The sequence below is a fragment of the Aquarana catesbeiana genome, linkage group LG04, assembly GCF_042186555.1.
Source record: "Aquarana catesbeiana isolate 2022-GZ linkage group LG04, ASM4218655v1, whole genome shotgun sequence".
NCBI lineage: Eukaryota > Metazoa > Chordata > Amphibia > Anura > Ranidae > Aquarana > Aquarana catesbeiana.
Genome location: NC_133327.1, coordinates 33,046,879 through 33,156,778, shown reverse-complemented (window position 1 = coordinate 33,156,778; position 109,900 = coordinate 33,046,879). Strand labels below are relative to the sequence as shown.

General features: G+C 43.0%; 61 non-coding genes across 61 annotated transcripts; all 61 read right to left on the bottom strand.

Annotated features, from left to right (window-relative positions):
• Positions 1-17,832: 17,832 nt before the first annotated feature.
• TRNAL-UAA (transfer RNA leucine (anticodon UAA)) lies at positions 17,833-17,915 on the bottom strand. The gene has a single exon. It is a non-coding gene; the product is annotated as a tRNA-Leu (tRNA).
• A 791-nt stretch (positions 17,916-18,706) lies between these two features.
• TRNAL-UAA (transfer RNA leucine (anticodon UAA)) lies at positions 18,707-18,789 on the bottom strand. The gene has a single exon. It is a non-coding gene; the product is annotated as a tRNA-Leu (tRNA).
• Positions 18,790-24,816: 6,027 nt separating this feature from the next.
• On the bottom strand, positions 24,817-24,899 carry TRNAL-UAA (transfer RNA leucine (anticodon UAA)). Its single transcript has one exon. It is a non-coding gene; the product is annotated as a tRNA-Leu (tRNA).
• An 800-nt stretch (positions 24,900-25,699) lies between these two features.
• On the bottom strand, positions 25,700-25,783 carry TRNAL-UAA (transfer RNA leucine (anticodon UAA)). Its single transcript has one exon. It is a non-coding gene; the product is annotated as a tRNA-Leu (tRNA).
• Positions 25,784-26,577: 794 nt separating this feature from the next.
• Positions 26,578-26,660, bottom strand: TRNAL-UAA (transfer RNA leucine (anticodon UAA)). The gene has a single exon. It is a non-coding gene; the product is annotated as a tRNA-Leu (tRNA).
• Positions 26,661-28,288: 1,628 nt separating this feature from the next.
• Positions 28,289-28,371, bottom strand: TRNAL-UAA (transfer RNA leucine (anticodon UAA)). Its single transcript has one exon. It is a non-coding gene; the product is annotated as a tRNA-Leu (tRNA).
• Positions 28,372-30,116: 1,745 nt separating this feature from the next.
• Positions 30,117-30,199, bottom strand: TRNAL-UAA (transfer RNA leucine (anticodon UAA)). Its single transcript has one exon. It is a non-coding gene; the product is annotated as a tRNA-Leu (tRNA).
• Positions 30,200-31,528: 1,329 nt separating this feature from the next.
• Positions 31,529-31,611, bottom strand: TRNAL-UAA (transfer RNA leucine (anticodon UAA)). Its single transcript has one exon. It is a non-coding gene; the product is annotated as a tRNA-Leu (tRNA).
• Positions 31,612-32,412: 801 nt separating this feature from the next.
• On the bottom strand, positions 32,413-32,495 carry TRNAL-UAA (transfer RNA leucine (anticodon UAA)). The gene has a single exon. It is a non-coding gene; the product is annotated as a tRNA-Leu (tRNA).
• An 801-nt stretch (positions 32,496-33,296) lies between these two features.
• TRNAL-UAA (transfer RNA leucine (anticodon UAA)) lies at positions 33,297-33,379 on the bottom strand. The gene has a single exon. It is a non-coding gene; the product is annotated as a tRNA-Leu (tRNA).
• An 802-nt stretch (positions 33,380-34,181) lies between these two features.
• Positions 34,182-34,264, bottom strand: TRNAL-UAA (transfer RNA leucine (anticodon UAA)). The gene has a single exon. It is a non-coding gene; the product is annotated as a tRNA-Leu (tRNA).
• An 803-nt stretch (positions 34,265-35,067) lies between these two features.
• TRNAL-UAA (transfer RNA leucine (anticodon UAA)) lies at positions 35,068-35,150 on the bottom strand. The gene has a single exon. It is a non-coding gene; the product is annotated as a tRNA-Leu (tRNA).
• Positions 35,151-35,951: 801 nt separating this feature from the next.
• On the bottom strand, positions 35,952-36,034 carry TRNAL-UAA (transfer RNA leucine (anticodon UAA)). The gene has a single exon. It is a non-coding gene; the product is annotated as a tRNA-Leu (tRNA).
• An 800-nt stretch (positions 36,035-36,834) lies between these two features.
• On the bottom strand, positions 36,835-36,917 carry TRNAL-UAA (transfer RNA leucine (anticodon UAA)). Its single transcript has one exon. It is a non-coding gene; the product is annotated as a tRNA-Leu (tRNA).
• Positions 36,918-37,717: 800 nt separating this feature from the next.
• Positions 37,718-37,800, bottom strand: TRNAL-UAA (transfer RNA leucine (anticodon UAA)). Its single transcript has one exon. It is a non-coding gene; the product is annotated as a tRNA-Leu (tRNA).
• Positions 37,801-38,603: 803 nt separating this feature from the next.
• TRNAL-UAA (transfer RNA leucine (anticodon UAA)) lies at positions 38,604-38,686 on the bottom strand. The gene has a single exon. It is a non-coding gene; the product is annotated as a tRNA-Leu (tRNA).
• An 800-nt stretch (positions 38,687-39,486) lies between these two features.
• On the bottom strand, positions 39,487-39,569 carry TRNAL-UAA (transfer RNA leucine (anticodon UAA)). Its single transcript has one exon. It is a non-coding gene; the product is annotated as a tRNA-Leu (tRNA).
• Positions 39,570-40,372: 803 nt separating this feature from the next.
• On the bottom strand, positions 40,373-40,455 carry TRNAL-UAA (transfer RNA leucine (anticodon UAA)). The gene has a single exon. It is a non-coding gene; the product is annotated as a tRNA-Leu (tRNA).
• An 801-nt stretch (positions 40,456-41,256) lies between these two features.
• Positions 41,257-41,339, bottom strand: TRNAL-UAA (transfer RNA leucine (anticodon UAA)). Its single transcript has one exon. It is a non-coding gene; the product is annotated as a tRNA-Leu (tRNA).
• A 1,120-nt stretch (positions 41,340-42,459) lies between these two features.
• On the bottom strand, positions 42,460-42,542 carry TRNAL-UAA (transfer RNA leucine (anticodon UAA)). Its single transcript has one exon. It is a non-coding gene; the product is annotated as a tRNA-Leu (tRNA).
• An 801-nt stretch (positions 42,543-43,343) lies between these two features.
• TRNAL-UAA (transfer RNA leucine (anticodon UAA)) lies at positions 43,344-43,426 on the bottom strand. Its single transcript has one exon. It is a non-coding gene; the product is annotated as a tRNA-Leu (tRNA).
• Positions 43,427-44,227: 801 nt separating this feature from the next.
• On the bottom strand, positions 44,228-44,310 carry TRNAL-UAA (transfer RNA leucine (anticodon UAA)). Its single transcript has one exon. It is a non-coding gene; the product is annotated as a tRNA-Leu (tRNA).
• An 800-nt stretch (positions 44,311-45,110) lies between these two features.
• TRNAL-UAA (transfer RNA leucine (anticodon UAA)) lies at positions 45,111-45,193 on the bottom strand. Its single transcript has one exon. It is a non-coding gene; the product is annotated as a tRNA-Leu (tRNA).
• Positions 45,194-45,994: 801 nt separating this feature from the next.
• Positions 45,995-46,077, bottom strand: TRNAL-UAA (transfer RNA leucine (anticodon UAA)). The gene has a single exon. It is a non-coding gene; the product is annotated as a tRNA-Leu (tRNA).
• An 800-nt stretch (positions 46,078-46,877) lies between these two features.
• On the bottom strand, positions 46,878-46,960 carry TRNAL-UAA (transfer RNA leucine (anticodon UAA)). Its single transcript has one exon. It is a non-coding gene; the product is annotated as a tRNA-Leu (tRNA).
• A 10,381-nt stretch (positions 46,961-57,341) lies between these two features.
• Positions 57,342-57,424, bottom strand: TRNAL-UAA (transfer RNA leucine (anticodon UAA)). The gene has a single exon. It is a non-coding gene; the product is annotated as a tRNA-Leu (tRNA).
• Positions 57,425-57,697: 273 nt separating this feature from the next.
• Positions 57,698-57,780, bottom strand: TRNAL-UAA (transfer RNA leucine (anticodon UAA)). The gene has a single exon. It is a non-coding gene; the product is annotated as a tRNA-Leu (tRNA).
• An 801-nt stretch (positions 57,781-58,581) lies between these two features.
• TRNAL-UAA (transfer RNA leucine (anticodon UAA)) lies at positions 58,582-58,664 on the bottom strand. Its single transcript has one exon. It is a non-coding gene; the product is annotated as a tRNA-Leu (tRNA).
• An 802-nt stretch (positions 58,665-59,466) lies between these two features.
• Positions 59,467-59,549, bottom strand: TRNAL-UAA (transfer RNA leucine (anticodon UAA)). The gene has a single exon. It is a non-coding gene; the product is annotated as a tRNA-Leu (tRNA).
• A 273-nt stretch (positions 59,550-59,822) lies between these two features.
• On the bottom strand, positions 59,823-59,905 carry TRNAL-UAA (transfer RNA leucine (anticodon UAA)). Its single transcript has one exon. It is a non-coding gene; the product is annotated as a tRNA-Leu (tRNA).
• Positions 59,906-60,705: 800 nt separating this feature from the next.
• On the bottom strand, positions 60,706-60,788 carry TRNAL-UAA (transfer RNA leucine (anticodon UAA)). The gene has a single exon. It is a non-coding gene; the product is annotated as a tRNA-Leu (tRNA).
• Positions 60,789-61,591: 803 nt separating this feature from the next.
• On the bottom strand, positions 61,592-61,674 carry TRNAL-UAA (transfer RNA leucine (anticodon UAA)). Its single transcript has one exon. It is a non-coding gene; the product is annotated as a tRNA-Leu (tRNA).
• Positions 61,675-62,475: 801 nt separating this feature from the next.
• TRNAL-UAA (transfer RNA leucine (anticodon UAA)) lies at positions 62,476-62,558 on the bottom strand. The gene has a single exon. It is a non-coding gene; the product is annotated as a tRNA-Leu (tRNA).
• Positions 62,559-63,359: 801 nt separating this feature from the next.
• On the bottom strand, positions 63,360-63,442 carry TRNAL-UAA (transfer RNA leucine (anticodon UAA)). Its single transcript has one exon. It is a non-coding gene; the product is annotated as a tRNA-Leu (tRNA).
• Positions 63,443-64,243: 801 nt separating this feature from the next.
• On the bottom strand, positions 64,244-64,326 carry TRNAL-UAA (transfer RNA leucine (anticodon UAA)). Its single transcript has one exon. It is a non-coding gene; the product is annotated as a tRNA-Leu (tRNA).
• Positions 64,327-65,825: 1,499 nt separating this feature from the next.
• On the bottom strand, positions 65,826-65,908 carry TRNAL-UAA (transfer RNA leucine (anticodon UAA)). The gene has a single exon. It is a non-coding gene; the product is annotated as a tRNA-Leu (tRNA).
• An 802-nt stretch (positions 65,909-66,710) lies between these two features.
• Positions 66,711-66,793, bottom strand: TRNAL-UAA (transfer RNA leucine (anticodon UAA)). The gene has a single exon. It is a non-coding gene; the product is annotated as a tRNA-Leu (tRNA).
• A 1,685-nt stretch (positions 66,794-68,478) lies between these two features.
• On the bottom strand, positions 68,479-68,561 carry TRNAL-UAA (transfer RNA leucine (anticodon UAA)). The gene has a single exon. It is a non-coding gene; the product is annotated as a tRNA-Leu (tRNA).
• An 803-nt stretch (positions 68,562-69,364) lies between these two features.
• On the bottom strand, positions 69,365-69,447 carry TRNAL-UAA (transfer RNA leucine (anticodon UAA)). The gene has a single exon. It is a non-coding gene; the product is annotated as a tRNA-Leu (tRNA).
• Positions 69,448-70,250: 803 nt separating this feature from the next.
• TRNAL-UAA (transfer RNA leucine (anticodon UAA)) lies at positions 70,251-70,333 on the bottom strand. The gene has a single exon. It is a non-coding gene; the product is annotated as a tRNA-Leu (tRNA).
• Positions 70,334-70,994: 661 nt separating this feature from the next.
• TRNAL-UAA (transfer RNA leucine (anticodon UAA)) lies at positions 70,995-71,077 on the bottom strand. The gene has a single exon. It is a non-coding gene; the product is annotated as a tRNA-Leu (tRNA).
• Positions 71,078-71,880: 803 nt separating this feature from the next.
• Positions 71,881-71,963, bottom strand: TRNAL-UAA (transfer RNA leucine (anticodon UAA)). The gene has a single exon. It is a non-coding gene; the product is annotated as a tRNA-Leu (tRNA).
• An 801-nt stretch (positions 71,964-72,764) lies between these two features.
• TRNAL-UAA (transfer RNA leucine (anticodon UAA)) lies at positions 72,765-72,847 on the bottom strand. The gene has a single exon. It is a non-coding gene; the product is annotated as a tRNA-Leu (tRNA).
• An 802-nt stretch (positions 72,848-73,649) lies between these two features.
• Positions 73,650-73,732, bottom strand: TRNAL-UAA (transfer RNA leucine (anticodon UAA)). Its single transcript has one exon. It is a non-coding gene; the product is annotated as a tRNA-Leu (tRNA).
• Positions 73,733-74,534: 802 nt separating this feature from the next.
• TRNAL-UAA (transfer RNA leucine (anticodon UAA)) lies at positions 74,535-74,617 on the bottom strand. Its single transcript has one exon. It is a non-coding gene; the product is annotated as a tRNA-Leu (tRNA).
• Positions 74,618-76,302: 1,685 nt separating this feature from the next.
• TRNAL-UAA (transfer RNA leucine (anticodon UAA)) lies at positions 76,303-76,385 on the bottom strand. The gene has a single exon. It is a non-coding gene; the product is annotated as a tRNA-Leu (tRNA).
• An 801-nt stretch (positions 76,386-77,186) lies between these two features.
• TRNAL-UAA (transfer RNA leucine (anticodon UAA)) lies at positions 77,187-77,269 on the bottom strand. Its single transcript has one exon. It is a non-coding gene; the product is annotated as a tRNA-Leu (tRNA).
• A 1,120-nt stretch (positions 77,270-78,389) lies between these two features.
• TRNAL-UAA (transfer RNA leucine (anticodon UAA)) lies at positions 78,390-78,472 on the bottom strand. The gene has a single exon. It is a non-coding gene; the product is annotated as a tRNA-Leu (tRNA).
• An 801-nt stretch (positions 78,473-79,273) lies between these two features.
• Positions 79,274-79,356, bottom strand: TRNAL-UAA (transfer RNA leucine (anticodon UAA)). The gene has a single exon. It is a non-coding gene; the product is annotated as a tRNA-Leu (tRNA).
• An 803-nt stretch (positions 79,357-80,159) lies between these two features.
• On the bottom strand, positions 80,160-80,242 carry TRNAL-UAA (transfer RNA leucine (anticodon UAA)). Its single transcript has one exon. It is a non-coding gene; the product is annotated as a tRNA-Leu (tRNA).
• An 801-nt stretch (positions 80,243-81,043) lies between these two features.
• On the bottom strand, positions 81,044-81,126 carry TRNAL-UAA (transfer RNA leucine (anticodon UAA)). Its single transcript has one exon. It is a non-coding gene; the product is annotated as a tRNA-Leu (tRNA).
• Positions 81,127-81,927: 801 nt separating this feature from the next.
• Positions 81,928-82,010, bottom strand: TRNAL-UAA (transfer RNA leucine (anticodon UAA)). The gene has a single exon. It is a non-coding gene; the product is annotated as a tRNA-Leu (tRNA).
• An 803-nt stretch (positions 82,011-82,813) lies between these two features.
• On the bottom strand, positions 82,814-82,896 carry TRNAL-UAA (transfer RNA leucine (anticodon UAA)). The gene has a single exon. It is a non-coding gene; the product is annotated as a tRNA-Leu (tRNA).
• Positions 82,897-83,697: 801 nt separating this feature from the next.
• TRNAL-UAA (transfer RNA leucine (anticodon UAA)) lies at positions 83,698-83,780 on the bottom strand. The gene has a single exon. It is a non-coding gene; the product is annotated as a tRNA-Leu (tRNA).
• An 802-nt stretch (positions 83,781-84,582) lies between these two features.
• TRNAL-UAA (transfer RNA leucine (anticodon UAA)) lies at positions 84,583-84,665 on the bottom strand. The gene has a single exon. It is a non-coding gene; the product is annotated as a tRNA-Leu (tRNA).
• A 1,118-nt stretch (positions 84,666-85,783) lies between these two features.
• TRNAL-UAA (transfer RNA leucine (anticodon UAA)) lies at positions 85,784-85,866 on the bottom strand. Its single transcript has one exon. It is a non-coding gene; the product is annotated as a tRNA-Leu (tRNA).
• Positions 85,867-86,664: 798 nt separating this feature from the next.
• Positions 86,665-86,747, bottom strand: TRNAL-UAA (transfer RNA leucine (anticodon UAA)). Its single transcript has one exon. It is a non-coding gene; the product is annotated as a tRNA-Leu (tRNA).
• Positions 86,748-87,550: 803 nt separating this feature from the next.
• TRNAL-UAA (transfer RNA leucine (anticodon UAA)) lies at positions 87,551-87,633 on the bottom strand. Its single transcript has one exon. It is a non-coding gene; the product is annotated as a tRNA-Leu (tRNA).
• An 801-nt stretch (positions 87,634-88,434) lies between these two features.
• TRNAL-UAA (transfer RNA leucine (anticodon UAA)) lies at positions 88,435-88,517 on the bottom strand. Its single transcript has one exon. It is a non-coding gene; the product is annotated as a tRNA-Leu (tRNA).
• Positions 88,518-89,319: 802 nt separating this feature from the next.
• On the bottom strand, positions 89,320-89,402 carry TRNAL-UAA (transfer RNA leucine (anticodon UAA)). The gene has a single exon. It is a non-coding gene; the product is annotated as a tRNA-Leu (tRNA).
• Positions 89,403-90,520: 1,118 nt separating this feature from the next.
• On the bottom strand, positions 90,521-90,603 carry TRNAL-UAA (transfer RNA leucine (anticodon UAA)). The gene has a single exon. It is a non-coding gene; the product is annotated as a tRNA-Leu (tRNA).
• Between the last annotated feature and the right edge of the window lie 19,297 nt (positions 90,604-109,900).

Here is a 109,900-nt window from a genome sequence, read left to right as displayed (position 1 = left end):
ATAACGTTAATAAGAAATTCATGGGTGGAGCAAAGGGTTCAAGGCTCAACGCAGGATCATTCAAGGGATTGTCTAGAGAGCTGCTTAGCATTCCAGGTGGTTCAGCAAGAAGAGACGTCACCCAGCAAAGCTTGCAGGTTCAAATCTAGCTCCTGACAGCCATGGAGAAGATCCCAGCACCGGTGAGGAATCTTGTAGGCTTCTGACCATTGTAGTAGAATTACGTTTGTACTTTGCCTTTGTGCAGGAGTTTCCTGTAATAAAGACTAGTCAATGCTGCCCCTCCCCCCCCTTGTGTAGGATGACAGGTTTTGTGCAGCACAATAAGAATGTCACTACTACTTTTACAAAATAATACCTGGGTTTGAAAAGACATTTAGTGCACTTAAAGTGGATTTATATCCTTTGGGTCTATTGAGTATAATTGTTAGGACCTGGATCACCTGCTGTTGGCTCTGTGCTTCTAAGAGTGGAAGGTTGTAGTTTTAGTGTCCACCAGCTGGTGTCTCCCAGCAACTAGCAGATCTCAGTAATCAGTTACACCGTACGCTGGCTGCTCGAAGGGTATTTAGGTATTTAGGTCCTCCCCTACTAGTGCTTCTTGCTCCAGTGTTTTGCTCTGCTGGCAGATATGATGCACCATTTATTCTGATCCTGACCCTGATCGTGCTCCTGCCCTGTCTCCTGTACTCTGTTGCATGCCTCTTATCTGCTCCCCTTGTTCTTGATCCCTGTCCTGACTCCTGATTCCCCCTTACCATCTGCTCTCCTCATTTCCATTTTACCTTGTTGATCTCTGTTCCTTATTTTGTATATATTGCTGTATATATTGTATATAGTTAGTTTACTAACTTATTAGCTAGGATTTTGTTAGGTATTTGCTGTGTATACTGTTTTCTGGTGTTTGGATGGATATGTTTCACTGTAATTAAATCTCACTTAAAGCATACACAGTCTGGTCCCAGTTTCCTGTGTAGCTACGCAGATTTGGCCATCCCTGCTGCTGATTCCTGACAATAATAATTAAATGGTCGCTTTTGAGTCTGGAGTAAATTTTTTTTCAAAAGGTCATCCAGGGTACTTGCTGCACAGTTCACAAAATAAGGTGTCTCGTATAGTCATTTGGATGTCCGTAAAGTTCTCAAAAGTTAAAAGATTTCCTTAAAGACTTCTTCTATAGTTATGAAAAACAAGATAAGGAATCCTGACATTTTTTACATCCATTTAAGGCATGTTTCTTCCTGGTCCGTAATGCCCAAATCATTGAAGCCAGACACAGCCAGTCAACAAGAATGTTTAGAAGAGGTCAGCAATGATATACAGTTGTACTCATGAGTTTATATACCCTGGCAGAATTTATGATTTCCTGACAGGCTCCATGGCAGCATACGTGTGGGTAGCCCCGCCTCCATAACTACCCAATAGGACCCCTCGCCCATAAATCTTTGCTCTAGTCTGCTATCCATGTTCCTTTTTTGTCCTCCTCCGTAGGACCAGGTGTTGGTTCTCCTACCTGAAGATAACCTCCCTACGATCGAATCAGCCGAGTGCCAAATGTATTCCTCCGATAGGCCCTGACTGTTAAGCAGGGTATGGAGTGTATAGCAGAGTAGCACTGAAGATTGGGATTGGTTCATCTATGTGCGCACGGTCTGTTTGCCTAATGTTCCAGGCGACCATTATCTGCTACCAAGTTCGGTGTGTGTGTGTGTGGCGGTTCCTCGGCCCAGGTGATCGTAGGTGGAGGTGTAAGTTTTTATATTTCTATACACATGGCAGCAGTGTTTGTGTTGTTTGTACCTTTTTTCTGTGTTTCTCCCTCATCACTGGTGTTCTAGTCGGCGCTGACGCTTCCTGCGTTCCAGCAGCCGCTCTCTCTATCTCTTCCGGGTACCTGCGTGCGCTCTGCGCATGCGCGGATCCGATACGAAGTCGAGGCTTGGTTCGCACATGCGCGCGAGCGTCTCGCATCTGACACCATCGATGACGTCATGGGCGCCACTTTTAAAAGCTGTGGAAAGCCTACAGAGCCCTGGGAATGTTCGTGGGTGATCCGACGACTTCACGGGGCAAATATCTTGGCGGTTCAAGGTAAGACAAGCTCTATTGTCTGGGGGTTGAGGTCCTTTGTCAGCCAGCTGATGTGTGAATCTGTCTCTGCAGTTTCCTATTGTGTTGACACCATGGACTCCTCACTGTCCCCTAGTGGCCAGCCTGCTTGTAGCAGGTATGTTTGCAGTTATGCTTTTCTACCTGTACAAGGATTGAGAGTAGGATTTTAGGACACTAGCTGATTCCTGTCTCTATCTTTTCTGTTCTTCTTTCCTTACAGCCCTTCTAGGTCTGATCCACACCGTAGTTCCCATAAATCCTCTGGAAAGACGAATTGATTCAGATCTAAAAAGGATTTACCTGACGTCAGGAATGGCATGCAAGCCAGTGCTTGCGATAGCTGCAGTATCCAAAGCTTTAGAATCTTGGTCTGATAATGTGGATGAGTTCCTAAGAGGTATCTCTATTGAAACAGCTAAGGATTCTCCTATCCAGGAGATCAGGCTGGCGTCGGCCTTTCTTGGGGAGGCCTCTATTGATGTCATCTGCCTCCGTTATGTTGGCGGCTGTTTCAGCACGTCGTGCCTTATGGCTCCGTCCATGGTTGGCGGATCCGGCTTCCAAACAAGCTTGGTGCCGAATTCCTTTTGAAGGAACTTCACTATTTGGCAACAAGCTGAATAGTGCCATAACCCAGGCCACGGGCGGTAAGTCTGGTTTCCTCCCTCAAGATCGGCGCCTACAATATCAGAAACGCTCCTGGAAATCTAGGTCCTGGAAATCTAGGCAGTCCTCTTTCAAAAAATCCACAAAAGGTGGTTCCTCTGGCAACCAGGACTCCACTAAGTCCTTTTGAGATTGGGCCCGCTCAGGCATGCCAGGTGGGGGCTCGTCTTTGCCACTTCAGGCATGTTTGGGCGTCTTCAATCCGGAATTACTGGACTGTCAAGACGGTCTCCTTCAGTCACAAGTGGGTCTTCAACAGTGCCCCAAGACTCAGATTTGTTCCTACAACTCTTTCAGGTTCAGAAGAGAAAAAGCAGGTCCTGTTAACCTACGTGAATTGTTTATTGGTACAAGGCGCGGCCATCCCTGTTCCAGAAGACGAAAAAGGCACAGGCATGTATTCGCCTCTGTTCATGATACAGAAGAAAAACGGTACATGGAGACCAGTAATAGACTTAACCCATCTCAATTCCTTTATCCGGAAGGAAAAGTTCAAAAGGGAATCCTTACTTACAATTCAACAGTCAGTACATCTGGGATACTGGTTGATTTTAATCGATCTAAAAGATGCTACTTTCACGTGCCGGTGGCAACGGATTTCCAACAATTCCTCCATTTTTCAGTAGGCGATCAGTATCTGCAATTCACGTGTCTACCTTTCGGTCTAACAATGTCACCTCGGGTCTTTTCCAAGGTCCTATTATCTGTTGTAGCTCTGCTTCGCATCAAGGGGGTTTGTCTCCACCACTAACTAGATGACCTACTTCTCCTAGCTCAAAACAAAGACCAACTTTTAGAGCACAAGAGCTTAGTCATTTCCACCCTGCAAGAATTTGGGTGGCTTCTGAATTTAGAGAAGAGCCATCTAGAGCCAACACAATCCCTGGTGTTTCTAGGGGCTCACTTCAACACAATGGAAGGCACCATCTCCCTTCCAGAGGATAAAATTGGAGTGATTCAGGACATAATACACGCAGCCCTTGCATCATCTCACCTCTCCGCTCTCCAATGCCTGAAAGTAATTGGCACAATGACAGCCACCATTCCTATGGTGAAGTGGGCCCAATGGCATACACAGCCCTTCAAAAAAGGGTTCCTTCAACAATGGGATTCTTCCAGCCAAATCCAGCACATACACCTTACTCCAACCATGAGAACGTCTCTCCTTTGGTGGCTTCAAGGTAAAAATCTGCACAATCACCATTCAATCATTCCCATCTCATGGGTCACAATAACATCGGATGCCAGCAATTGGGGATGGGGCACTCACTGCCTTTCAGAAGTTGCTCAGGACAGATGGCATTCCCATTCTCGAGGGATTGTTTCCAACATACTGGAGCTGAGGGCCGCCTTTCATGCACTCCTGTCTTTTCGCCATCTAATAATGAATTCATCAGTAATGTTAAGGTTGGAAAATACAACCGCGGTGGCTTACATAAGGAAGCGAGGTGGAACTCACAGCTGGTCTCTGATACAGGAAATAGAGCCAATAATGAGCTGGGCTCAGAAGAATTTGTCCAACATCTCTGTGGTTTACATTCCAGGGATTCAAAATGTACAGGCGGACTTTCTCTCGTGGGTTCAGATGGACAACAACGAGTGGTCTCTCCACAGAGAGGTGTTCGAGTGGCTTCTGACCCTGGGAGTATTTCCAGAGGTCGATCTGTTTGCTTCCCCATGCAATCACAAAATGCCCAAATATTATTCGAGGTTGAGAGACCCTCAGGCATATGGAATAGATGCTCTCTCAGATCAGTGGAGGTTTCAGAAGGCTTATGCCTTCCCTCCGGTACCGGTGATTCTTCAATTTCTCCGGAGGCTCAGAACAGAGAAGGTGAGGATCATTGCAGTAATTCCTTTCTGGCCCAACAGGCCGTGGTTCCCTCTGTTATCACTCCTCAGCTATCAGTACTAATAGGGTATATGAGCGTATATGGTCTAGATTCACTGATCATATGTCTTCCAGGTCAAATCCTTGTAACTCTCCAGCAGTACAAGACATACTGAGTTTTCTTCAATCAGGACTCGATTTGTCCTTAGCAGTCAGCTCACTAAGAGTTCAAGTTTCAGCCATCTCGGCCTTCACAGGAGTTTCATGGGCAAATCATGCGTTGGTCCGTCAGTTCTTTAAAGGAGCTATCAGGCTTAGACCTCAAAGAAGACCTAGGTTCCCCAAATGGGGCCTCCCTCTTGTTTTGGATTTTCTCTCCAATCTCAGGTCAGATCCTGACAAACCTCTTTCCACGAGAGACCTCACGCGCAAGACCACTTTTTTAGTAGCTATGACTTCGACCAAAAGAGTGTCAGAAATTAGAAATTTAGGTTCAGAAGAGCCTTTTCTGACCTTTTTCCCAGACAGAGCAGTATTGATTCCCATGTTAGGGTCAAACCCTAAAGTGACCTCAGTCTTTCATGAAAACCAAGAGATTGTGCTTCCTACTTTTAAAACAACAGATAATCAAGATGTTCATCCTCTTGATGTAGGCCACACTCTAAAACAATACCTGGAGGTCACGGCTCCTTTCAGACAAACAGAATTTCTTTTCGTTCTTCTCCATGGTAAAAACAAGGGAATGCGAGCTTCAGTCAGATCAATTTCTTCCTGGATTGTGCAGACCATTCAGAGGGCATACAAGGCAAAGGGCTTGGCTCCTCCAGAGGCAGTGACGGCTCATTCGACCCGGAGTATCCCGACCTCTTGGGCAGCCTCTCGGCATGTCGCACCTGAAATCATTTGTAGAGCGGCCTCTTGGTCTTCTATTAACACATTTGTCTCTCACTACTGTGTTGAACCTGCTGCTCTGTCATCTATTAATTTTGGTTTACAAGTATTGTCGGTTGACAATGTTAAATACATTTTGGTTTCTTTGCTCAAACTTTTTTGCCCACCCGGGTGTGTTTGGCGAGTTATTTCCCACACGTATGCTGCCATGGAGCCTGTCAGGAAAACGGAAAATTGATATCAAATACTTACCGTAATTTTTCTTTCCTGATAGGCTCCATGGCAGCAGGAGTCCCTCCCAAATGTCTGGAGTAGGCTACTTACGGAACATGGATAGCAGCCTAGAGCAAAGATTTATGGGAGAGGGGTTCTATTGGGTAGTTATGGAGGTGGGGCTATCCACACATATACTGCCATGGAACCTATCAGGAAAGGAAAATTACGGTAAGTATTTGATATAAATTTTCCGTTTTCTTGGCCATTTTTTAGAGAATATGAATGATAATACAAAAACTTTTCTTTCACTCATGGTTAGTGTTTGACTGAAGCCATTTATTATCAATCAACTGTGTTTACTTTTTTAAATCATAATGACAGCAGAAACTACCCAAATGACCCTGATCAAAAGTTTACATACCCTGGTGATTTTGGCCTGATAACATGCACACAAGTTGACACAAAGGGGTTTGAATGGCTATTAAAGGTAACCATCCTCACCTGTGATCTGTTTGCTTGTAATTGGTGTGTGTATAAAAGGTCAATGAGTTTCTGGACTCCTGACAGACCCTTGCATCTTTCATCCAGTGCTGCACTGACGTTTCTGGATTCTGGGGAAAGCAAAAGAATTGTCAAAGGATCTGCGGGAAAAGGTAGTTGAACTGTATAAAACTGGAAAGGTATATAAAAAGATATCCAAGGAATTGAGAATGCCAATCAGCAGTGTTCAAACTCTAATCAAGAAGTGGAAAACGAGGGGTTCTGTTGAAACCAAACCACGGTCAGGTAGACCAACTAAAATTCCAGCCACAACTGCCAGGAAAATTGTTCAGGATGCAAAGAAAAACCCACAAATAACTTCTGGTGAAATACAGGACTCTCTGAAAACATGTGTTGTGGCTGTTTCAAGATGCACAATAAGGAGGCACTTGAAGAAAGATGGTCGAGTTTAAAGAAGAAAGCCATTACTATGCAAATGCCACAAAGTATCCCGCTTACAATATGCCAAACAACACAGATACAAGCCTACAAGCCTCAAACCTTCTGCTACAAAGTCATTTGGAGTGATAAGACCAAAATTGAGCTTTTTGGTCACAACCATAAACACTACATTTGGAGAGTAGTCAACAAGGCCTATGATGAAAGGTACACCACTCCTACTGTGAAACACAGAGATGTATCGCTGATGTTTTGGGGATGTGTGAGCTACAAAGGCACAGGAAATTTGGTCAAAATTGATGGCAAGATAAATGCAGTATGTTATCAAAAAATACTAGGGGAACATTTGCATTCATCAGCCAGGAAGCTGCGCATGGGACGTACTCGGACATGCCAACATGACAATGATCCAAAACACAAGGCCAAGTTGACCTGTCATTGTCTACAGCAGAATAAAGTGAAGGTTCTGGAGTGGCCATCTCAGTCTCCTGACCTAAATATCATTGAGCCACTCTGGGGAGATCTCAAACGTGCAGTTCATGCAAGACAGCCCAAGAATTTACAGGAACTGGAGGCTTTTTGCGTTTTGCTTTACCATCTGAGAAGATAAAGAGCCTCATCCACAAATACCACAAAAGACTTGTCATTGATGTTAAAGGGGGCAATACACGGTATTAAGAACTGGGTATGTAAACTTTTGATCAGGGTCATTTGGCTAGTTTCTGTTGTCGTTAGGATTTAAAAAGAGTAAACACAGTTGATTGATAATAAATGGCTTCAGCCAAACACTAACCATAAGTGAAAGAAAGTTTATGTGTTATTGTTCATATTCTCTGAAAGATAACCAAGAAATCATAAATTCTGCCAAGGTATGTAAACTTATGAGCACAACTGTATGTACTTTAAATTCATTGATTGGAGACATAACCTTCCCATAGAGTGGATCTATGCAACCATCCTGCCATTCATTTTGTGTTCCTGGCTTTAATCCTGGTAAAACGCTATGGCAGCCCAATTTAAATGTCCCTGGATGGAAACCATGCAAATGGCAAGTGTGGTGAATGGTGTGTCTTGGGCTTATAAAATGCCTCAAAGACTCCAACGTTGAAATCTCCCTTCATAGTTAGTAGTGTTGTTCCTGCTTACATTGGAGTTTTGGGTCTTCCTCCCTAGCATGGAGCCAAGACATAGGAAATTGCTAAGAGGTTTAATTCTCCAGCATTTTTTTTTTAAATTAGGGTTGCACCGCTACTGATACTAGATACTAGTATTGGCATCGGTGCCAATACCGAGAATTTGCATGAGTACAAATGCTCTGATGCTTGACCTGATACCTGACAGGAGGCCAGTACATCCAGCGTCCTCAGTGTTGTAGGAGCGGCCGAGCAGGGCAGCCTCACAGATGATCGGTACGGTGGTGGGGGCAGTTACAAGTACTGATCTCCCTGTATAGCCTTTCTGACAGCCGCTTCTCCTCCTCTCCCTCCGACGGCTGTGAGGGAGATTGGTGCCTTTAACTGCCCCACCGCCGCACCGATCATCCCCAAATGTCCTGGGTCCTCCTCTGGCTCCCCCCTCGTCCTGGATCTGTCAAGATGGAGAGCAGATGGGGAGAGAAGGATGGAGAAAACTGGTAAATCTATGACTCTGTCCATTCATAATTGAGCATCATAAACTGTGTTTAGGATGCGTCAGTTTATGAATAAACAGGAGCCGCTGCTCAGTCCCTTTCCCTGTCGCAAAGGGGAGATGTAAAAACACTGACACCGTCCACTACCCCCCCCCCCCAAAAAAAAGAAAGCATTGTAAAAAAAAAATATACTGCATATATATATATATATATATATATATATATACACACACTGTAAAATTAAATAGGACTAATAAATTGTAAAAAAATATATAAAAAACTACTGACACAGTGCATGCCTCATCAGTGCCCATCAGTGCTACCTTTCAGTGCCCATCAGTGCTGCATATTAGTGCCACTGTCAAATGACATTAAAAAAAGTATCGTAATTGGTATCGGCGAGTACTTGAAAAAAAGTATTTGTACTTGTACTCAGTCTTAAAAAAGTGGTATCAGTACAACCCTATTTTAAATATCTGAATTTAATGTTTTTTAGATGACTTATTGCAAGCTCTTCCTGAAGTACTAAAATCAGAAAGGTGCTGCATGAATGATGTGCCAAAGATCATTGTAATCCTGCCCAGAAACACTCAGAAATGTCACTGAATCTGACCACAACAGATTAAAGAGGAATAAATCATGGATTTTTTTTTATTTCAATTCAATTTTTTAAAGGCTCACAAGCTAATTAGTATGAGGTTAAGAGCCGGAAACTCGTCCTCCCGATAAATGTACTTTATTAATAAAGGGTACAGTGTGCAAATTACAGCAGCTTATGCGTTTCAGTAGGAAACCTTATTCATAGCCATAAAACAACTCAGAACAAGAATGTTTAAATACTAGACACAAGAGCAAACTCTATATAAAACTCTTGACTAGGGATGAGCCGAACACCCCCCAGTTCGGTTCACACCAGAACCTGCGAACGGACAGAAAGTTTACGCAAACTTTAGAACCTCATTAAAGTCTATGGGACTCGAACAATCAAAATCAAAAGTGCTCATTTTAAAGGCTAATATGCATGGTATTGTCCTAAAAAGGGTTTGGGGACCCAGGTCCTGCCCCAGGGGACATGTATCAATGCAAAAAAAGTTTTAAAAACGGCCATTTTTTCGGGAGCAGTGATTTTAATGATGCTTAAAGTGAAAAAAAAAGTGAAATATTCCTTTAAATATCGTACCCGGGGGGTGTCTATAGTATGCCTGTAAAATGGCACATGTTTTCCGTGCTTAGAAAAGTCCCTGCACAAAATGACATTTTTAAAGGAATAAAAGTCATTTAAAACTGCTTGCGGCTTTAATGTAATGTCGGGTCCCGGCAATATGGATGAAAATCAGTGAGACAAACGGCATGGGTACCCCCAAGTCCATTGCCAGGCCTCGTATGGATCTTGTATGGATATTAAGGGGAACCCCGCACCCAAATTTAAAAAAGGAAAGGCGTGGGGCCCCCAGGCCCTATATACTCTGAACAGCAGTATGCAGGTGGTGCAAACGAGACAGGGACTGTAGGTTTGTTGTTAAGTAGAATTTGTTTGTAATTTTGAACTGGTACATTTTAAAGTGTAGCTCCAGCAACAAAAATCTATTTTCAAGCTTTTTGGAAAACATAGAGAAGGGTTATCACCCCTGTAACATTTTTTTGCTGTCTGTGCACCTCTTCAGAAGATTTCACCTCACTTCCTGTCCCAATGACAAATGTTTTTTGACAATTTGGGGTTTTTAGTGAAACAAGGATTGGTGATAAAGCATCAGTGGAGAGGAGACATGTTTTTCCCATATTAACTCTTACACGAGAGAATTTCCCTTCCCAGGAGTAGATTTCATCTCACTTCCTGTTGTCTCCTTCTGTTTTCAAGTAGGAGTTGTTTATAAGTTGGATGTTTGAAAGTAGGGGCCTGCCCTATATACTCTGCAGAAATTGGGGCCTTAGGTGTTGGTGTTGCCACAACATTGTAAGCCCTCACAGTTACTCTTGGTGGGCGCAGGAACGGGCCCTGCTGTGAAATATTAGATCAAGAATTGTAATTACATGCCATTGTTGAACAGGGGCAGATAAATTGGGCCTTTGGTGGTGGTGGTTGTGCTGGTGCCCTGCTGTGAAATATTAGATCAAGAATTGTAATTACATGTCCCTGTTGAACAGGGGCAGAAAAATTGGGCCTTAGGCACTGGTGCCACAACACTGCAACCCTTCACGGATGCTATAGTTGGAGCGCAGGAATGAGCCCTGCTGCAAAGTATTGCATCAAAAATTGTAATTATATGCCCCTGTTAAACAGGGGCTGAAAAATTGGGCCATGGGCACAGGTGCTGGTGCCACAACACTGCAACCCCTCACAGATACTCTAGTTGGAACGCAGGAATGAGCCCTGCTGCAAAGTATTGCATCAAAAATTGTAATTACACGCCCCTGTTAAACAGAGGCAGAAAAATTGCCACAACACTGCAACCCCTCACAGATGCTACAGTTGGAGCGCATGAATGAGCCCTGCTGCAAAGTATTGCATCAAAAATTGTAATTACACGCCCCTGTTAAACAGGGGCAGAAAAATTGGGCCTTGGGCACTGGTGCCACAACACTGCAACCTCTCACAGATACTATAGTTGGAGCGCAGGAATGAGCCCTGCTGAAAAGTATTACATCAAAAATTGTACACGCCCCTGTTAAAAAGGGGCAAAAAAATTGGGCCTTGGCAGATTTTAATTTTATGTGGTGTTTTTTTCAAACCTTTTTGAACATCTTGTAAGAGTGCCTTCAATTGCTGCAACCAATATAAAAGTTTTTAAGGAGTGGGGTTCGAAATCATGTTGATATAAATCCATTGGATCTTAAGTCCAATGCCTTAACCACTCGGCCATCCTGGTACTTGTGGGATGAAAAGCATCCGAGAACCGAGAAAGGAGTACTGATTTTCACAGTTGATGAAGTCAATCCGGATGGGCCATTACCTGGCTCAGGTGAGTCTACATTCACAAAAGGGATTTGCTCTAAAGAGTGTTTTATTTTTCTTGATGGCATTACAAAGCTCCAAGTTAGACTTTAGGTCCCAATGATGACTTAACCACTCGACCATGCTTCTCACTATGTGGCAAAGGACATCTGAGGAAACAATAATGATTTTCACACTAGATGGGACTGGTGCAGGTTGACTTTTATCCTTTCCATAATGATTCTACCATTAAGCACAGAGATTTGATCTAGGAGTGTTTATCTTTCTCAATGGAATTACAAAATTCCAACATAGACTTTTGGGCCCTAATGACAGTTGCTGTCAGCTATTTACCACTGGCAAGAAAGGAGTGATAAGTAGGGACTGTATTTTAATATCCCCTTTATGTATCTCCCATACTGAATTTCTGGCATCATTAGGCTCCGAAAATTTTTTAATGTGTACAAAGTGGCCCTTCTTAGCACTGGAAGGACATCTTGGTGATACAGAATAACAGGGTTTTGCTATAGTTTTTTGACCTTCTAAGCTCCAATGTGTACAAATATGGTGATATTACTTTAAGCAGATGATGGTGACTTCTTGCTTTGACCAGGTGTATTTGTTGGTAGCCAAGAGCAGCCTAGATTTTAATCTTATGTGATGTTTTTCAGACCGGAACCTCTAGGAAAAGAAAAGAATACAGGATTCCCATGAAAATCACAGATTTCCTCATCTTCCCTCAGGGAGATAAAATCCAAGATGGCTGCCGCGGCACTGCACAGCACACAGAGGATTCCTACACTGACCTGCCTGATGATGAAGAATCCTCCATTTCAGCCCAGCACAACTCCTCAGGCTCCCAGCTATCCTCAGGCCCCTCATCCACCTCCAAGAGCCCTGCTAAAGCAAGGATACGACTGGATACAACTGATCAGCTACAGGAAGTAAGGCCTGCTTTAGAAAACCTCCTCACACATCCACCTGCATCTTCCCCCATAGCAGCCTTCACCACTACTAATCAGCCTGTCATAGACACTATGATGAAAGAGATGCTGATGGCCCTTCACAGCTCCCTCCAATCTGACATTTCCTCAATGTTTACAGCATTTAAAACAGAAATACTGCACACAGGACAGAAAATGGGGATTATGGAAAAACAAATGAGCGTCATGACAGAAACAGTTAATGACCTAGTAGACGCACATGATCATACCAGAGAAGAGCACCGCTGGGTGCGTGCCAAAATGGCGGATCTCGAGGATCGCTCACGGCGTCAAAATGTTAAAATCAGAGGAATCCCTGAGACTATCCTGCCTGCAGATCTAAATCCCTATGCTAGGAAATTGATCTCAACACTCCTCCCAGATCTCCCACCGATTGAGACGATCATCGATCGCATCCACCGTCTACCAAAACCTCCTCATCTACCCGCAGAAGTACCACGCGACACTCTGATGCACATCCACTTCTACCACACCAAGGACATGCTCCTTAAACAATCCAGATGCCTGGGACAGCTCCCACATCCATACGCAAAGCTGCAACTTTTTGCTGACATCTCCCAATACACCCGGCAACGGAGACGTCTGCTGCAAACGATCACAAAACCCCTCAACAATCACAAGATCCCATACCAATGGGGCTTCCCACCAAGCTGATGGTTACCAGAAATGGAGTGCGTCACAACATCCACACTGCGGAAGAAGGCATACGATTGCTCAAAAATTGGGGTATTATACCTGATGGTGACACTCCAACCCCAGTGACCCACAATTCACACTCGCAATCTTTCCACTCGCCTCACCACCACAAATGACTTCCAAATCAGTGACGCTGTCAATATAATATCAGAAAGCACTCCGGTTCAGTGCCTGCTCGTTGCAGTTAGTTTACAAACTTTACCCTCATCTTCATTCAGCAGTCCCTAACACACTGCTGACACCTGTTTTCCTCTACCCTCATGTCTACCACTAACCACCCTATTGTTTCTCTCCCTTCCTTCCTCATCCACGGGAGCTCCAGTACATCGGATCCAGGACTTATAGCTGACCTCAACCTCCTTGAGCAATTCTCCCACCTGTGGAACTGTAAGTAACACATTACTCCACTTTATTTACACGCCACCCTCAAAATGCCTAAATTTCTGTCACTGAACGTGAAAGGCCTGAATCATCATGCCAAACGATCATCAATGTGGCGAACAGCCCAAGATTCCCACTGTGATGTCATGTGCATCCAGGAAACACACTTTCAGACAAATGCTGAACCTCAATGCTCCAACAAAAATTTCTCTAATATCTTTAGAGCCTCAGGCCCTGACAAAAAAAAACGGAGTCATGATAGTCGTCAGAAATACATGTTCATTCACCCTACATGACAGTCTTCAAGATGTTGCAGGAAGATATCTGGCATTGAAATGCTCATTAAATAACGTTCAATATACCATTGTATCAGTATACGCCCCCAACAAGAAACAGATCCACTTTCTATCCAAATTGATGAAGAAAATCAATCGCTTTAAACAGGGTCATCTTGTCATCAATCTAGCAGATTCACATCTCCTATGGGACCGTTTCTCCGATCTCACAATCTTTTTGACGTGTGGAGATGCCATCACACCACCGAAAGGGATTATTCCTATTTCTCCCCTAGACACAACTCTTATACTCTGATTGACTACTTCCTAGTGGATAAATGGACTCTGCCCAAAATCTCTTCCACGGAGATATCGACCATTACATGGTCGGATCACGCCCGGGTCACAATGACCTTAGAAGATTCACTGAAGACTTCTCGAACACGGATTTGGAGGGTGAATGCTGCTATTCTCCACTCACCGGCCCACTCTGCTTATATTAAGGACCGTTTAACAGAGTACTTTGATACTAATACAGGGACTGTTAGCAATGACACTGTTCTTTGGAATGCCCATAAGGCATTCATAAGGGGGATCCTTATACAACTTAATGCTAGAGAGAGGAGGATGAAATCACAGCGTCTAGACACACTCACTTCTGATATCTAAACATTAGATCACCAAAATCAAACTAATCCTGATCCCTTAACCAAGACTAAACTAGACTCCCTTAGACAAGAATTGAAATCTCTATTTTAGAATCCTTTGAGAAAGCACACAGACATTTTAGAGCACAACACTACTCCACGGGCAACAAAGCCGGAAAGGCAATGGCCAACAGAATCATAGGTCACTATTCCAAAACTAAAATTACCCATCTTTTCCACCCAGCTACTAAGCAGAAATTGATAGAACCACAAGCTATTGCTGACGCATTTAGTTACTATTACAATACACTTTACAATCTAAAAGATGACATATCTGTCACCCAGCCGTCATTACCTGACACAGAAGCATTCCTTAGCGAGATTAACCTCCCCAAACTAACTGCAGAACATCTAGACTCTCTGAACACCCCATTTACAGATCTAGAAATCAGAAATATAATTTCCTCACTACCCACTAACAAATCTCCAGGACCAGATGGTCTTACAGGAGAGTACTACAAACAATTCGGAACTATACTAGAACCCTATCTGACCAAGGTGTGCAATGATGCTGCTTCATCCTCCTCTCTCCCCCAAGAAATGCTGAATGCCCTAATCGTTACATTACCGAAGCCAGGGAAAGAACCTACCTCTCCACAAAACTTTCGGCCCATATCTCTTCTCAATGTGGACACAAAAATTTATGCCAAGTTAATAGCCCACAGATTACTTAACCTAATGCCCCTTTTAATACACAAAGACCAATCAGGTTTCACAAAATGGAGACAGACAACTGATGCTACTCGCAGAATTATCAACATAATCCACAATGCTGAGATGTCTCGAACGCCTTCTCTGCTCCTATCCTTGGATGCAGAGAAGGCATTCCACAGAGTTCACTGGAAATACCTTGAAGCAACCCTAGGCAAATTTGGCTTCCAAGGTTCAATTCTGACGGCCATAATGGCCCTATACTCCGCCCCATCAGCGCAGGTATATACCTCGGAGATGCTATCCAAGCCATTTCCCATCACTAATGGCACCCGACAAGGTTGTCCACTCTCACCAATCATCTTTAACCTAATCATGGAACCCTTAGCAGAACATGTCAGATCCCACTCCGACATATCAGGATTCACCATTGGCACCATAGAACATAAAATAAACCTATTTGCAGATGACGTGATAATGATGATCACACACCCACACTCTTCCCTGGCTTCGGTCCAACTGTTGTTGAAAAGGTTTTGTACTCTATCTTACTTCAAGGTTAAATGAACATAAATCCTACATCCTAGACCTAGGCATTGATGCAACCACTAGTAATTTACTTCAGACCCAATATCCCTATCTGTGGGCGGATGATGGTATTCCCTACCTAGGCATTACTCTTACCAAATCCACTAGAGGGCTTTTCGCACACAACTATACGGGCGCCAAACAAATGATGATTACTGAAACCACAAGACTCTCTAAACATGAATTCTCATGGGCAGGCCGCCTAGCAGCCTTTAAAATGATGGTGTTGCCCCGGTTGCTTTACATCTTTCGCACACTTCCAATACCACTCTCATCGTCCTACCTGAAATCTCTCCAATCCGTCCTAAGCCAATTTGTGTGGCAAGGGAAAAAATCCAGATGTAGTCACACTAAACTTATTAAACACAGATCCACAGGTGGGATGGGATATATAGACATCAAAGATTACTACTATGCCACCATTCTATCACAAATAAAAGAATGGATGAATACATCACCCACAACTCTCTGGAGCGATATAGAAAATCACATGACGCCGGGCACAAACCTCGCCAATTGGCTATTTAGCACCTCTACACACAATACTCACCTTTTCCATTACTCACCGACAGTCCAAGCCTCAGTTAAAGTCTGGCATGCACTGCACATTACAAAATGGGCACGACTGACGACAATACCATTACACATCCCTTTAAATACCCTGAAGCTTCTTACACCTGATTTATCAATCCCATCTTGGATTACAGACCGGGTAAAACACACACAAGAACTTCGCGACCTCACAACCTGCAAATCCTTTTCGCAAATCAGCAAAGACCTAAAGGCACCCTCCAAAGACTTCCTCACTTACTTCCGACTACAAAAATGTTTAACGGCACACGCGTCTATAGAAGGAGCACTGCCCCTAAAAATTTGGAACTACTTCTTTACAGAACACTCTAACACAAGGGGGACCTCCCTTATATGCTCACATCTACAAGAAAAAAGTATGTTCATCAAATCCAAACCCCTCCTTGACTGGAAAAATGACCTACAAACACAATTCACAGACGCCCAATGGCAAACAGCAATCACATCTATTTACAAAGCAACAAACTGCACCTCCCTATGGGAACTCACACAAAAAAACTTAATGAGATGGTACCTAACTCCGATCAGACTGGCCAAATTCCACAAACACACCCCACAGGAATGCTGGAGAAACTGTGGCCACTCAGGCACACTCCTCCACATTCTTTGGTCATGCCCACATGTAACACAACTATGGAAAAATGTGGAAACCATGCTCCGTGAAATACTCCATTGCTCGATAACAATTACCCCACAGCTAGCCATTTTTAATCTAAACATAGACGATTTTCCACCATACCAGAGATCAATGATCACACATGTTCTCCTAGCTACCAAACTCTTGATCACTAGAAACTGGAAATCAGACTACATCCCTACCTTCACTGAAGTAACCAACTTAGTTCAAACTCATTTCACGTACGAAACCCTCCTGTCACGCAGCAAACAATCTCACACAAAGACACTGGTCCGTTGGAATCCATGGATTCTCTGGTACAAAACTAAAATGATGTAAGAACTGAATGTCCTGCTCCACATCTAAACATCCACATGAGGCTCTCTCCCCCCCCTCCTTATCCCTTCCTGCTCCTTTTTCCTTGTACCCCTTCCCTCCCCTCCCCTCCCTACCCTACCCCTCCTCCTACCATACCAGGTTAACTGACTTATGTTTTATATTCACTTTGTTAACAATTTATTTCTTCTTTAGGAACGTTGTTCATATACTCTCTAATCAGACCACACTTGCAAAAACCAATCTGTATGCTTATACTTGCATGTTTTTGTTCCTCACTGTGACCACATAACCTGTAATTTGTAAAACCCAATAAAAATCTATTGGAAAAAAAAAAAATTCCAACATAGACTTCGGGCCCAAATGACGGTTGCCGTCAGCTATTTACCACTGGCAAGAAAGGAGTGATAAGTAGGGACTGTATTTTCATATCCCCTTTATTTATTTGCCATACTGAATTTCTGGCATCATTAGGCTCCGGACTTTTGCTATTTTTTAATGTGTACAAAGTGGCCCTTCTTAGCACTGGAAGGACATCTCGGTGATACCAAGTAACAGAGTTTTGCTATAGTTTTTTGACCTTCTAAGATCAAATGTGTACAAATATGGTGATATTACTTTAAGCAGATGATGGAGACTTCTTCCTTTGAGCAGGTGTATTATTTGGTAGCCAAGAGCAGCCCAGATTTTAATCTTATGTAATGTTTTTTTCAAACCTTTTTAAACATATTGTAAGAGCGCTTTCAATTGCTGCAACCACTATAAACGTATACCAGGAGTGGGGTTCGAACCCACGTGGATATACATCCATGGGATCTTAAGTCCAACACCTTAACCGCTCGGCCATCCTGGTATTTGTGTGATTAAAAGTACCTGAGAACCGAGAAAGGAGTACTGATTTTCACAGTTGATAAAGCCAATTCAGCTGGGCCGTTACCTGTCTCAGGTGAGTCTACATTCACAAAATGGATTTGCTCTGAGGAGTGTTTTATTTTTCTTGATGGGATTACAAAGCTCAAAGTTAGACTTTAGGCCTAAATGATGACTTAACCACTCGACTATGCTTCTCACTATGTGGCAAAGGACATCAGAGGAAACAATAATGATTTTCACACTGGAGGGGACTGGTGCAGGTTGACTTTTATCCTTTCCATGATGATTCTACCATTAAGCACAGAGATTTGATCTAAGGAGTGTTTATCTTTCTCAATGGAATTACAAAATTCCAACAAAGACTTTGGGCCCTAATGATGGTTGCCGTCAGCTATTTACCACTGGCAAGAAATGAGTGATAAGTAGGTACTGTATTTTTATATCCCCTTTACGTATCTCCCATACTGAATTTCTGGCATCATTAGGCTCCGGAGTTTTGCTATTTTTTAATGTGTACAAAGTGGCCCTTCTTAGCACTGGAAGGACATCTTGGTCATACCAAGTAACAGGGTTTTGCTATAGTTTTTTGACCTTCTAAGATCAAATGTGTACAAATATGGTGATATTACTTTAAGCAGATGATGGTGACTTCTTGCTTTGAGCAGGCGTATTATTTGGAAGCCCAGATTTCAATCTTATGTGGTGTTTTTTTCAAACCTTTTTGAACATCTTTTAAGAGTGCCTTCAATTGCTGCAACCACTATAAATGTTTACCAGGAGTGGGGTTCGAACCCACGTGGATATACATCCATTGGATCTTAAGTCCAACGCCTTAACTGCTCGGCCATCTTGGTACTTGTGTGATGAAAAGTATCCGAGAACCGAGAATGGAGTACTGATTTTCACAGTTGATAAAGCCAATTCAGGCGGGCCGTTACCTGTCTCAGGTGAGTCTACATTCACAAAAACGGAAAATTGTATACTCACCTTTCCGTAATTTTCCTTTCCTGTCGTATCTTCATGGCAGCATACACTTTGGGTTGTGACTTCGCCCCTCACAATCTGATAGGACCACATAGCTATAAGTTGTAAAGATGGCCCCCGCCCCAGTATTCTCCGTATATATCACCTCAGACGGGTGGGAGATTGTATGCTGCCATGAAGATACGACAGGAAAGGAAAATTACGGAAAGGTGAGTATACAATTTTCCATTTTCCTGTCACATCATGGCAGCATACACTTTGGGGAGTAACTCGCAAAGACTGGGTGGGAATTCAAACTAAGTTTATTAACAAAGAACAGAAGAATTGGCCTGGATAACAGATCTTCCGAAATCCACCGTGGATAAGCAGGCGGAATCCACCTTGTAATGGGACATAAAGGTGCTCCTGGAAGACCAGGTGGCCGCTCTGCAAATTGTCTCCGCCGAGACTCGACAATATGCTGCCCAGGAGGTTGCCACTGCCCTAGTGGAGTGTGCCCTTAAGCCCTCAGGTACTTGATGATTGCTTATTGAGTAGGCCTTTTTGATGGTCTTCACCAGCCATGACGCAATTGTGCGTGAGGATGCCGCTTGACCTCTCTTGAATCCATGCGGAATGATTAGGAGACTTTCGGTCTTCCTGATGGATCTGGTAGCTGAAAGATACTGCAGGACATTACCCTTGACGTCCAGAGGGTGAGGGTCGCCTTGTTCCATACTGAGGGCCAGAAAGTTAATCTCCTGGTTGAAGTGAAAGGACGAGGATATCTTGGGGATGAACCGGTCCGAAGGTTTCAAGACTAACATGTCTGGCAATACAATCAGATATGGATCACTGGCCATTAAGGCTTGCATCTCTGACGCCCTCTTAGCCGACGTTATGGCTATCAGGAATGAGACTTTCAGCGTCAGATCCCATAAGGATATGTTCTCATTAGGAAAAAACGGCTCCTTAGATAAAGCTTCCAGTACGACTGAGAGGTCCCAGACTGGGAAGGAAGGTTTCCTAGGTGGCCTCAGCTTTAGACAGGCCCTTTGGAACTGAACCACAAGGGGATCTTGTGCCCATCTGACTCCTGTCAAGGCGGACAGGGCCGAGACTTGGACCTTTAAGGTACTTGACCTAAGGCCCTTCTCTAGGCCTAACTGAAGAAACTCCAGGACCTGTGACACCGATGGTGAGGATGGGTTCCAACCTTGCTGTTGAGCGAAGGCGGTAAACTTCTCCCAGACTCGCCTGTAAGTATTATTCGTGGTAGGCCTCCTGGCCTGGAGAAGGGTATCCGCTACCCTCTGGGAACAGCCTTGCTCTAGGTACCTAGCCCTTTCAGTCTCCAAGCCATCAAATGTAGCTTCTCCGGGTTCGGGTGAAGAAGATAACCTTGGGAGAGTAGGTCTGATGACAACGGAAGGGGCAGGGGATCTGCCGTATTCAGCTGCATCAGAGTGGTAAACCATGACCTCCTCGGCCAGAAGGGAATCACTGCCTAAACCAGTGCCGATGACTCCTTGAGTCTCAGGAGAAACCTCGCTATGAGAGGAGTTGATGGAGAAGATGTATCCCAGCTGGAAGTTCCAGGGGTGCAGGAGACAATCCGTCCCCTCCGCCGAAGGGAATGGTATTCTTGATAGGACTCTCCGGCATTTCGCATTCTCTGGGGTTGCCGCCAGGTCTATCTCTGGTAAACCCCAAGTCCGGGATATGAGGGCGTAGGCCTGTGGGTTCAGAGACCACTCGTGGTTGGAGGTGAAATTCCTGCTCAGCGAGTCGGCCAGCATATTCTGGACTCCCGGAACATAGATTGCCCTGAGGCTTAACAGGTTCACTTGTGCCCGCTCTAGGACAGGACGGACCTCCTGCATCATGGACCTGCTTCTGGTGCCCCCCTGCCTGTTGACATAGGCAACCGCAACCTTGTTGTCCATTCTCAGAAGAACATGTCTTCCTCTCAAGAGGGAGCTGAAGGACAGGAGCGCCTGGAGTGCTGCTCTCATTTCTAACACATTTGACACTGTGTCCTGTGCCCTGAATGGCCAGCGGCCTTGAGCCGCAAAGTGCTGATGGTGAGCTCCCCACCCCTGCAGACTGGCATCTGAGGTCACCGTCTCCTGGTGAGGGGTGATAATGTTCTTGCACCTTCTTAAGTTGCAAGGCCGAGTCCACCAAAGCAATGATTGCTTCACCTCCTGAGGGATGTGAATCGACTGGGACATTGAAATCCCGTTCCACTGGCGCAGGAAGGAAATCTGGAAAGGCCTCGAGTTCCACTGCGCCCACTGAACGATCGGAATGGTGGATGCCAAAGAGCCCAGGATACTGAGGCATGTTCTAGCTGGTAGCCTCTTGGCCGAGATAGCCTTCTTCACCTTCTGAATCAGGGGAGGAATCTTCTCCTCTGGAAGCTCCACCGTGTTCTCTCTCATGTCCAGCTCAGCCCCTAAAAAGACCATTCTCTGAGTGGGATGGATACTGCTTTTCTCCCAGTTTATCAGCCACCCTAGAGACTGTAAGGTGGATACCAGGATTCCCCGATGCTGGATGAGAGATTCCTTGTTGTCCGAGAGAAGCAGGATGTCGTCCAGGTAATGGTGGACTCTTAATCCCCTCTCTCTCAAGTGGGCTATCACGGGCAATAGGACTTTCGTGAACGTCCTGGGTGCGGTGGAAATTCCAAGCGGAAGACTTCGGAATTGGAAGTGCCAGCTGTTTATCGTAAATCGGAGGAATCTCTGGAACTCTGCGTGAATCGGGATATGTAAGTATGCGTCTCGAAGATCGATTGAGAGCATCCAGTCTCCCCGATTTATCGCCTGGAGAATTGATTGAAGGCTCTCCATCCTGAATGTTTCTACCTGAATTGACCGGTTGAGTTTCTTTCGGTCCAGGATGGGACGAAAGTCCCCTGACTTTTTCCTTACCAGGAAGAGTGGGGAATAGAAACCTTGACCTCTTTGAGATGGTGCGACCTCCACTATTGCTTGTTTCCTTAACAGGTCCTGGATATACTGGACCAAGGACAGCCTTTTCTCTCTGGAAGGAGGAAGTTTGGTTGCGCAGAAGTGACCCCTTGGAGGGCGGTTCTTGAACGACCACCTGTGCCCGACCCGGATGGTGGATACTGTCCATGGATCTTTTATCAATTCCGCCCAAACCAACTTGAAACTTGTGAGCCTGGCACCCACTACCGCTGGTTGGGCGGGCGTACCTTCAAAATGGTTTCTGTTCATTGGAGGCCGGGGTCTTGGTTTTTTGGAACTTGAGGAAGGACGTCTGAGGGTTCTTCCAAGTTCTCCTGTACTCCTTCCCAGGTCTATAGGATTTTGCATCCCTGTATCTTTCCGGGAGATTGCGCTTGAAGGGAGGCGCTCTTTGCTGTTTTGGTCTTCTGTCTGAAGGGATAAGACCAGACTTCCCACCTGTCACTTTGGATATTGCTGTATCCAGCTTTGCGCCAAAGAGGTTAATTCCATCATATGGAATCCTGCACCAGTTGGACTTTGAGGCCGGGTCGGCTGACCAGGGTTTAAGCCACAACGCCCTCCTGGCCATTACTGTGGCTAACATAGATCTCGAAGCGGACCTAATGGTATCCACCGAGGCTTCCGCCACAAAGTCTCCTGCGAGACTGAGTTCCTGTAGGGCTTTAACGATCTGGTCTTGATCTGCGCCTTCAGCCACGAGTTTCGCGGTGTTTGCAGACCACCCGGAAATAGCTTTCCCGACGGCGGCCAGTGCCACTGCTGGTCTGTAGGCACCCCCTGCGAAAACGTAAGCCCTTTTAAGGTCCGTATTCACCTTTCTGTCCAGGACATCCCTGAACGTCACTGCATCCTCAATGGGAAGTGTCACATGCTTGGCTAGGCACATCAAAGAGGCATCCACCACTGGAGGGGAAACCAGGGGAGATACCCTGGGTTCTTTTAGAGGATACAACTTGGTAAGCCTGTTAGAGAGACTTACTTTCTTCTCTGGATTCTGCCATTCATCTTTAATAAGCTCATCCAGTTCCTCTATGAATGGAAAGGCTTCAGGTACTTTCTTGAGATTTGGAAAATACTTCCTTTGTTTCTGTTGTACCTCTTCAGGTTCTTCCCAGTTAATCGCTTCCTTGACCGATTTCACAAAGGGGCCTATGAGCGAAAAATCAAAGCCTGCTGCCGCCTCCAGTTCTTCCTCATCTGACGGGAATTCTTGTTCCCTAGATGTACTGGGATGGGATGGGGAGGTGCTTATGGCTGTAACCTCCACGTCTGGAGTTGAGATATGCGTAGCAGGGACTCCGGTAGGCTCTACCGTGACCAGTTCTTTCTCTCTGGTGGCTTCGTCCATGCATTTGCAGCAGGCTAATCTGTCTGGTAGGGCTGTGGCCCCGCATACCCAGCAAGCATTCCCTGCCGGCCAGGAGGGATGTGCAGGATACTGACGTCTACGTGCAGGGGATCTCCTGTGATAGGAACACCTATGCCTGGAGTAGGAACAACTCCTCCTACGGCTTCCTCTGTGGGCTGAGCGACTTCTGCCGCGTGAGCGGCTTCGCCTATGGCTGGAGCGGCTTCTCCTGTGAGAGGTCTCTCTTCGTCTTGATTTTGCCGACCTTGATGACCTAGTAGGGCTGACCAATTAGGCAGCAATAGTACGATCCTGCTCTCTTTTTCAATCTTCACTACTTACCATGGAAATCCCCCCCCTTACCTATTGGGCTGATGGTGATCTGCTGGGGCAGCGGTCTCCATGGAAAGGAAACTGTGATAGACCTGGCAGAGATATAGGCAGATATAAACATGCAGTCAGCCAAACACAGGTACCAGAAGAAAGGAGAAACCACTTACCCCAAGGGGGAACGCCAGAAGGAAAAACAGAGCTGGTAAAGCAGTCAGGGTGTCTTCAGGAACCAGAGGCATCATATAATGACAGATTGAGGCTTTTAAAAGAACCACCATGGCCGCCGAGGTCACGACCCGTCCGCACATGCTCAGTAGCGGCGCGCCCCGCTCGGCGCCATCTTGGAACCTGGCAAACCGACCAGGCCGCCCTGAGAGCGCGCACCGCACACACAGAAGGAATGAAAAGTGTAATGGAGACTGCTGCACACAACTAAGCCTATTTAAGGCTTATACTGGAGCCGCAACATACCCCTGAGATCACCAGAGTGGGGTTCCTTCCATCTAGCTCATTTAGAGGCTGTACAGGTAAGGACTTCCACCCAGGAGAGGCTAGAACCTGACTGGGGCGAATTCGGTAAGGGGGTGCTTCTGACATCTTCAGTCCTTCAGTTGAGGAAAAATAAGAGAATACTGGGGCGGGGGCCATCTTTACAACTTATAGCTATGTGGTCCTATCAGGTTGTGAGGGGCGGAGTCACAACCCAAAGTGTATGCTGCCATGATGCGACAGGAAAGCCAATTCAGCTGGGCCGTTACCTGTCTCAGGTGATTCTACATTCACAAAATGGATTTGCTCTGAGGAGTGTTATATTTTTATTGATGGGATTACAAAGCTCCAAGTTAGACTTTAGGACTAAATGATGACTTAACCACTCGACTATGCCTCTCACTATGTGGCAATGACATCAGAGGAAACAGTAATTTCTGGCATCATTAGGCTCCGGACTTTTGCTATTTTTTAATGTGTACAAAGTGGCCCTTCTTAGCACTGGAAAAACATCTTGGTGATACCAAGTAACAGGGTTTTGCTATAGTTTTTTGACCTTCTAAGCTCAAATGTGTACAAATATGGTGATATTATTTTAAGCAGATGATGGTGACTTCTTGCTTTAAGGAGGTGTATTTTTTGGTAGCCAAGAGCAGCCCAGATTTTAATCTTATGTGATATTTTTTTCAAACCTTTTTAAACATATTGTAAGAGTGCCTTCAATTGCTGCAACCACTATAAATGTGTACCAGGAGTGGGGTTCGAACCCACGTGGATATAAATCCATTGGATCTTAAGTCCAACGCCTTAACCGCTCGGCCATCCTGGTACTTGTGCAATGAAAAGTATCCGAGAACCGGGAAAGGAGTACTGATTTTCACAGTTGATAAAGCCAATTCAGCTGGGCCGTTACCTGTCTCAGGTGAATCTACATTCACAAAATGGATTTGCTCTGAGGAGTGTTTTATTTTTCTTGATGGGATTACAAAGCTCCAAGTTAGACTTTAGGCCTAAATGATGATTTAACCACTCGACTATGCTTCTCACTATGTGGTAAAGGACATCAGAGGAAACAATAATGATTTTCACACTGGAGGGGACTGGTGCAGGTTGAATTTTATCCTTTCCATGATGATTCTACCATCAAGAACAGAGATTTGATCTAAGGAGTGTTTATCTTTCTCGATGGAATTACAAAATTCCAACGTAGACTTTGGGCCCTAATGACGGTTGCCGTCAGCTATTTACCACTGGCAAGAAAGGAGTGATAAATAGGGACTGTATTTTCATATCCAATTTATGTATTTGCCATACTGAATTTCTGGCATCATTAGGCTCCAGACTTTTGCTATTTTTTAAAGTGTACAAAGGGGCTCTTCTTAGCACTGGAAGGACATCTTGGTGATAACAAGTAAAAGAGTTTTGCTATAGTTTTTTGACATTCTAAGATCAAATATGTACAAATATGGTGTTATTACTTTAAGCAGATGATAGTGACTTCTTGCTTTGAGCAGGTGTATCATTTGGTAGCCAAGAGCAGCCCAGATTTTAATCTTATGTGATGTTTTTTTCAAACCATTTTAAACATATTGTAAGAGTGCCTTCAATTGCTGCAACCACTATAAATGTTTACCAGGAGTGGGGTTCAAACCCACGTGGATATACATCCATTGGATCTTAAGTCCAACGCCTTAACCGCTCGGCCATCCTGGATCTCGTGTGATATCCGAGAACCGAGAAAGGAGTACTGATTTTCACAGTTGATAAAGCCAATTCACCTGGGTGGTTACCTGTCTCAGGTGAGTCTACATTCACAAAATGGATTTGCTCTGAGGAGTGTTTTATTTTTCTTGATGGGATTACAAAGCTCCAATTTAGACTTTAGGCCTAAATGATCACTTAACCACTCGACTATGCTTCTCACTATGTGTCAAGGGACATCAGAGGAAACAATAATGATTTTTAGACTGGAGGGGACTGGTGCAGGTTGACGTTTATCCTTTCCATGATGATTCTACCATAAGGCACAGAGATTTGATCTAAGGAGTGTTTATCTTTCTCGATGGAATTACAAGATTCCAACATAGACTTTGGGCCCTAATGACGGTTGCCGTCAGCTATTTACCACTGGCAAGAAAGGAGTGATAAATAGGGACTGTATTTTCATATCCCTTTTATGTATTTGCCATACTGAATTTCTGGCATCATTAGGCTCCGGACTTTTGCTATTTTTTAATGTGTACAAAGTGGCTCTTCTTCGCACTGGAAGGACATCTTAGTGATACCAAGTAACAGAATTTTGCTATAGTTTTTTGACCTTCTAAGATCAAATGTGTACAAATATGGTGATATTACTTTAAGCAGATGATGGTGACTTCTTGCTTTGAGCAGGTGTATTATTTGGTAGCCAAGAGCAGCCCAGATTTTAATCTTATGTGATGTGTTTTTCAAACCTTTTTAAACATATTGTAAGAGTGCTTTCAATTGCTGCAACCACTATAAATGTTTACCAGGAGTGGGGTTCGAATCCACGTGGATATACAACCATTGGATCTTAAGTCCAACGCCTTAACCGCTCAGCCATCCTGGTACTTGTGTGATGAAAATATCCGAGAACCGAGAAATTAGTACTGATTTTCACAGTTGTTAAAGCCAATTCAGGTTTGCCGTTACCTGTCTCAGGTGAGTCTACATTCACAAAATAGATTTGCTCTGAGGAGTGTTTTATTTTTCTTGATGGGATTACAAAGCTCCAAGTTAGACTTTAGGCCTAAATGATGACTTAACCACTTGACTATGCTTCTCACTATGTGGCAATGACATCAGAGGAAACAATAATGATTTTCACACTCTAGTGGACTGGTGCAGGTTGACTTTTATCCTTTCCATGATGATTCTACCATTAAGAACAGAGATTTGATCTAAGAAGTGTTTATCTTTCTCGATGGAATTACAAAATTCCAACGTAGAATTTGGGCCCTAATGACGGTTGCCGTCAGCTATTTACCACTGGCAAGAAAGGATTTGCTCTGAAGAGTGTTTTATTTTTCTTGATGGGATTACAAAGCTCCAAGTTAGACTTTAGGCCTAAATGATGACTTAACCACTCGACTATGCTTCTCACTATGTGGCAAAGGACATCAGAGGAAACAATAATGATTTTCACACTGGAGGGGACTGGTGCAGGTTGACTTTTATCCTTTCCATGATGATTCTACCATAAGGCACAGAGATATGATCTAAGGAGTATTTATCTTTCTCGATGGAATTACAAAATTCCAACTTAGACTTTGGGTCCTAATGACGGTTGCCGTCAGCTATTTACCACTGGCAAGAAAAGAGTGATAACTAGGGACTGTATTTTCATATCCCTTTTATGTATTTGCCATACTGAATTTCTGGCATCATTAGGCTCCGGACTTTTTCTATTTTTTAATGTGTACAAAGTGGCCCTTCTTAGCACTGGAAGGACATCTTGGTGATACCAAGTAACAGAGTTTTGCAATAGTTTTTTTACCTTATAAGATCAAATGTGTACAAATATGGTGATATTACTTTAAAGGGGTTGTAAAGGTAAATTTTTTTTTTTTTTAAAAATAACAAACATGTTATACTTACCTTCACTGTGCAGCTCGTTCTGCACAGAGTGGCCCCGAACCTGCTCTTCTGGGGTCCCTCGGCGGCTGTTTCAGCTCCTCCCCGCAAGCATTAACCACCTTAATGCGAGCTCCCTCGCATGGTGGTGAGTGCTTGCGGGCGTGCTCCTGTGATACAGCCGGCGGCTATAGCCGCTCGCTGTATCACTCGGCCCCGCCCCCCCGGCGCGCCGCGTCATCGGATGTGATTGACAGCAGCGCGAGCCAATGGCTGCACTGCTTTCAATCCATCCACTGCAGCCAATCAGCGACCAGGCTGAGCTGCAATAAAGATGACGAGAACGAGCAGCGAAGATTCGAGGCGTCAGGTAAGTAAAACGGGGGGCTGGGGGCGGCGGTATTGTCAAAAGTTTTTTCACCTTAATGCAAAAAATGCATTAAGGTGAAAAAATTTTTACCTTTACAACCCCTTTAAGCAGATGATGGTGACTTCTTGCTTTGAGCAGGTGTATTATTTGGTAGCCAAGAGCAGCCCAGATTTTAATCTTATGTGATGTTTTTTTCAAACCTTTTTAAACATATTGTAAGAGTGCCTTCAATTGCTGCAACCACTATAAATGTTTACCAGGAGTGGGATTCAAACCCACATAGATATACATCCATTGGATCTTAAGTCCAACGCCTTAACCGCTTGGCCATCCTGGTACTTGTATGATGAAAAGTATCCGAGAACAAAAAAGGAGTACTGATGTTCACAGTTGATAAAGCCAATTCAGCTGGGCCATTACCTGTCTCAGGTGAGTCTACATTCACAAAATGGATTTGTTTTGAGGAGTGTTTTATTTTTCTTAATGGGATTACAAAGCTCCAAGTTAGACTTTAAGCCTAAATGATGAATTAAACAACTCGACTATGCTTCTCACTATGTGGCAAAGGACATCAGAGGAAACAATAATGATTTTCAAACTGGAGGGGACTGGTGCAGGTTGACTTTTATCCTTTCCATGATGATTCTACCATAAGGCACAGAGATTTGATCTAAGGAGTGTTTATCTTTCTCGATGGAATTACAAGATTCCAACATAGACTTTGGGCCCTAATGACGGTTGCCGTCAGGTATTTACCACTGGCAAGAAAGGAATTGCTCTGAGGAGTGTTTTATTTTTCTTGATGGGATTACAAAGTTCCAAGTTAGACTTTAGGCCTAAATGATGACTTAACCACTCGACTATGCTTCTCACTATGTGGCAAAGGACATCAGAGGAAACAATAATGATTTTCACACTGGAGGGGACTGGTGCAGGTTGACTTTTATCCTTTCCATGATGATTCTACCATAAGGCACAGAGATTTGATCTAAGGAGTGTTTATCTTTCTCGATGGAATTACAAGATTCCAACATAGACTTTGGGCCCTAATGACGGTTGCCGTCAGGTATTTACCACTGGCAAGAAAGGATTTGCTCTGAGGAGTGTTTTATTTTTCTTGATGGGATTACAAAGCTCCAAGTTAGACTTTAGGCCTAAATGATGACTTAACCACTCGACTATGCTTCTCACTATGTGGCAAAGGACATCAGAGGAAACAATAATGATTTTCACACTGGAGGGGACTGGTGCAGGTTGACTTTTATCCTTTCCATGATGATTCTACCATAAGGCACAGAGATTTAATCTAAGGAGTGTTTATCTTTCTCGATGGAATTACAAGATTCCAACATAGACTTTGGGCCCTAATGACGGTTGCCGGCAGCTATTTACCACTGGCAAGAAAGGATTTGCTCTGAGGAGTGTTTTATTTTTCTTGATGGGATTACAAAGCTCCAAGTTAGACTTTAGGCCTAAATGATGACTTAACCACTCGACTATGCTTCTCACTATGTGGCAAAGGACATCAGAGGAAACAATAATGATTTTCACACTGGAGGGGACTGGTGCAGGTTGACTTTTATCCTATCCATGATGATTCTACCATAAGGCACAGAGATTTGATCTAAGGAGTGTTTATCTTTCTCGATGGAATTACAAGATTGCAACATAGACTTTGGGCCCTAATGACGGGTGCCGTCAGCTATTTACCACTGGCAAGAAAGGAGTGGCATATAGGGACTGTATTTTCATATCCTCTTTATGTATTTGCCATACTGAATTTCTGACATCATTAGGCTCCGGACTTTTGCTATTTTTTAATGTGTACAAAGTGGCCCTTCTTAGCACTGGAAGGACATCTTGGTGATACCAAGTAACAGAGTTTTGCTATAATTTTTTGACCTTCTAAGATCAAATGTGTACAAATATGGTGAAATTACTTTAAGCAGATGATGGTGACTTCTTGCTTTGAGCAGGTGTATTATTTGGTAGCCAAGAGCAGCCCAGATTTTAATCTTATGTGATGTTTTTTTCAAACATATTGTAAGAGTGCTTTCAATTGCTGCAACCACTATAAATGTGTACCAGGAGTGGGGTTCGAACCCACGTGGATATACATCCATTGGATCTTAAGTCCAATGCCTTTACCGCTCGGCCATCCTGGTACTTGTGTGACGAAAGTATCCGAGAACCGAGAAATTAGTACTGATTTTCACAGTTGATAAAGCCAATTCAGCTGGGCCATTACCTGTCTCAGGTTAGTCTACATTCACAAAATGGATTTGCTCTGAGGAGTGTTTTATTTTTCTTGATTCGATTACAAAGCTCCAAGTTAGACTTTAGGCCTAAATGATGAATTAAACAACTCGACTATGCTTCTCACTATGTGGCAAAGGACATCAGAGGAAACAATAATGATTTTCACACTGGAGGGGACTGGTGCAGGTTGACTTTTATCCTTTCCATGATGATTCTACCATAAGGCACAGAGATTTGCTCTAAGGAGTGTTTTATTTTTCTTGATGGGATTGCAAAGCTCCAAGTTAGACTTTAGGCCTAAATGATGACTTAACCACTCGACTATGCTTCTCACTATGTGGCAATGACATCAGAGGAAACCATAATGATTTTCACACTGGAGTGGACTGGTGCAGGTTGACTTTTATCCTTTCCATGATGATTCTACCATTAAGAACAGAGATTTGATCTAAGGAGTGTTTATCTTTCTCGATGGAATTACAAAATTCCAACGTAGACTTTGGGCCCTAATGACAGTTGCCGTCAGCTATTTACCACTGGCAAGAAAGGATTTGCTCTGAGGAGTATTTCATTTTTCTTGATGGGATAACAAAGCTCCAAGTTAGACTTTAGGCCTAAATGATGAATTAAACAACTCGACTATGCTTCTCACTATGTGGCAAATAATATCAGAGGAAACAAGAATGATTTTCACACTGGAGGGGACTGGTGCAGGTTGACTTTTATCCTTTCCATGATGATTCTACCATTAAGCACAGAGATTTGATCTAAGGAGTGTTTATCTTTCTCGATGGAATTACAAAATTCCAACGTAGACTTTAGGCCCTAATGACGGTTGCCGTCAGCTATTTACCACTGGCAAGAAAGGAGTGATAAGTAGGGACTGTATTTTCATATCCCCTTCATGTATTTGCCATACTGAATTTCTGGCATCATTAGGCTCCGGACTTTTGCTATTTTTTAATGTGTACAAAGTGGCCCTTCTTAGCACTGGAAGGACATCTCGGTGATACCAAGTAACAGAGTTTTGCTATAGTTTTTTGACCTTCTAAGATCAAATGTGTACAAATATGGTGATTCTACTTTAAGCAGATGATGGTGACTTCTAGCTTTGAGCAGGTGTATTATTCGGTAGCCAAGAGCAGCCCAGATTTTAATCTTACGTGATATTTTCTTCAAACCTTTTTAAACATATTGTAAGAGTGCCTTCAATTGCTGCAACCACCATAAATGTGTACCAGGAGTGGGGTTCGAACCCACGTGGATATACATCCATTGGATCTTAAGTCCAACACCTAAACCGCTCAGCCATCCTCGTACTTGTGCGATGAAAAGTATCCGAGAACCGAGAAAGGAGTACTGATTTTCACAGTTGATAAAGCCAATTCAGGCGGGCCGTTACCTGTCTCAGGTGAGTCTACATTCACAAAATAGATTTGCTCTGAGGAGCGTTTTATTTTTCTTGATGGGATTACAAAGCTCCAAGTTAGACTTTAGGCCTAAATGATGACTTAACCATTTGACTATGCTTCTCACTATGCGGCAAATAACATCAGAGGAAACAATAATGATTTTCACACTGGAATGGACTGGTGCAGGTTGACTTTTATCCTTTCCATGATGATTCTACCATTAAGCACAGAGATTTGATCTAAGGAGTGTTTATCTTTCTCGATGGAATTACAAAATTCCAACGTCGACTTTGGGCCCTAATGACGGTTGCCGTCAGCTATTTACCACTGGCAAGAAAGGAGTGATAAGTAGGGACTGTATTTTCATATCCCCTTTATTTATTTGCCATACTGAAATTCTAGCATCATTAGGCTCCGGACTTTTGCTATTTTTTAATGTGTACAAAGTGGCCCTTCTTAGCACTGGAAGGACATCTCGGTGATACCAAGTAACAGAGTTTTGCTATAGTTTTTTGACCTTCTAACATCAAATGTGTACAAATATGGTGATATTACTTTAAGCAGATGATGGTGACTTCTTGCTTTGAGCAGGTGTATTATTTGGTAGCCAAGAGCAGCCCAGATTTTAATCTTATGTGATGTTTTTTTCAAACCTTTTTAAACATATTGTAAGAGTGCTTTCAATTGCTGCAACCACTATAAATGTATACCAGGAGTGGGGTTCGAACCCACGTGGATATACATCCATTGGATCTTAAGTCCAACGCCTTAACCGCTCGGCCATCCTCGTACTTGTGCGATGAAAAGTATCCGAGAACCGAAAAAGGAGTACTGATTTTCACAGTTGATAAAGCCAATTCAGGCGGGCCGTTACCTGTCTCAGGTGAGTCTACATTCACAAAATAGATTTGCTCTGAGGAGCGTTTTATTTTTCTTGATGGGATTACAAAGCTCCAAGTTAGACTTTAGGCCTAAATGATGACTTAACCATTTGACTATGCTTCTCACTATGCGGCAAATAACATCAGAGGAAACAATAATGATTTTCACACTGGAATGGACTGGTGCAGGTTGACTTTTATCCTTTCCATGATGATTCTACCATTAAGCACAGAGATTTGATCTAAGGAGTGTTTATCTTTCTCGATGGAATTACAAAATTCCAACGTCGACTTTGGGCCCTAATGACGGTTGCCGTCAGCTATTTACCACTGGCAAGAAAGGAGTGATAAGTAGGGACTGTATTTTCATATCCCCTTTATTTATTTGCCATACTGAAATTCTAGCATCATTAGGCTCCGGACTTTTGCTATTTTTTAATGCGTACAAAGTGGCCCTTCTTAGCACTGGAAGGACATCTCGGTGATACCAAGTAACAGAGTTTTGCTATAGTTTTTTGACCTTCTAACATCAAATGTGTACAAATATGGTGATATTACTTTAAGCAGATGATGGTGACTTCTTGCTTTGAGCAGGTGTATTATTTGGTAGCCAAGAGCAGCCCAGATTTTAATCTTATGTGATGTTTTTTTCAAACCTTTTTAAACATATTGTAAGAGTGCTTTCAATTGCTGCAACCACTATAAATGTATACCAGGAGTGGGGTTCAAACCCACGTGGATATACATCCATTGGATCTTAAGTCCAACGCCTTAACCGCTCGGCCATCCTGGTATTTGTGTGATTAAAAGTATCCGAGAACCGAGAAAGGGGTACTGATTTTCACAGTTGATAAAGCCAATTCAGCTGGGCCGTTACCTGTCTCAGGTGAGTCTACATTCACAAAATGGATTTGCTCTGAGGAGTGTTTTATTTTTCTTGATGGGATTACAAAGCTCCAAGTTAGACTTTAGGCCTAAATGATGAATTAAACAACTCGACTATGCTTCTCACTAAGTGGCAAAGGATATCAGAGGAAACAATAATGATTTTCACACTGGAGGGGACTGGTGCAGGTTGACTTTTATCCTTTCCATGATGATTCTACCATTAAGCACATAGATTTGATCTAAGGAGTGTTTATCTTTCTCGATAGAATTACAAAGTTCCAACGTAGACTTTGGGCCCTAATGACGGTTGCCGTCAGCTATTTACCACTGGCAAGAAAGGAGTGATAAGTAGGGACTGTATTTTCATATCCCCTTTATGTATTTGCCATACTGAATTTCTGGCATCATTAGGCTCCGGAATTTTGCTATTTTTTAATGTGTACAAAGTGGCCCTTCTTAGCACTGGAAGGACATCTCGGTGATACCAAGTAACAGAGTTTTGCTATAGTTTTTTGACCTTCTAAGATCAAATGTGTACAAATATGGTGATTCTACTTTATGCAGATGATGGTGACTTCTTGCTTTGAGCAGGTGTATTATTCGGTAGCCAAGAGCAGCCCAGATTTTAATCTTATGTGATGTTTTCTTCAAACCTTTTTAAACATATTGTAAGAGTGCCTTCAATAGCTGCAACCACCATAAATGTGTACCAGGAGTGGGGTTCGAACCCACGTGGATATACATCCATTGGATCTTAAGTCCAACGCCTTAACCGCTCGGCCATCCTGGTATCTGCGTAATGAAAAGTATCCGAGAACCGAGAAAGGAGTACTGATTTTCACAGTTGTGATTAAGCCAATTCAGCTGGGCCGTTACCTGTCTCAGGTGAGTCTACATTCACAAAATGGATTTGCTCTGAGGAGTGTTTTATTTTTCTTGATGGGATTACAAAGCTCCAAGTTAGACTTTAGGCCTAAATGATGACTTAACCACTCGACTATGCTTCTCACTATGCGGCAAATAACATCAGAGGAAACAATAATGATTTTCACACTGGAGGGGACTGGTGCAGGTTGACTTTTATCCTTTCCATGATGATTCTACCATTAAGCACAGAGATTTGATCTAAGGAGTGTTTATCTTTCTCGATGGAATTACAAAATTCCAACGTCGACTTTGGGCCCTAATGACGGTTGCCGTCAGCTATTTACCACTGGCAAGAAAGGAGTGATAAGTAGGGACTGTATTTTCATATCCCCTTTATTTATTTGCCATACTGAATTTCTGGCATCATTAGGCTCCGGACTTTTGCTATTTTTTAATGCGTACAAAGTGGCCCTTCTTAGCACTGGAAGGACATCTCGGTGATACCAAGTAACAGAGTTTTGCTATAGTTTTTTGACCTTCTAAGATCAAATGTGTACAAATATGGTGATATTACTTTAAGCAGATGATGGTGACTTCTTGCTTTGAGCAGGTGTATTATTTGGTAGCCAAGAGCAGCCCAGATTTTAATCTTATGTGATGTTTTTTTCAAACCTTTTTAAACATATTGTAAGAGTTCTTTCAATTGCTGCAACCACTATAAATGTATACCAGGAGTGGGGTTCGAACCCACGTGGATATACATCCATTGGATCTTAAGCCCAACGCCTTAACCGCTCGGCCATCCTGGTATTTGTGTGATTAAAAGTTTCCGAGAACCGAGAAAGGAGTACTGATTTTCACAGTTGATAAAGCCAATTCAGCTGGGCCGTTACCTGTCTCAGGTGAGTCTACATTCACAAAATGGATTTGCTCTGAGGAGTGTTTTATTTTTCTTGATGGGATTACAAAGCTCCAAGTTAGACTTTAGGCCTAAATGATGACTTAACCACTCGACTATGCTTCTCACTATGTGGCAAAGGACATCAGAGGAAACAATAATGATTTTCACACTGGAGGGGACTGGTGCAGGTTGACTTTTATCCTTTCCATGATGATTCTACCATTAAGCACAGAGATTTGATCTAAGGAGTGTTTATCTTTCTCGATGGAATTACAAAATTCCAACGTAGACTTTGGGCCCTAATGACGGTTGCCGTCAGCTATTTACCACTGGCAAGAAAGGAGTGATAAGTAGGGACTGTATTTTCATATCCCCTTTATGTATTTGCCATACTGAATTTCTGGCATCCTTAGGCTCCGGACTTTTGCTATTTTTTAATGTGTACAAAGTGGCCCTTCTTAGCACTGGAAGGACATCTCGGTGATACCAAGTAACAGAGTTTTGCTATAGTTTTTTGACCTTCTAAGATCAAATGTGTACAAATATGGTGATTCTACTTTAAGCAGATGATGGTGACTTCTTGCTTTGAGCAGGTGTATTATTCGGTAGCCAAGAGCAGCCCAGATTTTAATCTTATGTGATGTTTTCTTCAAACCTTTTTAAACATATTGTAAGAGTGCTTTCAATTGCTGCAACCACTATAAATGTATACCAGGAGTGGGGTACGAACCCACGTGGATATACATCCATTGGATCTTAAGTCCAACGCCTTAACCGCTCGGCCATCCTGGTATTTGTGTGATTAAAAGTATCCGAGAACCGAGAAAGGAGTACTGATTTTCACAGTTGATAAAGCCAATTCAGCTGGGCCGTTACCTGTTTCAGGTGAGTCTACATTCACAAAATGGATTTGCTCTGAGGAGTGTTTTATTTTTCTTGATGGGATTACAAAACTCCAAGTTAGACTTTAGGCCTAAATGATGACTTAACCACTCGACTATGCTTCTCACTATGTGGCAAAGGACATCAGAGGAAACAATAATGATTTTCACACTGGAGGGGACTGGTGCAGGTTGTCTTTTATCCTTTCCATGATGATTCTACCATTAACACAGAGATTTGATCTAAGGAGTGTTTATCTTTCTCGATGGAATTACAAAATTCCAACGTAGACTTTGGGCCCTAATGACGGTTGCCGTCAGCTATTTACCACTGGCAAGAAAGGAGTGATAAGTAGGGACTGTATTTTCATATCCCCTTCATGTATTTGCCATACTGAATTTCTGGCATCATTAGGCTCCGGACTTTTGCTATTTTTTAATGCGTACAAAGTGGCCCTTCTTAGCACTGGAAGGACATCTTGGTGATACCAAGTAACAGAGTTTTGCTATAGTTTTTTGACCTTCTAAGATCAAATGTGTACAAATATGGTGATATTACTTTAAGCAGATGATGGTGACTTCTTGCTTTGAGCAGGTGTATTATTTGGTAGCCAAGAGCAGCCCAGATTTTAATCTTATGTGATGTTTTCTTCAAACCTTTTTAAACATATTGTAAGAGTGCTTTCAATTGCTGCAACCACTATAAATGTATACCAGGAGTGGGGTACGAACCCACGTGGATATACATCCATTGGATCTTAAGTCCAACGCCTTAACCGCTCGGCCATCCTGGTATTTGTGTGATTAAAAGTATCCGAGAACCGAGAAAGGAGTACTGATTTTCACAGTTGATAAAGCCAATTCAGCTGGGCCGTTACCTGTTTCAGGTGAGTCTACATTCACAAAATGGATTTGCTCTGAGGAGTGTTTTATTTTTCTTGATGGGATTACAAAACTCCAAGTTAGACTTTAGGCCTAAATGATGACTTAACCACTCGACTATGCTTCTCACTATGTGGCAAAGGACATCAGAGGAAACAATAATGATTTTCACACTGGAGGGGACTGGTGCAGGTTGTCTTTTATCCTTTCCATGATGATTCTACCATTAACACAGAGATTTGATCTAAGGAGTGTTTATCTTTCTCGATGGAATTACAAAATTCCAACGTAGACTTTGGGCCCTAATGACGGTTGCCGTCAGCTATTTACCACTGGCAAGAAAGGAGTGATAAGTAGGGACTGTATTTTCATATCCCCTTCATGTATTTGCCATACTGAATTTCTGGCATCATTAGGCTCCGGACTTTTGCTATTTTTTAATGTGTACAAAGTGGCCCTTCTTAGCACTGGAAGGACATCTCGGTGACACCAAGTAACAGAGTTTTGCTATAGTTTTTTGACCTTCTAAGATCAAATGTGTACAAATATGGTGATTCTACTTTAAGCAGATGATGGTGACTTCTTGCTTTGAGCAGGTGTATTATTCGGTAGCCAAGAGCAGCCCAGATTTTAATCTTATATGATATTTTCTTCAAACCTTTTTAAACATATTGTAAGAGTGCCTTCAATAGCTGCAACCACCATAAATGTGTACTAGGAGTGGGGTTCGAACCCACGTGGATATACATCCATTGGATCTTAAGTCCAACGCCTTAACCGCTCGGCCATCCTGGTATCTGCGTAATGAAAAGTATCCGAGAACCGAGAAAGGAGTACTGATTTTCACAGTTGTGATTAAGCCAATTCAGCTGGGCCGTTACCTGTCTCAGGTGAGTCTACATTCACAAAATGGATTTGCTCTGAGGAGTGTTTTATTTTTCTTGATGGGATTACAAAGCTCCAAGTTAGACTTTAGGCCTAAATGATGACTTAACCACTCGACTATGCTTCTCACTATGCGGCAAATAACATCAGAGGAAACAATAATGATTTTCACACTGGAGGGGACTGGTGCAGGTTGACTTTTATCCTTTCCATGATGATTCTACCATTAAGCACAGAGATTTGATCTAAGGAGTGTTTATCTTTCTCGATGGAATTACAAAATTCCAACGTCGACTTTGGGCCCTAATGACGATTGCCGTCAGCTATTTACCACTGGCAAGAAAGGAGTGATAAGTAGGGACTGTATTTTCATATCCCCTTTATTTATTTGCCATACTGAATTTCTGGCATCATTAGGCTCCGGACTTTTGCTATTTTTTAATGCGTACAAAGTGGCCCTTCTTAGCACTGGAAGGACATCTTGGTGATACCAAGTAACAGAGTTTTGCTATAGTTTTTTGACCTTCTAAGATCAAATGTGTACAAATATGGTGATTCTACTTTAAGCAGATGATGGTGACTTCTTGCTTTGAGCAGGTGTATTATTCGGTAGCCAAGAGCAGCCCAGATTTTAATCTTACGTGATATTTTCTTCAAACCTTTTTAAACATATTGTAAGAGTGCCTTCAATTGCTGCAACCACCATAAATGTGTACCAGGAGTGGGGTTCGAACCCACGTGGATATACATCCATTGGATCTTAAGTCCAACACCTAAACCGCTCAGCCATCCTCGTACTTGTGTGATGAAAAGTATCCGAGAACCGAGAAAGGAGTACTGATTTTCACAGTTGATAAAGCCAATTCAGGCGGGCCGTTACCTGTCTCAGGTGAGTCTACATTCACAAAATAGATTTGCTCTGAGGAGCGTTTTATTTTTCTTGATGGGATTACAAAGCTCCAAGTTAGACTTTAGGCCTAAATGATGACTTAACCATTTGACTATGCTTCTCACTATGCGGCAAAGGACATCAGAGGAAACAATAATGATTTTCACACTGGAGGGGACTGGTGCAGGTTGACTTTTATCCTTTCCATGATGATTCTACCATTAAGCACAGAGATTTGATCTAAGGAGTGTTTATCTTTCTCGATGGAATTACAAAATTCCAACGTAGACTTTGGGCCCTAATGACGGTTGCCGTCAGCTATTTACCACTGGCAAGAAAGGAGTGATAAGTAGGGACTGTATTTTCATATCCCCTTTATGTATTTGCCATACTGAATTTCTGGCATCCTTAGGCTCCGGACTTTTGCTATTTTTTATGTGTACAAAGTGGCCCTTCTTAGCACTGGAAGGACATCTCGGTGATACCAAGTAACAGAGTTTTGCTATAGTTTTTTGACCTTCTAAGATCAAATGTGTACAAATATGGTGATTCTACTTTAAGCAGATGATGGTGACTTCTTGCTTTGAGCAGGTGTATTATTCGGTAGCCAAGAGCAGCCCAGATTTTAATCTTATGTGATGTTTTCTTGAAACCTTTTTAAACATATTGTAAGAGTGCTTTCAATTGCTGCAACCACTATAAATGTATACCAGGAGTAGGGTTCGAACCCACGTGGACATACATCCATTGGATCTTAAGTCCAACGCCTTAACCGCTCGGCCATCCTGGTATTTGTGTGATTAAAAGTATCCGAGAACCGAGAAAGGAGTACTGATTTTCACAGTTGTGATTAAGCCAATTCAGCTGGGCCGTTACCTGTCTCAGGTGAGTCTACATTCACAAAATGGATTTGCTCTGAGGAGTGTTTTATTTTTCTTGATGGGATTACAAAGCTCCAAGTTAGACTTTAGGCCTAAATGATGACTTAACCACTCGACTATGCTTCTCACTATGCGGCAAATAACATCAGAGGAAACAATAATGATTTTCACACTGGAGGGGACTGGTGCAGGTTGACTTTTATCCTTTCCATGATGATTCTACCATTAAGCACAGAGATTTGATCTAAGGAGTGTTTATCTTTCTCGATGGAATTACAAAATTCCAACGTAGACTTTGGGCCCTAATGACGGTTGCCGTCAGCTATTTACCACTGGCAAGAAAGGAGTGATAAGTAGGGACTGTATTTTCATATCCCCTTTATGTATTTGCCATACTGAATTTCTGGCATCCTTAGGCTCCGGACTTTTGCTATTTTTTAATGTGTACAAAGTGGCCCTTCTTAGCACTGGAAGGACATCTCGGTGATACCAAGTAACAGAGTTTTGCTATAGTTTTTTGACCTTCTAAGATCAAATGTGTACAAATATGGTGATTCTACTTTAAGCAGATGATGGTGACTTCTTGCTTTGAGCAGGTGTATTATTCGGTAGCCAAGAGCAGCCCAGATTTTAATCTTATGTGATGTTTTCTTCAAACCTTTTTAAACATATTGTAAGAGTGCCTTCAATAGCTGCAACCACCATAAAGGTGTACCAGGAGTGGGGTTCGAACCCACGTGGATATACATCCATTGGATCTTAAGTCCAACGCCTTAACCGCTCGGCCATCCTGGTATTTGTGTGATTAAAAGTTTCCGAGAACCGAGAAAGGAGTACTGATTTTCACAGTTGATAAAGCCAATTCAGCTGGGCCGTTACCTGTCTCAGGTGAGTCTACATTCACAAAATGGATTTGCTCTGAGGAGTGTTTTATTTTTCTTGATGGGATTACAAAGCTCCAAGTTAGATTTTAGGCCTAAATGATGACTTAACCACTCGACTATGCTTCTCACTATGCGGCAAATAACATCAGAGGAAACAATAATGATTTTCACACTGGAGGGGACTGGTGAAGGTTGACTTTTATCCTTTCCATGATGATTCTACCATTAAGCACAGAGATTTGATCTAAGGAGTGTTTATCTTTCTCGATGGAATTACAAAATTCCAACGTCGACTTTGGGCCCTAATGACGGTTGCCGTCAGCTATTTACCACTGGCAAGAAAGGAGTGATAAGTAGGGACTGTATTTTCATATCCCCTTTATTTATTTGCCATACTGAATTTCTGGCATCATTAGGCTCCGGACTTTTGCTATTTTTTAATGCGTACAAAGTGGCCCTTCTTAGCACTGGAAGGACATCTCGGTGATACCAAGTAACAGAGTTTTGCTATAGTTTTTTGACCTTCTAAGATCAAATGTGTACAAATATGGTGATATTACTTTAACCAGATGATGGTGACTTCTTGCTTTGAGCAGGTGTATTATTTGGTAGCCAAGAGCAGCCCAGATTTTAATCTTATGTGATGTTTTTTTCAAACCTTTTTAAACATATTGTAAGAGTTCTTTCAATTGCTGCAACCACTATAAATGTATACCAGGAGTGGGGTTCGAACCCTCGTGGATATACATCCATTGGAACTTAAGTCCAACGCCTTAACCGCTCGGCCATCCTGGTATTTGTGTGATTAAAAGTATCCAAGAACCGAGAAAGGAGTACTGATTTTCACAGTTGATAAAGCCAATTCAGCTGGCCAATTACCTGTCTCAGGTGAGTCTACATTCACAAAATGGATTTGCTCTGAGGAGTGTTTTATTTTTCTTGATGGGATTACAAAGCTCCAAGTTAGACTTTAGGCCTAAATGATGACTTAACCACTCAACTATGCTTCTCACTATGTGGCAAAGGACATCAGAGGAAACAATAATGATTTTCACACTGGAGGGGACTGGTGCAGGTTGACTTTTATCCTTTCCATGATGATTCTACCATTAAGCACAGAGATTTGATCTAAGGAGTGTTTATCTTTCTCGATGGAATTACAAAATTCCAACGTAGACTTTGGGCCCTAATGGCGGTTGCCGTCAGCTATTTACCACTGGCAAGAAAGGATTTGCTCTGAGGAGTGTTTTATTTTTCTTGATGGGATTACAAAGCTCCAAGTTAGACTTTAGGCCTAAATGATGAATTAAACAACTCGACTATGCTTCTCACTATGTGGCAAAGGATATCAGAGGAAACAATAATGATTTTCACACTGGAGGGGACTGGTGCAGGTTGACTTTTATCCTTTCCATGATGATTCTACCATTAAGCACAGAGATTTGATCTAAGGAGTGTTTATCTTTCTCGATGGAATTACAAACTTCCAACGTAGACTTTGGGCCCTAATGACGGTTGCCGTCAGCTATTTACCACTGGCAAGAAAGGAGTGATAAGTAGGGACTGTATTTTCATATCCCCTTTATGTATTTGCCATACTGAATTTCTGGCATCTTTAGGCTCCGGAATTTTGCTATTTTTTAATGTGTACAAAGTGGCCCTTCTTAGCACTGGAAGGACATCTCGGTGATACCAAGTAACAGAGTTTTGCTATAGTTTTTTGACCTTCTAAGATCAAATGTGTACAAATATGGTGATTCTACTTTAAGCAGATGATGGTGACTTCTTGCTTTGAGCAGGTGTATTATTCGGTAGCCAAGAGCAGCCCAGATTTTAATCTTATGTGATGTTTTCTTCAAACCTTTTTAAACATATTGTAAGAGTGCCTTCAATAGCTGCAACCACCATAAATGTGTACCAGGAGTGGGGTTCGAACCCACGTGGATATACATCCATTGGATCTTAAGTCCAACGCCTTAACCGCTCGGCCATCCTGGTATTTGTGTGATTAAAAGTATCCGAGAACCGAGAAAGGAGTACTGATTTTCACAGTTGATAAAGCCAATTCAGCTGGGCCGTTACCTGTCTCAGGTGAGTCTACATTCACAAAATGGATTTGCTCTGAGGAGTGTTTTATTTTTCTTGATGGGATTACAAAGCTCCAAGTTAGACTTTAGGCCTAAATGATGACTTAACCACTCGACTATGCTTCTCACTATGTGGCAAAGGACATCAGAGGAAACAATAATGATTTTCACACTGGAGGGGACTGGTGCAGGTTGTCTTTTATCCTTTCCATGATGATTCTACCATTAAGCACAGAGATTTGATCTAAGGAATGTTTATCTTTCTCGATGGAATTACAAAATTCCAACGTAGACTTTGGGCCCTAATGACGGTTGCCGTCAGCTATTTACCACTGGCAAGAAAGGAGTGATAAGTAGGGACTGTATTTTCATATCCCCTTCATGTATTTGCCATACTGAATTTCTGGCATCATTAGGCTCCGGACTTTTGCTATTTTTTAATGTGTACAAAGTGGCCCTTCTTAGCACTGGAAGGACATCTCGGTGATACCAAGTAACAGAGTTTTGCTATAGTTTTTTGACCTTCTAAGATCAAATGTGTACAAATATGGTGATTCTACTTTAAGCAGATGATGGTGACTTCTTGCTTTGAGCAGGTGTATTATTCGGTAGCCAAGAGCAGCCCAGATTTTAATCTTACGTGATATTTTCTTCAAACCTTTTTAAACATATTGTAAGAGTGCCTTCAATTGCTGCAACCACCATAAATGTGTACCAGGAGTGGGGTTCGAACCCACGTGGATATACATCCATTGGATCTTAAGTCCAACACCTAAACCGCTCAGCCATCCTCGTACTTGTGTGATGAAAAGTATCCGAGAACCGAGAAAGGAGTACTGATTTTCACAGTTGATAAAGCCAATTCAGGCGGGCCGTTACCTGTCTCAGGTGAGTCTACATTCACAAAATAGATTTGCTCTGAGGAGCGTTTTATTTTTCTTGATGGGATTACAAAGCTCCAAGTTAGACTTTAGGCCTAAATGATGACTTAACCATTTGACTATGCTTCTCACTATGCGGCAAAGGACATCAGAGGAAACAATAATGATTTTCACACTGGAGGGGACTGGTGCAGGTTGACTTTTATCCTTTCCATGATGATTCTACCATTAAGCACAGAGATTTGATCTAAGGAGTGTTTATCTTTCTCGATGGAATTACAAAATTCCAACGTAGACTTTGGGCCCTAATGACGGTTGCCGTCAGCTATTTACCACTGGCAAGAAAGGAGTGATAAGTAGGGACTGTATTTTCATATCCCCTTTATGTATTTGCCATACTGAATTTCTGGCATCCTTAGGCTCCGGACTTTTGCTATTTTTTAATGTGTACAAAGTGGCCCTTCTTAGCACTGGAAGGACATCTCGGTGATACCAAGTAACAGAGTTTTGCTATAGTTTTTTGACCTTCTAAGATCAAATGTGTACAAATATGGTGATTCTACTTTAAGCAGATGATGGTGACTTCTTGCTTTGAGCAGGTGTATTATTCGGTAGCCAAGAGCAGCCCAGATTTTAATCTTATGTGATGTTTTCTTCAAACCTTTTTAAACATATTGTAAGAGTGCTTTCAATTGCTGCAACCACTATAAATGTATACCAGGAGTGGGGTTCGAACCCACGTGGATATACATCCATTGGATCTTAAGTCCAACGCCTTAACCGCTCGGCCATCCTGGAATTTGTGTGATTAAAAGTATCCGAGAACCGAGAAAGGAGTACTGATTTTCACAGTTGATAAAGCCAATTCAGCTGGGCCGTTACCTGTTTCAGGTGAGTCTACATTCACAAAATGGATTTGCTCTGAGGAGTGTTTTATTTTTCTTGATGGGATTACAAAACTCCAAGTTAGACTTTAGGCCTAAATGATGACTTAACCACTCGACTATGCTTCTCACTATGTGGCAAAGGACATCAGAGGAAACAATAATGATTTTCACACTGGAGGGGACTGGTGCAGGTTGTCTTTTATCCTTTCCATGATGATTCTACCATTAACACAGAGATTTGATCTAAGGAGTGTTTATCTTTCTCGATGGAATTACAAAATTCCAACGTAGACTTTGGGCCCTAATGACGGTTGCCGTCAGCTATTTACCATTGGCAAGAAAGGAGTGATAAGTAGGGACTGTATTTTCATATCCCCTTCATGTATTTGCCATACTGAATTTCTGGCATCATTAGGCTCCGGACTTTTGCTATTTTTTAATGTGTACAAAGTGGCCCTTCTTAGCACTGGAAGGACATCTCGGTGACACCAAGTAACAGAGTTTTGCTATAGTTTTTTGACCTTCTAAGATCAAATGTGTACAAATATGGTGATTCTACTTTAAGCAGATGATGGTGACTTCTTGCTTTGAGCAGGTGTATTATTCGGTAGCCAAGAGCAGCCCAGATTTTAATCTTATGTGATGTTTTCTTCAAACCTTTTTAAACATATTGTAAGAGTGCTTTCAATTGCTGCAACCACTATAAATGTATACCAGGAGTGGGGTTCGAACCCACGTGGATATACATCCATTGGATCTTAAGTCCAACGCCTTAACCGCTCGGCCATCCTGGTATTTGTGTGATGAAAAGTATCCGAGAACCGAGAAAGGAGTACTGATTTTCACAGTTGATAAAGCCAATTCAGCTGGGCCGTTACCTGTCTCAGGTGAGTCTACATTCACAAAATAGATTTGCTCTGAGGAGCGTTTTATTTTTCTTGATGGGATTACAAAGCTCCAAGTTAGACTTTAGGCCTAAATGATGACTTAACCATTTGACTATGCTTCTCACTATGCGGCAAAGGACATCAGAGGAAACAATAATGATTTTCACACTGGAGGGGACTGGTGCAGGTTGACTTTTATCCTTTCCATGATGATTCTACCATTAAGCACAGAGATTTGATCTAAGGAGTGTTTATCTTTCTCGATGGAATTACAAAATTCCAACGTAGACTTTGGGCCCTAATGACGGTTGCCGTCAGCTATTTACCACTGGCAAGAAAGGAGTGATAAGTAGGGACTGTATTTTCATATCCCCTTTATGTATTTGCCATACTGAATTTCTGGCATCCTTAGGCTCCGGACTTTTGCTATTTTTTAATGTGTACAAAGTGGCCCTTCTTAGCACTGGAAGGACATCTCGGTGATACCAAGTAACAGAGTTTTGCTATAGTTTTTTGACCTTCTAAGATCAAATGTGTACAAATATGGTGATTCTACTTTAAGCAGATGATGGTGACTTCTTGCTTTGAGCAGGTGTATTATTCGGTAGCCAAGAGCAGCCCAGATTTTAATCTTATGTGATGTTTTCTTCAAACCTTTTTAAACATATTGTAAGAGTGCTTTCAATTGCTGCAACCACTATAAATGTATACCAGGAGTGGGGTTCGAACCCACGTGGATATACATCCATTGGATCTTAAGTCCAACGCCTTAACCGCTCGGCCATCCTGGAATTTGTGTGATTAAAAGTATCCGAGAACCGAGAAAGGAGTACTGATTTTCACAGTTGATAAAGCCAATTCAGCTGGGCCGTTACCTGTTTCAGGTGAGTCTACATTCACAAAATGGATTTGCTCTGAGGAGTGTTTTATTTTTCTTGATGGGATTACAAAACTCCAAGTTAGACTTTAGGCCTAAATGATGACTTAACCACTCGACTATGCTTCTCACTATGTGGCAAAGGACATCAGAGGAAACAATAATGATTTTCACACTGGAGGGGACTGGTGCAGGTTGTCTTTTATCCTTTCCATGATGATTCTACCATTAACACAGAGATTTGATCTAAGGAGTGTTTATCTTTCTCGATGGAATTACAAAATTCCAACGTAGACTTTGGGCCCTAATGACGGTTGCCGTCAGCTATTTACCATTGGCAAGAAAGGAGTGATAAGTAGGGACTGTATTTTCATATCCCCTTCATGTATTTGCCATACTGAATTTCTGGCATCATTAGGCTCCGGACTTTTGCTATTTTTTAATGTGTACAAAGTGGCCCTTCTTAGCACTGGAAGGACATCTCGGTGACACCAAGTAACAGAGTTTTGCTATAGTTTTTTGACCTTCTAAGATCAAATGTGTACAAATATGGTGATTCTACTTTAAGCAGATGATGGTGACTTCTTGCTTTGAGCAGGTGTATTATTCGGTAGCCAAGAGCAGCCCAGATTTTAATCTTATGTGATGTTTTCTTCAAACCTTTTTAAACATATTGTAAGAGTGCTTTCAATTGCTGCAACCACTATAAATGTATACCAGGAGTGGGGTTCGAACCCACGTGGATATACATCCATTGGATCTTAAGTCCAACGCCTTAACCGCTCGGCCATCCTGGTATTTGTGTGATGAAAAGTATCCGAGAACCGAGAAAGGAGTACTGATTTTCACAGTTGATAAAGCCAATTCAGCTGGGCCGTTACCTGTCTCAGGTGAGTCTACATTCACAAAAACGGAAAATTGTATACTCACCTTTCCGTAATTTTCCTTTCCTGTCGTATCTTCATGGCAGCATACACTTTGGGTTGTGACTCCGCCCCCACAACCTGATAGGACTACATAGCTATAAGTTGTAGAGATGGCCCCTGCCCAGTATTCTCCGTATATATATATCTCACCTTAGACGGGTGGGAGATTGTATGCTGCCATGAAGATACGACAGGAAAGGAAAATTACGGAAAGGTGAGTATACAATTTTCCGTTTTCCTGTCGCATCATGGCAGCATACACTTTGGGGAGTAACTCGCAAAGACTGGGTGGGAATTCAAACTAAGTTTATTAATCAAATAATAGAGGAATTGGCCTGGATAACGGATCTTCCGAAATCCACCGTGGATAAGCAGGCGGAATCCACCTTGTAATGAGACATGAAGGTGTTCCTGGAGGACCAGGTAGCCGCCCAGGAGGTTGCCACTGCCCTGGTGGAGTGTGCCCTTAAGCCCTCAGGTACTTGATGGTTACTCAGTGAGTAAGATCTCTTGATGGTCTTTACTAGCCATGAAGCAATGGTGCGTGAGGATGCCGCTTGACCTCTCCTGAAACCATGTGGGATAATTAGGAGGTTTTCCGACTTTCTGATGGATTTTGTTGCTGAGAGGTATTCTATAACGGTACCCTTAACATCTAGTGGATGAGGGTCTCCCTGATCCGTGCTGAGTGCTGGAAGATTAATCTCCTGATTAAAATGGAAGGATGAGGACACCTTGGGGATGAATCGATCCGAAGGCCTTAGGACTAGCCTGTCTGGAAGAACAACCAAGTATGGTTCGTTAACCATTAGAGCTTGCATCTCTGACACTCGCTTTGCCGATGTTATGGCTATTAAAAATGAAACCTTCAGCGTCAGATCCCAGAGGGATATGCTCTGCATTGGAAAAAAGGGTTCCTTGGATAATGACTCTAGAACAATTGAGAGATCCCAGACCGGGAATGACGGTTTTCTGGGGGGCCTCAGCTTTAGACAGGCCCTCTGAAACTGAACCACCAGAGGCTCTTGCGCCCATTTAACTCCTGTCAAGGCAGACAGGGCCGATACCTGGACCTTCAGGGTGCTTGACCTAAGGCCTTTCTCTAGGCCTGATTGAAGGAACTCCAAGATGTGAGACACCGACGGGGAGGACGAGTCCCAACCTTGCTGGTGGGAGAAGGAGACAAATTTTTCCCAAACTCTTCTGTACGTGATGTTGGTAGTAGGCTTTCTGGCCTGGAGTAAGGTATCCACCACCTTCTGGGAACAGCCCTGCTCTAGGTACCTAGCCCTTTCAGTCTCCAGGCCATCAAGTGTAGCTTCCCCGGGTTCGGGTGAAGAAGATGTCCCTGGGAGAGTAGGTCTGTCGTCAATGGGAGAGGCAGAGGCTCTGCCGTATTCAGCTGCATGAGGGTAGTAAACCATGGCCTCCTCGGCCAGAAAGGGATCACTGCTATCACCAATGCTGTTGACTTCTTGAGCCTCAGGAGGAATCTCGCTATGAGAGGCGTCGGGGGGAAAATGTACCCCAGGTGAAAGTTCCAGGGGTGTTGGAGGCAGTCCGTCCCCTCTGCCGAAGGAAACGGTGTCCTTGATAGGAATCTCTGACACTTTGTGTTCTCCGGAGTTGCTGCTAGGTCTATCTCTGGAGGACCCCAGGTTCGGGATATGAGAGCATAGGCTTGTGGACTCAGAGACCATTCGTTGTTGGAGTGGAAATTTCTGCTTAGTGAGTCGGCTAAGGTGTTCTGGACTCCCGGGACATAAACCGCCCTTAGGTCCAGTAGATTCAGCTGCGCCCATTCCAGAACAGGACGGACCTCCTGTAACATGGACCTGCTTCTGGTGCCCCCCTGCCTGTTGATGTAGGCAACGGCCACCTTGTTGTCCATCCTTAGGAGGACGTGCTTCCTCCTCAAGTGAGAACTGAAGGCCAGGAGAGCCTGGAACGCTGCTCTCATCTCCAGAACGTTCGACACTGTATCCTGTGCCCTGAAAGGCCAACGACCCTGAGCCGCAAGGTCCTGATAGTGGGCTCCCCATCCCTGTAGACTGGCATCTGAGGTCACGGTTTCTTGATAGGGAGTGACTATCTGCCTGCATCTTCCCAAGTTGTGAGGACGTACCCACCACATCAACGATTGCTTTACCTCCTGAGAGATGAGGATTGGTTGGGACATTGATGTGCCCTTCCACTGACGTAGGAAGGAGATCTGGAGAGGCCTCGAATTCCATTGCGCCCATTGGACCATTGGAATGGTGGAAGCTAGGGAGCCCAGGATACTGAGACAGGTCCTGGCCGGGAGCATTGTAGCGGAGATTGCCCTTTTCACCTTTTGAATTAGAGGAGGGATTTTTTCCCCCGGAAGTTCCACCGTATTCTCCCTTGTGTCCAATTCGGCCCCCAGAAAGACCATTCTCTGTGTGGGATGGATGTTGCTCTTTTTCCAATTTATCAGCCACCCTAGGGACTGTAATGTGGAGACCAGGATTTCCCTGTGAAGGACAAGAGAGTCCTGGCTGTCTGAGAGAAGTAGGATGTCGTCCAGGTAATGGTGGACCCTCAGCCCGTTTTCTCTCAGGTGGGCTATTACAGGTAATAGGACTTTTGTAAACGTCCTGGGTGCGGTAGAGATCCCGAACGGAAGGCTTCGGAATTGGAAGTGCCGATGATTTAGGGTAAACCGGAGGAATTTTTGGAACTCGGAATGGATAGGGATATGCAAATACGCGTCCTGGAGGTCGATTGACAGCATCCAATCTCCCAAGTTTATTGCTTGGAGGATTGATTGAAGGCTTTCCATCTTGAATGTTTCCAATCGTATCGACCGGTTGAGGTTTTTTAGGTCCAAGACTGGACGAAGGTCCCCTGATTTCTTTTTCACTAAGAAAAGTGGGGAGTAGAAACCTTTGCCTCTTTGGGATGGCGGTACCTCCACTATTGTTTGTTTCTGGAGCAACTCTTGGATATACTGGACTAGGGATAGTCTTTTCTCTTGAGAGGGAGGAAGTCTGGTTGAGCAGAATTGGTCTCTTGGAGGACGACCTCTGAATGCCCACCTGTGTCCGAAATGAATGGTGGACACCGTCCATGGGTCTTTTATCATTCCCGCCCAGACCAACTTGAACTTTGTGAGTCTGGCCCCCACTACCGCTGGTTGGGCGGGCGAACCTTCAAAAGGACTTCTGGTCATTGGAGGCAGGGGTCTTGGGTTTCTGGAACTTAAGGAAGGACGTCTGGGGGTTCTTCCAGCTCCTTCTGTATTCCTTCCCGGGTCTATAGGATTTCGCATCCCTATATCTTTCCGGAAGGTTACGTTTAAAGGGAGGTGGCCTTTGTTGCTTCGGCCTTCTGTCCGATGGTATGAGACCCGACTTCCCACCTGTTACTTTAGAGATTGCGGTATCCAGCTTTGCTCCAAAGAGGTTCACCCCATCATATGGAATCCTGCACCAGTTTGACTTTGAGGCGGGGTCAGCCGACCAAGGTTTAAGCCATAGCGCCCTTCTGGCCATTACAGAGGCTAACATGGACCTTGATGTGGATCTGATGGTATCTACGGAAGCCTCCGCCACGAAATCCCCCGCAAGGCTAAGTTCTTGTAAGGCCTTAGTGATCTGTTCTTGATCTGCGCCCTCAGTGACGAGCCTCGCTGTAGCTGAGGACCAGCTGGAGATAGCTTTCCCAACCGCCGCTAATGCCACCGCTGGCCTGCAGGCGCCTCCTGCGAACAGGTAAGCTCTCTTAAGGTCTGTATCCACCTTCCTGTCAAGCACGTCTCTGAACGTTACTGCATCTTCAATGGGGAGCGTCACGTGCCTGGCTAGACGCATCAAAGATGCATCCACTACTGGAGGAGAAAGTAAAGGAGATACTTTGGGTTCTTTGAGAGGGTACAGTTTGGTGAGTCTGTTGGACAGACTGAACTTCTTTTCCGGATTCTGCCACTCCTCCTTAATGAGCTCTTCTAACTCGTCGATGAATGGGAAAGCCTCCGGAACCTTCTTGAGGTTTGGGAAATATTTTCTCTGTTTAGGCTGTGTCTCCTCAAGCTCCTCCCAGTTAATCGCTTCCTTAACCGATCTGATGAACGGTTCTATGAGCGCGAAATCAAAGCCAGCTGAAGCTTCCGGCTCCTCATCATCCGACGGTAGGTCTTGCTCTCTTGATGCACTGGGAATGGTGGGTGAGGTGCTATAGGCCGTAAACTCCACATCAGGAGTTGAGACCTGGGGAGTAGAGACTCCAGTGGGTTCTATGGAATCCGGCTCTTTCTCCCTGGTGGCTTCATCTATGCACTTGCGGCAGGCTAGTTTGTCTGGGAGGGCCGTGGCCCCACATACCCAGCAAGCGTTCCCGGCTGGACGGGAAGGGTGCGTAGAGGATTGGTGTCCTCGTGCAGGGGATCTTCTGCGGTGGGAACGGCTATGCCTTGAGTGGGATCGACTCCATCTGCGACTCCCCTTGCGGCCTGAGCGGCTTCTTCCGCGTGAGCGGCTGCGTCTATGGCCGGAGCGGCTTCTCCTGTGCGAAGATTCTCTTCGTCCTGATTTAGATGATCTTGCGGACCTGACAGGGCTGACCAATTAGGTAGCATTAGTACGGTCCTGCTCTCTTTTTCAATCTTCTCTACTTACCGCTGGAATCCCCCCCCCTTACCTATTAGGCTGGTGGTGATCTGCTGGGGCAGCGGCCTCCATAGGAGAGGAAGGTGAATACCTGAGAAAGGTATAGGAAGGTAAGAGCATGCAGCCAGGTCCCAAAAAACAGTGCATAAGTATTAGACACTTACCCAGAGGGAGAGGGTAGCTTTAGGAATGCAGAAATTCAAAACAGCAGCAGTCAGAAGTCTTCCAGGGAGCAAGGAGAGTTCAGAAATGAAAAACAGGGCTTTTAAATCTGCCGCCATGGCCGCCGAGGTCACGACCCGCTCGCACATGCGCAGTAGCGGCGCGATGCGCCCGGCGCCATCTTGGAAACTGGCAAAATCGAAAGGACGCCCTGACGGCGCGCACTGCGCATGCGCGGAAGTGCCGAGACGCTCGGGAAGCCTGTAGGGAGGCACAGAGGGACCACAGAACCCAGCATAGAGGGAAAAAGACAAAAAGTGAGAGTAAGAGGCATGGCGACCGCTGCACAACAACTTGCGCCCATTTAACTCCTGTCAAGGCAGACAGGGCCGATACCTGGACCTTCAGGGTGCTTGACCTAAGGCCTTTCTCTAGGCCTGATTGAAGGAACTCCAAGATGTGAGACACCGACGGGGAGGACGAGTCCCAACCTTGCTGGTGGGAGAAGGAGACAAATTTTTCCCAAACTCTTCTGTACGTGATGTTGGTAGTAGGCTTTCTGGCCTGGAGTAAGGTATCCACCACCTTCTGGGAACAGCCCTGCTCTAGGTACCTAGCCCTTTCAGTCTCCAGGCCATCAAGTGTAGCTTCCCCGGGTTCGGGTGAAGAAGATGTCCCTGGGAGAGTAGGTCTGTCGTCAATGGGAGAGGCAGAGGCTCTGCCGTATTCAGCTGCATGAGGGTAGTAAACCATGGCCTCCTCGGCCAGAAAGGGATCACTGCTATCACCAATGCTGTTGACTTCTTGAGCCTCAGGAGGAATCTCGCTATGAGAGGCGTCGGGGGGAAAATGTACCCCAGGTGAAAGTTCCAGGGGTGTTGGAGGCAGTCCGTCCCCTCTGCCGAAGGAAACGGTGTCCTTGATAGGAATCTCTGACACTTTGTGTTCTCCGGAGTTGCTGCTAGGTCTATCTCTGGAGGACCCCAGGTTCGGGATATGAGAGCATAGGCTTGTGGACTCAGAGACCATTCGTTGTTGGAGTGGAAATTTCTGCTTAGTGAGTCGGCTAAGGTGTTCTGGACTCCCGGGACATAAACCGCCCTTAGGTCCAGTAGATTCAGCTGCGCCCATTCCAGAACAGGACGGACCTCCTGTAACATGGACCTGCTTCTGGTGCCCCCCTGCCTGTTGATGTAGGCAACGGCCACCTTGTTGTCCATCCTTAGGAGGACGTGCTTCCTCCTCAAGTGAGAACTGAAGGCCAGGAGAGCCTGGAATGCTGCTCTCATCTCCAGAACGTTCGACACTGTATCCTGTGCCCTGAAAGGCCAACGACCCTGAGCCGCAAGGTCCTGATAGTGGGCTCCCCATCCCTGTAGACTGGCATCTGAGGTCACGGTTTCTTGATAGGGAGTGACTATCTGCCTGCATCTTCCCAAGTTATGAGGACGTACCCACCACATCAACGATTGCTTTACCTCCTGAGAGATGAGGATTGGTTGGGACATTGATGTGCCCTTCCACTGACGTAGGAAGGAGATCTGGAGAGGCCTCGAATTCCATTGCGCCCATTGGACCATTGGAATGGTGGAAGCTAGGGAGCCCAGGATACTGAGACAGGTCCTGGCCGGGAGCATTGTAGCGGAGATTGCCCTTTTCACCTTTTGAATTAGAGGAGGGATTTTTTCCCCCGGAAGTTCCACCGTATTCTCCCTTGTGTCCAATTCGGCCCCCAGAAAGACCATTCTCTGTGTGGGATGGATGTTGCTCTTTTTCCAATTTATCAGCCACCCTAGGGACTGTAATGTGGAGACCAGGATTTCCCTGTGAAGGACAAGAGAGTCCTGGCTGTCTGAGAGAAGTAGGATGTCGTCCAGGTAATGGTGGACCCTCAGCCCGTTTTCTCTCAGGTGGGCTATTACAGGTAATAGGACTTTTGTAAACGTCCTGGGTGCGGTAGAGATCCCGAACGGAAGGCTTCGGAATTGGAAGTGCCGATGATTTAGGGTAAACCGGAGGAATTTTTGGAACTCGGAATGGATAGGGATATGCAAATACGCGTCCTGGAGGTCGATTGACAGCATCCAATCTCCCAAGTTTATTGCTTGGAGGATTGATTGAAGGCTTTCCATCTTGAATGTTTCCAATCGTATCAACCGGTTGAGGTTTTTTAGGTCCAAGACTGGACGAAGGTCCCCTGATTTCTTTTTCACTAAGAAAAGTGGGGAGTAGAAACCTTTGCCTCTTTGGGATGGCGGTACCTCCACTATTGCTTGTTTCTGGAGCAACTCTTGGATATACTGGACTAGGGATAGTCTTTTCTCTTGAGAGGGAGGAAGTCTGGTTGAGCAGAATTGGTCTCTTGGAGGACGACCTCTGAATGCCCACCTGTGTCCGAAATGAATGGTGGACACCGTCCATGGGTCTTTTATCATTCCCGCCCAGACCAACTTGAACTTTGTGAGTCTGGCCCCCACTACCGCTGGTTGGGCGGGCGAACCTTCAAAAGGACTTCTGGTCATTGGAGGCAGGGGTCTTGGGTTTCTGGAACTTAAGGAAGGACGTCTGGGGGTTCTTCCAGCTCCTTCTGTATTCCTTCCCGGGTCTATAGGATTTCGCATCCCTATATCTTTCCGGAAGGTTACGTTTAAAGGGAGGTGGCCTTTGTTGCTTCGGCCTTCTGTCCGATGGTATGAGACCCGACTTCCCGCCTGTTACTTTAGAGATTGCGGTATCCAGCTTTGCTCCAAAGAGGTTCACCCCATCATATGGAATCCTGCACCAGTTTGACTTTGAGGCGGGGTCAGCCGACCAAGGTTTAAGCCATAGCGCCCTTCTGGCCATTACAGAGGCTAACATGGACCTTGATGTGGATCTGATGGTATCTACGGAAGCCTCCGCCACGAAATCCCCCGCAAGGCTAAGTTCTTGTAAGGCCTTAGTGATCTGTTCTTGATCTGCGCCCTCAGTGACGAGCCTCGCTGTAGCTGAGGACCAGCTGGAGATAGCTTTCCCAACCGCCGCTAATGCCACCGCTGGCCTGCAGGCGCCTCCTGCGAACAGGTAAGCTCTCTTAAGGTCTGTATCCACCTTCCTGTCAAGCACGTCTCTGAACGTTACTGCATCTTCAATGGGGAGCGTCACGTGCCTGGCTAGACGCATCAAAGATGCATCCACTACTGGAGGAGAAAGTAAAGGAGATACTTTGGGTTCTTTGAGAGGGTACAGTTTGGTGAGTCTGTTGGACAGACTGAACTTCTTTTCCGGATTCTGCCACTCCTCCTTAATGAGCTCTTCTAACTCGTCGATGAATGGGAAAGCCTCCGGAACCTTCTTGAGGTTTGGGAAATATTTTCTCTGTTTAGGCTGTGTCTCCTCAAGCTCCTCCCAGTTAATCGCTTCCTTAACCGATCTGATGAACGGTTCTATGAGCGCGAAATCAAAGCCAGCTGAAGCTTCCGGCTCCTCATCATCCGACGGTAGGTCTTGCTCTCTTGATGCACTGGGAATGGTGGGTGAGGTGCTATAGGCCGTAAACTCCACATCAGGAGTTGAGACCTGGGGAGTAGAGACTCCAGTGGGTTCTATGGAATCCGGCTCTTTCTCCCTGGTGGCTTCATCTATGCACTTGCGGCAGGCTAGTTTGTCTGGGAGGGCCGTGGCCCCACATACCCAGCAAGCGTTCCCGGCTGGACGGGAAGGGTGCGTAGAGGATTGGTGTCCTCGTGCAGGGGATCTTCTGCGGTGGGAACGGCTATGCCTTGAGTGGGATCGACTCCGTCTGCGACTCCCCTTGCGGCCTGAGCGGCTTCTTCCGCGTGAGCGGCTGCGTCTATGGCCGGAGCGGCTTCTCCTGTGCGAAGATTCTCTTCGTCCTGATTTAGATGATCTTGCGGACCTGACAGGGCTGACCAATTAGGTAGCATTAGTACGGTCCTGCTCTCTTTTTCAATCTTCTCTACTTACCGCTGGAATCCCCCCCCCTTACCTATTAGGCTGGTGGTGATCTGCTGGGGCAGCGGCCTCCATAGGAGAGGAAGGTGAATACCTGAGAAAGGTATAGGAAGGTAAGAGCATGCAGCCAGGTCCCAAAAAACAGTGCATAAGTATTAGACACTTACCCAGAGGGAGAGGGTAGCTTTAGGAATGCAGAAATTCAAAACAGCAGCAGTCAGAAGTCTTCCAGGGAGCAAGGAGAGTTCAGAAATGAAAAACAGGGCTTTTAAATCTGCCGCCATGGCCGCCGAGGTCACGACCCGCTCGCACATGCGCAGTAGCGGCGCGATGCGCCCGGCGCCATCTTGGAAACTGGCAAAATCGAAAGGACGCCCTGACGGCGCGCACTGCGCATGCGCGGAAGTGCCGAGACGCTCGGGAAGCCTGTAGGGAGGCACAGAGGGACCACAGAACCCAGCATAGAGGGAAAAAGACAAAAAGTGAGAGTAAGAGGCATGGCGACCGCTGCACAACAACTAAGCCTGTTTAAGGCTTATATCAGACCGCAACATACCCCCGAGATCACCAGAGCGGGGCTCCTTCCATCTAGCTCGTTTAGAGGCTGTACAGGTAAGGACTTCCACCCAGGAGAGGCTAGAACCTGGCTGGGGCGAATTCGGTAAGGGGGTGCTTCTGATATGTTCAGTCCTTCAGGTGAGGAAAAATAAGAGAATACTGGGCAGGGGCCATCTCTACAACTTATAGCTATGTAGTCCTATCAGGTTGTGGGGGCGGAGTCACAACCCAAAGTGTATGCTGCCATGATGCGACAGGAAATGGATTTGCTCTGAGGAGTGTTTTATTTTTCTTGATGGGATTACAAAGCTCCAAGTTAGACTTTAGGCCTAAATGATGAATTAAACAACTCGACTATGCTTCTCACTATGTGGCAAAGGATATCAGAGGAAACAATAATGATTTTCACACTGGAGGGGACTGGTGCAGGTTGACTTTTATCCTTTCCATGATGATTCTACCATTAAGCACAGAGATTTGATCTAAGGAGTGTTTATCTTTCTCGATGGAATTACAAAGTTCCAACGTAGACTTTGGGCCCTAATGACGGTTGCCGTCAGCTATTTACCACTGGCAAGAAAGGAGTGATAAGTAGGGACTGTATTTTCATATCCCCTTTATGTATTTGCCATACTGAATTTCTGGCATCTTTAGGCTCCGGAATTTTGCTATTTTTTAATGTGTACAAAGTGGCCCTTCTTAGCACTGGAAGGACATCTCGGTGATACCAAGTAACAGAGTTTTGCTATAGTTTTTTGACCTTCTAAGATCAAATGTGTACAAATATGGTGATTCTACTTTAAGCAGATGATGGTGACTTCTTGCTTTGAGCAGGTGTATTATTCGGTAGCCAAGAGCAGCCCAGATTTTAATCTTATGTGATGTTTTCTTCAAACCTTTTTAAACATATTGTAAGAGTGCCTTCAATAGCTGCAACCACCATAAATGTGTACCAGGAGTGGGGTTTGAACCCACGTGGATATACATCCATTGGATCTTAAGTCCAACGCCTTAACCGCTCGGCCATCCTGGTATTTGTGTGATTAAAAGTATCCGAGAACCGAGAAAGGAGTACTGATTTTCACAGTTGACCTTCTAAGATCAAACAGTTTTGACCTTCTAAGATCAAATGTGTACAAATATGGTGATTCTACTTTAAGCAGATGATGGTGACTTCTTGCTTTGAGCAGGTGTATTATTCGGTAGCCAAGAGCAGCCCAGATTTTAATCTTATGTGATGTTTTCTTCAAACCTTTTTAAACATATTGTAAGAGTGCCTTCAATAGCTGCAACCACCATAAATGTGTACCAGGAGTGGGGTTCGAACCCATGTGGATATACATCCATTGGATCTTAAGTCCAACGCCTTAACCGCTCGGCCATCCCGGTATTTGTGTGATTAAAAGTATCCGAGAACCGAGAAAGGAGTACTGATTTTCACAGTTGATAAAGCCAATTCAGCTGGGCCGTTACCTGTCTCAGGTGAGTCTACATTCACAAAATGGATTTGCTCTGAGGAGTGTTTTATTTTTCTTGATGGGATTACAAAGCTCCAAGTTAGACTTTAGGCCTAAATGATGACTTAACCACTCGACTATGCTTCTCACTATGTGGCAAAGGACATCAGAGGAAACAATAATGATTTTCACACTGGAGGGGACTGGTGCAGGTTGACTTTTATCCTTTCCATGATGATTCTACCATTAAGCACAGAGATTTGATCTAAGGAGTGTTTATCTTTCTCGATGGAATTACAAAATTCCAACGTAGACTTTGGGCCCTAATGACGGTTGCCGTCAGCTATTTACCATTGGCAAGAAAGGAGTGATAAGTAGGGACTGTATTTTCATATCCCCTTCATGTATTTGCCATACTGAATTTCTGGCATCCTTAGGCTCCGGACTTTTGCTATTTTTTAATGTGTACAAAGTGGCCCTTCTTAGCACTGGAAGGACATCTCGGTGACACCAAGTAACAGAGTTTTGCTATAGTTTTTTGACCTTCTAAGATCAAATGTGTACAAATATGGTGATTCTACTTTAAGCAGATGATGGTGACTTCTTGCTTTGAGCAGGTGTATTATTCGGTAGCCAAGAGCAGCCCAGATTTTAATCTTATGTGATGTTTTCTTCAAACCTTTTTAAACATATTGTAAGAGTGCTTTCAATTGCTGCAACCACTATAAATGTATACCAGGAGTGGGGTTCGAACCCACTTGGATATACATCCATTGGATCTTAAGTCCAACACCTAAACCGCTCAGCCATCCTCGTACTTGTGCGATGAAAAGTATCCGAGAACCGAGAAAGGAGTACTGATTTTCACAGTTGATAAAGCCAATTCAGCTGGGCCGTTACCTGTCTCAGGTGAGTCTACATTCACAAAATGGATTTGCTCTGAGGAGTGTTTTATTTTTCTTGATGGGATTACAAAGCTCCAAGTTAGACTTTAGGCCTAAATGATGAATTAAACAACTCGACTATGCTTCTCACTATGTGGCAAAGGATATCAGAGGAAACAATAATGATTTTCACACTGGAGGGGACTGGTGCAGGTTGACTTTTATCCTTTCCATGATGATTCTACCATTAAGCACAGAGATTTGATCTAAGGAGTGTTTATCTTTCTCGATGGAATTACAAAGTTCCAACGTAGACTTTGGGCCCTAATGACGGTTGCCGTCAGCTATTTACCACTGGCAAGAAAGGAGTGATAAGTAGGGACTGTATTTTCATATCCCCTTTATGTATTTGCCATACTGAATTTCTGGCATCTTTAGGCTCCGGAATTTTGCTATTTTTTAATGTGTACAAAGTGGCCCTTCTTAGCACTGGAAGGACATCTCGGTGATACCAAGTAACAGAGTTTTGCTATAGTTTTTTGACCTTCTAAGATCAAATGTGTACAAATATGGTGATTCTACTTTAAGCAGATGATGGTGACTTCTTGCTTTGAGCAGGTGTATTATTCGGTAGCCAAGAGCAGCCCAGATTTTAATCTTATGTGATGTTTTCTTCAAACCTTTTTAAACATATTGTAAGAGTGCCTTCAATAGCTGCAACCACCATAAATGTGTACCAGGAGTGGGGTTCAAACCCACGTGGATATACATCCATTGGATCTTAAGTCCAACGCCTTAACCGCTCGGCCATCCTGGTATTTGTGTGATTAAAAGTATCCGAGAACCGAGAAAGGAGTACTGATTTTCACAGTTGACCTTCTAAGATCAAACAGTTTTGACCTTCTAAGATCAAATGTGTACAAATATGGTGATTCTACTTTAAGCAGATGATGGTGACTTCTTGCTTTGAGCAGGTGTATTATTCGGTAGCCAAGAGCAGCCCAGATTTTAATCTTATGTGATGTTTTCTTCAAACCTTTTTAAACATATTGTAAGAGTGCCTTCAATAGCTGCAACCACCATAAATGTGTACCAGGAGTGGGGTTCGAACCCATGTGGATATACATCCATTGGATCTTAAGTCCAACGCCTTAACCGCTCGGCCATCCTGGTATTTGTGTGATTAAAAGTATCCGAGAACCGAGAAAGGAGTACTGATTTTCACAGTTGATAAAGCCAATTCAGCTGGGCCGTTACCTGTCTCAGGTGAGTCTACATTCACAAAATGGATTTGCTCTGAGGAGTGTTTTATTTTTCTTGATGGGATTACAAAGCTCCAAGTTAGACTTTAGGCCTAAATGATGACTTAACCACTCGACTATGCTTCTCACTATGTGGCAAAGGACATCAGAGGAAACAATAATGATTTTCACACTGGAGGGGACTGGTGCAGGTTGACTTTTATCCTTTCCATGATGATTCTACCATTAAGCACAGAGATTTGATCTAAGGAGTGTTTATCTTTCTCGATGGAATTACAAAATTCCAACGTAGACTTTGGGCCCTAATGACGGTTGCCGTCAGCTATTTACCACTGGCAAGAAAGGAGTGATAAGTAGGGACTGTATTTTCATATCCCCTTTATGTATTTGCCATACTGAATTTCTGGCATCCTTAGGCTCCGGACTTTTGCTATTTTTTATGTGTACAAAGTGGCCCTTCTTAGCACTGGAAGGACATCTCGGTGATACCAAGTAACAGAGTTTTGCTATAGTTTTTTGACCTTCTAAGATCAAATGTGTACAAATATGGTGATTCTACTTTAAGCAGATGATGGTGACTTCTTGCTTTGAGCAGGTGTATTATTCGGTAGCCAAGAGCAGCCCAGATTTTAATCTTATGTGATGTTTTCTTCAAACCTTTTTAAACATATTGTAAGAGTGCTTTCAATTGCTGCAACCACTATAAATGTATACCAGGAGTGGGGTTCGAACCCACGTGGACATACATCCATTGGATCTTAAGTCCAACGCCTTAACCGCTCGGCCATCCTGGTATTTGTGTGATTAAAAGTATCCGAGAACCGAGAAAGGAGTACTGATTTTCACAGTTGTGATTAAGCCAATTCAGCTGGGCCGTTACCTGTCTCAGGTGAGTCTACATTCACAAAATGGATTTGCTCTGAGGAGTGTTTTATTTTTCTTGATGGGATTACAAAGCTCCAAGTTAGACTTTAGGCCTAAATGATGACTTAACCACTCGACTATGCTTCTCACTATGCGGCAAATAACATCAGAGGAAACAATAATGATTTTCACACTGGAGGGGACTGGTGCAGGTTGACTTTTATCCTTTCCATGATGATTCTACCATTAAGCACAGAGATTTGATCTAAGGAGTGTTTATCTTTCTCGATGGAATTACAAAATTCCAACGTAGACTTTGGGCCCTAATGACGGTTGCCGTCAGCTATTTACCACTGGCAAGAAAGGAGTGATAAGTAGGGACTGTATTTTCATATCCCCTTTATGTATTTGCCATACTGAATTTCTGGCATCCTTAGGCTCCGGACTTTTGCTATTTTTTAATGTGTACAAAGTGGCCCTTCTTAGCACTGGAAGGACATCTCGGTGATACCAAGTAACAGAGTTTTGCTATAGTTTTTTGACCTTCTAAGATCAAATGTGTACAAATATGGTGATTCTACTTTAAGCAGATGATGGTGACTTCTTGCTTTGAGCAGGTGTATTATTCGGTAGCCAAGAGCAGCCCAGATTTTAATCTTATGTGATGTTTTCTTCAAACCTTTTTAAACATATTGTAAGAGTGCCTTCAATAGCTGCAACCACCATAAAGGTGTACCAGGAGTGGGGTTCGAACCCACGTGGATATACATCCATTGGATCTTAAGTCCAACGCCTTAACCGCTCGGCCATCCTGGTATTTGTGTGATTAAAAGTTTCCGAGAACCGAGAAAGGAGTACTGATTTTCACAGTTGATAAAGCCAATTCAGCTGGGCCGTTACCTGTCTCAGGTGAGTCTACATTCACAAAATGGATTTGCTCTGAGGAGTGTTTTATTTTTCTTGATGGGATTACAAAGCTCCAAGTTAGATTTTAGGCCTAAATGATGACTTAACCACTCGACTATGCTTCTCACTATGCAGCAAATAACATCAGAGGAAACAATAATGATTTTCACACTGGAGGGGACTGGTGAAGGTTGACTTTTATCCTTTCCATGATGATTCTACCATTAAGCACAGAGATTTGATCTAAGGAGTGTTTATCTTTCTCGATGGAATTACAAAATTCCAACGTCGACTTTGGGCCCTAATGACGGTTGCCGTCAGCTATTTACCACTGGCAAGAAAGGAGTGATAAGTAGGGACTGTATTTTCATATCCCCTTTATTTATTTGCCATACTGAATTTCTGGCATCATTAGGCTCCGGACTTTTGCTATTTTTTAATGCGTACAAAGTGGCCCTTCTTAGCACTGGAAGGACATCTCGGTGATACCAAGTAACAGAGTTTTGCTATAGTTTTTTGACCTTCTAAGATCAAATGTGTACAAATATGGTGATATTACTTTAACCAGATGATGGTGACTTCTTGCTTTGAGCAGGTGTATTATTTGGTAGCCAAGAGCAGCCCAGATTTTAATCTTATGTGATGTTTTTTTCAAACCTTTTTAAACATATTGTAAGAGTTCTTTCAATTGCTGCAACCACTATAAATGTATACCAGGAGTGGGGTTCGAACCCTCGTGGATATACATCCATTGGAACTTAAGTCCAACGCCTTAACCGCTCGGCCATCCTGGTATTTGTGTGATTAAAAGTTTCCGAGAACCGAGAAAGGAGTACTGATTTTCACAGTTGATAAAGCCAATTCAGCTGGGCCGTTACCTGTCTCAGGTGAGTCTACATTCACAAAATGGATTTGCTCTGAGGAGTGTTTTATTTTTCTTGATGGGATTACAAAGCTCCAAGTTAGATTTTAGGCCTAAATGATGACTTAACCACTCGACTATGCTTCTCACTATGCAGCAAATAACATCAGAGGAAACAATAATGATTTTCACACTGGAGGGGACTGGTGAAGGTTGACTTTTATCCTTTCCATGATGATTCTACCATTAAGCACAGAGATTTGATCTAAGGAGTGTTTATCTTTCTCGATGGAATTACAAAATTCCAACGTCGACTTTGGGCCCTAATGACGGTTGCCGTCAGCTATTTACCACTGGCAAGAAAGGAGTGATAAGTAGGGACTGTATTTTCATATCCCCTTTATTTATTTGCCATACTGAATTTCTGGCATCATTAGGCTCCGGACTTTTGCTATTTTTTAATGCGTACAAAGTGGCCCTTCTTAGCACTGGAAGGACATCTCGGTGATACCAAGTAACAGAGTTTTGCTATAGTTTTTTGACCTTCTAAGATCAAATGTGTACAAATATGGTGATATTACTTTAACCAGATGATGGTGACTTCTTGCTTTGAGCAGGTGTATTATTTGGTAGCCAAGAGCAGCCCAGATTTTAATCTTATGTGATGTTTTTTTCAAACCTTTTTAAACATATTGTAAGAGTTCTTTCAATTGCTGCAACCACTATAAATGTATACCAGGAGTGGGGTTCGAACCCTCGTGGATATACATCCATTGGAACTTAAGTCCAACGCCTTAACCGCTCGGCCATCCTGGTATTTGTGTGATTAAAAGTATCCGAGAACCGAGAAAGGAGTACTGATTTTCACAGTTGATAAAGCCAATTCAGCTGGCCAATTACCTGTCTCAGGTGAGTCTACATTCACAAAATGGATTTGCTCTGAGGAGTGTTTTATTTTTCTTGATGGGATTACAAAGCTCCAAGTTAGACTTTAGGCCTAAATGATGACTTAACCACTCAACTATGCTTCTCACTATGTGGCAAAGGACATCAGAGGAAACAATAATGATTTTCACACTGGAGGGGACTGGTGCAGGTTGTCTTTTATCCTTTCCATGATGATTCTACCATTAAGCACAGAGATTTGATCTAAGGAGTGTTTATCTTTCTCGATGGAATTACAAAATTCCAACGTAGACTTTGGGCCCTAATGGCGGTTGCCGTCAGCTATTTACCACTGGCAAGAAAGGAGTGATAAGTAGGGACTGTATTTTCATATCCCCTTCATGTATTTGCCATACTGAATTTCTGGCATCATTAGGCTCCGGACTTTTGCTATTTTTTAATGTGTACAAAGTGGCCCTTCTTAGCACTGGAAGGACATCTCGGTGATACCAAGTAACAGAGTTTTGCTATAGTTTTTTGACCTTCTAAGATCAAATGTGTACAAATATGGTGATTCTACTTTAAGCAGATGATGGTGACTTCTTGCTTTGAGCAGGTGTATTATTCGGTAGCCAAGAGCAGCCCAGATTTTAATCTTACGTGATATTTTCTTCAAACCTTTTTAAACATATTGTAAGAGTGCCTTCAATTGCTGCAACCACCATAAATGTGTACCAGGAGTGGGGTTCGAACCCACGTGGATATACATCCATTGGATCTTAAGTCCAACACCTAAACCGCTCAGCCATCCTCGTACTTGTGTGATGAAAAGTATCCGAGAACCGAGAAAGGAGTACTGATTTTCACAGTTGATAAAGCCAATTCAGGCGGGCCGTTACCTGTCTCAGGTGAGTCTACATTCACAAAATAGATTTGCTCTGAGGAGCGTTTTATTTTTCTTGATGGGATTACAAAGCTCCAAGTTAGACTTTAGGCCTAAATGATGACTTAACCATTTGACTATGCTTCTCACTATGCGGCAAAGGACATCAGAGGAAACAATAATGATTTTCACACTGGAGGGGACTGGTGCAGGTTGACTTTTATCCTTTCCATGATGATTCTACCATTAAGCACAGAGATTTGATCTAAGGAGTGTTTATCTTTCTCGATGGAATTACAAAATTCCAACGTAGACTTTGGGCCCTAATGACGGTTGCCGTCAGCTATTTACCACTGGCAAGAAAGGAGTGATAAGTAGGGACTGTATTTTCATATCCCCTTTATGTATTTGCCATACTGAATTTCTGGCATCCTTAGGCTCCGGACTTTTGCTATTTTTTAATGTGTACAAAGTGGCCCTTCTTAGCACTGGAAGGACATCTCGGTGATACCAAGTAACAGAGTTTTGCTATAGTTTTTTGACCTTCTAAGATCAAATGTGTACAAATATGGTGATTCTACTTCAAGCAGATGATGGTGACTTCTTGCTTTGAGCAGGTGTATTATTCGGTAGCCAAGAGCAGCCCAGATTTTAATCTTATGTGATTGCTATACAATTTTCACAGTTGATAAAGCCAATTCAGGCGGGCCGTTACCTGTCTCAGGTGAGTCTACATTCACAAAATAGATTTGCTCTGAGGAGCGTTTTATTTTTCTTGATGGGATTACAAAGCTCCAAGTTAGACTTTAGGCCTAAATGATGACTTAACCACTCGACTATGCTTCTCACTATGTGGCAAAGGACATCAGAGGAAACAATAATGATTTTCACACTGGAGGGGACTGGTGCAGGTTGTCTTTTATCCTTTCCATGATGATTCTACCATTAACACAGAGATTTGATCTAAGGAGTGTTTATCTTTCTCGATGGAATTACAAAATTCCAACGTAGACTTTGGGCCCTAATGACGGTTGCCGTCAGCTATTTACCATTGGCAAGAAAGGAGTGATAAATAGGGACTGTATTTTCATATCCCCTTCATGTATTTGCCATACTGAATTTCTGGCATCATTAGGCTCCGGACTTTTGCTATTTTTTAATGTGTACAAAGTGGCCCTTCTTAGCACTGGAAGGACATCTCGGTGACACCAAGTAACAGAGTTTTGCTATAGTTTTTTGACCTTCTAAGATCAAATGTGTACAAATATGGTGATTCTACTTTAAGCAGATGATGGTGACTTCTTGCTTTGAGCAGGTGTATTATTCGGTAGCCAAGAGCAGCCCAGATTTTAATCTTATGTGATGTTTTCTTCAAACCTTTTTAAACATATTGTAAGAGTGCTTTCAATTGCTGCAACCACTATAAATGTATACCAGGAGTGGGGTTCGAACCCACGTGGATATACATCCATTGGATCTTAAGTCCAACGCCTTAACCGCTCGGCCATCCTGGTATTTGTGTGATGAAAAGAATCCGAGAACCGAGAAAGGAGTACTGATTTTCACAGTTGATAAAGCCAATTCAGCTGGGCCGTTACCTGTCTCAGGTGAGTCTACATTCACAAAATGGATTTGCTCTGAGGAGTGTTTTATTTTTCTTGATGGGATTACAAAGCTCCAAGTTAGACTTTAGGCCTAAATGATGAATTAAACAACTCGACTATGCTTCTCACTATGTGGCAAAGGATATCAGAGGAAACAATAATGATTTTCACACTGGAGGGGACTGGTGCAGGTTGACTTTTATCCTTTCCATGATGATTCTACCATTAAGCACAGAGATTTGATCTAAGGAGTGTTTATCTTTCTCGATGGAATTACAAAGTTCCAACGTAGACTTTGGGCCCTAATGACGGTTGCCGTCAGCTATTTACCACTGGCAAGAAAGGAGTGATAAGTAGGGACTGTATTTTCATATCCCCTTTATGTATTTGCCATACTGAATTTCTGGCATCTTTAGGCTCCGGAATTTTGCTATTTTTTAATGTGTACAAAGTGGCCCTTCTTAGCACTGGAAGGACATCTCGGTGATACCAAGTAACAGAGTTTTGCTATAGTTTTTTGACCTTCTAAGATCAAATGTGTACAAATATGGTGATTCTACTTTAAGCAGATGATGGTGACTTCTTGCTTTGAGCAGGTGTATTATTCGGTAGCCAAGAGCAGCCCAGATTTTAATCTTATGTGATGTTTTCTTCAAACCTTTTTAAACATATTGTAAGAGTGCCTTCAATAGCTGCAACCACCATAAATGTGTACCAGGAGTGGGGTTCGAACCCACGTGGATATACATCCATTGGATCTTAAGTCCAACGCCTTAACCGCTCGGCCATCCTGGTATTTGTGTGATTAAAAGTATCCGAGAACCGAGAAAGGGGTACTGATTTTCACAGGTGATAAAGCCAATTCAGCTGGGCCGTTACCTGTCTCAGGTGAGTCTACATTCACAAAATGGATTTGCTCTGAGGAGTGTTTTATTTTTCTTGATGGGATTACAAAGCTCCAAGTTAGACTTTAGGCCTAAATGATGACTTAACCACTCGACTATGCTTCTCACTATGTGGCAAAAGGACATCAGAGGAAACAATAATGATTTTCACACTGGAGGGGACTGGTGCAGGTTGTCTTTTATCCTTTCCATGATGATTCTACCATTAAGCACAGAGATTTGATCTAAGGAGTGTTTATCTTTCTCGATGGAATTACAAAATTCCAACGTAGACTTTGGGCCCTAATGACGGTTGCCGTCAGCTATTTACCACTGGCAAGAAAGGAGTGATAAGTAGGGACTGTATTTTCATATCCCCTTCATGTATTTGCCATACTGAATTTCTGGCATCATTAGGCTCCGGACTTTTGCTATTTTTTAATGTGTACAAAGTGGCCCTTCTTAGCACTGGAAGGACATCTCGGTGATACCAAGTAACAGAGTTTTGCTATAGTTTTTTGACCTTCTAAGATCAAATGTGTACAAATATGGTGATTCTACTTTAAGCAGATGATGGTGACTTCTTGCTTTGAGCAGGTGTATTATTCGGTAGCCAAGAGCAGCCCAGATTTTAATCTTACGTGATATTTTCTTCAAACCTTTTTAAACATATTGTAAGAGTGCCTTCAATTGCTGCAACCACCATAAATGTGTACCAGGAGTGGGGTTCGAACCCACGTGGATATACATCCATTGGATCTTAAGTCCAACACCTAAACGGCTCAGCCATCCTCGTACTTGTGTGATGAAAAGTATCCGAGAACCGAGAAAGGAGTACTGATTTTCACAGTTGATAAAGCCAATTCAGGCGGGCCGTTACCTGTCTCAGGTGAGTCTACATTCACAAAATAGATTTGCTCTGAGGAGCGTTTTATTTTTCTTGATGGGATTACAAAGCTCCAAGTTAGACTTTAGGCCTAAATGATGACTTAACCATTTGACTATGCTTCTCACTATGCGGCAAAGGACATCAGAGGAAACAATAATGATTTTCACACTGGAGGGGACTGGTGCAGGTTGACTTTTATCCTTTCCATGATGATTCTACCATTAAGCACAGAGATTTGATTTAAGGAGTGTTTATCTTTCTCGATGGAATTACAAAATTCCAACGTAGACTTTGGGCCCTAATGACGGTTGCCGTCAGCTATTTACCACTGGCAAGAAAGGAGTGATAAGTAGGGACTGTATTTTCATATCCCCTTTATGTATTTGCCATACTGAATTTCTGGCATCCTTAGGCTCCGGACTTTTGCTATTTTTTATGTGTACAAAGTGGCCCTTCTTAGCACTGGAAGGACATCTCGGTGATACCAAGTAACAGAGTTTTGCTATAGTTTTTTGACCTTCTAAGATCAAATGTGTACAAATATGGTGATTCTACTTTAAGCAGATGATGGTGACTTCTTGCTTTGAGCAGGTGTATTATTCGGTAGCCAAGAGCAGCCCAGATTTTAATCTTATGTGATGTTTTCTTCAAACCTTTTTAAACATATTGTAAGAGTGCTTTCAATTGCTGCAACCACTATAAATGTATACCAGGAGTGGGGTTCGAACCCACGTGGACATACATCCATTGGATCTTAAGTCCAACGCCTTAACCGCTCGGCCATCCTGGTATTTATGTGATTAAAAGTATCCGAGAACCGAGAAAGGAGTACTGATTTTCACAGTTGTGATTAAGCCAATTCAGGTGGGCCGTTACCTGTCTCAGGTGAGTCTACATTCACAAAATGGATTTGCTCTGAGGAGTGTTTTATTTTTCTTGATGGGATTACAAAGCTCCAAGTTAGACTTTAGGCCTAAATGATGACTTAACCACTCGACTATGCTTCTCACTATGCGGCAAATAACATCAGAGGAAACAATAATGATTTTCACACTGGAGGGGACTGGTGCAGGTTGACTTTTATCCTTTCCATGATGATTCTACCATTAAGCACAGAGATTTGATCTAAGGAGTGTTTATCTTTCTCGATGGAATTACAAAATTCCAACGTAGACTTTGGGCCCTAATGACGGTTGCCGTCAGCTATTTACCACTGGCAAGAAAGGAGTGATAAGTAGGGACTGTATTTTCATATCCCCTTTATGTATTTGCCATACTGAATTTCTGGCATCCTTAGGCTCCGGACTTTTGCTATTTTTTAATGTGTACAAAGTGGCCCTTCTTAGCACTGGAAGGACATCTCGGTGATACCAAGTAACAGAGTTTTGCTATAGTTTTTTGACCTTCTAAGATCAAATGTGTACAAATATGGTGATATTACTTTAAGCAGATGATGGTGACTTCTTGCTTTGAGCAGGTGTATTATTCGGTAGCCAAGAGCAGCCCAGATTTTAATCTTATGTGATGTTTTCTTCAAACCTTTTTAAACATATTGTAAGAGTGCTTTCAATTGCTGCAACCACTATAAATGTATACCAGGAGTGGGGTTCGAACCCACGTGGACATACATCCATTGGATCTTAAGTCCAACGCCTTAACCGCTCGGCCATCCTGGTATTTATGTGATTAAAAGTATCCGAGAACCGAGAAAGGAGTACTGATTTTCACAGTTGTGATTAAGCCAATTCAGGTGGGCCGTTACCTGTCTCAGGTGAGTCTACATTCACAAAATGGATTTGCTCTGAGGAGTGTTTTATTTTTCTTGATGGGATTACAAAGCTCCAAGTTAGACTTTAGGCCTAAATGATGACTTAACCACTCGACTATGCTTCTCACTATGCGGCAAATAACATCAGAGGAAACAATAATGATTTTCACACTGGAGGGGACTGGTGCAGGTTGACTTTTATCCTTTCCATGATGATTCTACCATTAAGCACAGAGATTTGATCTAAGGAGTGTTTATCTTTCTCGATGGAATTACAAAATTCCAACGTCGACTTTGGGCCCTAATGACGGTTGCCGTCAGCTATTTACCACTGGCAAGAAAGGAGTGATAAGTAGGGACTGTATTTTCATATCCCCTTTATTTATTTGCCATACTGAATTTCTGGCATCCTTAGGCTCCGGACTTTTGCTATTTTTTAATGTGTACAAAGTGGCCCTTCTTAGCACTGGAAGGACATCTCGGTGATACCAAGTAACAGAGTTTTGCTATAGTTTTTTGACCTTCTAAGATCAAATGTGTACAAATATGGTGATATTACTTTAAGCAGATGATGGTGACTTCTTGCTTTGAGCAGGTGTATTATTTGGTAGCCAAGAGCAGCCCAGATTTTAATCTTATGTGATGTTTTTTTCAAACCTTTTTAAACATATTGTAAGAGTTCTTTCAATTGCTGCAACCACTATAAATGTATACCAGGAGTGGGGCTCGAACCCACGTGGATATACATCCATTGGATCTTAAGTCCAACGCCTTAACCGCTCGGCCATCCTGGTATTTGTGTGATTAAAAGTATCCGAGAACCGAGAAAGGAGTACTGATTTTCACAGTTGATAAAGCCAATTCAGCTGGCCAATTACCTGTCTCAGGTGAGTCTACATTCACAAAATGGATTTGCTCTGAGGAGTGTTTTATTTTTCTTGATGGGATTACAAAGCTCCAAGTTAGACTTTAGCACAGAGATTTGATCTAAGGAGTGTTTATCTTTCTCGATAGAATTACAAAATTCCAACGTCGACTTTGGGCCCTAATGACGGTTGCCGTCAGCTATTTACCACTGGCAAGAAAGGAGTGATAAGTAGGGACTGTATTTTCATATCCCCTTTATGTATTTGCCATACTGAATTTCTGGCATCCTTAGGCTCCGGACTTTTGCTATTTTTTAATGTGTACAAAGTGGCCCTTCTTAGCACTGGAAGGACATCTCGGTGATACCAAGTAACAGAGTTTTGCTATAGTTTTTTGACCTTCTAAGATCAAATGTGTACAAATATGGTGATTCTACTTTAAGCAGATGATGGTGACTTCTTGCTTTGAGCAGGTGTATTATTCGGTAGCCAAGAGCAGCCCAGATTTTAATCTTATGTGATGTTTTCTTCAAACCTTTTTAAACATATTGTAAGAGTGCTTTCAATTGCTGCAACCACTATAAATGTATACCAGGAGTGGGGTTCGAACCCACGTGGATATACATCCATTGGATCTTAAGTCCAACGCCTTAACCGCTCGGCCATCCTGGTATTTATGTGATTAAAAGTATCCGAGAACCGAGAAAGGAGTACTGATTTTCACAGTTGTGATTAAGCCAATTCAGCTGGGCCGTTACCTGTCTCAGGTGAGTCTACATTCACAAAATGGATTTGCTCTGAGGAGTGTTTTATTTTTCTTGATGGGATTACAAAGCTCCAAGTTAGACTTTAGGCCTAAATGATGACTTAACCACTCGACTATGCTTCTCACTATGCGGCAAATAACATCAGAGGAAACAATAATGATTTTCACACTGGAGGGGACTGGTGCAGGTTGACTTTTATCCTTTCCATGATGATTCTACCATTAAGCACAGAGATTTGATCTAAGGAGTGTTTATCTTTCTCGATGGAATTACAAAATTCCAACGTAGACTTTGGGCCCTAATGACGGTTGCCGTCAGCTATTTACCACTGGCAAGAAAGGAGTGATAAGTAGGGACTGTATTTTCATATCCCCTTTATGTATTTGCCATACTGAATTTCTGGCATCCTTAGGCTCCGGACTTTTGCTATTTTTTAATGTGTACAAAGTGGCCCTTCTTAGCACTGGAAGGACATCTCGGTGATACCAAGTAACAGAGTTTTGCTATAGTTTTTTGACCTTCTAAGATCAAATGTGTACAAATATGGTGATATTACTTTAAGCAGATGATGGTGACTTCTTGCTTTGAGCAGGTGTATTATTTGGTAGCCAAGAGCAGCCCAGATTTTAATCTTATGTGATGTTTTTTTCAAACCTTTTTAAACATATTGTAAGAGTTCTTTCAATTGCTGCAACCACTATAAATGTATACCAGGAGTGGGGCTCGAACCCACGTGGATATACATCCATTGGATCTTAAGTCCAACGCCTTAACCGCTCGGCCATCCTGGTATTTGTGTGATTAAAAGTATCCGAGAACCGAGAAAGGAGTACTGATTTTCACAGTTGATAAAGCCAATTCAGCTGGCCAATTACCTGTCTCAGGTGAGTCTACATTCACAAAATGGATTTGCTCTGAGGAGTGTTTTATTTTTCTTGATGGGATTACAAAGCTCCAAGTTAGACTTTAGGCCTAAATGATGACTTAACCACTCAACTATGCTTCTCACTATGTGGCAAAGGACATCAGAGGAAACAATAATGATTTTCACACTGGAGGGGACTGGTGCAGGTTGACTTTTATCCTTTCCATGATGATTCTACCATTAAGCAAAGAGATTTGATCTAAGGAGTGTTTATCTTTCTCGATGGAATTACAAAATTCCAACGTAGACTTTGGGCCCTAATGACGGTTGCCGTCAGCTATTTACCACTGGCAAGAAAGGAGTGATAAGTAGGGACTGTATTTTCATATCCCCTTTATGTATTTGCCATACTGAATTTCTGGCATCCTTAGGCTCCGGACTTTTGCTATTTTTTAATGTGTACAAAGTGGCCCTTCTTAGCACTGGAAGGACATCTCGGTGATACCAAGTAACAGAGTTTTGCTATAGTTTTTTGACCTTCTAAGATCAAATGTGTACAAATATGGTGATTCTACTTTAAGCAGATGATGGTGACTTCTTGCTTTGAGCAGGTGTATTATTCGGAAGCCAAGAGCAGCCCAGATTTTAATCTTATGTGATGTTTTCTTCAAACCTTTTTAAACATATTGTAAGAGTGCTTTCAATTGCTGCAACCACTATAAATGTATACCAGGAGTGGGGTTCGAACCCACGTGGATATACATCCATTGGATCTTAAGTCCAACGCCTTAACCGCTCGGCCATCCTGGTATTTGTGTGATTAAAAGTATCCGAGAACCGAGAAAGGAGTACTGATTTTCACAGTTGATAAAGCCAATTCAGCTGGGCCGTTACCTGTCTCAGGTGAGTCTACATTCACAAAATGGATTTGCTCTGAGGAGTGTTTTATTTTTCTTGATGGGATTACAAAGCTCCAAGTTAGACTTTAGGCCTAAATGATGAATTAAACAACTCGACTATGCTTCTCACTATGTGGCAAAGGATATCAGAGGAAACAATAATGATTTTCCCACTGGAGGGGACTGGTGCAGGTTGACTTTTATCCTTTCCATGATGATTCTACCATTAAGCACAGAGATTTGATCTAAGGAGTGTTTATCTTTCTCGATAGAATTACAAAATTCCAACGTCGACTTTGGGCCCTAATGACGGTTGCCGTCAGCTATTTACCACTGGCAAGAAAGGAGTGATAAGTAGGGACTGTATTTTCATATCCCCTTTATGTATTTGCCATACTGAATTTCTGGCATCCTTAGGCTCCGGACTTTTGCTATTTTTTAATGTGTACAAAGTGGCCCTTCTTAGCACTGGAAGGACATCTCGGTGATACCAAGTAACAGAGTTTTGCTATAGTTTTTTGACCTTCTAAGATCAAATGTGTACAAATATGGTGATTCTACTTTAAGCAGATGATGGTGACTTCTTGCTTTGAGCAGGTGTATTATTCGGTAGCCAAGAGCAGCCCAGATTTTAATCTTATGTGATGTTTTCTTTAAACCTTTTTAAACATATTGTAAGAGTGCTTTCAATTGCTGCAACCACTATAAATGTATACCAGGAGTGGGGTTCGAACCCACGTGGATATACATCCATTGGATCTTAAGTCCAACGCCTTAACCACTCGGCCATCCTGGTATTTGTGTGATTAAAAGTATCCGAGAACCGAGAAAGGAGTACTGATTTTCACAGTTGATAAAGCCAATTCAGCTGGGCCGTTACCTGTCTCAGGTGAGTCTACATTCACAAAATGGATTTGCTCTGAGGAGTGTTTTATTTTTCTTGATGGGATTACAAAGCTCCAAGTTAGACTTTAGGCCTAAATGATGAATTAAACAACTCGACTATGCTTCTCACTATGTGGCAAAGGATATCAGAGGAAACAATAATGATTTTCACACTGGAGGGGACTGGTGCAGGTTGACTTTTATCCTTTCCATGATGATTCTACCATTAAGCACAGAGATTTGATCTAAGGAGTGTTTATCTTTCTCGATAGAATTACAAAATTCCAACGTCGACTTTGGGCCCTAATGACGGTTGCCGTCAGCTATTTACCACTGGCGAGAAAGGAGTGATAAGTAGGGACTGTATTTTCATATCCCCTTTATGTATTTGCCATACTGAATTTCTGGCATCCTTAGGCTCCGGACTTTTGCTATTTTTTAATGTGTACAAAGTGGCCCTTCTTAGCACTGGAAGGACATCTCGGTGATACCAAGTAACAGAGTTTTGCTATAGTTTTTTGACCTTCTAAGATCAAATGTGTACAAATATGGTGATTCTACTTTAAGCAGATGATGGTGACTTCTTGCTTTGAGCAGGTGTATTATTCGGTAGCCAAGAGCAGCCCAGATTTTAATCTTATGTGATGTTTTCTTCAAACCTTTTTAAACATATTGTAAGAGTGCTTTCAATTGCTGCAACCACTATAAATGTATACCAGGAGTGGGGTTCGAACCCACGTGGATATACATCCATTGGATCTTAAGTCCAACGCCTTAACCACTCGGCCATCCTGGTATTTGTGTGATTAAAAGTATCCGAGAACCGAGAAAGGAGTACTGATTTTCACAGTTGATAAAGCCAATTCAGCTGGGCCGTTACCTGTCTCAGGTGAGTCTACATTCACAAAATGGATTTGCTCTGAGGAGTGTTTTATTTTTCTTGATGGGATTACAAAGCTCCAAATTAGACTTTAGGCCTAAATGATGAATTAAACAACTCGACTATGCTTCTCACTATGTGGCAAAGGATATCAGAGGAAACAATAATGATTTTCACACTGGAGGGGACTGGTGCAGGTTGACTTTTATCCTTTCCATGATGATTCTACCATTAAGCACAGAGATTTGATCTAAGGAGTGTTTATCTTTCTCGATAGAATTACAAAATTCCAACGTCGACTTTGGGCCCTAATGACGGTTGCCGTCAGCTATTTACCACTGGCGAGAAAGGAGTGATAAGTAGGGACTGTATTTTCATATCCCCTTTATGTATTTGCCATACTGAATTTCTGGCATCCTTAGGCTCCGGACTTTTGCTATTTTTTAATGTGTACAAAGTGGCCCTTCTTAGCACTGGAAGGACATCTCGGTGATACCAAGTAACAGAGTTTTGCTATAGTTTTTTGACCTTCTAAGATCAAATGTGTACAAATATGGTGATTCTACTTTAAGCAGATGATGGTGACTTCTTGCTTTGAGCAGGTGTATTATTCGGTAGCCAAGAGCAGCCCAGATTTTAATCTTATGTGATGTTTTCTTCAAACCTTTTTAAACATATTGTAAGAGTGCTTTCAATTGCTGCAACCACTATAAATGTATACCAGGTTCGACCCCACGTGGATATACATCCATTGGATCTTAAGTCCAACGCCTTAACCGCTCGGCCATCTTGGTATTTGTGTGATTAAAAGTATCCGAGAACCGAGAAAGGGGTACTGATTTTCACAGTTGATAAAGCCAATTCAGCTGGGCCGTTACCTGTCTCAGGTGAGTCTACATTCACAAAATGGATTTGCTCTGAGGAGTGTTTTATTTTTCTTGATGGGATTACAAAGCTCCAAGTTAGACTTTAGGCCTAAATGATGAATTAAACAACTCGACTACTGTATGCTTCTCACTATGTGGCAAAGGATATCAGAGGAAACAATAATGATTTTCACACTGGAGGGGACTGGCGCAGGTTGACTTTTATCCTTTCCATGATGATTCTACCATTAAGCACAGAGATTTGATCTAAGGAGTGTTTATCTTTCTTGATAGAATTACAAAGTTCCAACGTAGACTTTGGGCCCTAATGACGGTTGCCGTCAGCTATTTACCACTGGCAAGAAAGGAGTGATAAGTAGGGACTGTATTTTCATATCCCCTTTATGTATTTTCCATACTGAATTTCTGGCATCATTAGGCTCCGGAAGTTTGCTATTTTTTAATGTGTACAAAGTGGCTCTTCTTAGCACTGGAAGGACATCTCGGTGATACCAAGTAACAGAGTTTTGCTATAGTTTTTTGACCTTCTAAGATCAAATGTGTACAAATATGGTGATTCTACTTTAAGCAGATGATGGTGACTTCTTGCTTTGAGCAGGTGTATTATTCGGTAGCCAAGAGCAGCCCAGATTTTAATCTTATGTGATGTTTTCTTCAAACCTTTTTAAACATATTGTAAGAGTGCCTTCAATAGCTGCAACCACCATAAATGTGTACCAGGACTGGGGTTTGAACCCACGTGGATATACATCCATTGGATCTTAAGTCCAACGCCTTAACCGCTCGGCCATCCTGGTATTTGTGTGATTAAAAGTTTCCGAGAACCGAGAAAGGAGTACTGATTTTCACAGTTGATAAAGCCAATTCAGCTGGGCCGTTACCTGTCTCAGGTGAGTCTACATTCACAAAATGGATTTGCTCTGAGGAGTGTTTTATTTTTCTTGATGGGATTACAAAGCTCCAAGTTAGATTTTAGGCCTAAATGATGACTTCACCACTCGACTATGCTTCTCACTATGCGGCAAATAACATCAGAGGAAACAATAATGATTTTCACACTGGAGGGGACTGGTGCAGGTTGACTTTTATCCTTTCCATGATGATTCTACCATTAAGCACAGAGATTTGATCTAAGGAGTGTTTATCTTTCTCGATGGAATTACAAAATTCCAACGTCGACTTTGGGCCCTAATGACGGTTGCCGTCAGCTATTTACCACTGGCAAGAAAGGAGTGATAAGTAGGGACTGTATTTTCATATCCCCTTTATTTATTTGCCATACTGAATTTCTGGCATCATTAGGCTCCAGACTTTTGCTATTTTTTAATGCGTACAAAGTGGCCCTTCTTAGCACTGGAAGGACATCTCGGTGATACCAAGTAACAGAGTTTTGCTATAGTTTTTTGACCTTCTAAGATCAAATGTGTACAAATATGGTGATATTACTTTAAGCAGATGATGGTGACTTCTTGCTTTGAGCAGGTGTATTATTTGGTAGCCAAGAGCAGCCCAGATTTTAATCTTATGTGATGTTTTTTTCAAACCTTTTTAAACATATTGTAAGAGTTCTTTCAATTGCTGCAACCACTATAAATGTATACCAGGAGTGGGGTTCGAACCCACGTGGATATACATCCATTGGAACTTAAGTCCAACGCCTTAACCGCTCGGCCATCCAGGTATTTGTGTGATTAAAAGTATCCGAGAACCGAGAAAGGAGTACTGATTTTCACAGTTGATAAAGCCAATTCAGCTGGCCAATTACCTGTCTCAGGTGAGTCTACATTCACAAAATGGATTTGCTCTGAGGAGTGTTTTATTTTTCTTGATGGGATTACAAAGCTCCAAGTTAGACTTTAGGCCTAAATGATGACTTAACCACCCAACTATGCTTCTCACTATGTGGCAAAGGACATCAGAGGAAACAATAATGATTTTCACACTGGAGGGGACTGGTGCAGGTTGACTTTTATCCTTTCCATGATGATTCTACCATTAAGCACAGAGATTTGATCTAAGGAGTGTTTATCTTTCTCGATGGAATTACAAAATTCCAACGTAGACTTTGGGCCCTAATGGCGGTTGCCGTCAGCTATTTACCACTGGCAAGAAAGGATTTGCTCTGAGGAGTGTTTTATTTTTCTTGATGGGATAACAAAGCTCCAAGTTAGACTTTAGGCCTAAATGATGAATTAAACAACTCGACTATGCTTCTCACTATGCGGCAAATAATATCAGAGGAAACAAGAATGATTTTCACACTGGAGGGGACTGGTGCAGGTTGACTTTTATCCTTTCCATGATGATTCTACCATTAAGCACAGAGATTTGATCTAAGGAGTGTTTATCTTTCTCGATGGAATTACAAAATTCCAACGTCGACTTTGGGCCCTAATGACGGTTGCCGTCAGCTATTTACCACTGGCAAGAAAGGAGTGATAAGTAGGGACTGTATTTTCATATCCCCTTTATGTATTTGCCATACTGAATTTCTGGCATCCTTAGGCTCCGGACTTTTGCTATTTTTTAATGTGTACAAAGTGGCCCTTCTTAGCACTGGAAGGACATCTCAGTGATACCAAGTAACAGAGTTTTGCTATAGTTTTTTGACCTTCTAAGATCAAATGTGTACAAATATGGTGATTCTACTTTAAGCAGATGATGGTGACTTCTTGCTTTGAGCAGGTGTATTATTCGGTAGCCAAGAGCAGCCCAGATTTTAATCTTATGTGATGTTTTCTTCAAACCTTTTTAAACATATTGTAAGAGTGCTTTCAATTGCTGCAACCACTATAAATGTATACCAGGAGTGGGGTTCGAACCCACGTGGATATACATCCATTGGATCTTAAGTCCAACGCCTTAACCGCTCGGCCATCCTAGTATTTGTGTGATTAAAAGTATCCGAGAACCGAGAAAGGAGTACTGATTTTCACAGTTGATAAAGCCAATTCAGCTGGGCCGTTACCTGTCTCAGGTGAGTCTACATTCACAAAATGGATTTGCTCTGAGGAGTGTTTTATTTTTCTTGATGGGATTACAAAGCTCCAAGTTAGACTTTAGGCCTAAATGATGACTTAACCACTCGACTATGCTTCTCACTATGTGGCAAAGGACATCAGAGGAAACAATAATGATTTTCACACTGGAGGGGACTGGTGCAGGTTGACTTTTATCCTTTCCATGATGATTCTACCATTAAGCACAGAGATTTGATCTAAGGAGTGTTTATCTTTCTCGATGGAATTACAAAGTTCCAACGTAGACTTTGGGCCCTAATGACGGTTGCCGTCAGCTATTTACCACTGGCAAGAAAGGAGTGATAAGTAGGGACTGTATTTTCATATCCCCTTTATGTATTTGCCATACTGAATTTCTGGCATCATTAGGCTCCGGAATTTTGCTATTTTTTAATGTGTACAAAGTGGCCCTTCTTAGCACTGGAAGGACATCTCGGTGATACCAAGTAACAGAGTTTTGCTATAGTTTTTTGACCTTCTAAGATCAAATGTGTACAAATATGGTGATTCTACTTTAAGCAGATGATGGTGACTTCTTGCTTTGAGCAGGTGTATTATTCGGTAGCCAAGAGCAGCCCAGATTTTAATCTTATGTGATGTTTTCTTCAAACCTTTTTAAACATATTGTAAGAGTGCCTTCAATAGCTGCAACCACCATAAATGTGTACCAGGAGTGGGGTTCGAAACCACGTGGATATACATCCATTGGATCTTAAGTCCAACGCCTTAACCGCTCGGCCATCCTGGTATCTGCATAATGAAAAGTATCCGAGAACCGAGAAAGGAGTACTGATTTTCACAGTTGTGATTAAGCCAATTCAGCTGGGCCGTTACCTGTCTCAGGTGAGTCTACATTCACAAAATGGATTTGCTCTGAGGAGTGTTTTATTTTTCTTGATGGGATTACAAAGCTCCAAGTTAGACTTTAGGCCTAAATGATGACTTAACCACTCGACTATGCTTCTCACTATGCGGCAAATAACATCAGAGGAAACAATAATGATTTTCACACTGGAGGGGACTGGTGCAGGTTGACTTTTATCCTTTCCATGATGATTCTACCATTAAGCACAGAGATTTGATCTAAGGAGTGTTTATCTTTCTCGATGGAATTACAAAATTCCAACGTCGACTTTGGGCCCTAATGACGGTTGCCGTCAGCTATTTACCACTGGCAAGAAAGGAGTGATAAGTAGGGACTGTATTTTCATATCCCCTTTATTTATTTGCCATACTGAATTTCTGGCATCATTAGGCTCCGGACTTTTGCTATTTTTTAATGCGTACAAAGTGGCCCTTCTTAGCACTGGAAGGACATCTCGGTGATACCAAGTAACAGAGTTTTGCTATAGTTTTTTGACCTTCTAAGATCAAATGTGTACAAATATGGTGATATTACTTTAAGCAGATGATGGTGACTTCTTGCTTTGAGCAGGTGTATTATTTGGTAGCCAAGAGCAGCCCAGATTTTAATCTTATGTGATGTTTTTTTCAAACCTTTTTAAACATATTGTAAGAGTTCTTTCAATTGCTGCAACCACTATAAATGTATACCAGGAGTGGGGTTCGAACCCACGTGGATATACATCCATTGGATCTTAAGTCCAATGCCTTAACCGCTCGGCCATCCTGGTATTTGTGTGATTAAAAGTTTCCGAGAACCGAGAAAGGAGTACTGATTTTCACAGTTGATAAAGCCAATTCAGCTGGGCCGTTACCTGTCTCAGGTGAGTCTACATTCACAAAATGGATTTGCTCTGAGGAGTGTTTTATTTTTCTTGATGGGATTACAAAGCTCCAAGTTAGACTTTAGGCCTAAATGATGACTTAACCACTCGACTATGCTTCTCACTATGCGGCAAATAACATCAGAGGAAACAATAATGATTTTCACACTGGAGGGGACTGGTGCAGGTTGACTTTTATCCTTTCCATGATGATTCTACCATTAAGCACAGAGATTTGATCTAAGGAGTGTTTATCTTTCTCGATGGAATTACAAAATTCCAACGTCGACTTTGGGCCCTAATGACGGTTGCCGTCAGCTATTTACCACTGGCAAGAAAGGAGTGATAAGTAGGGACTGTATTTTCATATCCCCTTTATTTATTTGCCATACTGAATTTCTGGCATCATTAGGCTCCGGACTTTTGCTATTTTTTAATGCGTACAAAGTGGCCCTTCTTAGCACTGGAAGGACATCTCGGTGATACCAAGTAACAGAGTTTTGCTATAGTTTTTTGACCTTCTAAGATCAAATGTGTACAAATATGGTGATATTACTTTAAGCAGATGATGGTGACTTCTTGCTTTGAGCAGGTGTATTATTTGGTAGCCAAGAGCAGCCCAGATTTTAATCTTATGTGATGTTTTTTTCAAACCTTTTTAAACATATTGTAAGAGTTCTTTCAATTGCTGCAACCACTATAAATGTATACCAGGAGTGGGGTTCGAACCCACGTGGATATACATCCATTGGATCTTAAGTCCAATGCCTTAACCGCTCGGCCATCCTGGTATTTGTGTGATTAAAAGTTTCCGAGAACCGAGAAAGGAGTACTGATTTTCACAGTTGATAAAGCCAATTCAGCTGGGCCGTTACCTGTCTCAGGTGAGTCTACATTCACAAAATGGATTTGCTCTGAGGAGTGTTTTATTTTTCTTGATGGGATTACAAAGCTCCAAGTTAGACTTTAGGCCTAAATGATGACTTAACCACTCGACTATGCTTCTCACTATGTGGCAAAGGACATCAGAGGAAACAATAATGATTTTCACACTGGAGGGGACTGGTGCAGGTTGACTTTTATCCTTTCCATGATGATTCTACCATTAAGCACAGAGATTTGATCTAAGGAGTGTTTATCTTTCTCGATGGAATTACAAAATTCCAACGTAGACTTTGGGCCCTAATGACGGTTGCCGTCAGCTATTTACCACTGGCAAGAAAGGAGTGATAAGTAGGGACTGTATTTTCATATCCCCTTTATGTATTTGCCATACTGAATTTCTGGCATCCTTAGGCTCCGGACTTTTGCTATTTTTTAATGTGTACAAAGTGGCCCTTCTTAGCACTGGAAGGACATCTCGGTGATACCAAGTAACAGAGTTTTGCTATAGTTTTTTGACCTTCTAAGATCAAATGTGTACAAATATGGTGATTCTACTTTAAGCAGATGATGGTGACTTCTTGCTTTGAGCAGGTGTATTATTCGGTAGCCAAGAGCAGCCCAGATTTTAATCTTATGTGATGTTTTCTTCAAACCTTTTTAAACATATTGTAAGAGTGCCTTCAATAGCTGCAACCACCATAAATGTGTACCAGGAGTGGGGTTCGAACCCACGTGGATATACATCCATTGGATCTTAAGTCCAACGCCTTAACCGCTCGGCCATCCTGGTATCTGCGTAATGAAAAGTATCCGAGAACCGAGAAAGGAGTACTGATTTTCACAGTTGTGATTAAGCCAATTCAGCTGGGCCGTTACCTGTCTCAGGTGAGTCTACATTCACAAAATGGATTTGCTCTGAGGAGTGTTTTATTTTTCTTGATGGGATTACAAAGCTCCAAGTTAGACTTTAGGCCTAAATGATGACTTAACCACTCGACTATGCTTCTCACTATGTGGCAAAGGACATCAGAGGAAACAATAATGATTTTCACACTGGAGGGGACTGGTGCAGGTTGACTTTTATCCTTTCCATGATGATTCTACCATTAAGCACAGAGATTTGATCTAAGGAGTGTTTATCTTTCTCGATGGAATTACAAAATTCCAACGTAGACTTTGGGCCCTAATGACGGTTGCCGTCAGCTATTTACCACTGGCAAGAAAGGAGTGATAAGTAGGGACTGTATTTTCATATCCCCTTTATGTATTTGCCATACTGAATTTCTGGCATCCTTAGGCTCCGGACTTTTGCTATTTTTTAATGTGTACAAAGTGGCCCTTCTTAGCACTGGAAGGACATCTCGGTGATACCAAGTAACAGAGTTTTGCTATAGTTTTTTGACCTTCTAAGATCAAATGTGTACAAATATGGTGATTCTACTTTAAGCAGATGATGGTGACTTCTTGCTTTGAGCAGGTGTATTATTCGGTAGCCAAGAGCAGCCCAGATTTTAATCTTATGTGATGTTTTCTTCAAACCTTTTTAAACATATTGTAAGAGTGCTTTGAATTGCTGCAACCACTATAAATGTATACCAGGAGTGGGGTACGAACCCACGTGGATATACATCCATTGGATCTTAAGTCCAACGCCTTAACCGCTCGGCCATCCTGGTACTTGTGTGATGAAAAGTATCCGAGAACCGAGAAAGGAGTACTGATTTTCACAGTTGATAAAGCCAATTCAGGCGGGCCGTTGCCTGTCTCAGGTGAGTCTACATTCACAAAATAGATTTGCTCTGAGGAGCGTTTTATTTTTCTTGATGGGATTACAAAGCTCCAAGTTAGACTTTACGCCTAAATGATGACTTAACCATTTGACTATGCTTCTCACTATGCGGCAAATAACATCAGAGGAAACAATAATGATTTTCACACTGAAGGGGACTGGTGCAGGTTGACTTTTATCCTTTCCATGATGATTCTACCATTAAGCACAGAGATTTGATCTAAGGAGTGTTTATCTTTCTCGATGGAATTACAAAATTCCAACGTCGACTTTGGGCCCTAATGACGGTTGCCGTCAGCTATTTACCACTGGCAAGAAAGGAGTGATAAGTAGGGACTGTATTTTCATATCCCCTTTATTTATTTGCCATACTGAAATTCTGGCATCATTAGGCTCCGGACTTTTGCTATTTTTTAATGTGTACAAAGTGGCCCTTCTTAGCACTGGAAGGACATCTCGGTGATACCAAGTAACAGAGTTTTGCTATAGTTTTTTGACCTTCTAAGATCAAATGTGTACAAATATGGTGATATTACTTTAAGCAGATGATGGTGACTTCTTGCTTTGAGCAGGTGTATTATTTGGTAGCCAAGAGCAGCCCAGATTTTAATCTTATGTGATGTTTTTTTCAAACCTTTTTAAACATATTGTAAGAGTGCTTTCAATTGCTGCAACCACTATAAATGTATACCAGGAGTGGGGTTCGAACCCACGTGGATATACATCCATTGGATCTTAAGTCCAACGCCTTAACCGCTCGGCCATCCTGGTATTTGTGTGATTAAAAGTATCCGAGAACCGAGAAAGGGGTACTGATTTTCACAGTTGATAAAGCCAATTCAGCTGGGCCGTTACCTGTCTCAGGTGAGTCTACATTCACAAAATGGATTTGCTCTGAGGAGTGTTTTATTTTTCTTGATGGGATTACAAAGCTCCAAGTTAGACTTTAGGCCTAAATGATGAATTAAACAACTCGACTATGCTTCTCACTATGTGGCAAAGGATATCAGAGGAAACAATAATGATTTTCACACTGGAGGGGACTGGTGCAGGTTGACTTTTATCCTTTCCATGATGATTCTACCATTAAGCACAGAGATTTGATCTAAGGAGTGTTTATCTTTCTCGATGGAATTACAAAGTTCCAACGTAGACTTTGGGCCCTAATGACGGTTGCCGTCAGCTATTTACCACTGGCAAGAAAGGAGTGATAAGTAGGGACTGTATTTTCATATCCCCTTTATGTATTTGCCATACTGAATTTCTGGCATCATTAGGCTCCGGACTTTTGCTATTTTTTAATGTGTACAAAGTGGCCCTTCTTAGCACTGGAAGGACATCTCGGTGATACCAAGTAACAGAGTTTTGCTATAGTTTTTTGACCTTCTAAGATCAAATGTGTACAAATATGGTGATATTACTTTAAGCAGATGATGGTGACTTCTTGCTTTGAGCAGGTGTATTATTTGGTAGCCAAGAGCAGCCCAGATTTTAATCTTATGTGATGTTTTTTTCAAACCTTTTTAAACATATTGTAAGAGTGCTTTCAATTGCTGCAACCACTATAAATGTATACCAGGAGTGGGGTTCGAACCCACGTGGATATACATCCATTGGATCTTAAGTCCAACGCCTTAACCGCTCGGCCATCCTGGTATTTGTGTGATTAAAAGTATCCGAGAACCGAGAAAGGGGTACTGATTTTCACAGTTGATAAAGCCAATTCAGCTGGGCCGTTACCTGTCTTAGGTGAGTCTACATTCACAAAATGGATTTGCTCTGAGGAGTGTTTTATTTTTCTTGATGGGATTACAAAGCTCCAAGTTAGACTTTAGGCCTAAATGATGAATTAAACAACTCGACTATGCTTCTCACTATGTGGCAAAGGACATCAGAGGAAACAATAATGATTTTCACACTGGAGGGGACTGGTGCAGGTTGACTTTTATCCTTTCCATGATGATTCTACCATAAGGCACAGAGATTTGATCTAAGGAGTGTTTATCTTTCTCGATGGAATTACAAGATTCCAACATAGACTTTGGGCCCTAATGACGGTTGCCGTCAGCTATTTACCACTGGCAAGAAAGGATTTGCTCCGAAGAGTGTTTTATTTTTCTTGATGGGATTACAAAGCTCCAAGTTAGACTTTGGGCCTAAATGATGACTTAACCACTCGACTATGATTCTCACTATGCGGCAAATAACATCAGAGGAAACAATAATGATTTTCACACTGGAGGGGACTGGTGCAGGTTGACTTTTATCCTTTCCATGATGATTCTACCATTAAGCACAGAGATTTGATCTAAGGAGTGTTTATCTTTCTCGATGGAATTACAAAATTCCAACGTCGACTTTGGGCCCTAATGACGGTTGCCGTCAGCTATTTACCACTGGCAAGAAAGGAGTGATAAGTAGGGACTGTATTTTCATATCTCCTTTATGTATTTGCCATACTGAATTTCTGGCATCATTAGGCTCCGGACTTTTGCTATTTTTTAATGCATACAAAGTGGCCCTTCTTAGCACTGGAAGGACATCTCGGTGATACCAAGTAACAGAGTTTTGCTATAGTTTTTTGACCTTTTAAGAGCAAATGTGTACAAATATGGTGATATTACTTTAAGCAGATGATGGTGACTTCTTGCTTTGACCAGATGTATGTTGGTAGCCAAGAGCAGCCTGGATTTTAATCTTATGTGGTGTTTTTTTCCAACCCTTTTAAACATCATGTAAGCGTGCCTTCAATTGCTGCAACCACTACACATTTTTACCAGGAGTGGGGTTCAAACCCACGTGGATATACATCCATTGTATTTTAAGTCCAATGCCTTAACCACTCGGCCATCCTGATACTTCTGGGATGATAAGTGTCTGAGAACCGAGAAAGGAGTACTGAATTTTACAGTTGATAAAGCCAATTCAGGTGGCCTGTTACCTGTCTTAGGTGAGTCTACATTCACAAAATGGATTTGAATGGAGGGTTTTATTTTTCTTGATGGGATTACAAAGCTCCAAGTTAGACTTTAGGCCTAAATGATGACTTAACCACTCGACTATGCTTCTCACTATGTGGCAAAGGACATCAGAGGAAACAATAATGATTTTCACACTGGAGGGGACTGGTGCAGGTTGACTTTTATCCTTTCCATGATGATTCTACCATTAAGCACAGAGATTTGATCTAAGGAGTGTTTATCTTTCTCGATGGAATTACAAAATTCCAACGTAGACTTTGGGCCCTAATGACGGTTGCCGTCAGCTATTTACCACTGGCAAGAAAGGAGTGATAAGTAGGGACTGTATTTTCATATCCCCTTTATGTATTTGCCATACTGAATTTCTGGCATCCTTAGGCTCCGGACTTTTGCTATTTTTTAATGTGTACAAAGTGGCCCTTCTTAGCACTGGAAGGACATCTCGGTGATACCAAGTAACAGAGTTTTGCTATAGTTTTTTGACCTTCTAAGATCAAATGTGTACAAATATGGTGATTCTACTTTAAGCAGATGATGGTGACTTCTTGCTTTGAGCAGGTGTATTATTCGGTAGCCAAGAGCAGCCCAGATTTTAATCTTATGTGATGTTTTCTTCAAACCTTTTTAAACATATTGTAAGAGTGCCTTCAATAGCTGCAACCACCATAAATGTGTACCAGGAGTGGGGTTCGAACCCACGTGGATATACATCCATTGGATCTTAAGTCCAACGCCTTAACCGCTCGGCCATCCTGGTATCTGCGTAATGAAAAGTATCCGAGAACCGAGAAAGGAGTACTGATTTTCACAGTTGTGATTAAGCCAATTCAGCTGGGCCGTTACCTGTCTCAGGTGAGTCTACATTCACAAAATGGATTTGCTCTGAGGAGTGTTTTATTTTTCTTGATGGGATTACAAAGCTCCAAGTTAGACTTTAGGCCTAAATGATGACTTAACCACTCGACTATGCTTCTCACTATGTGGCAAAGGACATCAGAGGAAACAATAATGATTTTCACACTGGAGGGGACTGGTGCAGGTTGACTTTTATCCTTTCCATGATGATTCTACCATTAAGCACAGAGATTTGATCTAAGGAGTGTTTATCTTTCTCGATGGAATTACAAAATTCCAACGTAGACTTTGGGCCCTAATGACGGTTGCCGTCAGCTATTTACCACTGGCAAGAAAGGAGTGATAAGTAGGGACTGTATTTTCATATCCCCTTTATGTATTTGCCATACTGAATTTCTGGCATCCTTAGGCTCCGGACTTTTGCTATTTTTTAATGTGTACAAAGTGGCCCTTCTTAGCACTGGAAGGACATCTCGGTGATACCAAGTAACAGAGTTTTGCTATAGTTTTTTGACCTTCTAAGATCAAATGTGTACAAATATGGTGATTCTACTTTAAGCAGATGATGGTGACTTCTTGCTTTGAGCAGGTGTATTATTCGGTAGCCAAGAGCAGCCCAGATTTTAATCTTATGTGATGTTTTCTTCAAACCTTTTTAAACATATTGTAAGAGTGCTTTGAATTGCTGCAACCACTATAAATGTATACCAGGAGTGGGGTACGAACCCACGTGGATATACATCCATTGGATCTTAAGTCCAACGCCTTAACCGCTCGGCCATCCTGGTACTTGTGTGATGAAAAGTATCCGAGAACCGAGAAAGGAGTACTGATTTTCACAGTTGATAAAGCCAATTCAGGCGGGCCGTTGCCTGTCTCAGGTGAGTCTACATTCACAAAATAGATTTGCTCTGAGGAGCGTTTTATTTTTCTTGATGGGATTACAAAGCTCCAAGTTAGACTTTACGCCTAAATGATGACTTAACCATTTGACTATGCTTCTCACTATGCGGCAAATAACATCAGAGGAAACAATAATGATTTTCACACTGAAGGGGACTGGTGCAGGTTGACTTTTATCCTTTCCATGATGATTCTACCATTAAGCACAGAGATTTGATCTAAGGAGTGTTTATCTTTCTCGATGGAATTACAAAATTCCAACGTCGACTTTGGGCCCTAATGACGGTTGCCGTCAGCTATTTACCACTGGCAAGAAAGGAGTGATAAGTAGGGACTGTATTTTCATATCCCCTTTATTTATTTGCCATACTGAAATTCTGGCATCATTAGGCTCCGGACTTTTGCTATTTTTTAATGTGTACAAAGTGGCCCTTCTTAGCACTGGAAGGACATCTCGGTGATACCAAGTAACAGAGTTTTGCTATAGTTTTTTGACCTTCTAAGATCAAATGTGTACAAATATGGTGATATTACTTTAAGCAGATGATGGTGACTTCTTGCTTTGAGCAGGTGTATTATTTGGTAGCCAAGAGCAGCCCAGATTTTAATCTTATGTGATGTTTTTTTCAAACCTTTTTAAACATATTGTAAGAGTGCTTTCAATTGCTGCAACCACTATAAATGTATACCAGGAGTGGGGTTCGAACCCACGTGGATATACATCCATTGGATCTTAAGTCCAACGCCTTAACCGCTCGGCCATCCTGGTATTTGTGTGATTAAAAGTATCCGAGAACCGAGAAAGGGGTACTGATTTTCACAGTTGATAAAGCCAATTCAGCTGGGCCGTTACCTGTCTCAGGTGAGTCTACATTCACAAAATGGATTTGCTCTGAGGAGTGTTTTATTTTTCTTGATGGGATTACAAAGCTCCAAGTTAGACTTTAGGCCTAAATGATGAATTAAACAACTCGACTATGCTTCTCACTATGTGGCAAAGGATATCAGAGGAAACAATAATGATTTTCACACTGGAGGGGACTGGTGCAGGTTGACTTTTATCCTTTCCATGATGATTCTACCATTAAGCACAGAGATTTGATCTAAGGAGTGTTTATCTTTCTCGATGGAATTACAAAGTTCCAACGTAGACTTTGGGCCCTAATGACGGTTGCCGTCAGCTATTTACCACTGGCAAGAAAGGAGTGATAAGTAGGGACTGTATTTTCATATCCCCTTTATGTATTTGCCATACTGAATTTCTGGCATCATTAGGCTCCGGACTTTTGCTATTTTTTAATGTGTACAAAGTGGCCCTTCTTAGCACTGGAAGGACATCTCGGTGATACCAAGTAACAGAGTTTTGCTATAGTTTTTTGACCTTCTAAGATCAAATGTGTACAAATATGGTGATATTACTTTAAGCAGATGATGGTGACTTCTTGCTTTGAGCAGGTGTATTATTTGGTAGCCAAGAGCAGCCCAGATTTTAATCTTATGTGATGTTTTTTTCAAACCTTTTTAAACATATTGTAAGAGTGCTTTCAATTGCTGCAACCACTATAAATGTATACCAGGAGTGGGGTTCGAACCCACGTGGATATACATCCATTGGATCTTAAGTCCAACGCCTTAACCGCTCGGCCATCCTGGTATTTGTGTGATTAAAAGTATCCGAGAACCGAGAAAGGGGTACTGATTTTCACAGTTGATAAAGCCAATTCAGCTGGGCCGTTACCTGTCTTAGGTGAGTCTACATTCACAAAATGGATTTGCTCTGAGGAGTGTTTTATTTTTCTTGATGGGATTACAAAGCTCCAAGTTAGACTTTAGGCCTAAATGATGAATTAAACAACTCGACTATGCTTCTCACTATGTGGCAAAGGACATCAGAGGAAACAATAATGATTTTCACACTGGAGGGGACTGGTGCAGGTTGACTTTTATCCTTTCCATGATGATTCTACCATAAGGCACAGAGATTTGATCTAAGGAGTGTTTATCTTTCTCGATGGAATTACAAGATTCCAACATAGACTTTGGGCCCTAATGACGGTTGCCGTCAGCTATTTACCACTGGCAAGAAAGGATTTGCTCCGAAGAGTGTTTTATTTTTCTTGATGGGATTACAAAGCTCCAAGTTAGACTTTGGGCCTAAATGATGACTTAACCACTCGACTATGATTCTCACTATGCGGCAAATAACATCAGAGGAAACAATAATGATTTTCACACTGGAGGGGACTGGTGCAGGTTGACTTTTATCCTTTCCATGATGATTCTACCATTAAGCACAGAGATTTGATCTAAGGAGTGTTTATCTTTCTCGATGGAATTACAAAATTCCAACGTCGACTTTGGGCCCTAATGACGGTTGCCGTCAGCTATTTACCACTGGCAAGAAAGGAGTGATAAGTAGGGACTGTATTTTCATATCTCCTTTATGTATTTGCCATACTGAATTTCTGGCATCATTAGGCTCCGGACTTTTGCTATTTTTTAATGCATACAAAGTGGCCCTTCTTAGCACTGGAAGGACATCTCGGTGATACCAAGTAACAGAGTTTTGCTATAGTTTTTTGACCTTTTAAGAGCAAATGTGTACAAATATGGTGATATTACTTTAAGCAGATGATGGTGACTTCTTGCTTTGACCAGATGTATGTTGGTAGCCAAGAGCAGCCTGGATTTTAATCTTATGTGGTGTTTTTTTCCAACCCTTTTAAACATCATGTAAGCGTGCCTTCAATTGCTGCAACCACTACACATTTTTACCAGGAGTGGGGTTCAAACCCACGTGGATATACATCCATTGTATTTTAAGTCCAATGCCTTAACCACTCGGCCATCCTGATACTTCTGGGATGATAAGTGTCTGAGAACCGAGAAAGGAGTACTGAATTTTACAGTTGATAAAGCCAATTCAGGTGGCCTGTTACCTGTCTTAGGTGAGTCTACATTCACAAAATGGATTTGAATGGAGGGTTTTATTTTTCTTGATGGGATTACAAAGCTCCAAGTTAGACTTTAGGCCTAAATGATGACTTAACCACTCGACTATGCTTCTCACTATGTGGCAAAGGACATCAGAGGAAACAATAATGATTTTCACGCTGGAGGGGACTGGTGCAGGTTGACTTTTATCCTTTCCATGATGATTCCACCATTGAGCACAGAGATTTGATCTAAGGAGTGTTTATCTTTCTCGATGGAATCACAAAATACCAAAATAGACTTTGGGCCCTAATGACGGTTGCTGTCAGCTATTTACCAATGGCAAGAAAGGAGTGATAAGTAGGGACTGTATTTTCATATCCCCTTTATGTATTTGCCATACTGAATTTCTGGCATCATTAGGCTCTGGACTTTTGCTATTTTTTAATGTTTACAAAGTGGCCCTTCTTAGCACTAGAAGGACATCTTGGTGATACCAAGTAACAGGGTTTTGCTATAGTTTTTTGACCTTCTAAGCTCAAATGTGTACAAATATGGTGATATTATTTTAAGCAGATGATGGTGACTTCTTGCTTTGACCAGGTGTATGTTGGGAGCCAAGAGCAGCCTAGATTTTAATCTTATGTGGTGTTTTTTTCAAACCTTTTTGAACATCTTGTGGCGGTGCCCAGAACCAAAAATGTTCTTACAAGCTATCAGCATGAAAATTGAGGAGGAAGAGGATTGTTACTCAGCATAACAGGATAATCACAGGGATCTCACATTAAAAAAAAAATCAGTCAGTTACATCAGCATCAGGTGCTTGGTAGCTGGTGATCCAAGACTGATTCATTTTTATGAAGGTCAGCCGATAGACCGATTCGGTGGACAGACGCACCCTGTGATCAGTTACAAAGCCTCCTGCAGCACTGAATGTGCGTTCCGAAAGAACGCTGGATGAAGGACAGGCCAGTAGCTCAATTGCATACTGTGCAAGCTCTGGCCAGTGATTCATCCTCAAGACCCAGTAACCCAGAGGATATTCAGTGGGAAAGGTGTCCAAGTCTGATCTTGCCCCTAGGTAATCCTGCACCATGTGAATCAGACGCTGGCGATGGTTGCTGGAACCGATCAGTTCTTGGGGCTGCAGACTAAAAAATTGTCTGAATGCATCGGTCAGACGGCCACCTTCTCCACCGCTCCTTCTGTGACTGACCAAAGCCTCAGCAACACGTTGTCCAGGAGGACCAGGAAATTGTAACCGCCCAGGCTCTGGAAACGTGTTGCACAAACCTTTCTGCAAGGCCTCCCGAAGATGTTTCATCCTCTGCTCCCTCTGCGATGGCAAGATAAGGTCCTCAACCTTTCCCTTGTAACATGGATCAAGGAGGGTTGCCAGCCAGTAACCATCCCTCCCCTTGATACCATGAATACGAGGATCCTTCCGCAGGCTTTGCAGGATCAGGGAGGCCATGCAGCGTAGGTTTGCTGAGGCATTCGGTCCAGAGTCCTCTGGGTCACTAAGGACGACATGATCCGCAGCTACCTCCTCCCTGCCACGTACAAGTCCATGGGTTTCTTCGGACTGTAAATGATCTCTTGAAGACTGCTTCTGAGTGCCAGCCTCCACCTCCATGCTGACACAATACTCCTCCTCCTCCTCGTCCTCTTTCTGTGTGATCGGCGGGCACGCAGGAACACTGTCTGGATAAAGGGGCCTTGAGAGCTAAGGACGTCCTCCTCTTCCTGCCTCTGTTCTACCTCAAGTGCCCTGTCCATTATTCCACGCAGCGTGTGCTCCAACAGGTGGACAAGAGGGACAGTGTCATTGATGCATGCACTGTCACTGCTCACCATCCTCGTGGCCTCCTCAAATGGTGACAGGACAGTGCATGCATCCCTGATTATAGCCCACTGGCGTGGGGAAAAAAAAACAAGGTCCCCTGACCCTCTCCTGGTGCCATAGTCGCATAGGTACTCATTGATGGCCCTCTGCTGCATGTACCACCGCTGCAGTATGGCCAACGTTGAGTTCCACCTGGTGGGCATGTCACAGATTAGGCAGGTTAAATTCCTTTTGGAGGTCAGCCAGCCGAGCACTGGCATTATATGACCTGCAAAAATGCATAAGACTTTCCTGGCCTGCCACAGGACATCCTGTAAGCCCGGGTACCTGCCCAAGAACCGCTGCAGCACCAAGTTAAGGACGTGAGCCAAACAGGGCACATGGGTCAGTTGTCCCTGTCGGAGGGCGGAGAGGAGGTTGGTGCTATTGTCGCAAACCACCATACCTGGCTTAAGCTGACGTGGTGTCAACCACCTCTGAACCTGCCCCTGCAGAGCTGACAAAATCTCTGCCCCAGTGTGGCTCCTGTCCCCCAAGCACACCAGCTCAAGCACCGCATGGCATCTTTTTGCCTGTGTACTTGTGTTGCCCCTTGAACGCCTACGGAGCACCGCTGGTTCTGAGGAAAAATCAGCACTGGAAGAGGCCATGGAGGAAGAAGAAGAGGAGGGGGTGGAGGAGAGATGTGTGGCAGAATCACCACTAGTAGAATTTTGGAGGCATGGTGGCGGAACAACCTCCAACACTACTGCACCCTGTCCTGCATCCTTCCCAGCTGCCAGAAGAGTCACCCAGTGTGCGGAGAAAGATAGGTAACGTCCCGTGTATATGCCTGCTGGACCATGAGTCAGTGGTAATATGCACCTTACTGCTGACCGCCCTGTCCAACGAGGCCAAGACATTGCCTTCCACATGCCGGTAGAGAGCCGGAATCGCCTTCCTTGAGAAAAAGTGGCGTTTTGGAACCTGCCACTGAGGAACCGCACATTCCACAAACTCACAGAAGGGGGCAGAATCTACCAACTGAAAAGGCAGCAGTTGAAGTTCTTGCAATTTAGCCAAGCTAGCATTCAAACGCTGGGCATGTGGATGGCTGGGAGCAAACTTCTTTCGGCGGTGCAGCAGCTGGTGCAGGGAAATTTGCCTGGTACAATCTGACGTCAGTGTACTGCAAGTATGTGGCTGTGACACACCTAATTCTACACCTTCATTCCTCTCAGTGCAGGTTTCAGAGAGGACTGAAGATATAGTGGGGTTGGAGATCCCAGCTGATGAGGAGCAAGGAGAGGTCCGCTTTGTTCTTTGGTGTGGGTCTTTTAGGTACGCTTGCCAACGAACTGCATGGCATGTCGACATATGTCTGGTCAAGCATGTTGTGCCCAAGCGGGTGATGTTTTGGCCACGTGAGATACGCTTGAGACATATGTTGCAAATAGCAGCGGTGGGATCTGATGCACTCGTCTCAAAAAAGGACCACACCAAAGAACTTTTGGAATAACGCGCAGAGACAGCAGCACCCTGCACATGCGGAGCTCTGCGATGTGATGCAGTCAGTGTGCTGCCCTTAAGCTGGCCCCTGGAGGGCATCCTGCCTTGTTGGAGATGTGCCTTCTCCTCCTCTCTCCTATCAGGCACCCACGTGGAGTCAGTGACCTCATCGTCCCCTCCCTCCTCATCACTGGAGCAAAGCTGGCAGTATGCTGCAGCTGGGGGAACATGACTGCCAGTTGCTGTCCTTCTTGGGCACTCCCTTCCTCTAGCTGGGTACCATCATCGGAGCCTTCAAAATGCTGGGCATCCTCCTGGAGCATGTACCCAACACTGTGGTCAAACAGTTCGGGGGACTCCTCAGGAGGACATCGCGGGGCTAGGGAAGGAGTGACTGATGCCATTGAGCCGAGGGAAGAGGCCGCCTTGGCAGCTGCTTTGCCAGAGAAAGTACCCTGAGCCTGGGTGAGAGAGGATGAGGAGGATGAGGACGGCTTGGTCATCCACTCTACCAAGTCTTCCATATGTTGCGGCTCAACATAGCCAGCTCCTGAAAAAAAGGACAAGCGTGTCCCACAGCCACGTGCTGATGTCCCACGTCCCACGACCAGCACTGTTGCTTCTAGACACAGAGTCTGCTTGCCCTCTTTTATTGGTTTGTGACTGTCTGCCTCTCCTTGTTGGCCTTCCAGACATACTAATGGCCTGCAGTGAGATGTAGCTGCACAAAGCTGGGATGTACATATATACTGATACTGCAGCAATTGACTTCAGGTAGCTTTAGGTGCACACTGTGTAGAGGACACAGTACACTAATTGTAAATACTGCAGCTGCCTGCCTGTGGTATTAATAGGAACAGAACAACAGCAATTGTCTTCAGGTAACTTTAGGTGCACATTGTGCAGAGGATGCAGTACACTAACTGTAAATACTGCAGCTGCCTGCCTGTGGTACTAATAGGATCAGAAGAACACCACCAATTTTCTTCAGGTAGCTTTAGGTGCACACTGTGCAGAGGACACAGTACACTAACTGTAAATACTGTAGCTGCCTGCCTGTGGTACTAACAGGATCAGAAGAACACCAGCAATTTTCTTCGGGTAGCTGTAAATACTGTAAAAACTCCTGCCTGTCTGTCAGTAGGAAGAGAATAACAGGAACGGACCTAGCTAAACTGAATACAGTGTTATATAAACACCTAGGATGCATATATATACACAATACACTGTAAGTGCAGCTAACTGACTCGCCTGCCTACTCTATCTAACTTAAATCAAATGACACTGTCTCTCTGTTTATCTCTCTGTCGCCGCAGCAACACACTACACAAGGCCGCCACGCAGGCGGCCTTATATAATGTGGGGCGTGTACTAAACCCCCTGAGCCATAATTGGCCAAAGCCAACATGGCTTTGGCCAATTACGGCTCTCTGTACAGATGGCGCTGTGATTGGCCAAGCATGCGGGTCATAGTGCATGCTTGGCCAATCATCAGCCAGCAATGCACTGCGATGCCGCAGTGAATTATGGGCTGTGACACGCCACTCGAATTTGGCGCGAACGGCACATAATGTTCGCAATTCGACGAACGGTAGAACATGTGATGTTCCAGTCGAACTCAAAGCTCATCCCTACTCTTGACACAAGCTAATCAAATGGAGTTGTATATTTTATATAATCTTTACTTAATAAATAATCATTTGGCATACCAGACATTCATGAATATTAGTTTGCAGGGGGTGATAGGCTTTTCTAGTTAGAAAGCCAATCATTTACTGTAGAAATGTAAGATTGTACCATCACTGTTTTGAAAGGGAAGGTCGGGGTGAAAAGATGATTATATATCAAAGATCACCTACTTGGTAAAAAAAAAAAAAAAAACATAATCCCACCAAATCATAACACAGGCTCTTTCCCACCCCCAGAAAACTACACATGGAACTCTCAATATTCTAAAAGCTCTGTACCATTGAACATGTACAGTATCTTCCTAAATAAACCAAATATACCACAATGTGTATATCACTTCATCTTCATCAAATGTACAAAACCAAGACAGCTTAGTCTGGAACTGACCACCTGATTAGAGGTAAGTCATGATTTGTTTATCATCCCTCCTCCACAGCTTCATTTATCTTCATTTGGCATACACATTTTGACCAAATAGATTATTCCTACAAAATTGGTTTTCCAAAGTGCACAATACTCATAAAAGAAAGAGAAGCTATCATGCAGGACCATTCATATACTAAATGTAAAATGCATTATTGCATCAGTGTATTTAGAATCCAAGTTCTGAACTGACAATGACACAATTGTAGCATCCCATGGAGGCAAGGTGGGCTGACATTTACCACAGGGCTAAAAGTAGGGGATTGAGAAACTTAAGTGTCTTTTTAGAGATTTCATAGCTCAACACTCATTGACAAAGGTATAAAGGCTGCAGATGCTCAAAAGCAACACGTACAAACTCTAGCTCTACATTCATTTTGTATATTGTAAGGGACCCTCAAACCAACACCTTCAGCATGTAGATAGCAAACTCCAGTTGACTAGCAGAATTCTTCATGTATTCTTTTACGCCTCTGTGCATCCTCCCAGACCTTTGTCTGGAATGTCCAGCACCCAGCATGGGTGCTTCCATCAAGATATAACTTCCTCCAGTTTGGAACCAGGAACCAGGTATTATAGCTGAATATTGCACCCAAGACACTAGATGACACTAGCTTAGGTGCAAACTAGAACACTTTATTGTAAATTCACACAGAATATATACTATGCAAGATCAGATAAGAGCTTGATCGCATTGTCCTAAGCATGTCTAAGGAAAAGCCAACATAAACAGTATGCTAATCCACATCTAGCAACTAATAGCCGATAATGATCTGATTAACATGAACTAATACCAACTAGCTACTTAAACAAGCCTAGGTGCCCAGATGGTTCAGCCCCCTGGATACACAAAATACACATAACATAACATCTCACAATGGTTCGATAACAAGGTAAAGTGGACACAGTATTAATCACATCTCCAAGAGATGAGCAGACAGACAGAAACAATAGGTGACTCAATTAACAATGGGAATGCACACCTAGGAAGCACACAATGGGACATACTTAACTGTAGCGGTCTCCCTGACTTCCAAGGGCCTGATGGTGTCCCCCAGAGCCAGGGAGAACTGACATTCCTCCTCAGGGTGCAGGTTACTAGGCATAGTGGGTGTGGTGCAAGGTGAAAAGTGCCAGTCACTTTTTTGTAAAAATTAACAAAGATTTTATTTTCTCTTAACAGGAATGGTGGGAGAGAGGGTTAGGGCACAGGACACCCTTAGGCATATGCAGTAGCAATTAGGCAAACTCCACAGACAAAAATAGAACTAGGCAGACAGCAATACAGAAAAAGGGCCTTTAGGCTGAATGCAGCAACCTGTACCTTGTAGCAACTGCTGTCTCCTATAGCAACAACTTCTCTCACAGTAATCCCACTGTAGATCTTCCAGTTTAACTCACAGTATCCCCCTGTAGATCTTCCAGCTTAACTCACAGTATCCCACTGTAGATCCTCAAACTCGACGCCTCTCACTAGACTTCTTGGACTCTCAGCTACCTGCTGGATCCCCCAAGCTTCACCCACAGCTAACCGCTGTACTTATCTTCAAACTTTACTTACAGCTACCCGCCGTACTCCTTTAAGCTTTACTCACAGCTACCCGCTGTACTCCTGGATGAGTCTCCACTGAAGCTTTCCCACTTACTTCAACATCCCCGGCTAGTGAAACCTCTGCTCTGGTACTCCTTCAGAACTTCATCCCTTCAAAACTTGCCTGTGGTAACAGGAGTGGTCGTCCCTCCGGCAACTGCTTCTCCTTTACCTCCAGCAACGAACAGGCTCCGCTCAGGCTGAGCCTCTAACACGCGCGGTTCCACCCCAGGCTTCGGGCTTAACCTTTGCTACTCCTCCTTTGCAGAACCCTGAACTACTGGATAGGTCTCACATAGACTTAGCAACCAGTAGGACCCTGGATAGGCCTCAGGGTTCAGGCCTAGCAGCCAGGAGCTGTTTGACACACATCCACCCAGGCCGCAGCGAAACTCCTGCTGATTGGCAACTTATTTACCCATTACCTGAATTCATTGTAATCTATCATCGTAATGCCAAAGGCAACAGTGTCACCTATTGGCAGAAGAGAGAGACTACAAACTAAACTCAGACTTAGGACAGAAATCAGTGGATCAAAGATTACCAATTAGCCAGGCTAGTTACCACCTAGCACAACTAGATTTATTAGCAGCCCTGTTTAGGATCAGGGTGCCACATAACAATAAACACATAACGCTTTACTAAACAGACTATAGCAGGAGACCCAAGTATCAGGTTGGTTCGGGCTGATTATAGTAACATCTACTCTCACAGTCTAAAGCAGTCATTGCTGGTTTAGCACAAAGGACCAACGTATGTATCACGGGCCTAGATTCCCAAAGTCTGTGTGATTCGGGGAGTCAATCCTGAAATCCGAAGATAGACCACTCCAAGGGTCCCCAGCCAAACACCTTCCAAGAATAGAGCCCCCCTCAAAAGCCAGGGCCCACAGTCAGTAGGCAAGAGGCTACCCTGCAGTCCCCTCCAAAAGCCTCTGTCCTGGTTGGTTCTGTCACAATCTTGGTTCAGCTATTTCCTCTGCCAGGCAGGACAGCTTCCAAGGACCACATTTAGCCTAACTCCAAGCCTCAGCACAAAGCACATGTTAGGCACCAAACAAGCTACAGGTCCAACTGGACAGACAATAGACAGCACACCTCCCCAGGCCGAAGCCCGGGGGAAAAAGCTTCTCACAGGGTCTGCCCTAAATATTTATACTCTCCTCCAGCATACACCCGTGGCAAAAAAACTCTTTCTGTCTGGCCAGAAGGAATATAAATTTGTATAACTCAGTATTACTGTGACTCTCTCTTTCTAAAACCAGAGGTACCAGTGACACCTACAGGCAGCAGGCAGAAACAACAACAAAATCCATACCAGACCCTTATCCGAGCATGCAGCCTAGCTGGTCAGAAAAAGGGGGGGACAAGCGAGCCAGATGCCCTCAACATCGGGGGGTGGGTTCTTTGGGGCAGGGTGGGGCTCTGCGCCCCCCCGCCCTAAAGCACCTTGTCCCCATGTTGATGGGGACATCATGTGAAGTCAGAAGGGGGTGGTCCCACCTAGTGACGTACTCGGATGGCCCCGCCCTTGCCTATTAAAGAGCTGTCAAACCCAAAGAGAGCTCATACGCCGGGGACCTCTAAGGAGGCGAAGTGTCTTTTACATTTTTTCTATTTTTCAGTCTGGCGGACAGCGTGATTGATGGTAGATGTACATCGCGAGACACTATCTTTTCTTTTCTTTTGATAAAGGATTTGTCAAAAACGGTCCCCTGTTTTTCTTACGTTTTGATGCTTTTTTTGGTGAATGGGTACAGGTACCATGTACCCGATGCCCATTCACATGGGGGGTGGGGCGGGATCTGGGGGCCCCCTTGTCAAAGGGGGCTACCAGATTCCAATAAGCCCCCTGCCCGCAGACCCCAACAACCACCGGCCAGGGTTGTCGGGAAGAGCCCTTGTCCCCGAAGGGCCTGGTATAGACTGGGGGGGACCCTATGCCAGTTTTTTTAACATTTTTCTATTGCCGGGCAGTTGCTGGCATTCTTTTCTTTAACATTCATCTGTCAGTGGGCAAGCCAGCTGACAGATGATGACTCATGATTGTTAAGGATGCGGCCGGCCAGCTTCCCGACCCGCTGCTTAACAACAGCTATTTCTTCACCCAGAATCCGAATCAGTCGATCGTTTTTCGACCGATCAGAATTCTTATCATTCTGAAAAGTTGCAAATTGTTAGAAAATGAATAAGTTAAATGAATTTTAATGTAATGAAAACAAAATGAAATTTAACAAAAATAAATCAAATTCCGAAACCAAACAAAACGAATTCCATAATGAGACGAAATTAGTAACATAATGAATCGATCCAAAATTAAACAAAACAAATTTTCCCGTTCTGCACATGTCTATGGGGGAAAGATTGATTTGGGGAAGTCAGGCTGGAAGTTACCTCCTATAAGTGAGTCATTATGCAAAACAGAAGGAAAGAAAACATAGAAAAAGCTACACCAACTGAGGCTACCTTATATATTTATTGAAAAATTAGTAGATACAAAAATTGTATTGTGCTCAACTGGTTTTCTTTCCTTCTGCTTTACGTTATGACTATTTGTTGTGACACCCACCTTCATAGTAGGGTTAGGCACCTTTAATAATCTGGGGATTCCCCCTAAACATTTCATTTTGTGCTCCATGAGTACCTGAGTCACTCTGAAAGAAAAAAAAATAATTACTTTGTTGGATGAGATTTGTTGAGCTACTGTGAGAAGTTTCTTATACTGAACTGTATGTTTAATCTCTTCTGGATAAAGTTTTAGGTTTCTTTTGACTAAACCTGACAGCCTTCTGGTTTTGGGCTGGGAAAGGATGAAGTTTAGCTTTGAAGTGGGCTCTGTTTGAACAGCAAAGATAAGGTAAATGCTGAATTCTACACTCATTGTGCTCTGCCTGGGTTTTTTGGGGCCAGGGAAAGGGGCCCCTGTATTGTTTGTTCCTTGTTGTGAAGGAAGGAGCTCCCCTCCAGTGACCACACCTATATTGGAAGTGTGTTTAGTGAGTCTCAATATTAGGCCTTTGTTGACCTAAAACTGAGCTATATCTTGTAATCACAAAGTGTTTTATCCAGCCCTGACACTGGGGGGGGGGGGGGGGGGCAGACGTCAAACTTGCTTTCATATGACATAGTAAGCAGGATGGATCAAGTTCATGAATTTAGTTGGCACTCCGGCGGAAGACTGGTTGCCTAAAGGCTGGATTCTGTATTCCTGCCTGTGAGGGACATGGCATGGATATTGTGCATTGATTATGTCCACTGTTGGGCAACCTACACTGTTTCTTCCTTAGTCCATGTCTCACAAGCTGTGTGTGTAAGTGATTTCTTGCCCAGCCATGAAAGACTAAACAAAAAAAACATAATGAGGTCCTTTTATCTATCTATAGCTCATAATGCTGCCCAGTTGTGTGCTGGATTATCTATGGTTCAGAGTGCCTTTCGCCACTTGAGGAAGGATATACAGTGTCAGAAACCATGAATCAGACTGAGACAGAAGTACAGTTAAATCTCACTTGTTTAATAATAATAAAAAAGGTAAACATAGTAAACGTAATCAAAATATAGCCAGAGCTCAGGAACGGGAAGGGATAGTCAGACAAGCCAAAACGTCAGGGAGCCAGAGATGAGTATAGTAGAACAGCAAGCAGGATCAAGAGCCAGAAGGAATGTCAGCCAAGCAAGTCTTTAACAGGAACACAGGAGAGCGTCTCTAGAGATGTGACCAAGGTGAAGGCAGAGATCATCTGAATTATACTGGGTTACTGAAGACTTGGCTTTTCATGCAGGCTTTTCCTGCATAGTCTCTCTCTTCTACCCTTCTGCTGCTCTGTGCTGCTTCTGGTCCCTGGGCCTTCTCTTCCCAGGATCTTTGCTATGCGCGTCGGGACCCTTCGGGGTAAGATCGCACTATATTAAGATTCAACTCAACTCAAATAGAGTCCACCTATGTGTGAAATTTAATCTCAGTATAAATACAGCTGTTCTGTGAAGCGCTCAGAGGTTTGTTAGGGAACCTTGGTGAACAAATAGCATCATGAAGGCCAATGAACACACCTGACAGGTCAGGGATAAAGCTGTAGAGAAGTTTAAAACAGGGTTAGGTTATAAAAAATATATCTTAAGCTTTAAATATCTCACGGAGCACTGTTCAATCCATCATCCGAAAATGGAAAGAGTATGGCACAACTTCAAACCTACCAAGACATGGCCGTCCACCTAAACTCACAGGCCAGGCAAGGAGAGCATTAATCAGAGAAGCAGCCAAGAGGCCCATGGTAACTCTGGAGGAGCTGCAGAGATCCACAGCTCAGATGGGAGAATCTGTCCAAGGGACAACTATTTTGCCCCGTACACACAGTCGGATTTTCATACGGAAAATGTGTGATAGGACCTTGTTGTCGGAAATTCCGACCGTGTGTAGGCTCCATCACACATTTTCCATCGGATTTTTCGACACAGAAAGTTTGAGAGCAGGATATAAAATTTTCCGACAACAAAATCCGTTTTCGGAAATTCCGATCGTGTGTACACAAATCCGACAGACAAAGGGACACGCATGCTCAGAATAAATAAAGAGATGAAAGCTATTGGCCACTGCCCCGTTTATAGTCCCGACGTACGTGTTTTACGTCATCGCGTTCAGAACGATCGGATTTTCCGACAACTTTGTGTGACCGTGTGTATGCAAGACAAGTTTGAGCCAACATCCGTCGGAAAAAATCCTAGGATTTTGTTGTCGGAATGTCCAAACAAAGTCCGACCGTGTGTACGGGGCATTAGTCATGCACTCCACACTGGCCTTTATGGAAGAGTGGCAAGAAGAAAGCCATTGTTGAAAGAAAGCTATAAGAAGTCCCATTGGGAGTTTGCAAGAAGCCATGTGGGGGACACAGCAAACATGTGGAAGAAGGTGCTCTGGTCAGATGAGACCAAAATTGAACTTTTTGGCCTAAAATCAAAACGCTGTGTGTGGCGGAAAACTAACACTGCACATCACCCTGAACACACCATCCTCACTGTGAAACATGGTCATGGCAACATCATGTTGTGGGGATGATTTTCTTCAGCAGGGACAGGGAAGCTTGTCAGAGTTGATAGGAAGATGGATGGAGCCAAATACAGGGCAATCTTAGAAGAAAACCTGTAATGCCGCGTACACCCGACCGGTTTAGCCGTCGGAATAAACTCCGATGGTTTCTCCGACGGAACTCCGACGAAATTCTATTCAAGCGGTCTTGCCTACACACGGTCAACCCAAAGTCCGACCGCCCAGAACGCGGTGATGTACAAAACTTACGACAGGACTAGATAAAGGAAGTTCAACAGCCAGTAGCCAATAGCTTCCGTTTCGTACTTGCTTCAGAGCATGCGTCGTTTTTGGTCCGTCGGACCAGCATACAGATGATCGGTTTTCCCGATAGGAATTGGGTCCATCGGAAATATTTAGAACATGTTCCATTTCTAGGTCCGTCAGAATTTAAAAAAAAAAAAGTCCGATGAGGCATACACACAATCGGTATATACGATGAAAAGCTTCCGTCAGACTTTTTTTGTCGGACATTCCGCCCGTGTGTACGCAGCTTTAGAGACTGAAAAAGACTTGATAATGGGGCGGAGGTTTACCTTCCAGCAAGACAACGACCCTAAACATACAGCCAGAGCTACAATGGAATGGTTTAGATCAAAGCCTATTCATGTGTTAGAATGGTCCAGTCAAAGTCCAGACCTAAATCCAATTGAGAATCTGTGGCAAGACTTGAAAATTGCTGTTCACAGACACTCTCCATCAAATCTGACAGAGCTTGAGCTATTTTGCAAAGAAGAATGGATAAAAATGTCACTCTCTAGATGTATAAAGCTGGTAGAGACATCCACAAAAAGACTTGCAGCTGTAATTGCAGTGAAAGGTGGCTCTACAGTGTATTGACTCAGGGGGGCTGAATACAAATGCACGCCACACTTTTGACATATCTTGCCACTTTGCCACTTTATGTTGGTCTATCACATAAAATCACAATAAAATACATTTACGTTTTTTGGTTGTAACATGACAAAATGTGGAAAATTTCAAGAGGTGTGAATACTTTTGCAAGGCACTGTAAATGTTGCTTGAACCAGTTTTCATGGCTTCAATGGTACCTGACTCAACAGGCCAAAAAGAAAGTCCATTTATGTATGGAAATACATAGGAGTTCACAAGCAGTAGCCAATCCACAGAGTAGAGAACACCATCTATCAGGAATTTCACATATGTTTCCAATAATTTAGATATGGCCGTCACATCGTGAAGGATAAGGTTTTACTAGTGTGGCCAGGTACAGACAACACTGAACTCTTTGTGCGACAAAGACACCCTGAAACGTGAAGATGAGTTTACCTCCCTCAGCCCCGGTATTGTATGTTATGTTATTTGAAGAAGTCTCACTTTGTTATTTATGAGATGCCTTAGTCACCTAAGTCCCAAAGTGTATGTTGCTTTTCATCCCATGTGTGCTATAAGCCGAGGTCCAGAGGGTGACAGCACGTCCTGATTCCCAACAACATTCTACAAAGGAGATTAACTTCTTGATTGACAACTCTTTTCCCAAGGCAAGCGCTGTCACAGGAATGCAAGGAGAGGGACTGACTAACATAGGAGCACTGTTTGTGCTGCTTAAATATGTCTTGTCTTTGTAAATGCATGGTGAGGCTGGAGTAGCAGAGCATGCACTTCAGAGAGTGATGTCTGGACCGCATTTCTCAGAGCGGGGTTTCCTGGTGGTGACCACAGTGAACCATTCCTGAGTGTTGATGCAGTTTGCTATGGGGGGCACTCAGCAGTGGGGAGGGGCCAGGAGCTCCTGCGGGGGACCCTAAAAGAAGAAGATCGGGACTACTTTGTGCAAAACCATTGACTTGTTTATTATTTTTTTTTAAAAAGTGTACCTTTACAAACACTTCATGTTTAGATAACACTTTAGTTGTTACTATACTGTCAGTTTTAGGTTTTGGGGGTGGGGGGGCTAAACATTAGGGGCTCCTTTTGGGGGGTAGATTAAATGTTACATACACGCAAAGGAAATTTTGTTTGAAGATCTTTTGCTGTTTTTGGCACCAAAATTTACAAAAGAAGTAAAAATATTAAAAGATATACATTTTGTACCACTAAAAATATTTACCCAATAGAATCATGTAAAATAACATTATAGATTCCCTTTAAACTGAGTCAATGTTTACCTTTAGCACAGTTGCGTTGTTTTCGGGATACTATTACAATATATTACTCGTCATCTGTTGCTCTTTAAAAACAGGTGAGAAGATTGATGATGATTTGCATTAATGCTGCATGAACAAAAACAGTGCAGCTGAGTACATTATCTAGATGTGCTGTTATACGTTATGTACTATGGGTTGGATGAGAGCAGGTCTATACTGTCTCTTTCTGTTGCCAGTGGTGACTTGCATCAAGACAGAAGAAAGTGCAGAAGATGGACATGTGGAGGTAGGTAGGACTGAGATGGTGATATATTTTTGAGCTGTACTTTGCCTAAATCAATGCTTCAGGAACAAACAACCCTTAACTGTTGTTAGCTGGCCCTATCCACATTCTACAGAGAAAAGCTGGCCATACACTATGCTATTTTTTTCTGGTTCCTAATGAACTGGCCAAAATTCTCTCTATGGGTGGCCCTGTTGCCACCCTCCTGCCAGATATCCTTTGATTTAGGAATTTAAGGAGCTAGGTGGAACCTTTTTGGCCGAACAGCAGCTGTATCAAGTCAGATGCAGCCACTGTTTGGATATTCTGACAGCCGCTGGCAGGAGATTCTTCCATACCCCACTATACAGCACGGAGGGAGGAATTTGTAATGGTGTATGGACAGATTAAAGCAAAGTTCACACGGACAACAAAAGCGGACACTTGACAAAAATTTTCAACTACTGGGAATACTAAGCTGAATTACTCCGCTGTGCAGGTATCTTAGTGGTCATTGGAAATTACATCTGGTTGTGATGTGGCCTAAAATGCAGTGCCAAGGTTTAATTCTTTGCAAAGTCAACATTTGAAATGCTCAAGACTACTGGATGACTACAGAGGTAGTTTGAAGGTCATAATCGTGATCTGAAGGCAACAAAGGTATCTAGTGTACTGAGCCAAATTACTTGATGTATTGCTGGTATTCTGGGGGAATTTGGAGATGGCATCCTTGCTGCAATGTCAAATATGATGCTATGTCAAGTTATTATTTTCTGCAAAGAAGACATTTGGATAGGATAATACAGGGCAACTATGTGACTGCTGAAGTTGTTAGATGGTTACAACCAAAGTCTGCTAACAGGAAATAAGGGTAGTCTATCATGATTGATAAGCACAGGGACACTTTAAAGTATATGTATAGTTTAGGGTAGAGTGTTGAATGGTAGGACCCTCTGTAAGGTCTTTAATGTTGTCTGTGTCCCTACGAGAAAGATTTATCTTCATTTTTTGACCTGGTGACCATTGTCATAGAGTTAGAAAGTGATGGGAAATCCAAAATTTTACACCAGGACAAAAGATGAGGGTAAATGTTCCAATGGAGCTATATGTTTTGGCGACAACAGGTTAAGAAAAGAATTGTAGAAATTTGCTCTCAATTCCTGTTGGATCTTCAGGACAGGAAGTTCTCCCTAAGGGAAACTGACAGCAAAACACGCTCTAAGCCTTCTGTATTCAAAACTAAATAAAAAGTTGTGGCTATTCATAATGTAAGGAAATAGACACAACTGGTGTAGGCAGCAAAAAACCATGCATAAGATACCCAGGGAAAGTCCAAGCAGCTTTGTCCAGCACTCTTATTCAGCAAGGCAGCAGACAAACACAATTTAAATACAGGATGGCTTTGCACAGCAAGTTCACAGTATAAAACAAACAAGACATCTGCTTGTCTGAGCCATTAAATAAACTCACATCACTCCTGACTAAAAGGATACCCCCTAATAGGTTCCCTAAAACAAACAGACAGCCCTCGTTCCTTTTAGTGTTCTGCCAGCATTCAGCCTTTTCACCCAGCAGCAGGCTTCCACAAAAGAGTGAGAAAAAGCTATGAAAATCAGTCTTCCCAAAGCTCTACAAAGTCACTGGGCTCAAGGAACCTGAACAGGTCTTAATAGGTGCTGAGAAAACAAAAATGGTGTGTTCTCCACATCAGTCATAAATCCTGGAGCTCATCACCATATCTATGTGAGGAATCTATGTGACACATATACATCTTCCACAATCCTACCAAAGAGTTTTTATGGGGAAAAAAAAAAAAAAGAAAACACAAACCCACGAATTAACAAAATCAACATCAACACGCATCGTAAATACTGCCTAGTCACAACAGACATTATAATCAGGAATCACAAAGGCTTTAATTCCAGCATAATTATACAACTGTAACCATGCAGGCCATTTAATGATAATGATAATAAATTCAATAAATATGATATGTGAAACTATAGTCCTACAGTATATTGAGTTGGGAAGTTATCTATTGCTATGCTGAATAGTACTAGTACTAGTGCAAGTGTAGTAAGGGAGCCTGTATCCCCATCATTCTGGAGATGAGGGAGAATATGCTATACCAAAAATCTATATATGTCTGTCTATCTATCTATCTATCTATCTATCTATCTATCTATCTATCTATCTATCTATCTATCTATCTATCTATCTATCTATCTATCTATCTATCTATCTATCTATCTATCCTGTTGTTGCCCCAAAAACTTTTTTAAGTTTGAAAACAAACTGAAAACACTAGTAGCTCAAATCTTGTTTCTTAGCCTACAATATAAAATCACTTGCTATTTTGTTTGGTAACCTATACCATTGCCTAATGACTAGCATACTTTAGCCACTTTACTTTGCAAATCAGCATTCCATATTGGAAGGATTTGAATGGTGTTAATTTCTCCTTAGTACATTTTTAGCAGTTGTACATCCTTTCTATAGATGTATGTAAAGCACAACAGGCAAAATGCTCATCTGATACCCAGGATTCATTACATAGAGAGGTGATGGGGCATTTTTCTATACATCACTATAATCAGAGGTGTAACTAGAATCTTCAGCATTGTCCCGGTGCAAGAAACCATGAAGGGCCCCAATTGCCCCCGACTGGGGCCATTCCCACTGACCCCGGGCCCCTTTATTTCCATCGTGGAACCCTTTGTTAAGGTCCCGCAGTGGGCCACCTTCCTGCTATCTTGGGGCCCCCCCACAGTGGCAGAACACCAGAGCGCAGTCGCAAGTGCGACCTTTGCGACCCTGGTAGTTCCGCCACTGATGTCAGTAGTTTTTTTATTCTTTTTAATTTTTTTTACCATTTTATTTAATTTGATTTTTTTACCATTTTATTACTTTTTACATATTTTTTAGGACCCCCATTGGGGAGCTTTGGTGATATATCAGGAGTCTAAATAGACCCCTGATGTCTCACTTTTGAGACAGAGAAAAGGACTGAGGACACATTCATCGGTCTCTTTCTCTGCAGCCTCAGCTGCACAGAATGAATGAACAGGCTTAGCTCTGTACAGGGCTTCAAATTCATTCATAAACTGAGACATAGTAAACACAGTTTACTATGCCCCAGCTATGAATGGAATAAAAAAAAAAAAGGATCACTGAATTTTCATTAAGACAAGAAAGGGGCCAGTAAATGACACATGACACAGCTCCTTTTCTGCTCTCCATCCTGACAGATCCCCCGCAGCAGCTAGGAGTTGGGAGGGGGAAACCTGGCATTGTTGCGGGGGGGGCAATGGGGGCCAGGGAAGCACAGAGGAGCACGGGGCAGCAGGACAGGGATAGGGAGGCAGCAGGAGCGGCATGTGGAAGAATGCCCTGCATTTTCCTCCTGCGGCCGCTGAATGTCAAATGGAGACTCTAAGAATTTGGCCCCGAAACACATTGGGGTTGATTTACTAAAACTGGAGAGTGCAAAATCTGGTGCAGCTCTGCAGAGAAACCAATCAGCTTCCAAGTTTTATTTGTCAAAGCTTACAATAATATGTCAAATATATCATACTCACCTGCTCTGTGCAGTGTTTTAGCACAGAGCAGCCCAGATCCTCCTTTTCTTGGGTCCCCTGCCGGTGCTCCTGGCCCCTCCCTCTTGCCGAGTGCCCCTCAGAACAAGCAGCTTGCTGTGGGGGCATCCAAGCAGGCTCGCTCTCGAGGTGCTGCTCTGCGTGTCTATCCACACACAGAGCCGTCCCCTCTCTCTCCTCATTGGCTCACTGACTGTGATTGACATCAGTGGGAGCCCATGGCTCCTGCTGCTGTCTCAGCCATTGAGGAGAGTCCCGGAGAGCTGAGGGTCTTGTGCACATTACTGGATTGCGATGGGGCTCAGGTGAGTATTAAGGGGGGGCTGCTGCACAGAGAAGGTTTTTTACCTTTAAGCATAGAATGCATGAAGGTTAAAAACCTTGAGCGTTTAGAACCACTTTTATTCAACAAGCTGACGTTAGAAGCTGATTGGCTACTATACACAGCTGCACTAGATGTTGCACTCTCCAGTTTTAGTAAATCACATAGATTGGCTCTATTTGATCTTACATCGAAATACATGTGTATGTAACTACTTACTTGTGCTGTTAGTTAGCTGCTCTCAGGTAAATTACAAACCAAGAAATTTGTGCCAGCCCAGAATCCTGAAACCCAGTTCAAACACCACTAAAACACTATTGGATAGAAATACAGTCCCGGGGTTCCAGTTCTACCTATCCATACTTTCAAGAAATATAAAAGATCAGACAAAAATTGTAGCCTTCCTATATTCTTCTAAAAATAAATAAAAAGAAGTAACAGGAGATCTCTCTATTGCCCCGTACACACGAGCAGAATTTCCGTCAGAAAAAACTTGGATGGGTTTTCCGACAGAATTCCGCTCAAGCTTGCCTTGCATACACACAGTCACACAAAAGTTCTCCGAACTTTTGACCATCAAGAAAGCGGTGACACACAACACTATGATGAGCCGAGAAAATGAAGTTCAATGCTTCCGAGCATGCGTCAAATTGTTTCCGAGCATGCGTCATTTTTTGCGTGTCGGAATTGCATACAGACGATCGCATTTTCGGATAGGAACTTTTTCCGACCAAAAAATAGAGAACTTGCTCTCAATCTTTTGCTGGCTGGAATTCCGCCAGCAAAAGTCCGATGGAGCATACACATGGTC